This window comes from Bidens hawaiensis, unplaced genomic scaffold (assembly GCF_021521415.1).
Source record: "Bidens hawaiensis isolate Kalapana, Puna unplaced genomic scaffold, B.hawaiensis_p1.1 tig00035468_1, whole genome shotgun sequence".
Taxonomy (NCBI): Eukaryota; Viridiplantae; Streptophyta; class Magnoliopsida; order Asterales; family Asteraceae; genus Bidens; species Bidens hawaiensis.
Window position 1 is genome coordinate 39,958 of NW_027505370.1, and position 144,179 is coordinate 184,136.

Genomic DNA, 144,179 nt, shown 5'->3' on the forward strand with positions numbered 1-144,179 from the left:
CATTCCACCGCTCAAATCCTCCCCTCCCTTTAACTATTTACCTGTGCCACCAAAATTAACAACAGAAAACCCATATGAAATAATCGATTGTTATACATGATGAATTCGTTCAAAATCTTGCGACATCCACAAAAGTTATGAATTTTTTGAGAAGATAGTGGTTGAGTGGTTGGGCAGAGAAGATGGAGGTTGAGAACTTGAGATTGAGAAGAAAGTGGAGTATTTTAATTTAATATTTTAATTGTAATGTTTTTTTTAAACAATTCAATTATTTTAAGTAGGTTAATTAGTTTTTAGTTAGTAAGTTGTTTTTTAATAATTTTTTAAAAATAATTAAATACATAGTTTTGTTTATATTTTTTATGAATACCCCGTTATAAATTTTAACGAAAACAAATTTGTTTTGAAAAAGAAATATTTTTTTTTGGTTTCGTAAACAAATTTGAACGTGTTTGTACCGGTAAGTTTGGTATTTTTTATAGCATTAAATTATTAATACATGTAATCTTATTTATATTAAATTCTTCTAGTTATATGTATATTATTATTTTATTTGAAAATAGTGAGAAATGATGAATTGGTAAATTGGTGCCCATTTTCATAGTGTTGTTAAAAAAAGTTGAGTAGGATGGAGTATGATGTGACGTTGACGTAACAGTGTAAATTGAGAAGCAAAATGACATGTATACCTTATAGTCTTACAAGCTAACCAAAAAGGGTGGTTTCGAGGTTGGTTGGGCTGTATAGCTAAAGCCCTTTCATTACAACTATTTTACGGGTTAGTTAATTAGTTGATGTTATACTACCTACGTAACAGACGATAATTTTGAGTTAACTAACCCTCTTCAGTACACTCAGCCTAATAATATGAACTGTGTGGAATTTAGGGAGAATAAAGACAAGGTGGTAAAGTTGTAGTTACTTAGAATAAATTAATTATACTACAAAACATACACATCTAGAGTAATAATAATTTCACTATTGTTCTGCAAAATCAATAGGTTTTGTAAATAATTATTTTTAAATAACAATATATAAATTATAATTTTGTTTCTTTGTAGCTTTTTAAATAAATAACTTTTCTTATTTAGATTTTTAAATGTAATAACATTTATTTTGTTCATGATTTAAAGGTTATTTTGTTAAGAATAATTAAATAATAATTCTATAGATAATTTTGGTATCTATTACATAAGTATATAAAACACGTGTATTAATGACACAACTTGTATGGTGGTCGGGGTCCTCCGTTCCACCTCCCCCCCCAACCCACCCCACTCACACACACCTCGTTTTTTTCCGCAGTAATGTAAATTTGCTTTGTTTTCATTTGAAAATTTGAGCCCACCTTTACAAATGACTTTTACTATTGATATTAAAACTTAAAAACGGTAGGTTGATGTCAACTTCACAAAAGAAAAAAAATACTAGGTTCCCACTAAAGAGGTCGAAATTATGGTGCAATGTTTATTTGAGTGAAATGAACCTAAAAGTTATCTTGCATATCATATAATTATGCACTAAATCATGTTCTCTTTAAATTTCACATGAAATAAGGTTTACGTTTTAATGTTGTTTACCAACAACTAATATTAGAACGTGGATATAACTACACAGGTGACAAAATCAAAACTCTTTTAAGCAGAGGCCGTCAAAAAATTTTCTTAAATAATGACTGTAAGACTAAAAGCAAGAAGTTCAGCGGATGCCATCACCACTTTAATGCGGTGGTCAGGAGTTTTACCTTAAGTTCACCTATGAGGTTCTTTTATTTGACGTTGCGGGTTCGAACCTTGCTTATGTGTCATATATCCGGATTTAAGCACGGGTGAAGCACCACCAGATGGATTAGGCTTCAAAACATCAAACAGATATCCTTGAGAGTTTTCAAGGGGTTTAGTTAGTGTTCTCATTATAAAAAAAGTTCCATCACTTTTTTAATAGAATTTTATAAACAAAAATCCAACAAATTTTGGTGAAATTGATTATTTGTCCCCACTGGTTCCACGGCTTGCATGGAGCGTTTAAAAATACATGATGCAAGTGCTAACAACTGAAGTGAAAACGACAATCAAACCTTAATCCCAAACAATAATTGTATATAGAAAAACTATAAAATTATTTAGAGATTTGGTAATTAATCAATGTGTTTTGGCCAAAAAGAAACCTCACATGGAACATTATCTGGTCACATGTTATATTTATTCTTTACCAAAACTTACATGCAGATCATTATATTGTGTTTGTATGTATATAAATTATTAAATTAGTATTGAAGTCTGTGTTTTGTTGCACGGCTGTAGGAGGGTGTTGGTGGCGTTGGTCGGCTGTAGGAGGGTGTTGGTGGCGTTGGTGAGGACGCATTTGTTATCTTGTATATCAATGAATTAGTATAGGTTTTAGACTCTTCGTTATGGGGCGCCCATGGCTAAGGTGGCGGGCGCCGATGGGCGCCGAACACCGCCGTGGGGCTCCGTCAAACCAAGGGCGCCGAAGGTTGGGTGGTTCCAACGGCCGGCGCGGTTGATGGTGAATGTGGGTCCCCCTCTAACACACACATACATACATATGCATATATATATATATAGGGGCGCCTTTGGTGGCCTCAAACCATAGCGGGGCGGGCTTCGATGTCCCCCGTTGCTTACGTGGCGGTGACGTGTCACGGAAGCCCCTCACCATAGCGTATAGTCTTATAGGCTTTACCCTATATGTAAATCACACAGATAACTGAACATGTGTAAAGTTAAAAACCAGTTTCAATTACAATAAGTTAAATAAGAAAAATGAATCAAATGTATATATAAAATAAATGAAAAATATTTGTTAAAAAAAGAATAAAAAAGTTTACCAAGCTGACAACTCTATAAAAGTTTAAAGGTAGAAACGTAAATCACTTAAAGAAAAATATATATTAATTATTAAAGTTCCGATGCTGAATGAAAATACTATTAAAGCTCAAAAGTAAAAATGTAAATTAGTTAATGCACATATGTATGCATGATGCATGTACGTGTGTATGTGAATACTCACGTATTTTATTGTTGTCTTTTCTACGTACATACTCACGTAAGTCATATTTTAGATACAAGGCCGGCTTTGAAGGAGGGTTGGGTGGTCGACGCCCCCCGACCCAATCATCCCGGCACGCCCAACTTTATATATATATATATATATATATATATTTAAGAATATATATATTTTTAATGTTTGAACTCAATTACTCAACTTATTTAAGTCCATTTATATAAAAAAAATATTTACACAATCAAAATCTTAACAAGTAAGCCCATTTAAATATATAACTCTTAGCTTAATAATATTTTTTTTTACTAAAGGCCCAATTTTTCCTGTTCTTGACCTAAAACTTTTTAACAGTCCTATTAAGAGATGAATAATGAACGTGGAACGTGAATACTATGGTAAGAAAACATGACCGACCTTGTTGATTTACCCCCACATGTCAATAATAGAATAGCTAGGAAAAATAGATTATGTGGTGTCATGCAGGTCAATAAGAGAACGCAAAAGGTGAAAAGGTTGATAATGAGTAGACCAATGAAGGAAAATCAGCCACTTTAAATGTCTTAAGAACATGTATGATGTATCAACCAAACACTATACAATTATTTTTTAACAACAATATAAAAACTAGTGGTCCACTTTGGTTTGGTCACTACGATGTTACAAGACAAAACGTACGGCCTTAGTAATCCAGAATACGTTCCTTAAGCGTTACTAAAACTTAAACGTGTAAATCTAAGATATATACACTACTACTTTACTAAGTAACTTTTAGTATCTTTCTTTTATATGAATAGAAAATGTACAAAGAAAAGTTAAAGTTCAAAAAAGAGAGCATAGAATATCAGGAAAGGAGTAATGGAGAAAATAGTGACCGTAGTTGAAAAATTCCTTTTGGACAGCTACTTAAAATTGGAATAAATAAATACTCCCTCCGTCCCATTATAAGTGTCATAGTTTGACTTTTCAAGTCTTTCTTTTGCAATCTTGACCGTAAATATTTTTGTTCGTGTCATATAATACTTGTTGAAAATTATATCAACGTAAAATACATTTAAAACCCAATCCATTCATATATTTTACATCAAGTATTATATAACACAAACAAAAATATTGTCGGTCAAAGTTAAACAAGAAAGACTTGAAAAATCAAACTAGGACACTTATAATGGGACGGAGGGAATACTTATTATAGACACGTTTTTAAAGTTTATAAGGTCTTAAGTTCGAATCCAATCCCAACTGTCGCAGTGAGCTTGCGGGCTGCCGGTTTTCCCAGAACAGGAGATGGTGGGATTGAGCAACCCAACACTGTATGTGATCACAACGTATCACGTATGAACTATGGAGTCGTCTTTTGCCATTGGGTTCTCTAGTTAGTCAGACTTTATTCGTTGATCGTTAAAATAAAAGATTTTGGTTATTCAAGCGAAGTTATATTATGACAATAAATAAAAACAAAGGTGAATTAAAAAAGGGTCCTTATATTTAAATTTTTTCCATTATCGGTGATAACTATGAAAACAATAAATAAAATAAATTTATTGTAGCAATAAACAAAATTAAACGGTAAATAAAAAAAAGTCAAACAAGTTTCGACTCCCGCTACATGCCATATCCAAATTGTGTTGGAAGTAATTTCGGACTACAAGTTACAAGTCGGTGAATTTGAGGGATCAATGTTGACAAGCTGATCATAGTTGGTTGTGTTTGCTAATTACGTTATGTTTCCTAATTGTATTGTAATTATAATAGGTAATGTCTTTGATAACAAGTTAGGTTAGTCATATATAAACATGTCATGGTTAAACATTATAGGTGGTGGTGTGAGGTGTAACTGAGTTAGGGTTCATCCAAGAGGCACACACAAGATGTAACCGAGTTAGGGTTCATCTAGATGTAACCGAGTTAGGGTTCATCAAGAGTCAAACCGAGTTAGGGTTTGAAAGATAATTTGTAATCGGTTTTTAGAGTTATATTTTCTGATTAATAAACAAGAGTTAGTCGTTTATATCATGCTTGATTATCGATCCGGGACTTGAAATTGAAATACCCAGTTACTCTTTAGTTAGTCAATTTACATGTTTGGTTATGTTTATATGTTTAACGGGTTACTTTGTGTAATTATGTATTAGACTATTGAGCTATGTATGTTAATATGTTATTGTTGTGACTTTAAAATATGTCTGTGGCTTTAACTGTTTGTTTTGTTTTAAAGTTTTTGCTTGAAATAAGAAATGAAAAGTCCTGGCGCCAAAGTAATGATAATCGAACATGCGTGATCCTAATGAAATGACATGACAATCAACCAGGTTTCCTTTTTGGTTTGTAATAAGCAACTTATTTTTATGCATTAAGTCAATATAAAAGATTGGGTTAAACACAAAAATCTCTGCAATACGCTCCATATAAAGCGCAAAAATCAGTGTGTTCGTTTGAAACCGCCCTTCTCTACTTATCTATGCTTCTAGTCTCTACCAAAATGGGGAAGAATGTATTGGTGATCTCTACTACATTGGTAAGATTTGACAATTGGTGATCTTTATTAATTTAAAGATTATGCACTAAAGAGATGTTCTAACTTACGAATCAACGCATTAAAAAAAGTAAAGTGATTAGTTAGCATCCACAATAAGTGCTATATTTACGTGATGATATTTGTTTTACCCTTGATATATAATTTACTTACGTCTTGCAAATAGAAATGAATAGAAATTGCATATTCATCTCTTTAGGTTCTTAAATATACCATGCATCTTCTCGTAAGTGTTCACATCTAAGCATAAAGATAATTATATGCTAATTATCATCTTTATGCATGTCTCATTCATTTCCACTCAATAAACAACACGTATCACACACCTGGGGGTCATGTATAGGTGTGCATCGTTAGATTCTCAACGACAATAATAATAAACAAAAGGAATAGACAAACACGAAAACAATAATACTTGAGAATCGTATAATCGTATGTTTATAATTGGATCAGATGACGCTTTTGTTTGGCGTGCGGTTATGAACAAAATCGTTGGAATCTAGGAAGGGAGTGACCTTGCCCGATTCCTTGTGTAAATCACGTGGGAGATTGGACGAGAACTTGGGTCACCTATTCTTTGATTGTATTGTGGTTAGACGAGTTTGATTAGTGTTCACGAGTGGAATGGGCACAAAATGGCTAAGTGTAGTTCGTTTATTAATCCATATGCTGGTGCAATACATGGAAACCTAAGGAACACAGTTTACTCGGTTATTTCATCCATTTGTTGGTGGATTTGGAAAGCTCGGAACGACGAAATATTTAGAGCCGACGTGATCGGTGTGGATAAGATATTGGAATACATTAAAGTTAGTACCTTCTTATGGATCAAATACCGAGCAAAAATGCAAGTTCTAGAGTGGTCGAATTGATGTTTGTTTGATTGTTCTTGGATTATGTAGTTTGTTGTGTTTATTGCTCTTGGTGCGTGTGTGTGTTTTTTGGCATCGTACTTTGTTAGAAATATATGTTTACAACCACTAGTTTGGTTTAGTGGTAAAGGTTTATGTCGTTAAACAAATGGTTGTGAGTTATAATCTTATTTGAGATATCTGATATCGGGATGGAAAAAAAGAAAAACAAAGATATGTTAAGTAAGATATTATGAAGATACGAGCAGGTTGTCGAAAGTATGTTCAACGTGATATTAAATTTGTTGGGCTAAAACAGTCTTTTAAAAGTAATTATAGTACACAAGTATATATGTACATGTGATCGTTTGACCTACATTAAATACCTCAACGCCTGCCGACCAAAAGCCGTTGCCGACTGTTAGTACACGTATTGTGTGATGAACAATCTTGAAAAATAGGTGTTAATTTTCACCATTTTTCTTTATTTAACTACTCAATAATTAATTAACTCTTTTAAAAACAAAAATTATTTTACCTTTGGTTATATAGAATATATGGGTAGGGAAAATGGTTCAAATAATAATAAGGAGTTTCCTATGAATGGTAAGAACCAACAAATTTTTGATATTTGGCATTACAAATGATGGTGAAGGAACAATCCTAGGAAACTATGTCGGTTATAATAATTAAAGAGTAATTCTAGGAAACTATGTCGGTTATTGGTGATTTTAAATCTCAACCATTGATTAACATGATCCAATGGCTATGATTTATTCCTAGTCTTCCTATGAAACTACTTCTTTTTAGTATAACCCTCCCCTATGGGTCGGTTATGTATATGAAAAAACGTGGTTTTGTTTTTTATAAATAAATATAGTTACGTGACCTAACAACCAATCAGATGACGCGTCAATACTAAAATGAACTAAAATGAAAATGACGTGATCATCTTGTTAACTATAATTAAAATATTTAATTGTAAATTCTACGGATGATTTTAGATGTGATTATTTTGATCAATCACAAATGGTTTGATGAAAATGACTAATTATGTAAAAAAAAAGAGGGAGATATAACTATTGATTGTTAATTTTAAGGATTTTTCTTTTTAATTAACTTCACATTATTTGTAAGTACCTTAACACAACGTTATATTATAATTTAACCCGTTTAATATTAGTATTAATTCATTCATATTAAAATGAAGCCTAATTTATATTATGTTTTTTAGTAAATTAAATTATTATAAAACGATAATAATATTGTTTGAATCAAATACAAATGAAATTAACATGCTAAGCGTGAGAATCAAGTAGAAAAATTATATATATAAGTTAAGTAATTATGTAATTACTCTATAATATAATTATATAATTAATAAATAATAACATTACAATAATTATCATTGTCAACACTTTTATCAATTTTACTGTTCATATTCTACATGAGAGGAACTTTAAGCATGGTTTGTTAAAAGTTGTTACCAATGAAATCAAATCTCAAATAACAATTTACAAACCCCCCCCCCCCCCTTCAAATTTACGTATAATATTTTACAACATACTAACAATTCTTTATTTGTTATTTTTTGTTTAACTTAAGATTTCAAATATACTTTTGCGACAAACTTATTTTTATCTACATTTAGGTTTAAAATTTATTTAAAAGGTGTTGTGCGTCGTGATGTATAAGTTATCGAAGCACAAACATACACTCTATCAAAAGTTGCTTTATGGTTTATATTTTTTATAGTTTCTTTTTGTTTCTCTTGCATCTTTTAAACATGATGTCTCTATAAAATCTAGATTTGTCGTTACGGCATCCTCAATTTATCAACGTACATGAAGGTCGTCAACTTTTTTCAATGCTTAAGACGCCACAATCCCGTGGGTTTTAATTTTATATTTTAGCTGACAACCATATATTTTGTTGGCCTTTATAAAAAAAGTGATTTTTTAGTTTCCGTAAGGCCACCCGTAGTAGGCTACAAATTTGAGGGTTTTGGGGAGACAAGGGGGCTACAACACCGCCCCCTGAGCGAATTTAAGGGGGGGGGGGGGTGATGACTACTTATCGCCCTTTCTTCCTTTTCCATTTATTATTATTATATTCACACGTGTCTTATACATACATACATACATCATTACACCCATAAAACAAAAACTCATCCTCTGCTAAATAGGCATCACATGACGCAAAACATTCCATTTTATAGCCCCTCCACTACACATAGCATAATATATTTTGACATGTGAGTTTTAGATGTGTACTTTTTTGTTTTAAAGATCCTGATCCCCTTACCCTTCACCTTAATCACATACTTTTAAAAAGTTGATAAACATGACTAAAAACTTTGTATTAGTTAATTTTCATGATTCCCCTCAAATTATTCTCCTCGTTTTTAGAGCTCCATCCAATTTTACATGCTTAGGCTATGTGTAGTGGCTATAATTGGGGGCGAATTGTGACACGTGGCGCCCAGTCAGCAAAATGAACGAATTTGTTTTTAGGGTGTAATGGTGTAGGGGCTACAAGTTGGGCCCACAGTATCTTTTTTTATTATTTTCTTTTTATAATTAAACTAATTAAATATAAACCAATTTCTTCAAATAATTAAATAAAAATGCATCAAAATTAAAAAGAAATACAAAAAAATACATAACTAAAAAAAATACATAACTAAAAATATAAAAAAAACATATACTATAACTCGGTTGGCTCGGTTGGTACATATACATATACATATACATACACACACAACATATATACATATATACATATACATATATATACACACACAACATATATACATATACATATATACATATACACATATATATATATATATATCACACACAACATATATACATATACATATATATATCACACACACAACATATATACATATACACATACATATATATACACACACAACATGTAATAAAATAATAATATTTTTTCTTCTTCCACGGCGACAAAAACAACCCGCCCCTGCCCCTTTTCGCCCACATATCGCCGGGGGGGCGGTGTTTGCGCCCAATTTCGCCCCTTTGTCGCCCGAGCCTACGCCCACTACACTCAGCCTTATGTGTTACATCAACATATTTTTATTAAACACATTTTTTTAACGACAACTGAGTAAAGTGACTGTTCGGGATATAATCCATTAATTAATTATCATTACTAATCTACTAATATTAAAATTAAGCTAAAGTTAATCAAATTTTCATACAAATAGGTAAAAGTTAAGATCTAAATAAATACATAATAATATTGTGTTTATTTTAACAATCATATTGTGTTTATTTCAACCATCTGAATAAATACATAATAATATTTTGTAATGTTTTTTCCCTTCTGTAATATCATTCATTAATTTATATTTATTATAACCGCATGCTCATATTTTATTTGAATTTTAAAGCAATAAAACCAGCAGAGAGACACAAGACAAGCAGTGACCAATCTGATTCTACAAACATTTATTTTAAGTTATTATTTTGCTTAATGAATCACTTTTCATATTAGCCACATATTTTAGAATATAAGCGACTGGATCAAATACAAACAAGTTTTATTGTGCAAACAATACGAACCGAAGAAAAAACAGACGCAATGGCATTTTAGTAACTACTCTGGATAGGGTAATCACTAGGGCTGTGCAACGGTTCAGAACCGTGAGAACAGAACCGGAACCGGAACCGAAAATGAGTGAAAAGTAGAACCGGAACCTATTATAGTAAACTGGTTCGGTTCCAGAACCACTAAAGCCGGTTCTCGCTAAGCGGTTCTGGCTAGAACCGGTTCGATCATTTATTTATCAAATGAGTTATGCAAACTTTGCAAATTGCAAAACAAGTTTATACAATTGTATGTCTTCTTTCACGGTAAAACTAATTTAGATTACAACATGAACATCCGTTATTAAAACCTAAGTATTTAAGTTAAACAAATCACTAGCAACGATAGATTAATGAAAGATCATATTATTTTATATTAAATTACCTTGATAGTTTAAATCAAAATTGATCATGGTTGATAGTTCTTGAACATAAAGAAAGGAGATTTGAATTAAAAAATGATTGAATGGATTCCGGTTAATAAGTTATTCTATAAAAATTAGGGGTTGGTAAATTTATTTAAAATGTTTTGAATATTCCGGTTATTCAGTTCCAAGTATAGAACCGCCGGTTTTACCCGGAACCGAACCGGGAACCGTTTAATGCAAATTCTGAGAATCGAGAACCGAACCGGTACACACATTAGCGGTTCTGAGGCACCGGTTCGGTTCCGGTTACTCGGTTCTGACGGTTCCGAACCGTTGTTTGCTCACCCCTAGTAATCACGCTGCAACAAAAATACAAGTAGAGTAACAATAACTACGCTACACGTTGCGTGTAGCGTAGCTTTTTCTACTTGTGTCTTTGTTACAGCGTGGTTGCCCTATTCAGAGTAGTTATGAAAATGCCATGACGTCCGTTTTTTCTTCGGTTCGTATTGTTTGTACGATAAAACTTGTTTCTCCTTTGCCTCGCCCATCCGATCCAATATTCCAATCCAATATTCCAATCCAATCCAATCACTTGCTTTTATAACATAACATTTAAGTTCGGTAAGTAAATACGGTACGGTACTAACGTGGTCAGTGAGGTCCTGGGTAGTGGAGATACAGCTAGACCAGCAGCCATCATTAACACCGTCCATTTGATAACGACACATACATACTCACACCCTGATTTTTGGCCTATCATGATTCGATTCTCACTGTATAACCAACCAACACTCCCATTGGACTTCATGTACTAGCACTAGCAGTAAATTCATTCCATTTCAATTCAATTAATATTTAATATTATTTAATACCCACCCTGCAAATAATATCCTCAAATTTAATTACTCCCTGACGCCGCCGTAGTTTAATTCCGATCACCGTATTATTATTATTATTATTCCGGCGCCGGCGAAGGTAAAGTAGTAAAAGGTGTGGTGTTTCCCACTAGAGAAAAGAGAAAACATAACGAAAACCCACAGAAAGTCGGTATTTTGGCTTCTTATGAAGTGGGTGTTGATCAAGATTCCATTTTTTTAATCTATTTTTACATATAAGTTATATAACACACCTTCTCTCTCTCTCCTGTACTCATCCGTGTTGTATTTGAAGATTGAAGGTGCTGTTTGTCTTCATTTGCTCTGTTCAATTTCATCTTTTTCTTTTCAAAAACACCCATCTGTAACACCCATTGACACATGGTGAAATGCTCTTGCCACTATACAGATTCATCCCACTATTAAACACCTTTCATCTTCTTCAATCTCTCATCTTTCATCCTACTGTTGAATCTTTCCATGGATACTAGGGTTTTGGAGCTTGCTGCAACTGGGTTTAATTTCTTTTGTGTTGGTTTATTGATCTTGATTGTGTTATGGAACAAGATTGTTGTGTATGTCAACCGAACCCGGGTTCGAAAAGAAGATGCTGAGGAAACTGGGACTAGGGTTTCTGTAGGATCTGAGTTTTTGAATATTGAGATTGGTAAAGTGTATAAAGCTGCAGTCTTTAGTTGCTTTTATGTTCTTTTGTTGCAAACTGTGGTTTTATGTTACAATGGTGTGTCTTTGATTAGAAAGTCTCAACAGGGTGTGAGTTTAGAGCCTTTGTTGTTGCCTGTCTCACAGTTTATTGCATGGTTTGTGTTGAGTTTTTCGGTTCTTGATTGTAAGGCTAAAACCCTTGAAAGGTTTCCATTGTTGATTAGGGTATGGTGGGTTGCATCTTTTTTGATCAATTTGTGTACCCTTTATGTTATTGGGAAGAAATTTGCAGTTGAAGGGTTTAGATTGGCGAAAGCTGGAAGCTTTCTAGTTGGTCTTGCAGCAACACCTGCTTTAGGGTTTCTTGGTTTTCTTGGGTTGAAGGGTGTGAGTGGGATTTATGTGATTAGAGGGTCGGATCTTCACGACCCGTTGTTGGTTGAAGAAGAGGATGCAGGGTGTTTGAAAGTAACACCGTATAGTGACGCGGGTTTGTTTAGTTTAGCAACATTATCGTGGCTAAACTCGATTCTTTCGACCGGTGCGAAAAGACCGCTCGAGCTTCGAGATATCCCGCTTCTTGCACCGGAAGACCGTTCCAAGTTTAATTACAAAATATTGAATTCGAATTGGGAACGGTTGAAGGCTGAAAATCACCCCTCGTTAGGTTGGGCTCTTGCTAGATCGTTTTGGAAAGAAGCTGCAAAAAACGCGATTTTTGCAGGATCATATACGCTCGTGTCATACGTGGGCCCGTATATGATTACCGACTTTGTGGATTATTTGGGTGGGATCGAGCATTACCCTCACGAAGGCTACATTCTTGCAGGCGTGTTTTTTGTAGCAAAATTGATAGAAACTTTAACGACACGACAATGGTATTTAGGGGTTGACATATTGGGAATGCACGTGAGATCGGCTCTTACTGCCATGGTGTACCGAAAAGGTTTAAGACTCTCGAGCTCCGCGAGGCAAAGCCACACTAGTGGCGAAATTGTAAATTACATGGCGGTTGATGTGCAAAGGGTGGGTGATTACGCGTGGTATCTCCATGACATATGGATGTTACCAATGCAAATCATTCTTGCTTTAGCAATTCTCTACAAAAGTGTCGGCCTTGCGTGTATTGCAACGTTATTCGCCACTATTTTATCGATAGTGATAACGATCCCATTAGCAAGAGTTCAAGAAGAATATCAAGATAGGTTAATGGCTGCTAAAGATGATAGAATGAGAAAGACTTCCGAGTGTTTAAGAAATATGAGGATCTTGAAATCACAAGCATGGGAGGATAGGTATAAAGTAAGATTGGAAGAAATGAGAGGTGTTGAGTTTAAATGGCTCAAAAAAGCGTTATATTCGCAAGCATTTATCACTTTCTTCTTTTGGAGCTCACCTATCTTCGTGGCAGCCGTTACCTTCGGGACCTCAATCTTGATTGGCGGTCAGCTGACGGCAGGAGGGGTACTTTCGGCATTAGCCACTTTCAGGATTCTTCAAGAACCGTTAAGGAACTTTCCTGATTTGATCTCAATGATGGCTCAAACGAAAGTTTCTCTTGATAGAATCACGGGTTTTTTACAAGAGGAAGAGTTGCAAGAAGACGCAACGATTGTGTTGCCACGTGGGATGTCTGACGTGGCGATCGAGCTTAAAGATGGTGAATTTCAGTGGGACCCGTGTGCTCCGAGGCCGACATTGTCTAATATTCAGTTGAAAGTCGAGAGAGGGATGCGTGTAGCGGTTTGTGGTAGTGTGGGGTCTGGGAAATCGAGCTTTCTTTCTTGTATTCTGGGTGAAATCCCTAAAGTATCCGGCGAAGTAAGTTCTAACTACATATGTGTACCTTTTTTGGTTATTTCATTTAATAATTTCTTAAAAAGATAACTTTTTTAATGTTTTAATTGTGGTTTAGGTTCGGATTTGCGGGTCTGCAGCTTATGTATCTCAGTCAGCATGGATACAATCAGGAAACATTGAAGAAAATATATTATTTGGCAATCCAATGGACAAAGCTAAATACAAAAGAACACTTCAAGCATGTTCGTTAAAAAAAGATTTAGAGCTTTTTTCGCATGGAGATCAAACGATTATAGGTGATCGAGGTATAAACTTGAGTGGTGGCCAAAAACAAAGGGTGCAATTAGCACGGGCTCTTTATCAGAATGCTGATATTTATCTGCTTGATGATCCGTTTAGTGCTGTGGATGCGCACACCGGATCAGAACTCTTTAAGGTCCGGATTTAATTGTTTGTGGTTTAGTGAAAGTTTTGAATTCAAAGATTTGTTTGACATAATATATGGTTGTTTTTCAGGAGTATATATTGACAGCATTAGCCATTAAAACAGTGGTTTTTGTAACTCACCAGATCGAATTTCTGCCAGCTGCTGACTTGATTCTGGTAAAAAAAAGCTCTTTATTCGTTTGTTTTTTAAATACGTATGGTAAAGATGAATGTGGATCTTGCAACTTGCAAGTTAAGAAATGTGGAAAATAAGGAAAGCAGTTATTTAATGCATGGTTAAGGAATAATAATAGTATTTAAACACAAAGGCTAATATGCAGAAAGTTTTTGCTTATGACCAGGTCAATTTGGATTATATTTGACCTCTAATGCGTCAAATAAGTATAATAAAAAACAGGGTATGAGTCACCGTTGCCCAAATTGGTCTTTTTATATTATAAAACCCCTTATATCGACTTATTAAAACTAAGGTTGATTACTATTGAGATAATATAATATCTGTAAATCTGTAATCATATTTGGCATGCTAATTATTTATGAAAAAATAATTTCTTTGGAGAAAAGGTGTTCTGGTCAACCCAACGTGACGTGTTTTACGTAAACGCTCTTTCTAAAATAAAATGTGAAAATGATGGTTTATTTAGTTGTTGCAGAATATTAGCATAAGTCCTTACAATAACATGATTAAGTTAGGTATTCTAGCTTGTGACCTATATTAAGGGGCATTTAATGAGGCTAAATTTCTATTATCATTTTCTTGTTATGATCTACTTTTCTTATCCTTACAATGACAAATTTGGTATAATAACAAATTAGGAGATTTATAATATGCATTAAATGCTACTTAACATAAGTTAGAAAACCTAATGAAATAAGCATGAATACATGGCGACAAAATCATGTAAAGACAACTAACAAGAACTTAAAGCAATACTATTATGATAATACAAAACCTATATTATATCATATTCTGAGTTAGATAGCTCAATAAATTGAGATCATGAGATATGGTTTGGCAATCTTTATTTTATTATCTGTAAGGCCCCGAACCCGGTAGCCCTACTTTAGCGTCGGATTTACTCATAAACACAGTTCTTCAATCAGAGTTTATTAAAACTTTTCGCGGAATATAAAACATCAATCATTTGTTACAAAACGTTAAACTTTTCTTTGATACCTTAACACAAAACTTTATATTAAAAACATCTTTACTTCTTTCTTCAGATGCCAGCCGTTCAATCCATGCCGTGTGTCGTCCTCATGCTAACTCTGTAATCAGCTCACCTGCGTGCATACTAAAAGTCAGCTACGCTGAGTGAGTTCTAGTTAATCGAACGCCATACAATACATACACATACATACATATCCGTAGATACATATCCATACTTCACTAGTTACCCTTCTGTTCTACATACACACTTACTACCATACATACACACATATTTATAACCACTAACCTCAGTCTACCGTGAGTACGTTCATAGTCCGCCGTCTATACCTGTACTCAAGGTCGTGAACACGTAAAAGGTCCGCGGTCCTTACCTATGTTCACCCTTTATGGTACGTGCAAGGTCCGCAGTCCTTCCCTATACCATCCTACATCCACAACACGTACAAGGTCCACAGTCCTCCCCTATGTTGCAACCTAAACCATAGCACGTACGAGGTCCGCAGTCCTCCCCTATGCTACCACAATACAACTACAGCACGTATAAGGTCCACAGTCATTTCCTATGCTGATGCCTATCTATAATACGTATAAGGTCCGCAGTCCTTAACTACGTTGTCGTCTATTATCTGTAACGCGTATAAGGCCCACCGTCCCTATCTACGTTTACGTCTATCATCTACTTTACGTATAAGGCCCGCAGTCCTTAACTACGTTTACATCTATCATCTACTTTACGTATAAGGCCCGCAGTCCTTAACTACGCCATCACCAGCCGAGTCTATGTCCGACAAAAGCTAGAGGGATTTGCCATCCTAACTTACTATGTCGAACGTAGAACTCACATACCATTCGTGTAACTGCATACACCTACTTCACATATACAATAATTACATCATAGCATAAGAACACCCTAGGCGTTCTTTACATCATTCATTTAACAACCATACCTCTTGTCGATACGTGCAATATCCGAAGATCGTTCACGCCCCGACAAGTATTCATTTGTAATGTTCATACATCTTCGATGTATAATATTCGTACCTTTATTTTTGACCTGACAGTACGCGCAATATCCGAAGATCGTTCGCGTACCGACAAGCAACCATTCATATCCATCACATATATCACATATGGCATACACTTATCACTTAGGATAAATGTATTAACAACACATCGAGTATGCACACAGCCCCGAAAACATAACACATAAATGGGGCTAGAAACTCACCTGAATACTGTTACGCTCTCCGTTAATAGTTATTCTCCTCTTGAGCTGCGCACGGCTAACTGTATAATATTTACACGTATCAATTACTGCTACTACTATTACTACTACTCATTTTCGATAACCGCCTTAACACATTTTCCATTAGGTTTTTAATTTATTTCATAAACGAACTTCACTTCAAGCGAATCTTGGAAACAACTTGGTTCTGGCTTGATTCGATCGAATAGGAACACGTTCGATCGAATACAACACGTTCGATCGAATAGGAACACGTTCGATCAAACAGGAACACGTTCGATCGAATAGGAACACGTTCGATCGAATACAACACTCATTCGATCGAATACAAAACTTATTCGATCGAATGAGTTGGAGACCATTCGGTTGCTTCCCTATTCGGTCGACTGGACTTGTTCGATCTACGCATTCGATCGAATGGACTGATTCGATCGACTGGTTCGATCGAATGAGTCTGATTCGACTCCTTCAAGCTGGGCGACGGAGAAACCCACGGGTTTTCCAGATTTTCCAGATTTTTGACCCAAAATCGAAGTTTTTGACATGGAAATGCTCGGGATTGAAAGGGCTATCGATTCCTAGTACTTTTAAACACAAAAGCTTGCATTTTGACACCAAAACAAGGCGGTTTCTGACCCGAAAACTCAAGTTACGTTTTTGCTCGCTTTGAGGCCGAAATGGTTATGAAAACGGATGATTTTCGAGAGGGACTTACCAAAAACGATTAGGAACAAGATTGTGGACTCGGATTTGTGATTTGAGAACTTTCTCTCTCTAGCTTCTCTCTCTAGAAAAGAGAGTGTTTGGGTGGGTGTAAGTGAAGGAAGATGGTGAAAAATGGTGGAAGTGTCAAGAACTTTCGTTTATATACTACGGGTTTGGTTAGGCTCGGGTTGGCTTCCTACGGGTCGAGGCAGGCCGAGTTCATAAAATAACTAAGCCCAAGACCCGTTCCTTACTCGACATTAATAATTAAAAAAAAAAAACGCGAAATCACTAACACCACTTTCTTTATTCAACATTATAAATTTTAGGATGTTACATTATCAATCTAGGGTTAAGTTAGGCATCATTAAATAAGACCATTTTTTTTATCTTAATAGTATATCTTTTACATCCTCTGTTTTTATCATTGTCTTTTTTATATGTTAGGTTCTTAAAGAAGGTCAAATCATTCAAGCGGGTAAATATGACGAACTTTTACAAGCGGGAACCGATTTCAACACATTAGTTTCAGCTCACCACGAAGCTATCGAAGCAATGGATATATATAACCACTCTGATGACGAGACTGATAATGACCAAGACTTGATAAAAAACTGTCACACATCTGGAACCAGTATGAACACAACCACACAATCTCCAAATGAAAAAGAATCGATCACGGGCCAAAAAGCCCTTATAAAAGAAAAAAAGAAATCAAAACGCTCACGTAAAAAACAACTGGTTCAAGAAGAAGAACGAGAGCGCGGTAAAATTAGCATGAAGATTTACTTGTCTTATATGGGTGCAGCATATAAGGGGTTATTAGTACCTCTTATTATTGTTGCACAAACATTATTTCAAGTTCTTCAAATTGCTAGTAATTGGTGGATGGCGTGGGCCAACCCGCAAACCGAAGGGGATACGGCTCGGGTTAGTAATTTGGTGCTGATTGCGGTTTATATGGCACTTGCGTTCGGGAGCTCGTGGTTTATATTTGTTAGGGCGGTTTTAGTGGCTACATTTGGTTTAGCAGCTGCACAGAAACTATTTGTAAAAATGCTTCATAATGTTTTTAGGGCACCAATGTCGTTCTTTGATTCGACTCCAGCAGGACGAATACTGAATCGGGTGTGTTTAAAGTTTGAAACTTTTTTATAGTTTAGGTTTTTTTTTACAAAAGGGTTATTTTCTTTTTCATTTTGTTGATCTTTATGGGATCTTTATGGGTTTTCAGGTGTCGGTTGATCAAAGTGTTGTTGATCTTGATATTCCTTTTAGACTCGGTGGATTTGCGGCAACAACAATCCAGCTTCTTGGTATAGTTGGGGTGATGACTCAGGTGACGTGGGAAATCTTGCTTCTTATTGTCCCGATGGCAATCACGTGCTTGTGGATGCAGGTGAATAATTTATATATTAATACTATTGTCTAGAGGTTTAATTTTCGTCTTGTTTGCTCGTGAATGGGTCAGCTTACATTTGCATAAAGTAATGAACTAATAACATTTACCTTATGCTTTATTTATTCAGAAATACTACATGGCTTCATCAAGGGAATTAGTGCGTATCGTTAGCATCCAAAAATCTCCAATTATTAATCTTTTTGGGGAATCGATTGCGGGGGCAGCCACCATCCGAGGTTTCGGGCAGGAAAAAAGGTTTATGAAGCGGAATCTTTATCTTCTTGATTGTTTTGCCCGCCCGTTTTTCTGCAGCATCGCAGCTATCGAATGGCTTTGTTTACGCATGGAGTTATTATCAACTTTTGTCTTTGCTTTTTGTCTCGTCTTATTAGTGAGTTTCCCGCGTAAAGCTATAGATCCTAGTAAGTATTTTCACTAATTTTCATTTACGTTATTATGGGTCCTTCATTGATATGAACATGAAGATTAACCAATTTTGGTTTACTTATTACAGGTATGGCGGGCCTGGCGGTAACTTACGGTTTGCAATTAAATGCTCGTTTATCACGGTGGATACTTAGCTTTTGTAAGCTTGAAAACAAGATTATTTCTATAGAGAGGATTCATCAGTATTGCCATATCCCGAGTGAAGCTCCACCCGTCATTGAAGATAGTCGCCCCCCATCCTCGTGGCCCGAGGAAGGAAAAATTGAAATTGTAGATCTGAAGGTATTTTTCATTAGTCATTTAGTCCTTAAATAATATTTATTGAGATTTATATGTTTATAAGATTGATTTTTTTACATATATTTAATAGGTTCGTTATAAGGAAAATTTGCCTGTGGTGCTTCGTGGTGTGACGTGTGAATTCCCGGGAGGGAAGAAAATAGGGATTGTTGGGCGTACGGGAAGTGGTAAATCGACGTTAATTCAAGCATTGTTTCGACTCATCGAACCTGAAAGTGGTAGAATTGTTATAGATAATATTGATATTTCAACAATTGGGCTACATGATTTACGTTCTCGACTCAGTATTATACCACAAGATCCTACTTTATTTGAAGGGACCATTCGGGGCAACCTTGATCCCCTTGAAGAGCATACAGATCAAGAAATTTGGGAGGTTAGATATTTTTAATTTCAAATTCTTGGATTCTTAAAATATGATGTTAAACATTCTTAAATAAAATCTGTTATACAAGATTGATTATTTGTAAAAAAACATGCAATAGCTTCCAAAAAAACAAATGAGTTTTGTTAAATTAGATCAATACCTTCAATCTATATGTGATGATGACTATAATGGAAAAACAAGTAATTTTAAGTTGGAAACTTCAAAAATAAAGTTTGTAATTTCTATGGGTTATTTGAAACGGGCTTATGAAATAGAAACTTAGTACTTCTAGCCGCATATTTTGAACAAAATAACAAATACAAACTGTGAAAATTTTGAAATATCAAAATTCCGATGAAAATAAACACATTTTTTTTATGAACAGGCACTTGATAAATCTCAACTTGGAGATACGGTTCGTGAGAAGGAGCAAGGGCTTGATGCACCGGGTATGTTTGACATGATAATTTGAACTCTAATCTAAAAGCTGTAGATAATTATCAATTAATGTAGGGGTAACAAAGGTTATGGGCCAGGTGGGTTGGGTAACGGGCCAAAATGCACCTTTTTTGCTGAATGGGTCAAATTGTGTTGACCCAAAATATGCCCCCCCCCAAAAAAAAAAAAATCAGTTTTTGTAAGAATATAGTGTGTAAATTATTACAGAAGTTATTGCTAAGTTTTTATTAAAAAATAATTTAGGAGGTTTTATATTTTAAAAGTACGTTTAAGCTAATTTGGTGACAGTTTATGGTTCAGGCAGGATTGATGTATAATATACGATTACGAAAGTTATATTATTTCAATAATGGTCAAGTTTATTCTAGTAAAGTAATTTAAGAGGTTTTATGCATTAAAAGTACTCTGACTTTTGCTCTGTTTTAAGTATTTGTTTGGACCCGTTTGACACGTTTTCTTTTAAGCTAATTCTTTATCATACCCAAGTTGACCGGTTAGAAATAAAACGTAACCTGAATCAACCCGTTTATAAATGGGTCAAAATTGCCACCTTGTTAACATCATTTTTGAGCACACTAAAAATAAAAAGATAATCATTCTGAATTTGTGTTTTGTTATGCGATTCTTGCAGTTTTAGAAAATGGCGACAATTGGAGTGTGGGCCAACGGCAGCTTGTTTCACTTGGCAGGGCGTTACTGAAACAGGCCCGAATCTTGGTGCTTGATGAAGCAACCGCTTCAGTTGACTCAGCCACTGACAATCTAATCCAAAAGATTATTCGTCAAGAATTTAAGGATTGTACTGTTTGTACTATTGCTCACCGTATTCCTACTGTCATCGATAGTGATCTTGTTCTTGTTCTTAGTGACGGTACGTGTTGACTTCTTTTGGTCAACCAAAATTAAATGCCCCCATAAAAAGGACAAAATATTTTCAGAACATGTGAAACATTCGGGTTGACCTAGAGATGGTTTGGGCCGAAGACAGGTAGTTTTTTTAGGTTGAAATGGGTCGGGTTGGGCTGACTTAGCACTTTCGGTCCAAAACATTTAATTTGTTTTATAAGAAATTAGCCCGTCAAATATTATTAAAAAAATTACCCTTTTGAGAGTTTTGAGATTAAAAAAAACGGGCCGGGTCATGTTGGGTTGACTTGGCACTATTTTATAAAAATTAATTAACCTTTTTAAGGAACAATTTAGGATATGTAAATAGTTTTGACTTTATTGACTATTAACCATTTGACCAATTAACTCTTTCATAAATTTAACTGTTCCTATCCAAAAGATCCCGCATTAGGTTGCTTGTTGATCAAGAAAACTTTTATCATATGTATATATAATAACGATGTTTTACGCGTGTTTTACAGGGCAAGTTGCAGAATTTGATTCTCCAACTCGACTATTAGAAGACAGGACATCAATGTTTTATAAATTAGTAATGGAATACTCGTCTAGATCAAGTGGCATCCCGGATTTTTGATACAAATGGTGGGCCCAGATACACCTTTTAACCAAGAACCGTGGAAGTGGGACCCTACTGCATGAATCAAATCAAACTCAACCCTGCTTCTGTTTTCCGAGCTTTATGTTGACCAAAGTCAAAACCGGTGCCAAAGAGGTTTGTAACACGAAAACGTGCCAAAAAGGTACACGCTAGAGAACAAAAACCGTTGTGAATTGTGAGATTCAAATGTTGTTAAATGTTGACATACTTTGTAACATAAATAATCTGGTTACGAAACCAGAAAGATAGTGTTATTTTTTGGTAATTATTAGTGAAAAGAAGCAATGGGAAACAATCTTTTTCTTAAAACGAAAATGCATAAGTTATGTTTTTTAAGATGATTTTGGTCAAATTTCTTCAAAATGGTTCATCACGAGGAGATTTGAAAGTTAGTTTTAAATAGCTTTTGTCTGTGATTATCTAACCATTTTCTAATGATTTTGTTGATTTTTTGACTTCTTGAGAGGTTTTCGACGGCCAGGATCGCTTTCTTGCTGTTTGTATGTAAATACAAGCGTGTTTTGTTACCGACATTTGATGTTTTTTTGAATGCTACATAAGATGGATGGCATGCTTTTATACTTGTATGTTATGTTGGTTTTAGTTGACTTTAAATAGTCAAAAGGTAGAATTGATGGCATGCTTGATTTGTTCTGGGCCATATCCACTTTATATATTTAGATAGATACTTTTGTAGTTTGGTTCTAAAGGCATATTATCAAGATATGGTACTTACAAGTATTACATTTCTTTTTAAAGTATGATGCTTCATATCACATCGTTTTTACTGTATAACATTTTCTCGCCATACAGGAGTAGGATACATTAACTTAAAAACTCCCATTAAGATTGTTGTTTGTCTTTATTCTGATATATTCGATGACTGTCGTTTAGTTGATCTGTAAGTAAACTTTCGAAACCTGGTTGTTGCATTGACGAAATTTGGATGTGTTTGTAATCTTGAACATTGTGGTTAGTCTTTGAAAGTTCCAACTTGGCATATGTATGTCATTGATTCAGGATCTTCACAAATGTATCTTGCCTCGAAGGCTTGAACCGGGTCTTTGATTATCTATGTACTTTGTACGTCTAATCCATAACTCCACATGTAAATCAACTTTCTCTTTAAAACGCACAAATGAAGAAAACCATAAACGGAGTTTTGTAGATTCAAACAGACTTCATCTTTGTAAAACGCCTAATATATAAATGTGAGATTTTTTTTAACGACATTGTGTAAGTTTGATAGTCACTGTCAGAGTGTCAGGTGTCAATTAAAAAGAATTACAGCCATTTTTAAACTTATGTTAAAAGTTTTGGGTGTTATAAATTTATAATATGCATGGAAAGATGAACGTTGTTAGGAACATAGAACATTCTCGAAAAAACAGGAAGAGTGTTGGAACTTGGAACATTGCTATCTTTTGATGATTCATCGAGTGTTCATAACAAGTGTCACTCTTTACTTAAGATTGATATTAAGTTATTAACGTCAGAGTATAGGTTCCAAACAAAAATATAACGTAAGGTTTAATTTATACAATAGCCACCCTTTAACTAGGTAGTTTGACATACAATATATATTGTATATCAAAACAGAAGACAAATGAACAGCAACAAGCTGCGTTGCTAGTATGTTTAAATTGTAAAACCAAGTCTTTTATAAGCTACGTTGATTGATCTTTGAGTCATAATATTATTATACATAAAATGTTGGACTCTACTAGGTACCTCTTCAACCTCTGACGCAAGAAAACCAAAAGTATCAAATGCAAATGGTATAAACATGCGTTAGATGTCAAGACATGTTTTTCATGTTTGATCACTTTGCATTAATCAACTTTAATAGCCGTTATTGTTTGAATTTATTTTCAACTATGACATTTAAAAAGCACGGCTATTATTTAAATAGGTTATAAGTTGTAAATAGGGGTGAACATGAAAATCGCAAAAAAAAAAAAAAAAAAACTGAAACCCAAACCAAAGTCGAAACTCAAATAAACCGATCTGAATACTTATTCGGATTATGTCGATATGAATATCCGGATAACTAATTTGGATCGGATATGAAACTTTAAGAAATTCTGATTGTTTGGATTATTCAGATTTTCGTTTTATCATAACAAACAACTTGTTTTTTGTGGTATTTTCCGGTTTTTTTACCTTTGTTTAGACTATTATTTGAAGTTTGAACTTTAAATTTGTTTCAAGACTAATTTGTATTTTCCGGTTTATATGTTTATTATGATTTCAAACGGGTAAAAAAATGTTTGGGCCAAAAGCTAGGATAATTTTATTACTCGGTTGTTTTCAAATTATCCGGGTTTCATTCGAATCCGATCCAAATTGAATTCATTCGGATCAGATTTCAAACATTATCCTAAAATTCCTAAATCCGAATAATCCATAATCCGATCGTGGCAAGTCGAAGGTTTAGTAAGAGACTTGAGGTGACAAAATGTTTAAATAAATAATAATATTAGGTTTAAGTTAACAAAACACAAGGTAGCTTTATAATATACAGAGACAGGCGCAAGTTAGAAACGACCTGACTGAGGGTTTTCTCATCGTCATCGCAAATCTCTGTCTTCTCCTTGGCGATTGGAAACGATGCAGACCGTTTCGAGGAGATTAGCTCGTGACAATTCAATTCAATCTCTCAAATCGCTATATCCTGTTTCCGATCGCTGTAATTTCATTTCTAGGGTTTCATTTCACTTATTTTACCTATTTGTTTGTTTGCATTTCACTCAACTTATGCAATGCAGATTACGGCGATTATGATCGGCGTTACGCTTCTACTCTCACCACTAAAGGTATCGGACATCTGGTCCGCAAGGGTACCGGTGGAAGATCATCCGTTAGGTATTTTTTTTTCCTTTCTGATTTTATTCGTTAAATTTGTTTATATCATATTAAGTTATGAGATGTTAGTTGAACTTAGAGATTTGTAAATCTGGTTAATATAGCTTCATTAGGTCTAGTAGCTGCTTAATTTAGGGATGGATGAACACTTTTTTTTACCGAATACTTGTACCATATCGGTATTAGTTTTTTCATGTTTTCGGTATTAGTACCGTACCGATTTCTTCCCTAGCTTAATTGTGAAGTTATTAGGAATGCCAGTTTTTGCTCACGAGTTCATTTTATCTTTTGGTTTAGCGTCATTATGCTTCTTTTTTTATATTATTTGAATACTAGTGTAGTAAGATATTTTAAAATGTTAAAGAAATCAGAATCAGTTGTATTTTTAAAGTGATACATAGAGGTGCATAAATGTGAAACATAATGTCTGCTGTCATATTGAGTTGCAAAACCTATACACCATCATCATGATCTAGAACTTATAATGCATGTTGTTTGGTTTAGATGCGTATCTTCATTGTAGTCTAGGTCTATGTAGAACTGTTTTCGTTTGATTACTCTGTTAGTTTCGTAGTTAAGAGACTTATAAATGGTGGAGCCGTGGAGTTGGTAATGACTGTGTAATGCTCTTCATCACATGACTCAATTATTCAATTTGGTATTTTTTTGATTTGCAGTGGCATAGTTGCTACAGTATTTGGAGCTACTGGTTTCCTTGGGCGTTACTTGGTGCAACAACTTGGTTAGTAGAACACTTAACATCAGTGTACTGTGTTCAAAAGTTATAGCAACATTTGTTCTCATTATACTTCTATATAAAGTTCATACTTTAGAAAATAGTTTTGCTCACAGTTCTCTAGCATAGCATATTACTGAACTATTTAACGGTTAACTTTAAGCTGAAGTTATGTTCTGTTTTGTGATACCTACTGACATAAATTCTTTGTATATCTGCAGCCAAAACAGGTTCACAAGTGTTGGTACCGTTCAGAGGTTCTGAAGATTCACCACGCCATCTCAAACTGATGGGAGATTTGGGGCAGGTAACGTAGAACTTTTATTATTCTCTAATGATTGTTAATGTTTGGTGCTAGATATTCACAATTTCGCACTCCCTTTTATCTCACACAGATTGTTCCCATGAAATACAACCCAAGAGATGAAAACTCAATCAAGGCTGTCATGGCCAAGGCAAATGTTGTGATTAATCTCATAGGTAAATGTTTAATATCTTCTTGTTCAATTTTCTTATGTAGATGTTGAAATTGCTTTTGACATTGCAACTGTTTTTTACAGGAAGGGAATATGAAACCAGAAACTATAGTTTTGAGGAAGTCAACCATCATATGGCTGAAAAACTTGCCAAGGCAAGTATTAGTGTGGCAGTTATTCTTGTGTTATACTGTTTTTGTTTATTTTCTTTTCTGTGACAACTTTTTGTTTATTTTATTTTCTATGACAACCTTTTGTTTATTTGTCGTCTAATATAATATGTATTTCGTATGCAGATTTCTAAAGAACATGGTGGAATCATGAGATTTATACAACTCTCTTGCTTAGGTGCATCTAAATCGTCTCCTTCTAGAATGTTCCAAGCTAAGGCTGCTGCAGAAGAATCCATCTTTCGTGAATTGCCTGAGGTAAATAACATATCTGATTTGTGTAAATATATTAAATAGTTAAGCTTCAATGATTTGTCTGTTTTCAGGCCACAATACTGAGACCTGCGGTGATGGTCGGTACAGAAGATCGAATCTTGAACCCATGGGCTCAATTTGCTAAAAAGTACAACTTTCTTCCAGTAATCGGGGGCGGTTCTACCAAGTATGACTGTATTTAATTTCATTCATATAAACTTCTAAATATTAATTTAATCGAATCTTATGGTGACTTATTTTCTATATGTGTTGTTTACAGGATTCAACCTGTGTATGTTGCTGATGTTGCTTCTGCAATTGTTACGGCTTTGCAAGATGATGGTAGTAGCATGGGAAAACTATATGAACTTGGTGGGCCTGATGTTTATACAATCCGTGAATTGGTGACTCTAAACTCTATTGTCTCCATGATTTTTTGCATAGTTTTCTTTTTTGTTTTCTATTTAAAGTAAAAAAAAATTGTCAAAATTTCTTATATCTATGTTTTGCAGGCTGAAATTATGTATGAAGTGATTCGAGAATGGCCTCATTATGTTAATCTTCCTTACCCTGTTGCTAAGGTATTTGAGTAATAGTTTCATCGTTATGTTAAAATCTCTGTGTAAGTAATTATGAATCAAAACACTATATTTGTTATTAAAATGCCTTTTAAAAGCTACTCCATTAAGTGGACCATCATGATAAAACTCTATAAGGCAAGTATAAGGTAACCAAATTATGTCTCCATGTCATATATGTTTCTTGCCCAAAACAAAGGACTTAAATCAAGTTTTAGCTACAGGGTCAATTTCTTAGGTTTCCATGGGATCTTGCATAATATCATATTTACCAAACCAAAAAAAAGTCAAATATACCCATTCAGAATACTTAATATTTAACATTTACCTGTTTCATTATATATAGTTTATAGTATGATGATTATTCCCTTCTCTTTTGTCGTACACTCTTAACTCTCCTATTCTGTTTTGCCATGCTTTTTAGTTTTACCCGTTTGACCTGTTTGTGATAAAAATATAACCCAAGTTGTTGATTGATTTCATTCTGATGTGAATTTATCACAGGCAATCTCAACACCTCGAGACGTACTCCTTAACAAAGTTCCTTTCCCATTACCCTCACCAAGTATCTTCAATCTGGATATGATTAATGCTTTTTCTTCAGATAAACTCGTCTCAGAAGATGGTTAGTGTTTCAAGCCTTACTTTTGTTAACTAGTTACCGAACTCCACATCAGCACCGTATTACAAAAAAAGTCAACATGGTCAAAGTTATCAACACACCCATCATTTTTGAAAAGTTCATTGGTTTTATGGCTGAAAACAAATTTCATTACTTTCAATATAACATTCCACTGATTTTAAATGGCTATGTTTGTGTTTGTAGCTTTAACATTCGATGATCTCGGGATTGTGCCACATAAGGTGAAGGGATACCCTATTGAGTACCTTATCCAGTACCGCAAGGGTGGGCCCAACTACGGGTCTACTGTCAGTGAAAGAGTTCCTACAGAGCCTCCTTATTAAGTTTTTTTGTAACTGGATATTTAAATTTGTAAAACTTGGTGCTTGATCCAACTGGTACCCTGAGGTATGTTCTCCCATCTGTAAATAACGGTATTCGGACCCCTCGTCTACTTTTATAGTAGTAGTAATCATTTGGCATTGTAAAAAAATCAGGTTTCCAGGTGCATTAGTTTTCCCCAAGACAGATCGAGGAATAAAAAGATTTCAAGTCTTTTTTCTTGAAAGCGTTGGATGGTTTTGTATAATGAATCTGAATCTGTTTTCCTTTAAAATTTAGAGAGAAGCATGTTGTTTGAGGACTAACTTTGCTTCGTGTATTTGGAATTGTTAAATATAATCCAGATAATAAAACTGGTCAATTGCTTTTGTTATATTAGTGGGGTGTCTGGGATTGCTGTTAACATAAAGATCCTTTTTATTAGTGGCGGCATCGAGATTCATTTGTTTATAAACGAGTTGGTTTGGACAATTGTTTTTGATTGTTTATTTGTGTCAACTTAAAATAACATGACACTCAGTTATTAACTTGAAATGGGCTCAAATGGTTCAGCAGTCAGCATGAACTTCCGCAGTTGTCGTGACCACCTACCCATTGGCGCAGACTCTGCCATTAACACCACTGCCTTCGCCACTCAACGCCACTTGCACTGGCCTTTCACAGCCTATAGTCACTAACCTCCATACAAAATATAGCTTAACCTATTTTGCTGTCTTTTTTCTTAAGATGATTCATTAAATCTGAGCTCATTTTGATTTAGAACCTGTTTAATCTGAATCAAGTCGATCGTTTTTTTATTTTATTTTAAATCAGTTTGTTTTGATTCGAAGCCTGCTTGGGTTGTTACTCAATTTGCCTGGCTTAATTTTTATAAGTAAGGCTATCCATTTTTAAGGTTCTAGGTAGTTAAAACTTACCAAAGGCTTTTAGCCTATTGTAAAATTGGTTTTTCATTATCGTATGGGTGAGAGTTCGAGTCTTAGGCACCCAGGGCGTTCACAAGATGAGAGTCTGGCTCTGTTTGGGTTCACAAGATCGGTGCCGCAAATGCCCAAAGGGTTCATGGGATGGGGGCTCGGGGGTTCACGAAACCATTCAAGATGAGGGGAAAATGGGGGGAAACTTTTATGGGAAGCATGGGGGCTCAATTGATTATATGGATTCATTTGAGTTAACATGGGTTGAGATGAGATGACAATATCATATTGATTGGATTAATGGGTTCAAAAGGGTTTCAGGATGAACATTGAAACGAATTTAGGAGTAGCTTAGAGGATGTGTGGTAGCCGTTCGAAAATAAAATAGAACTTCTAAATATAATCAAACTAGTAATTATCAATAATTAATTGTGGTAAGATCTATTAGCATGCATTTGTGTATATTTAATACATGGTACCGGCATGTCACAAGCCCCACTGCATTTGGAACTGAACAACTAATTCCATTTGTACATATATGGAAAACAAAAATGTTATTATCTATCTGAAGATTCTAATTTATTTAAGCCATTTTAAAATTAATATTCGTTTTTGGCTTTCAGCGCCTCCACTAAAAGTTTTGATATTATTATTTTTTTAATAACTCGATTAAACAATACATTCTAAGGGCTGTTTGATAGACTTAAATGATTTTATTAAAATGCTACATCTAAATCAGTCAGCATTAAGTATGTTTAGTTTATTAAAATGACACATCTGTCAAACCTCTTAACCATTAAGCTTCAAACTGATATTTGGATGAAATTTTTTACCTTTTTGCCCATTCACATGTGTTCATAATCCTTAGTTTGTCATTACGCACAACATCCTCAACCCGCCACCAAGGTCAACATACTCAACACTAACTTGGCTAAGAGTCCTTTAACCATTCAGATCTCTTACTAAGTCAGTTATTTACTGAAGCAGGGGTTGTCAAACAACATCTAAGATTATAACGAGTTGTTACATGAGGAAATGATCAACCCTAACTGTCCAACTCGGTATTGTGTTGTTTAAGATTTAATATCATAACATTATTATTAATTTGTTATTTGAGACATTTAACAATACAAGACATCAAAATTCAAATATTTTTAAAATAAATTGACTATAGTCATAGTGACTATCAATCTATAATTATTTATTTATGATTAATCACATTTCATGTGGAAACGAGGAGCAATTCACGGCGTACCTTTTGACACCGGTTCTAGACAACAGTACAAGAGTCACATGTGTATTTTTATCCAAAACAACGTACTCTACTGATGTTCAATTTACTCTTACCAAGTAGTTGATGTTAATTCACAACCTCATCAATAATTAGTGATTTTAACTCTAATTCAAAATCTGTTAAATTACGTCAATGTAGGACCCACTTAAATTCAAGAAATCAGGTTAATTTACACTTACCAAGTAGTTGATGTTATCGACTTTCCCCGATTCTAACATGTTCCCTTCTTCAGAATCAGATAAGGAAACACGTGCATAACCGAAGAACGATAGTATCTAAACGGATATTCAAGACATATTAGCCTCACAAATGAATGTTATAATTCTAGAATTGATCTATTGCATTAAATGCTTAACAAAATGCTATTGGAAATTGCTATGAGTTTGTACAACTCATGGAAAATTAATTGCATGAAAACCATCGTTAGTGGGAATTTACTATTAGTAGTAAGCTTCTATTAATTATTAGTGGTTGGTTTAAGATATAGTTAGAAATTCGAAACACTAATATGCAACAAACATGACGTTTATTTTGTTAAAAAAAGTAATGTTTGATAAGATGTCTAGAGTCTAGACACAAGTCTACCAACAAAAAACAAGTTACGCATGTCATTTTCATTCTTTTAAACATGTGCCCCATTTTGGTCTCACAAACCAAAGACAAACGAAGAGATAAAGAGAACATATGGGACAAACATTAATTCATTGATAAATGATATCTAGACCCAACTCCACCAATCAAACAAGAACTTGATAACAAATAATATGCAACCAATCTTTCCTACACTCATTTTGAATCACAGAAGATGAGAAGAAGAAAAAAAAGCATGGGGCCAAACATTAGTTTTGGTAATAATAACTAGACCCAATTCCACCAACCAAACAAGGTAAAATTACTACACTCTTAACCTTGTAGTTTCAGTCACACAAATATACCCAAAACTATAGATCCCGAAAGTATAATCGGCTACTAATACTACTAGAAAACGAGCATCCTCGATGACATATTATTGACTGTAAGATGTCAGTAGAAGTTCGTTACTGATTCTTCCGTAAACATTCAGTTAGTGATATTGTGAATGTAATTTCTTAATTGTCGCGGTTTCTACTCTTGCTAATAGTTTAGCATATTCTTTGTTATTACTTGGGTCCTGAATCATAAAGAGATTTTACTCGTTAGTGCCAATTAGACGGTCTATGGACTTTGGTTTCTCTCCACGGTGCTTTTAGACTAATATGTTTCATGTTACGTCAATTCAAACTTGCTCAGTAACTACCACTAATCATAGTCCGTAATCTGTCGTAGGAGTGTTCATCGGGTCGGGTTTTAATTTATTCGTGCTATTTGAATTTAAGTTTTTAAAGATTCGAGTTCAAATAAGATAAGAAAAACCAATTCAAATAAGCTTATTTGATTCCCGTTCAAATTTAGGTTTACTCAAATAAACTGAATTAGCAAAAATACTACAAGAAAACTATAGAAAGTTTTAAAGGAAAATTAAACTCAAAATTTATTAAAAATATATATAATTCGAATTTGGTACTCAGGAAGGTGGTTTGAAATTCTCAAATTCGAATTCGATTCGAACCAAATTCTTGGTTCGAAATGGACTTGATTCCTATAGCCCAGGTTTGAATTCAAATTCAATGTGGTTCAAATTTTGGGTTTTTTCGAGTATGTATCAGATAAATGATAATGATTACTCCTAATATGTTGTTGAAGCTGATGTAGGTGTCTAGTAGATACACTACCCATGCCGTATTTTTGGACGAAGTATCACTGACATATAACCGACGGCACCTTCATCGATTTACATGTCATTTATGTGTTTGCCTTTCAAGACTAACTGAATAAGCTTGGACAACTACCAACTCATCTAAGAAACATAACATGTGTAAATAGTCAAAACGTAGTTAAATTAAAGTACAATAATCTAATTCATTTATCGTCCGAATAAATACATAAACGAATAATCCATTAAATGGTGTTTGTAGTTGAAGGCACACATAATGCTCGGGTCTACATCGTAATGAGGCACATGCAAGCGCATCAACTTCGACATCAACAAGTAATAGTTGCACTTTAATCTAACTAGGATCCAACAAATAAGATCTAGTCACGTCAAATTAACCCTCAACTACCCTAACTACTGACACCACTACCTTGAACCACTTGAAGCCATAACCCGTGAAGCCTATCTGAGTGAGTAGCAACGATTTTATCATGGTCATTTAGATACTCGCACGCGGTACCCGAATTGTGCCCCGAGTCCCCTAAGGTTGTAAGGGGCGTCATCGGCCAACCAATTCTGGTTTATGGGGTAATTCTTCAACACCACCCCTTATGATTCAACAAACTCATTCGAGGAATGAATTGATGTAGATTTGATTGGTCGTTTGTAGTAGCCATATAATGGTAAAAAAATGCCATTAACAGGATTGAGCATGGGCCTTTTTTATTTCATTATGACTCAAACTCAAATCTAAAATTAAAAATATTTGTTTTCAGATTTATAATTTGATTGGTTTCGGTTAAAACGATTTAGTTATTGAAAAAGTTCAATAGACTCGGTGATTGGTAACGAGATGAGCTAATTTAACCATAGTTGGCTTTTCAATTTAATCAAAATTTGGCTAAATAAAAACAAAAAAAACTTATAAACGCGAAGGGTTCAAGTAATACATTATTCAAATCAAATTGTCTTTGACCAAGTGGTATCAAAATATTGGATAAGATTTCGTCTTTTCAAATAGTAAAGGTTCGAATCCCATTCATGACAAAAATAAACTAAAAACGTTGTTAAGAAAAACCGTAGAATCAAACCCTTAGTATATCAATTCACTAGGTTGTGTAAGCTTAATTTTTTATTATTTTAATTAATTTTAATATTTGTTTTTTTTTCTAACCCATATATATAGTAAAATCAACATGTGCAATTATCATAACTGACTTGAAGTTATGGAACATTTTGAATTAACTAGCAAATGATTGAGTAATGTCGGATAATGCCTGTCACACTTTAAATTTATTTCGACCTCTAAATTCCTTGAAATTAATTATTTGTGTTTTTTTTTCAGTTCGAAATCAAATCAACTTTTAACTAATGAATAAACATTTTAATAAATAATTGTTTACTAAGATATAAATCACTTTTACAAATTCCATCATATAACTTGCAACAAACAACATGAAACGTTTACCGTGTAACATATAATTCATAATAACGGATTTGTTGGGTTTCAACGGTGGTTGTAAACGAAAACGGACAAACCTTTTTAACCCGTTTTAAAGATTTCGTTTAATAGTTATTAATCAATATTAATAAACATGGATATGTAAACGAACTATAAAAACGCAGCGGAACGATTAAACGATTAACCCGAACCAAAACCGAAAAACCCAAAACCCGGATCCGATTACAACTATTGTACGAGTACGATAAACATAAATAAATCAACCATAGATAAGGTAGTCGATATACCTCGGTTATCGAAACCGGGAAGACACCGAAGGCTAACGAGATGAGTTAGATGACACAATCAAAGAACCCACGACAAATCCGGCGAGATCTGCGGACAACAGCGGCTGACGGCGGTCGGCGGTGACTTCCGGCGACGGCGACAGAAGCTTATGGTGACGGCAGAAAGCGGCGGACAGTGGCAGCACCAAATAGAACAGCAACAGAGCAGCAAACAACAACGGACTCAATCGGAAACAGGTTCGCCGGAAAAACGTGTCGCCGGAAAAAAACCAAGTGGCCGGAAAATCGCGGCTGAAGCTTTCAACAACACCGGGATCTATATTGAGCTGCGATGGTGCTTGCGGTTACTGAAGGATAAGAGGTGATGACTGTGTTAGGCGTGCGGCGGCCGGAAATGGCTCGCCGGAAAACCGTGCAGCCGGAAAACGGCGGCGGCGGCGGCTGAGTATGGTGGAGCTGCCAGGGTTTGTTAGTTGTGAGGTTATCTTCTATTAATAATATCATCATATACTATATATAGAATGATATCAGGGTTTAATCAAGTTAAACCAATTTGGGCTTGAGCCCAATTAACCAAACAAAGCCTTTAACCAACATCTAGTCAACCTAATTATTTGTTTCGGGCCTAGTTAACATTTAAGTAGGCCTTTATCTCGTCACCTCCGGTGTAACTCAGTCCGGGTCACATTCGGGTCGGTCGCGTTGACTTGACCCGAACCGACCATTAAATCCAACAGTTTCCCACTTTGACGGATTTGGGTCAAGTATCACAACGCTAACAACCAAAGGTGTTCTAGCTACACTTAGTTGTCCCCAACCAAATATGACATTTTTTTTAAATCCATAAACAAAGTATCTTGGAATACCTTATTGCAAGATAATGAATTTATAGTAATTGTTGTCATCTATCCTTTCTGTATAAGACATTAGTTGAACAATGAGACATGGATCAAATCAATCTCATACAGTGTTCAATTATTGTAGTTCTCGATATAGAGTCAAAGTGGTCCAATCAAACACACAGTTAGTTTGGGTGAGGCCTCACTCTTTACCAGTTTGAATCAACGAGGGCGCCAATATGTCTAACTGTTACATTTTAATGTAAGAGTACAGAATCCCATCTTGACTACAACTCCCACTGAACTCCAGAACATTCCCAACCAATGCCTTTATGGCTGGCAGTTACGCAACAGCGGTTGACATGATCAAAGAATATCCCTCGGTAAACGAAAGTTCTAATATGTATCTCAGGTCTAAGGATACTAAATGAGCATACTATTATCAAAACATCTTATGATCAAGATCCATGAAGATGATTTGATGCGAGTTACATCCAACGTTATTCATAATGAGGTCTGTGAGTTTGGAAGTCAACTGCTTGAGTCCAAAGTCAGAATAGTCTTAATTCAGAATCGCTCCCACGAGTCTGACCGACTACGGATAATTTAGAATACAATATTCACGGATTAAACGTATTAAAATGAACACAATTGTATTATTCAACGTTTGCATTTAACTATTAAATCAAAAGTGAACAGAATAGTACAACCGATTAAACGTTCATACATCCAAATACTAAATCAAAATAAATCACTAGCAAGTCTAAGCCCGATAGCATCTCTATGCTGATCATGCTTGTCCTGAGTCATCGGCTTAGTGAACGGGTCAGCTAGATTTTAATCTGTGTCTACTTTGCTTATCACGATGTCACCTCGTTCCAATATTTCCCGAATAAGATGGAACTTCCTTAAAATGTGCTTGGTTCTGTGATGAGACCTTGACTCTTTGGCTTGAGCAATAGCACCTGTGTTATCACAGAATATCTCGATTGGTTTGTGAATACTCGGAACCACATCGAGATCGGTGATGAACTTCTTCATCCAAGCAGCCTCCTTAGCAGCATCTGATGCAGCTATATATTCGGATTCGGTGGTAGAATCCGCCACTACACTCTGCTTGGAGCTCTTCCAATAAATAACTCCTCCATTGAGAGTGAAAACGAAACCCGACTGTGAGCAAGAATCATCTCGGTCAGTCTGGAAGCTTGCATCAGTGTAACACTTTACAGTGAGCTCCTCTTCCACTCCCCCAAACACCAAGAACATGTCTTTGGTCCTATTCAAGTACCTTAGAATGTTCTTCACATCAGTCCAATGGGCAATTCCAGGACTCTGTTGAAAACGACTGGTCATGCTCAAGGCATACGAGACGTCAGGTCTAGTACACAACATAGCATACATGATAGAGCCAACCGCTGAAGCATATGGAATTGCTTGCATACGTTTAGATTCAATGTCCGTTGTCGGAGATTGCGATTTGCTCAACACGGTTCCCTTAGTCATTGGAACAGCTCCTTTCTTGGAGTTTTCCATTGAGAAGCGTGCTATTACTTTGTTTATGTAAGTACTTTGAGTTAGCCCTAGAATCCGCTTAGATCTATCTCTATAGATCTTTATTCCCAGAATATATGCGGCTTCTCCAAGATCTTTCATTGCAAAACAAGATTCCAACCATTGCTTAACTTCCTTAAGCATAGGAATGTTGTTTCCAATGATCAGTATGTCATCCACATACAAGATGAGGAATGATATAGTGCTCCCACTAGCCTTTCTGTAAACACAAGGTTCATCTTCGTTTTTTGACAAAACCAAACTCTTTGATTTTCTCGTCAAAGTGAAGATTCCAGCTTCGAGATGCATGCTTAAGCCCATAAATGGACTTGTTCAATTTGCAAACCCTATTAGGATATTTTAGATCGACAAAACCTTCAGGCTGAACCATATAGACATCTTCAGAAAGATGTACATTAAGGATAGCGGTTTTGACATCCATTTGCCATATTTCATAGTCATAATATGCAGCAATGGCAAGCAATATCCTAATAGATTTGGTCATAGCAACGGGCGAAAAAATTTCATCATAGTCAACATCTTGAGTTTGAGTGAAACCTTTCGCGACTAGCCGTGCCTTGTAGGTTTGCACATTTCCATGCATGTCGGTTTTCTTCTTGAAAATCCATTTGCTCCCTACTGTCCGACTATCGGGGGTAGCTCAACCAAGTTCCAAACTTGGTTATCATGCATGGTTTGCATCTCTGCGTTCATGCCATCTTGCCATTTCTTGGATTCTGGATCCAAGATAGCAGATTTGTAGTTAGTAGGCTCGTCCCTAGACTCGGCTACTAATAAGATTTCGGGACCATCTAGATGACATAAGTATCTAGAATTTGGTACGGGAGTCCTACTAGTTCTGCGAACGCTTGTGTTCACGTCTGATGTGTCAGCAACAATAACTTGTTGATCAGACGCTCCAACCTCTTCAGCGGTTCTTTGTGATTCTTGAATCTCTTCAAGATTGACAATGTTACTTCCAGTTCCTTGATTAAGAAATTCTTCTTCAAGGAAGTGGCCTTTCCTCCTGACAGAAATCGTATTTGTATCAGGATGAAAGAAGTAATAACCGCTTTTGTAATAGTATCCGACGAAAATAACTTTTTCGCCGCGGGGATCAAGTTTGTCATCAGACTCACTTGTGATATAAGCATCACATCCCCATACTCTAAGATAAGACAATTTGGGTTTCTTTCCCTTATGCCATATCTCATATGGAGTTTTGTCTATCTTCTTAGTTGGAGCTAGATTGACAATGCGGGCGGCGGTCATAAGGGCGTAACCCCAAAAGGAGTGAGGCAAGTTAGTTCTACACATCATCGATCAAACCATGTTTAGCAAAGTTCGATTTCTCCTCTCGCTCACGCCATTAAGTTGGGGTGTGCCAGGCGGAGTGAGCTGTGAAACAATTCCATGCTCTTTTAGATGAGTGATGGACTCCGTGCTGAGATACTCTCCACCTCGATCTGATCGAAGTATCTTAATGGTTTTATCAAGTTGTTTTTCCATTTCGCTTTGAAACTCTTTGAACTTTTCAAAAGTTTCGTGCTTGTGTTTCATAAGATACACATAAGCGTATCGACTATAATCGTCGATAAAATAAACGAAGTATCTTTCATGGTTTCTAGTCATGGTTCTGAAAGGTCCACATACATCAGTATGTATGAGTCCTAACAGATCACTTGCTCGTTCACTTTTATTAGTGAAGGAGTCTTTGGCGAGTTTGCTAGCTAAGCAAGACTCACAATTGTTAAAAGAGTCCGGTCCTGTGGATTCAAGAATCCCTTTCGGATTGGAGTCTTTTAACTCTTGCCTTGCTTATGTGGCCAAGTCGGCAATGCCATAGAAAAGTATCATTGATGCTAGTCTTGATACGTTTTGAAAGATGATATACGTTATTATCAGGTTGAACATCAATCTCATAAATACTATTTCGAGGTTTAGCCTCAAAATAAAAGATATCATTTAAGTAAGCAGAAATAGCCATGCCATTAAGAACATACTTAAATCCTTGTTCAAACAACAACGAAACTGAAATGATGTTTCTGGTCAAGCCAGGAGCATACAAACAATTATTTAAAGGAAAAACTAGGTCAGATGGACAAGTAAAATGAAATACTCCAGTTGCCAGAACTGATACTCTCTTCCCATCTCCAACGATGAGTTCCATGTTGCCTTTATTCAGTTTCCTCCACTTCTCAGGCTCCTGCAAGACATTAACGATGTGGTAACCACATCCGGTATCAAATACCCATGTGTTGCTAGAGACAGTGAAAAGTTCAATAACGTATATGGAAATACCTCCAGAAGAGCCTTCACCATTGGCTCTCTTCTTCTTGATCTCAGCAAGGTATTCGGGGCAGTTTCTCATCCAGTGCCCCATTTGGTTGCATTTGTAGCACTTGCGCTCCTCAAAGGGCAGCGGCTTTTTCTTTGCAACTATCTTGTTAGTGTTGGTGGCAACCTTAGCAGCAACAGTAACTTTCTTCTTGCCTTTTCCCATAAAACCCCGATTCTTTGGTTTTGGCTTCTTGACACCAGCAGATCGAATCATCAGAACTTGATTGGTCCTAGAAGGAATGTTCATCTCAGCCGTCTTGAGCATGTTGTGAAGCTCCGGCACTGTCTTCACCCAACCATTCATGTTGAAATTCATTACGAACTGGTCGTATGAGTTGGGGAGAGAGTTGAGAATGAAATCAGATGCCATCTCATCTGGCATGGGATAATCAAGTTTCTTGAGCTGATCGATGTGCCCCTTCATCTTAAGAACATGAGCACTGACGGGAGACCCCTCTGCCATCTTGCAACTGATGAGTTGTTTCATGGTGTCGAAACGTTCTTGACGGGCTTGTTTCTGGAACATGCCCTTGAGTTGCTCAAGCATCTCATAGGCACCAAAGTCTTCCAAGCCTTTAGCAAGCTCAGAAGTCATGGTGGCTAGCATAATACAGGAGACCTCAGCTGAGTCATCCTTATGCTTGTTAAGAACTTTTCGTGCAGCGGCTGTGTTGTTTTCAGGCTCGGTTGGAACAGGTCCATCGAGAACATACATGCGCTTTGCCATGGTGAGAACAAGTATTAAGTTGCGGTGCCATTCGATGAAGTTGGTACCGTTCTGTTTATCCTTCTCAAGGATAGTCTTAAGGGCGTAGGGTGAAATTTCGTTTGACGAATCTGATTAATTAAGCAAAAGTAAATTTAATTAGTATTTTCGACGTTGTAGTCCCATTATTAATGACCCAATAACATTAATTAATTAGGAGTATGAGAATCTGGCTTCCAGTTATTAAAGATAGCTGTAGCACACAACATTAATAAGTGGTTAGGTAGACTGACAACGATTGTCAATTGTGAATAGAGCACAACTCTCGGTTATGAGGCCTATAGAGACAACGATTATCTGTATAGATACGTTTAGCCTCATCTTTGCCCACTTTAAGTCTCCAGATAGCTTTAGCACGTAACAGGAGAGTAAAGTAATAGTTGTCCTAGTACCGTGACGTGTGAAAGGGCCGGATGTGTCAACGAAGCGCTTTCACCTTGATGGGATATGCTAGAAAACAAGTGCGGTGCTGTAGCTCCAAACACTCGAATTTTCGCAGTATGCCTCAAGTGTAACTTGTAGTAGGATTGACATAAACTATTGGTTTTAAAATTGGGATTAATTTTAAAATTACCAAATAGAGTAAAAGTCAAATTTTACTGTATTTATTATCGAGACAAATAGATGAACCCTTTTATTATCGAGACAAATAGTAAAAGTCAAATTTTACTGTATTTATTATCGAGACAAATAGATGAACCCTTTCATCTCTCAAATAGACAAATAGATAACCTATTAAAAACTAAGTTTGTCGCGATATGACTAACCAATTTTAAGTTAATAGAAAATAACTTATTAGTTTTGGAAATCAAAACGTTTTTAATTTGCAAAACATAATTGGTTAATAAAATGTTTATTTCAAATTTATTTGGTATTAGGTCGGTGATATTATAATCCTATTATAAACAATCCAAGCAACCACAAATAGCAAATAACAATAATATGTAAATCCTTATGGCCAAAAGGTGATTGGTCTCGCTAGAGCCAATTAGGGAGACCGATCGGGTCAAGGGGTTCACAACACAAAACAACCACAAGGATGGACTTCTTCGTGCATCCCGTCATCTTGCCCGAACTCCCACTAACTCCAAGAAGTTCATGAGCTCGTCCTCGGTTATCTTCGCGTCTTCTTAATTACAAATTTATAAACTAACAATAATATGTCCTATTACAAATTTGAACCATCTTTATGGCCAAAAGAAAACCGAAAAATAAATAATAACCTTTTACAACTTTTGAACCAACCATATGGCAAAACAAGCTCAAACACCAAACACAACAAATAAACATAGGTCGGGCCGGATTTACATATTCAAAATAAACGAAATTCGGGTTGTTTTGACTTGGTCAAATAAAATAAACAAAACTTTGACTAACTCAAAATCACCCGAAAATAAATCTAGATCTATAAAATTTAAACGATTTAAAGTTTAAGATGTAGATCCTGTTTTAAACGAACCGGAATCGACTCGTACGTTGTAACCGCGGCTCTGATACCACTGTTGGGTTTCAACGGTGGTTGGGAACGAAAACGGACAAACCTTTTTAACCTGTTTTAAAGATTTCGTTTAATAGTTATTAATCAATATTAATAAACATGGATATATAAACGAACTATAAAAACGCAGCGGAACGATTAAACGATTAACCCGAACCAAAACCGAAAAACCCAAAACCCGGATCCGATTACAACTATTGCACGAGTACGATAAACATAAATAAATCAACCATAGATAAGGTAGTCCATATACCTCGGTTATCGAAACCGGGAAGACACCGAAGGCTAACGAGATGAGCTAGATGACACAATCAAAGAACCCACGACAAATCCGGCGAGATCTGCGGACAACAGCGGCTGACGGCGGTCGGCGGTGACTTCCGGCGACGGCGACAGAAGCTTATGGTGACGGCAGAAAGCGGCGGACAGTGGCAGCACCAAATAGAACAGCAACAGAGCAGCAAACAACAACGGACTCAATCGGAAACAGGTTCGCCGGAAAAACGTGTCGCCGGAAAAGAACCAGGTTGCCGGAAAATCGCTGCTGAAGCTTTCAACAACACCGGGATCTATATTGAGCTGCGATGGTGCTTGCGGTTACTGAAGGATAAGAGGTGATGACTGTGTTAGGCGTGCGGCGGCCGGAAATGGCTCGCCGGAAAACCGTGCAGCCGGAAAACGGCGGCGGCGGCGGCTGAGTATGGCGGAGCTGCCAGGGTTTGTTAGTTGTGAGGTTATCTTCTATTAATAATATCATCATATACTGTATATAGAATGATATCAGGGTTTAATCAAGTTAAACCAATTTGGGCTTGAGCCCAATTAACCAAACAAAGCCTTTAACCAACATCTAGTCCACCTAATTATTTGTTTCGATCTCGTCACCTCCGGTGTAACTCAGTCCGGGTCACATTCGGGTCGGTCGCGTTGACTTGACCCGAACCGACCATTAAATCCAACCGGATTATCTTGGCTTATAAAGTTAAAAGGATTGGGTGAGCACTAAGCACTGGAAAAGTTTAAGGACAATTATACATTAGTCTAAATGACGGAGTTTCATAGTGAATAAAAATAACTATTATGTAAACTCAAATTACGGTTTCAGTCTTTCCGGTTCGCTATAAATATACATTAAGTAATCACAACATTTTAGAGCTTCCAAGCTAATCTCGCAACATTTTGGTGATGTTTTCTATGATAATTTATATTAATTTTTTTTTTATTAGTTTTCATAAATTCCTAATGATGTCATCATACCTCCACATGGCCTAGCGTTATAACTTGTATATGGTCACCACCGACACTCTCCTCGGCAAACCGACATGTAACACCCCTACACGATGTACCACGCTATCTTACACCTTCCAACCTATCCTACGCCCCAGTTTCCTACAAGCTAACCTACGCACTTCCTGTTACTGCCACCAACAATTTACGTATTTATATATATATATATATATATATATATAAACCCCAATTCGTCATCAATCAATCAATCATCATATTCACATTCATCGCCTCCATCAAATCCTCCTGTAAGTATCATCATTCAATTCATCATCATCTCATAATCTGATTAATCTCTCGTTGACTCGATCTGATTAATTTTGACTTGCTAGATCCACCTGCATTCCGTCAATTCCGTGCCCTAATTAGCTTCACATAGATTCAATTCCGTTAATTCGTTAACTCTTATTATCACGTCATGTGTGTGATCTGTTGATCTGTTTAAATCTGATGAGACGCCGTTCACCGGTGACTCCATCATCTGATCACATGGAAAAAATGGTTAATAAATCACAACATTCCAGAATCTGTGTGTTAGGGTTTCTATGTGCATTCTTTTGGGGGGTATTATTGTACTTTCACTTTGTTGTTATTGGTGGTAGAACCTTTCAGGTCACTTCTATTTCATCTGATCCTAGGGTTAGTGTTTCAAATCCCGTTATCCATACCGAACCGAATGATATTAAACCCGAAATTAGGGATTTTGATATACCCCAACCCCAGAAATATGATCATTTGGTTACCGGTCCGAAATCGGAATCTGTAACTGAACAGAAATCTGATAGTTTGGTTACGGATTCGCAGTCGGAATCTGTGGTTGTGCAGACGTCTGATAGTTTGGTTACGGATCCGAAACCGGAACCTGTGGATGAACAGAAGTCTGATGATGGTAATAGGAAAGAACCGAAAGAGTTTGGGTTTATGAAGGCGTTGAGGACGGTGGAGAATAAGAGTGATCCGTGTGGTGGGAGATATGTGTATGTGCATGATCTTCCTTCGAGGTTTAATGAGGATATGCTTAAGCAGTGCAGGAGTTTAAGCAAGTGGACGAACATGTGTAAGTTCACTACGAATGCAGGCCTTGGGCCTCCGTTGGAGAATACGGAAGGTGTGTTTTCGGATAATGGGTGGTACGCGACAAATCAGTTTGCGGTGGATGTTATATTTAGTAACCGTATGAAGCAGTATGAGTGTTTGACTAAGGATTCGTCGCTTGCGGCGGCTATATTTGTGCCTTTTTATGCTGGTTTTGATATTGCGAGGTATCTTTGGGGGTATAATATATCCATGAGAGATGCTGCGTCGCTTGATCTTGTTGATTGGTTGCAAAAGAGGCCTGAGTGGGGGATAATGGGGGGTAAAGATCATTTTCTTGTGGCGGGTCGGATCACGTGGGATTTCAGGAGGTTAAGTGAAGAAGAGACGGATTGGGGGAACAAGCTTTTGTTTTTACCAGCTGCTAAAAACATGTCGATGCTTGTTGTGGAATCGAGTCCATGGAATGCAAATGATTTTGCAATTCCGTATCCAACTTATTTTCATCCGTCAAAAGATTCTGAAGTGTTTGCTTGGCAGGATCGTATGATGAACTTAGAAAGAAAATGGCTGTTTTGTTTTGCTGGTGCGCCTCGTCCCGATAATCCCAAATCGATTAGAGGTCAGATTATCGATCAATGCAAGGATTCAAAAGTGGGAAAGCTTTTAGAATGTGATCTTGGTGAAAGCAAGTGTCATTCTCCAAGTAGTATAATGCAAATGTTTCAAAGCTCGGTTTTTTGTTTACAACCACAAGGTGATTCTTACACAAGAAGATCAGCTTTTGACTCGATGCTAGCTGGTTGTATCCCGGTTTTCTTTCATCCCGGTTCTGCATACACACAGTACACTTGGCATCTTCCTAAAAACTACACAAAGTATTCGGTTTTCATCCCTGAAGATGATCTGCGCAAGAGAAATATCAGTGTAGAAGAAAGATTAAGTCAAATCCCACCAGAGCAAGTTAAACAAATGAGGGAAGAAGTTATTAATCTTATTCCAAGGCTAATATACGCTGATCCTCGGTCAAAGTTGGATTCTCATAAAGATGCTTTTGATGTATCCGTTCAAGCGATTATCGACAAAGTGACAAGATTGAGAAAAGATATGATTGAAGGGCGCACTAATGATGATTTTATTGAGGAATTAAGTTGGAAGTTTGCTTTATTAGACGAAGGTGAATATGTTGGTGTTCATGAATGGGACCCGTTTTTCTCAAAACCAAAACCGAATGAAGGAAACAGCGAGTCAGACGGGTCTTCAGCAGAAGCAGCAAAGAATTCTTGGAAAAACGAGCAAAGGGATCACTCATGAGTCATGAATTGATTCATTCAGCAGGTTGAAGATGTAATGAGGGTTAGTTGTGTTTGCTTAAATTAAATGTCAGTTGATACTTCATATTAGAGGTTTACTTGTGGCCTGCGTATTCTGTTATTGAAGCAGGAAACAGAGAAATCATAAATTTTCCACTAATATATAGTTTTTCTTTGTTTTGTCAGATTGTTGATTCTTTGTAATGATATTTATATAGTTACATGCTTTTTACATGAACTTTCTGTTTATCTTTTTATTGCACTTAAAACACATATGCCCAAATGAAAAGGTTTACATTTTTTACTTCTCTTTTGAGTTCTATCAGCTTAACTTAATCGCTGATGATCATGGTTTACTGGTTTCATCCTGCTTTGTACTGCTCTGATTCCCGACACGTTTGTTACCTATCTTTAATCGTAGGAAGTGGACACATGAAAACACTTACAAAAAGACCAAAAATCCAAGTTAAGCACGTTTCCGAGTAGCTATTGTATTCAGACATTTGACCTGTCAAATTACGCTTCCATGCACATAACTTTTTTTCTTCTAAATAAAATAAGAAAACATTGGTGGTAACCTTTTTGATTTTCAAACATTGCAAATGTGCACAGTTTAGAGTTGCCAGTTTGTGGAGATTCAGGTTTTTTGACTATGTTGTGGTGCCAGTAGGGAAGAAAGTTCTGAAATATGAGGTTTTTTAATCATTTCCAGACTGTAAACGTGTTCAGCACTACTTTTTGTTAGATAGAAAATCTAATTTTTGAATAGAAAACAATGACTTGTGACACTTGTCTATTGAAGATTTGATTGTATAAACTTTACTTGTTAATGAGTTAAATATGCATACATATCTAGCTACCAGAGTTGCAAACACGAATTCAAGTAACTTAAGCAAGAATGACCATGTTATGCCTATTTGTGTGTTATATCGATGCATCAATAAGTTGTTTACTTGTTTTGAGTGTGTTCGGAATTAGTTATCCGAAGCGTGTCTGATTATTCGTGAATGAAATAAGTTGTGCGAATTGCGACACGTGGCGTCAAGTCAGCAAATGGTAGGAAATCTTTTTGTGGGTATAATGGTGTTGTAGGCTAATATATATACAACACACAAACATATATAATAATATATAATAATGAATTTCGCCCGACAAATAATTGGCGCCCCCCCCCCCCCCCGGTCCCCAATTTCGCCCCACATTTCCCCCCGGGGGCGGTGTTGTAGCCCTTGTCGCCCACAATTCGCCCAAAGATTTTGCCCACTACGGGTAGTCTTAGGGGTGCTAGTGGTGAAACTAAAATCGGAAAAGTTGTGCGCAAATAAGTAGATAAACTGCAGCTAAGATGACAATACTATATGAGCTCCCGTTTGCTTTAGTAGAGCATGAGGGTTTTAGAAGGCTTATAGAAACAGTTTGTCCGAATTTTAAGATACCAAGTAGGTTTATGGTATGGCTTCAAGGGATTGTAGGAATTTTTTAAAAGAAAATGCGGATGCTATAGTTTTTTTTCCCTTTAGTCATACAAAAGGTTGTCTAACCCAGTTTTTAGAAAGAATATGGTGGTATCAGTATAAAAAGTATCATCGGCGATAATAGTTGGGATGTGATCCTCATACACCACCCCCACATGTCTATATGACTTGTATAGGCCTATACGGTCATATAGGGTACGAATGACTAATAAGGGAACAAAAAAACATCTTTTTGCAGCCTAAACGACCGTATAGACCTATACGAGCCGTATAGACAAATTTTCAGTGGTGCTATACAACACATGAAATGGTCGAAAAGAAGAACGTTTAATATTGCTAAAAATGTATGATGCAAGTCAGATAATATATAAAAAAAATGTCTATACGGCCGTATAGGCCTATACGATGCACTATAAACGATGGCCATAGATTGACTTAAATCAATGAACCTTTTGTGTAAGATCTAGTTTTCATCGATAAAATGAATTGTCATTTGATGTCCATGTGTCGGTGGTAAGACAAACTCTCAGTTTGCCTTTTTCCATTAAAGACTTTTAAGTTCTCTTTTCCCATAAAAAATTTCACCGTATTCCAATGTTGCAAAAGTCGCTAGGCGACCGACCCCCTTGGAGGGAGTACTCGGGGAGTAATCGGAGAGTGCTCGGACATAGAAAAAATAAAGAAAATTAATATTTGGTTATTATATATATGTCAAATATCATAAGTTTAATAATATTTATAACAAAATAGGTGAATATCAATATAAATAAAAGAAATACATTTTTAAATATAAAATATTCTAAAAATTACTAATCATTAATTAAAAAAATGATATTTTTTCTTTAATATTATTGAAATAACAATTATGTTTAATTTTTTTTTTAGTCAAAATCGGTCAAAGTTCACCGATAAGATGTAATTCTGGCTGAGGTTGACCACATTTGACCGATTCTTAGTAACTCGGTGGATTTACAGAAACTCGCCTCGGTGACATACCTTGTAGCGAGTACTCGAAGAGTACTCGGCCTTGTAATCCTACTTTTACAACATTGCCGTATTCCCTCAAAACCAAAAACCTATCTCGTATTTTAGATTTTGGACAAACGGATTTCGTTAACCTTGTAATACCTTCGTGCTCTACAAATGCAAACGATCCTCATATAGTCTTTTTCATCCCACTTACTACTAATTTGCACACATAATTTCCAGATTTTAATTTCATATATCTCACACCCAACATTTAACGAATTCATCTATATTTAATTAATAAGAAACAATTTAATATGAAGTTGAATACATCTATATTTATAAACGGTTCTTAAAGTTGTAATGAAAGTTAGATGCAGTTAATCAAATGAGAGACGTGTTAGAAGGAGGACCAAGAGATTGATGAATAGTTACTTCATAAACTGAAAAATGATTTTTAATATATATATATATATAATAATGTGAAAATTAGTGGGCCTTTGTTTTATTTCTATGGTCATTGATTGGGCCTGGTGGATCAATCACATTCGGTCCAATCTTGGAGAATTAGACTGCTCTCAGTCCAGACCCAGTGACCGACCTTAAACCCGAATTTGGAGAATATAAGAACCAAAGACGAACCTGTTTACATGACATCGGTTCAGTGTCGGTAAATATTAAGTTCGGATGTCGGGTTATTTTTTTCAGATCGACCCAATTTCTGCTCATATCTAGTGGGTAGGCCGGACCAATTGGTTTTAGAGGTTTCATGTAATAAATAAGCTTTTTAATTTTATTATTTTAATCATTAGTTTGTATATAAAATGATTAATGATTATAATACATACACATAATAATTAAGTACCTACGTATTTTTAATAATCATATTTTTATTAAAGAAAATGATCCAATTACAATAGAGAGGTGCATAAGCGGGCAACAAACTACGTATTTTAAAAATGAAAAAATATTTAATTAATTCCGATTTTGATTTACGCGACCATTTTTATGTTCCAAACATTTAAATCCACAGAATCGTTAAACATCCAACCGTAAACCAAACGGTTTGCTTTGGTTAGACGGTTTGATTAGTTTCAATGGTGTGTGTGAACGATACATATATATTTTTGAAATCAAGGTTTTTCCATATAGTTATTTTGTCACTTTTTTGTTGATGTTAAAGTTTCTTGCTCTAGTACTGAAGAAACACTAAGTTACCCCGGCAGATTACGGATAATCTTAGGGTCAAGTAGATGTTTCCCACGAGGGTTAGGTCCGGCAAAGATGGTTATTCTTCTGATACCTGCAAAACAGACACCGTGAGCTCGTCACTGAGAAGGGGGGGTACCTCCTTGTGACCACCCTCCGGCGTGAGAATCAGACTAGATTGCTCTGAATACAAGTGTATATTAAGAGAAATAGCTAGAGCAGATAAGATATGTGATGGTATAAGATAGTATATGATACCGTTCCAGGGTGTTGGAGTATTTATAGCCGAAGGTAGGTTTCCAAGCAGGTACAGCCAGCTGTATAATATTCCTTTTCTACCAACTGTGGGCTACGCACGTGCCATGCTGGTGGTTGGTGGGTAGGCAGCGGCTGATAGTGACATGGCCGGCTGTGTACTATTCCTTTTCCACCAACTGCAGGCTATGTACGTGCCACGACAAGGGTTGGTGAGTAGGCAGCGGCTGATAGTGACATTTTGTACTAGAGCGTGCTCCTCGTCGTACTGTTGTCAGTGAGCTGTCACCCTGTGATTGGTTCATGGGCTGCTTTGGTCAGATCTTGTCTATTTTGTCCATACCTTGGCAGGTAGTACAAAAGATCCTCCAGAAGCGTACGGACTGGCTCATTTGGGCGGGAGTATTCCCGCCTTGCTCATTCCTTCTTCAGGTGACATTACTGAATTATTGAGAGTTAGTGCCTTGTGCGTGTAGCCTTGCTATTAGTGCGGGTAGCCTTCCCTGATGGCTTGTATCCGCAGCTGCGGGAACATGCGGGGTACTTCACCATTGGGAGGCTTTTCCTGCGGGAACAGCTGGCGTACTGCGCGTAAGGTCTTCATCTCTCTGAGCATGGTGGGTCCTGCGGAACCAGTTGGTCTTTGCGCAGACGTCCCTCTTCAAGGTGAGTCTTGCGGGTCCAACTGGGCCCTGCTGGGACCTACCTCTTCAAGTCCCCCCAGTCCAATGTTCTCATGAATTGTTAATAAGTGAGGTGAACTTTTGGACTTAAGCAAAGGGTTTTGAAAAGGGTTTTTAGTTTTAAGGTTTTCCATGGGGATTCTTTCCGCGGTTTTCCTAATGTCACGTGCAGAAATTCCCGACTTTTCTGCTTGATCTTTGGGTATGATGCGGGTAGGTGTGTAACCTCCTCGCAAGTCAGGAGCGTTGAGTTTCACTTGTGTAGATTCTCCACGAGGTTTTGGTAGTTTTAGACATAGTGATCAATTATGTTAAACAACCAATTCCATCTTGGAGCTTCAAACAATCTAGTTCTCAACGTTCCCGCTATGCGGGGATGTTATTTCCCTTTCCACAAGCATGGCCCAGAAGATCCTTCTTGGTTTTAATTCCCTGCAAGTGCTAAGTATGTGAAGGGTTTCGCCTTGACACTGTACTCGCACTCGTCTTATAGTTACTTGACTTCCAAGGTATTCTTGGCTTCAATTCCCTGCAGGTGCTAAGTATGTGAAGGGTTTCGCCTTGACACTGTACCCGCACTTGTCTTACAGTTTCTTGGTTACCAAGGTATTCTTGGCTTCAATTCCCTGCAGGTGCTAAGTATGTGAAGGGTTTCGCCTTGACACTGTACCCGCACTTGTCTTACGGTTTCTTGGTTACCAAGGTAAGGGGGTGTATTCCCTCTTATTTTGAATCTTTGTTTCACGCATATTTTAGTTTAACTTAGCAATTTCTTGAGTAGTTTGGATGAGTTAACCTTTCAACGTGGCAGATGATAGGTTAAAGTTTTGCTTTCTTTCGTGATTGTGCGGGTAAGACCGTCACTTTCACTTAGTAGGATGGCTAAACTTTACATATATCTGACATGCGTGAATGTTTTCCTCATCTTTTCCTTAGAAATTTTCTAAGTGTTTTAAATAAGTTAACCTTTCGACGCGTGGTTGACAATAGGTTAGTGTTCAGCTTCCTCTATCATGATTGTGCGGGTAGGACCGTCACTTTCATTTAGTGGGATGACCAAACTTTACCTATAACTGACCTGCGTGAAGGTTTTCCTCATCTTTTCCTTAAAATTTTTTACCTTTTTTTTGTGTTTATGCGGGTTTTGCCGCCTTCCACACGCAACGACTTACTTCTTTCCATATTTATGCGGTGAATACCGGCATATCAGTCTGGAAAGTTCATAAGTATAAATGTAAGACCATCAGCGTCAATGTGATTTGGAGAATCATTTCCATTAGAAGTGGCTCTAGGCCTTTTCTTTACAAGTTTGGAATTGATCTACATGCAGCCTGTGTAATTGAGCTCCCTTCCATGTTCTTGGGATGGGGGTGTCATCGAGCCTTTCGAGCCGATATGCACCTGGTTCGGAATCTCGTTGTTTACGCAGTATGTAGTCTCCAACATTGAAGCTGCAGTTTCATCCGTGTTTTCCCCAACTGGGGTTCTACACGCATTAGCCTGCTTAGCGTCCATTACGCCACGAGGTGAGTGAGTTTCCCATTTCTGACGAATGCTTCGACGACGTCCTTCAAGGCTACGCATTCCTCCGTGGTGTGGCCTTTTGTCCTGTGGAAGTCACAGGATTTGCTTTGATCAGCGTTTGGACGCTGTCGGATTATTGGAGCCTCTGGCCATGGGAGTCTCTCGGTGGCAAATATCTCGGTGACGCTTTTGGTGAGTGGCGTCCATCTGGAGTTCCGGTTCGACGACTGCATGTTATCCTTTCCGCCTACTAGAGGGCGAGAGCTGGATGAGGTGTCAAAGTTTACCCTTGACTGCCAAATACCTAGCTTCCTCTTTTTGTTTTGCCGGGCGGTCCGGACGTTGTTTTCTCTAGTCCTCTGCGTGTAGAGGTTTGTACTCTGGGGAAGATCCCTACCCAGTTGCTTCTCCGTTTCGGCAAATCGCTTGTCCGCCGTCATGATGGCATCCCATGTGGATGGCATGCCGTCTTTACCCGTCAACGTGCGGATAAGCTCTGGGTATTCGGCGCCCTGGATGAAAGCGGCGCGAACAAGATCTTCGCTTATGGTGCCCAGACCCAACTTTTTCGAGTTGAAGCGAGTGATGAAGTCTAGTAAAGATTCATCATCTTCTCTAACGCAGTTGAGGATCGTCCACTGCTCTTCAGTATATTTCCTCTGTTGGCTGAAGTGCTGGTTGAACTTGTGTTGGAAGTCCGCCCAATCATAGATGTGGTGGACCGGTAAACGATCAAACCACGCCTTGGCCGCTCCAACCAGCGTCATCTGGAACATATAACACCACGTGGGTTCCGTCCAGTTGCTGACGGTTGCCCCCGCTATGAATCTGTTCAAGTGATCATCTGGGTCGGATATACCATCATAAGTGCCGATGTTGGACATCTGTTTGGCACTCTTCGGGGCGATTGCTTCCGCAATGTCCCTTGCAAACTTGGACGTTCCCGCATTTGTAACAGTTGGTCTAAAGGCTTTGGAGAAGTCACGTGGGTTTCCCCCCGCGTTCCTTGGTTTGAAGGTTTCTCCAAAATTCCTTCTTGGTTGGAAGTCCGTTTCCTTGCGCTTCTCTTTCGCCCTATGACGAGGGTTTGCGTCACTGTCGGACTCTTCCCAATCTTTATCATACTCGCACTCATTACTCATGTTGAGCTGTTGTCGAGTGCTTCCGAATTCGTCAGCCTGTTGGAGTGAACGTAAGCGTTCATCCAACTCAGCTTGGAATTCCTTCTGACGTGCTTCCGCCCACGCTTTAACTTGATCAAGTGTTTGGCGGGGGAGCCTCGTCTGTTGTCTCTCAAACTGGGTATCGGTGAATCCCAGGGGAGGATTATTTACTGCACTTGCCCCGGCTTGGGTAACCGGGGTAGTGTTCGTAAAAATTGTGTACTCGCCGGTGTTCCCCCCAGTAGCTGGGGTTGTGGTTACCGGAGTTTCTTGGTCACTCGTTGGCCTTGGCATCGGAGTAACCTTAACCATCTTTCCAGAGGTTTTGAAAAAACTGAAAATTAGTTCTAGCTTTTATGCACGGATGGCGCCAATGAAGAAACACTAAGTTACCCCGGCAGATTACGGATAATCTTAGGGTCAAGTAGATGTTTCCCACGAGGGTTAGGTCCGGCAAAGATGGTTATTCTTCTGATACCTGCAAAACAGACACCGTGAGCTCGTCACTGAGAAGGGGGGGTACCTCCTTGTGACCACCCTCCGGCGTGAGAATCAGACTAGATTGCTCTGAATACAAGTGTATATTAAGAGAAATAGCTAGAGCAGATAAGATATGTGATGGTATAAGATAGTATATGATACCGTTCCAAGGTGTTGGAGTATTTATAGCCGAAGGTAGGTTTCCAAGCAGGTACAGCCAGCTGTATAATATTCCTTTTCTACCAACTGTGGGCTACGCACGTGCCATGCTGGTGGTTGGTGGGTAGGCAGCGGCTGATAGTGACATGGCCGGCTGTGTACTATTCCTTTTCCACCAACTGCAGGCTATGTACGTGCCACGACAAGGGTTGGTGAGTAGGCAGCGGCTGATAGTGACATTTTGTACTAGAGCGTGCTCCTCGTCGTACTGTTGTCAGTGAGCTGTCACCCTGTGATTGGTTCATGGGCTGCTTTGGTCAGATCTTGTCTATTTTGTCCATACCTTGGCAGGTAGTACAAAAGATCCTCCAGAAGCGTACGGACTGGCTCATTTGGGCGGGAGTATTCCCGCCTTGCTCATTCCTTCTTCAGGTGACATTACTGAATTATTGAGAGTTAGTGCCTTGTGCGTGTAGCCTTGCTATTAGTGCGGGTAGCCTTCCCTGATGGCTTGTATCCGCAGCTGCGGGAACAGGCGGGGTACTTCACCATTGGGAGGCTTTTCCTGCGGGGAACAGCTGGCGTACTGCGCGTAAGGTCTTCATCTCTCTGAGCATGGTGGGTCCTGCGGAACCAGTTGGTCTTTGCGCAGACGTCCCTCTTCAAGGTGAGTCTTGCGGGTCCAACTGGGCCCTGCTGTGACCTACCTTTTCAAGTACATATGTCATGGGTGAAGTAAGCAACGTACAGTATTGTTTTCATATAAAAGTTATATCTATAATAATGACTTGGGTATACTTCTCTAAACCGATCTCTCTTTAGAAATAGAATATCATGATGGCCTCTCTTTAAATTTTGTTAAAATATAACGACTTATCTAGACTATTGTAGGGTACCCGTACCCCAATAATATTGCTTGTAACCGCATGTATTTGTGACACATATGTATGTGGGAGATACCATGACACATAACCTCAATGTATTTAGTAGTTTTGTCCAAACGATGTATGGCATGCATGTTATCATGATTCATGATATAATATTTTTGTATGTCGGTGGGAGTGTCCAAATATTGTAGGGCATGCCTAAAGGGTCCAAAATCCAAATATCCAATGAACAAGCTTAATTTGGGTTGTTTAGTCTAACTTGTTTAATATTAATAAACATCTTGTGTACTAATTTAACTAAGTCATGTTAGGAATTTGGATTGTACCTAAACTAATCACGTTTAAAATTAAAAATAGAATAAAATTATATGTAAGTTATTAGTTCAATCTAGAAACCCATTTATAACTTGTTTGAAACTTTATTGCATAAATTCACCTAATTAGGTGGCAACTAACTCTTAACATAATACAAGCTAGAATATGATAGCAAGTATCACCTAATGCACCAAAAAGTGTAAACCAAGTCAGTAGTTGACCATTAAATAGTCTACTCTAGAGTCATTTTTAAGCCCAAGTTGTACTTATTGAATCCTATAAAACAACAAACCCTCATTTTCTCCAATAATATTCAACACCCATAGAAAAAAAAGCAGAGATGGGAGGCTGTTGTTGCTCTGAAGATGAAGAGATGGACATGAAGGGGATTTTCCTTGTTATAGTTCTTGCTCTAGTCTTAATGGTGGTCTGTCTCCCGCAGCCACGTCACCGAGCATATTATGTGTACCGGTGCTAGTGTATCTTTGTTCTTCAGGTTAAGATTTTTATGTAACTGATTATAGCTAGTATTCATGTGGTTATAGCTTTTCCCTGATTTTAATGAAATTGAGTGTTGTCTTTTATTTGTAAGTTATATAAGAAAATGGATGAACAGATGAGGAAATAAAAATGAAAATTTTTAGAAGATTTTAATTCTCAATAGGGACTTGTTTAAGATTTGAGACTAATTATAAGATTTAAAAAAAAAAAAATCAAAACTCTTGGTTTTGAAAAGATATTTATGCGGGGTGCTCAGTTTCTAGGAATAACGATGATCATTCGGATATGTTTTTCTTGGTTTTGGATTTTTTATATTAATTAAATTTGACAAAAAGAAAAAAAAAATTAACTTACGGGTAGTTATCTAAAACTATAGGATGTTGGGTAGGGACAGAGGGTTTACACTTTTCACAAAGTGAAAATTGACTAGTCACTTTTGAAATGTCCACTATAATGCTACCGATTGTTAACCGGTGCTACGACATCCTATCATCGAGAGGAAAATAAAAACAATAAGATATTTAAGGATAAAAATGATTGGGATCTTAAAAGTAGGGATGAGCGAGTACTGGTGCCGGTATCGAAGATAAAATTCGAGAAATACCAGTACTTGTTTTGCTCATCCGTACTTGAAAGTGTATAAAAGAATTGGCATGAAAGAATTATACGTATAAAAAGTATTATTATTTATTAAATTAGATGTTTAAAACAGTAATATAGTCGTTAAGATGCTTCCACACATGTGGAATTCTCCACAGCCACCCGCAGTCCACATATAGGGGACACGGTGTTCCACGACGTGGAGCCACTCCACATAATCACACGCCTAGTTTCCACACCCCATACCTCATGGTCTAATAAACATGTTGCGTCGTCTTTTGGTTGGCATTCCCAACTCATTTGAGAACACATTCATGTCTAAGTTGAGTTAAAAGTTAAAGCTAAATATGTCAACTCGTCAATCCATTTAAAATTAGAAAACAAAAATTTAAAAACATATATAACCTATTTTGACTTGTCAACCGGTTGTGTTCGGGTTACATGAGATTAAGGATAACACATCTTTAGCACGAATAATATACTATTCCTATTCAAATTCATCAAACTATAAATCCAAAACCATTGACTGATTTCAAGTTTTCAACTGAATCATTTCATTTATTGTGGGAAAAAATGTTTCTGTTTTTGGAGCCTGTTGAGAATTAAATGTAGTCGTGTGATATATGGTACAATAAATGTAAAAAAAAACAAGTCGAAATGACCAAAATAACCTCAGAATTTAGCCATGTAGTAGTAATAAACACCCACAAAAAACATCCCGTGAAAGCCAAGCTCCCTGAAGACAAGAGCCCCCACAAAATCATATCTTCTCTGTTCATTTACCAAAAGATCCTCGTGATGAAGAGCTCTTATTATTCACGAGTTTTATCATTCTTTCACTCAGAGGATTTCAGTCTCTCTTTCACTTTCAAAACCATGCACATAAATACCCCCCAAATGCACCACTTTCTTCATCACTAAACTTACATTACACTAGTAGTACACTACAATGGCACTCAAAGCCTTCCTCATGTTTTACACTGTTTTACTATACTCGTTTTCGACCCTAGCCTATGCTGATCGACACACGCTTAATACCTACATTGTCCAGCTCCATCCCGAAGCAATGCCCGCCTCGGTTTTCGCCTCTAAACTACACTGGCACCTTTCGGTTCTTGAAAAAACTGTAACGGATGAGGACCCGTCTTCGCGTCTTTTGTATTCTTACCACTCGGCCATGGAAGGCTTTGCGGCGAGGCTCACTGACTCCGAGCTAGAATCGATGCATAAGCTACAACATGTTATAGCCATAAGACCGGACCGTGTCCACAAACTCCACACCACTTACTCTTACAAGTTCTTGGGGTTAAGCCCGACTGATGAAAGTGGTGCGTGGGTCAAGTCGGGGTTCGGCCGAGGGTCCATCGTTGGAGTGCTTGACACGGGTGTGTGGCCCGAGAGCCCGAGCTTTGATGACCGAGGCATGCCACCGGTTCCCAGAAAATGGAGAGGGGTTTGCCAGCATGGGGAAAACTTTAATGATAATAACTGTAACCGAAAGCTCATCGGTGCACGGTATTTTAGTAAGGGTCATAGTGTCACCTCATCGACACCGTCGGAAGATGACGTGGCGGAGTATTTGTCACCTCGGGATTCACACGGGCACGGGACCCATACTGCGTCAACCGCAGCAGGGACCGCGGTCCCGATGGCGAGTGTGCTCGGAAATGGAGCCGGGACCGCGAGGGGTATGGCACCCGGAGCCCATATTGCTATATATAAAGTGTGTTGGTTTAGTGGATGTTATAGCTCGGATATTTTGGCTGGAATGGACGAGGCGATTAGAGACGGGGTTGATGTCCTTTCGTTATCGCTTGGTGGTTTTCCCATCCCGCTTTATGATGACAGCATTGCAATTGGTAGTTTTCGGGCCATGGAGCATAAGATATCGGTTATATGTGCTGCGGGTAATAACGGGCCGATAGCAAACTCGGTTGCCAATGTGGCCCCATGGGTTACCACCATTGGTGCTAGCACACTTGACCGGCGGTTCCCGGCTGTGGTTCGTATCGGGAACGGGAAGATACTTTATGGAGAATCTGTGTACCCCGGGATCTCACACGAAAAACAGTTAGAAATTGTTTACTTAGCGAGTGGAGACCGAGGGAGTAATTACTGCTTTAAGGGTTCTCTCCCAAGAAAGAAAGTAGAAGGAAAAATGGTGGTTTGTGATCGGGGTGTTAACGGGCGGGCAGAGAAAGGTCAAGTAGTCAAAGAAGCTGGCGGTGCCGCCATGATTCTAGCAAACACAGAAATAAACTTGGAAGAAGACTCGATCGATGCACATGTTTTACCAGCCACATTGATCGGGTTTTCAGATTCGGTTCAGTTAAAGAGTTATATCAACTCAACAAGACGACCCACGGGCCGAATTATATTCGATGGGACCGTGATCGGAAGAGCTAGAGCACCATCAGTGGCTCAGTTTTCATCACGGGGACCGAGTTTTATGGACCCAGTGATACCTAAACCGGATGTCATTGCTCCAGGTGTTAATATTATAGCAGCTTGGCCACAAAACTTGGGTCCCTCAGGCCTTCCAGAAGATTCTAGAAGAGCCAACTTCACGATTATGTCGGGGACATCTATGTCATGTCCTCATGTTGGCGGGCTTGCGGCTTTAATACGGGCAGCACATCCAAAATGGAGCCCTGCTGCCATCAAGTCCGCCCTGATGACCACTGCTGATGTGGCGGATCATTATGGGAAGCCTATCATGGACGGGAATAAACCGGCTGGGATTCTTGCTATGGGAGCGGGACATGTGAATCCAGAAAGAGCTATAGAACCAGGATTGATATATGATATTACACCAAATGATTATATCATGCATTTGTGTAGCATTCGGTACACAAAATCAGAGATTTTTACTATCACTCACAGGAATGTGAGCTGTCAAGACATTATGAAAAAGAACAAGGGTTTTAGTCTAAATTACCCTTCAATTTCTGTGATTTTCAAATCCGGGATGACTAGTAAGATGGTCAAAAGGCGTGTGACAAATGTGGGAGAATCTAAGTCTACTTACACAGTTAAAGTGGTTGCACCTGAAGGAGTCAAAGTGCGGGTCAAACCAAGGAGGCTGTCGTTTTCACGATCAAATCAGAGTTTAACTTACCGGGTTTGGTTTATCTTGAAAAGGTCAACAGGGTCTAAAAGAGGGAGGTTTAGTGAAGGGAAATTGACATGGATTAACTTAAAGGATAACAAAATCAAGACTCAAAGTCCTATTCTAGTCACAAAGTCAATTGGCAAGATTCATTAGTAGGAGTATTAAGGTTAAGGTTATTTGCATATTTAAGTTTTAAAGTATTGGATTCTTTATCATTTGATGAAGACTCAAAAGATTCAACATAAAGAATGTATTATTTCATATCATTTGAAAATAGTACTCACATTAGGTGAATCTATGCCACTAAATGATACGTCAAATATGTCAAATTTCAATGACCTAATTAAAAGTATACAAAAACACAATAGCAGCAAGAGTTAATGAAAATGAAGAGAGAAAGTATATACATTGCAGTTTAGCTTTTGACGAATTGCAAGCCGTTGACATTAGCATAACGCTCCATGAACCGCATAAACCGGTCCCAGTCACGTGGGGTCCGCATCACATACTTAGCTTCAATCCCTGCAGGTCTACCATTCACAAACTTGGCACTAACATCAACTGATTGCAGTGTGCCTTCATCATCAATCATGTAAAATCCAGTAATGTCTCCAACTTCACCAGATGAGTCAAAGACAGATGGTTGGTCAAACTTGAAAATGGCCATACCATTGGTTCCATCTCTTGATTTTGTCAGCTTCACATCTGGTATTGTCTGTTCATCTTTACCAGGTATGAACTGAATTGATGGTTTGACCATTTGTATAGTAAGTGTAAATGTGCGAGAGGTTTTAATTCTCAGATTCTGCCTTGAAAACCGGTGTGGTTAATGCCTGTCCATTGAATGAAGAACGTGAACTGTGCCAAACAGTTCCTGATGTCATCCCTGTTCACACAAACAATCAAAGATGTTAAAAGAATTCAAAAGAATTTTAAAAAAAAAACTGTATTGGTGAATAAGAATAACGATAAAACGTTAATAACTACCATCGTATTCAACTAGAGATAAAATAATAACTAATAAACAACATGCAGTCAAACACAAATTCTTCAAGCCATTATCATACAAAAAGATCAATTCACCCTCCAGGACTTTTCGTTAACTAACATTGTCCAGCATTGATGAGGAGCTGATCATTGAGTTAGCAGACTCTCACATAGACCAGCTAGACAAGGGGAAACAAGGCAGAAAAGACAGATACTTCAAATGAGCATAACTTGGGCTAGGAATTACGAGGCCCGTACCAGTGAACAAAAAGGTCTCGTCAAGCCAGATCATGTGGCCTAGCTGTCAGACTCAGAAGGTTCAAATTCCGTCAACCAATAATTTTCTCGAAATTTCATTTTTCAATCGTTTCTTATTAATATAAAACACGTAAATCATTGTTCGTCATGATTTACGCATCTGTCTTAATTTCAGTATTTAATTAATAATTTATATTTTTGATAAGTAATTAAAAAGTATAACAAAAACCTTTAGTGAACAAACAGAAACAAGCACACATTATCAAACTTTCACAAACACGACCTCTGTTCATGTTCGTTCATTTAGTTAATCAAACGAAATTCCTTATTCATGTTTGTTCATATATTAAACAAACAAACATAAGCGAACTTCCAGCCGAACCGTTCACAACGTTGAGTATCAGAATTAGATCTAGAAATCCCTAAAACGCAACTAACACAGTTCGTTCAGTATCACATTGAGCTCTAGATGAACACCACCAATCAATCAACAACACTAAAATACTAATAATATTTCTCGTAATCAAAATCAAGCAAACTAGCACCGTATTATCCTCCTAATTGAAGCATTATTATAATAAAGTATGAAGATGATTGAAGATGTTAATTAATTAAACATACCTGGAAGAAGACGAGGTTTTTGAGAGGAATGAGAGAGTGGTGGTGAGAAGGCCATGGTTTGCAGAGTCGCCATTCTTGCAGACAGAGAGATACTGGTGACACACACAGAGATGGTTGATGGTTATATATATCATATATGGTGTGTACTGCAATTGTGTGTGTGTGTGTGTGCGTGTGTGCAAATAACAGCCATTCAGTTGGAGGGATAAGGGAATTACTCTTTCCAGGATTTATATTATTAGCTACACTGTGACTGTGCTTTGTTATGTGTACTTAATGCATTGATAAATATTTTTTTAAGTCGCTACGCACCGTTAACTCGGTTGACTAGGGAGCTTGAAGCTTGAGTCACCGAGTACTTGACCTGAGCGAGGAGTAGTTGGGGATTATTGTTGAGTAACCAGTGTCTATGCGTTGATTTTTACTCCCTCCGTTCTATTATAAGTGTCTAGGTTTGAAAAACACAAAATTTAAGATGGATTGATTGATTACTTTTTTTTCTTACTAAATGACAATAATGCCCTTGAAAAGTGGTTCCATCAATATTGTTTATTAATATTAGTTGTGTGTTTTAAGGGTAAACTTGTAAATTGACTAATAAATTTGAAAGTAGACACCTGTAATGAGACAAATAAAAAAGGAAATGTGGTCACTTATAATGAGACGGATGGAGTATAACCATTGTTTTAGAATGAGAACATTTTAAACTGATAAGTTTGTTCGTGTTTTATAAATTTTAAAAAATGAATTTAAATTTATATGTAAGGTAACTAAAAGTTTAGTAAACGATAATGAGATGATTATAAGTATAAAACTTAAGTAATCCAATCAAAATATTATATCCAAGTCATTTACTAGTAAAATTACCGATAACACATTCTATATTCCATTTTATTGATTCACCTTAAGGAACAACACGAAACAGAAAACAAGGTATGATATCATCATCATGTGAACATGGGAAAAGTGAGCTAACCAACTACTAAGATTTGGGGTTTTTGGTAGCCTCTAAATGATTTCATTGAACAGTTAACATTAAGTGTGTTTGGTTCACTAGAATGCCACATCTGTATCAGTCAGCAAACCTTGATCTTAGCCGTTAATTTTTAAAATGATGATAAATGAAAATGTTACTTCTTTGTCTCTTTACATGTATTCATAAACCTTAGTCTGTCACTCACGCACACACCAACCTTCTCGATCCATCACCACCACACGATGTACTTAGCACTTACTGGCTAAGACTGAGAGTCTCTTAATCATTCAGGCCTCTTGTTAACTCGGCATTTACTAGGGCAGAGGTTGTCAAACATGTGAATGATAATAAAATATGCTTTGTCATCTTTCACCATTCATGGGCTTTTTCTTGGGCTATCCTTACGTGTTTAGCCCACACACGTTGCGCTTATGGGCGTAATCAGCCTGTGTCGTATATTCGTATCACTTTCCTCCCTTCATTTTTTTCCTTGTGGGCTTAGATTCATTGCAAAAAATAATTGATGTCATAATTAAATTAATGACACATTAAGTTACTAAGTTTAATATTAAGTCAATATAATAATTATATAAATTCCCAATTCACTTTAAATAAAGATCCCTTTGTGTCATTGCTAGCTCCATTTTGGAGTACGACTCGCAATGGAGTTTTTATATCATTCTCTTTCTTCCGAATCATCATCTCCAAAGTATAAAGATTTTCCTTAGTGAATCGCTAAAGTGGAGCTTCACTATTCAAATCTCCAAGGTTTAAAGACCGTATCTCAAGCATTTTTGTTTGTGCGTACGTCAAACATTTTGATTTGTACTTAAGAAATGGAAGAAACAAATAATAATATAAGAGTGTATAAAGATGTAGATGAAGAATGAGACGTGAAAGAATAACTAAATTTAAAAAAATGTTTTTTTATATATGGAGTTGGAAATTTTAATGGAAATGAGGATAATCTAAGTCTATTCAAATAATCAAAAGCATCCAAAAGTTTTAAAATAGGTGTATTTTGATCATTTGACCAAAAGTTTTTCAGGAAAAACGTATTGTATTATCCACTGAAATGACAAAAAAGTTGAAAATGACATAATTGAAACCGTGAGAAGAAAATATCTAATACCGAAGCCAAGATGTTGATCAAACAAGAGAGCCAAGAATCATACCTTACAAACAATATATTAAGATTAAAAGAACAAGAATGTTTATAAAATAATTTGTCCTGAATGAATATATAGTCTCTCTCTCTCTCTACATAAATACATAATTACACGCATTTATAATTTTATATATTTATTATATGATCCCCTCTCTCTCTCTCTACAATTATACAAATCTTGACAATGGATATAAAATAAATTGTTCTGTCTTGTGATACCCATGTGACCGCATCCTTCTTATCTTAGGCAATACCCAAATACCGTTAATAAACACACCGAGCTTGAATATGATGCAAGACTCTTTATGTGTTGTATTATTTATATTTTTCATACCTAAAGTATAAGATCATATAATATCATAATACAACGTTTAATTAATACTACACCATATGATGTCAATAAATCAAATATAAAACATATAAAATATATTAAAAAAATATATAATAAACTCATAAACACCACTAACGTAATGTGCTTAATATAACAATTTATGCATAGTTGTATATACAATTACTAGCGTTTGAACCCGTGTATTACACGGAATTTGTCAAACAAAAAAATAAATAAGATCCGTTATTGAAATAAAGAAAAAAAAATAAAGGTAAAAATCTTTAGATTTGAAATTTATAGATTTGAAACAATAAAAAGTTTGACAAATTTATAGATTTGTAGATTTGAAAAAATAAAAAGTTTAGAATCTCAAATTTATAGATTTGAAAAAATCTTTTTATATACAACATTTGTTGTTTTATCATAAGTATGCCTATGGTCATTCACTATTAATAGTTTTAGTCCACGTATGCTAATTACCCTTGATAATGCAACATATAATGTACATGGGAAAAAACTGAATATCGAATGTACAAACCAACTCTAAAAAAATATTCCTCTCGACTATTTTCTACTTGTTTAACTATTATATTTCTACTTTTTTTTCAATAAATATATTACTTCAAGATTCTTGTATATTTTATAACTCAATTGCCACAATGATTTTGACCCATAACCTACAAATAGCTAGGATAAATGAGATAGAAATTAGAAGATTATGAGAGAAATTTGACTAATTTATAACTCAACTGTCAAAATGATTTTGATTCATGATCCATGGATAAGTAAAATAAATAAAAAGAGAGGTTAAAAAAATAAATGTGAGATTGTCATATCATCCTTATTATATTCTTTTAACTATAAGATATTATTTCAATAATAACTTAAAAGCTAAAATTTCCAATATTTTTAATAGATTTATTTAACAATTAATGATTTTCTTTAAATTTATTTTTTTGAACGAGACTAATTTTATTGAAAGAATCAATCAACTAGACCAGCAAAAAAGCTAGACTAGAGACAACATACACACTTATTACATTTGCGCCCGTCATAATATTTTTTTCTCAAAAGAAAAACAAACACCGTTTTTTTTAGATGGTATATACCTTGATGAGTTCAAGTGAAAACTAATAAAAAGCCCATTTTATTTACATTTTATTCTCACAAATAGTGTAATTATGGATATTAGCTAGTGAATAAAAATAGGTTGTAAATATCTAACTATTTGCATATACATATTATAAAATATTTGATTAAATTAATGGAATCTTATCTCTCTAATTAATAATTATAGATGATGGAGGTGGTGAAAGATGGGATTTTGAAATCACATGGGATAACCTTTTGATGTCCCAAAGTGACACCCCACTCTCTTATTGTTGTTAAAATATATCACATGTTAGCATGTGAGATTATGCATATTTACATGTATTTGCAACCCTCAATAATTCATGATATGCCTATCAGTCTGCATTTTTTTTCTCAAACAATCTATGCAATATATATATATATATATATATATATATATATATTTATAAAAAATTTATGATATACATAGTATAAATTACCCTAATTATTGAAATAAAATAAAGAGTTTTAACATCATAAGACATAAACACAAAAAAATTACTCTTTATTGTAAATCGTGGTTAGTTTTCATACATTACATATATTACACATAAAAAAATAAGTATCAGATAGTTGATGGCACTAAAAAATTTTCGAGGTCAGTTGTATCAACTACCCAACCCGGCTCTGGCCACAAGTCGCGCGCGTAATATAATGGAAGTTATGAGAATCAATATGAAACATTCGTTTATTTGTGTATTTTTTTAATATGCTATCACTGTTGATATATATCATGTTTAGTTGATGTTTTGAATTGATATATGTATATGAAGATAAAATTATATATTTTATAAATAACTACACTCATATAATTAATTGACTATAATTCTTTTGTCTACGCATAAAAATTGTTACGATAAAAAAGACCTGACAAACTTTCAAATTAATTAACTTGAGAGAATGAGAGATAAATCGTTATCTTTGTAGAATATGTGGTAAGGTTAAGGGTGTAGAATAAAAGGATAATGGTGGAATCCCAATAGTGTAATATTAGTTGTTAAAAAAAATCGTTAAACTCTTTTATTATTATTATCATCTTCTTCTTCTTTTTTGTAACTTTAATTTTTATTAAAAAATGAATGTTTAGATTGGTGCACGCATGTACTAAACTATCTATTGTATCTATCATGTAATGCAATCTGTGTGGGGCTGGGTATTGAGTGTGTTTTACTAAATCATGAATCTTTGTCATAACTTGGATATAAACATAAAGAAATTAGTTATGTTATTAAGGTTTAATTAAGCTGGATTTTATGATTGTGTTCAAGGTTGACCTTCACTCATAAGCAACTCCAAGTATGCCCACAACACTCCATCATTGCAGTGTATGATAAAGCAGATAATTTAATACTATTCTTTTACTAATAAAAATAAATTTATTTATATAAATGTGTGTTTTGAAGTTTTTTAATATTATAGCATATTGAAATAGTTATTAAAACTATTATATATTTTTAAACCAATAATACCATTGTTACAAACCAATTTAAAATGGGATCTTTAATGATGCTTGTATTGTAAAATCATACTTCTAGTTGATGTTCCAATTAAAAGTAATTTCAAAGTTCTTGACATTGGTTTGTTCTTTTACTTTATGGCTTATGCACACCAAGATTCAATATCTTCTGTTTTTTCACTTGTGTTTATTGAAAATCCGTGACGTCCTTGTAATATTGAGTGATAGTTTCGAAGCGCAACTTAAAAGAGCTCAAATATGTTAAGAAAGATCTTCCTACGTTTCCAAAGAAAACACACCTACCATATAAATTTGTCAACGTTTGACTTGCTTTCTCGTATGTTATATTGACATGTGTCTTTCTTCCTAGGGTTGCTATAATTTGCTTTAATACACGAGTTTTATTATAATGTGTCTGACCCGTTACAATGTCTAACATGTTTTTTCACTTTTGATGCACCAAATAACCAAGAATGGAAGTAGAAAAGGATGTCACCTAAAAAAATATTTCGTTATATAATTTTATATAAGTTACAAATGGAAATGGGGATTAGTGTAGAAAACGACACATTCTGTCCCATGTTCAAAATCTCAACCTCTTTTGTTTTTTAACTTTTTTTAAATAATAATCAAATATTAATTTAATAATCTCCCCCCATGTTACTTGCTTAACTGCTACTTACAAATAATCCATCACCACTTCACTTCCACTCACTCCAAATCAAGATCCAAAATGATCAAAACTTAACAGTTCACACCACAATTCAACAACAAGAGCAACAATGATAATATCCTTCAAACCCCATTGTTTTCTCTTCTTTATGTTCTTAATATTAATCCATTATTTGTCAGTTTATGCAGAGTTGACTGAGGTCAATGATGAAGCTTCTGTTCTATTATCCATCAAATCACACCTTGTTGATCCTCTAGATCACCTTCAAGATTGGAAGATCACTACACAACACAATGCACATTGTAATTGGACCGGAATTGCGTGTAATTCGATTGGAAGAATCGAAAGTCTTGATCTTTCAAGGCGGAATCTAAGCGGGAGAGTCTCCGATGACATTCAAAGTCTTCGGGGTCTTACTTCAATCAATTTATGTTGTAATGGGTTCGCTTCAGCGTTGCCTAAATCGCTTTCGAATCTTACATTTCTTGAAAATGTGGATTTGAGTCAAAATAATTTTGTTGATTCGTTTCCGGAAGGTTTAGGAATGGCGGTCGGGTTGACTTTTCTTAACGTCTCCGGTAATAACTTCTCCGGTGATATCCCGGCTGAGCTCGGGAATAACTCCGCGTTAGAGACGTTGGATTTGAGAGGGAATTTCTTCACGGGTTCGATCCCCGTGTCGTTTAAGAATTTGAAAAGGTTAAAGTTTGTCGGAGTGTCCGGGAATAGTTTGACCGGACCGATACCAAGAGAAATCGGGGAGATTTCGTCTTTGGAGAGTATTATTCTCGGGTACAACGAGTTTACCGGTGGAATCCCAAAGGAGATCGGGAATTTGACGAATTTAAAGTATCTTGATCTGGCATACGGAAATCTCGAGGGCGAGATTCCCCCGCAAATCAAGAATTTGAAGTCGTTGGAAGCATTGTTCTTGTACAAGAACAACTTAAGCGGAAAGATTCCTCCAGAGATAAGGGAGTTAACTTTCCTAACTCAGCTGGATCTCTCTGATAACATGTTATCCGGAGAAATCCCACTTGAGATATCAGAACTGAAAAGCTTACAGCTCATCAATCTGATGTCCAACAGACTTTCAGGCCAGATCCCAACAGGAATCAGCAGCTTGACTCAATTGAGCATTCTCGAGCTATGGAACAATTCCCTTTCGGGCCCGCTTCCAGACGATCTCGGCCTCAACACCCCTCTAGAATGGGTTGATCTATCCTCCAACTCCTTCACCGGACCAATCCCCGAAACCATTTGTACCCGCGGTAACCTCACGAAACTAATCCTCTTCAACAACAAACTCTCGGGCCCGATCCCAGTCGGGCTATCGAAATGCACCTCATTAGTCCGTGTTCGTATCCAAAACAACTTCTTTTCGGGTACAATCCCGATCGGGTTTGGCGACCTCCTGAACCTCCAACGGCTCGAACTCGCAAACAACAACCTCACCGGTCAAATCCCGAAAGACCTCTCGTCGTCCATCTCCCTTTCGTTCATCGATCTCTCCCGGAACCAACTCCGGTCGACACTCCCGTCATCCATTCTCTCAATCCCTAACCTCCAAAACCTATTAGCTTCCAATAATAATCTATTCGGTGAACTCCCAAACTTATTCCAAGACTGTCCTGCATTAACTGTTCTAGATCTTTCTAATAACCAGTTCACCGGAGCAATTCCGGCGAGTATTGCTTCATGTCAGAAACTAGTGTACTTAAACCTACGTAACAACCAGCTCACCGGTACAATTCCGGTACCTATTTCAACCATGGGAACCCTAGCCGTACTAGATCTATCAAACAACTCATTAACCGGCGGCTTGCCGGAAAACTTCGGAAACTCACCGGCGTTGGAATCGTTAAACGTGTCGTATAATAAGCTTGAAGGTCCGGTGCCGGAGAACGGTATGCTGAGAACTATAAACCCTAGAGATCTCGCCGGAAACGACGGTTTATGCGGTAACGTGTTGCCGCCGTGCACCGGAGATGGTTACATTTCCCGCCAAAACAGTTCGAACGCCAGCCACGTCATCGCCGGATGGGTGATCGGAATGGCGGTGGCGACGGCCGTGATAATAACTACTCTCGCCGGAAAATATATGTACGGTAAACGGAACCCTAACGGAAGTTGTTGTTTTGAGGAACGGTTTGAATTGGGGAAACGTGAGTGGCCGTTTAGGTTAACGGCGTTTCAGAAAGTTAGTTTTAACAGTTCGGATATTATTAACTGTGTGAAGGAGTGTAATGTTATAGGTATGGGGGCCACAGGGGTTGTTTACAAAGCGGTTATTCAACGGTCAAACGACGTCGTGGCGGTTAAGAAGCTATGGGGCACGAAAACCGACGTCGAATTGGGAACGAGCGCGGGGGATTTAGTCGCGGAGGTTAACGTGCTCGGGAAGCTTCGGCATCGGAATATTGTTAGGTTGTTAGGGTTTGTGTATAACGATAAGGAAGCGATGATTGTTTACGAGTATATGACGAACAGGAGTCTTGGGGAGGTGTTACATGGGCGTGGACGGATGCTTGTGGATTGGGTTTTAAGGTATAATATTGCGGTGGGAGTTGCTCAGGGGTTGGCGTATTTGCATCATGACTGTCATCCACCTGTGATCCATCGTGATGTGAAGCCGAATAATATTTTGCTTGATGGGAATTTGGAGGCACGGATTGCGGATTTTGGGTTGGCGAAGATGATGGTGAGGAAGAATGAGACGGTGTCGATGGTTGCTGGATCTTATGGTTACATCGCTCCCGGTGAGTTTTAGTTTTACTTTCCGTGTGCGTAGTTGTACATATAATCAGTTTTTAGTTACTGGAATTTATTTATAAATTATGTATACTTACTAGTTACTAATTAGTGATATTGGAATGAACACAGACCAGAAAGTCATGTCAAACATGTGAATACGACATGTTTAACTGAAAGTTATTATTTTAACTTTTTGCCTATTAATACTAAAAAATTACAAATTTACAATAAAAAATTCGAATATAGATAAAATAAACACAAATCCGCAAATTTCTTGATAGGTATGTGTAGTATTTTCGTATTGAGTCATAAATTCACCCTTCTAAAAATATATTTATCTTGATTACAGAATACGGATACACGCTAAAGGTGGACGAAAAGAGTGATGTATACAGCTACGGGGTGGTTTTAATGGAACTCATCACGGGAAAACGGCCTGTGGACCCCGCGTTTGGGGATTCAATAGACATAGTCGAATGGGTTCGTCGTAAAATCAGAGAAAACGAACCGTTAACAAATGTTATAGATCAAAATGTAGGAAATTGCAAACATGTAGAAGAAGAGATGCTTTTAGTCCTTAGAATAGCTGTTATTTGTACCGCGAAGCTTGCAAAAGATCGACCCTCCATGAGAGATGTTGTAAGCATGCTCGAAGAAGCAAGACCTCGAAGGAAAGGCGGTAGTGATGCCAATAGTGAAGGATTAGATCCAACTTCTACTGATAAAAGTAGGCCCGTTTTTAGCGCGTCGCCTGTGCATGATATTTTATAAGGTGATCAGTTTGGAAAAGGCCCGAGATGCGTTCGAGCATTATAGGCATGATTTTCTGTCAAGTTATATGTAGATGATAATCACATTTTGTAAGTTCTTGAGCCTGTTAATTATGTGTAGAGTATGTTAGTATGTTGATTCTTACTGAAAATAATGTAACAATAGCAAATATTCATGAGTTCAAATTTATGTTGCAACTTGTATGTGTCCGGGTTATGTCCGTTGAGTTGAATTATTTATGTCCGTATTTTTTTGGCCTATAACTTCAAACAGATCAAAAGTTATGCCCGTTTAAGTTGGTGCTTTTCTAGTCCGTTTGTTTCATAATCTGAACTCGGCACATATTAGGCGCTTAGTATGGGTCTAAGTCTGACCCGACCCAAAACACGTCGTCCCTTTTTCACTTGAGCTTAAGCAATCTGCTAAATATGATATATGTTTAGGGTTTCAATGGTTGTGCTTTCGTCTTTTCAGATTGCAACTTGTGTAGATTAAAGATTGAACTTTTGGCAACCCATAAAAAATTAAAGTAAAAGAATCATAAACACCATAAAGGATGAAAGAAAGAATTTGTTCTCAAAATGTGGGGATCAAATTCCTAGTTGAGTGACATTCAAGATAATTGTTTGGCAGTAGAGAATCATGTTTTAAATTGCCGTTAGCTCTTTTAAATAGTATAAAATAAAAGACCTAGTTTTGATCGGTTTCACATATAAGTTTTCATGTTACAAAAAATTATTAGTATTATTTATAGTAGCCCAGTTTGAAACAATAAAATTACGCGCAGACTGTCATACCTAATATCTTTCACATATAAGTTTTCATGTTACAAAAAATTATTAGTATTATTTATAGTAGCCCAGTTTGAAACAATAAAATTACACGCAGACTGTCATACCTAATATCCAATGAGTTTACAAAATAAACGGGTGTAACGTTGATAAGGTAAAGGGTGGCATAGATACTGTGGCGGATCCAATTTTATGTATTGTATATCCCAAAACTTTAAGATCCGCCGTTTTCAAATAGGCAAGCATAAGTTTGGCGCACAACCTTGTTAGCAAATTGATTTCACTCAGTTTCGTAAAATAATTAAGCAGGTTTAAAAACTTTCAAACTGTTGAAGCAATTTGGTTTACGATCTATACTAAAAAACGGACACTAAACCAAACCAGCACTTAGGTAAGTTGGGCTATGTAACTTCATATAGACACGATATAACGTTCAAAAAGAACGTCAATCTTCTACGTTTTACTTACTGAAACGTTACACCGTTTCTTTCAATCATAATTCATGCATTTCTATTGTACAAACCAATTAAGCTCAAAACATAAAACCAAAAATAATAGAAACATGGTTTGGTTTAATTCTCAACTTTTTGGTTAGAAACCATAAACAGTTTTGAGTCAAAACTAAACCATAAACACCATTAATTAATAAAGTAAAACTAACACAGCAAGACGACGTAGACATGCGTGGTCCGAAAAGGTTACAGCCGATATGAAGGTGCGAGAAACAAAAACATGCATCTCTTATATTGAATGCAATCAACAAAGAGATAAATACCGATGTACAATAATTCTCTAAAACCCTAGAACACCATAATGCAACACAGAAGCACAACCCAAACATTTGTTTAAAACCAAAACCATTATACTGAAAAGAAACAAACCCACCAAGATCTTTAACCCGTTTAAGCCGTGAGCCGAAAACTAACGAAAACCGTTGCCTCTTGCATAAGAGCCACCACCATAACGCCCTCTTGATGCATCACCACGACCTCTTACGCTACCACCTCTTCCTCCTGCTCAGATAACCAATAATATGTAAACACCACACATATATAGAACCCTAAAGTGTGACAAAATTACCAATTTGCCCAGTCCTTAACTTCAATTATCCTATTATCAATCTTATATTCTTATTATGATTATTGTTATTAAAGAAAACGGAATAGAGCACATACTTCCGCCACGACTGCCGCCACTGCTGTTTGCTCTTCTCTCTTCAATGTAAACTTGGCGTCCCGCTAATTGAATCGGAGATGCCTAAAATCAAAAACGGGAAAATTATAGATAAATCGAGCGGAAACTATTGACCAACTTTGACCCAAGCTGAAGATGCAAGCTAAAAGTCCTAGAATAACCAACTGAAACTAGTTACAACTTCGATATGCTCTAAACGTTGACAAGTTCTTATTGTTCACCTTTTCATGCATACATTCGTCTAACTGTTTTTAATTACACTATTTTAAACTATGTTTTCAATTTACTTAATATTGAAGATTTTATACATTAAAAATACACTTTGGGTGAGTTTCAACCCATTTGACCAATTACATTTCAACGTAATATTTCTCTGTTTTACGGATTTGACCTGATAAAGATAAAACATATCCCAAATCAGCCATTCATAAGTAGGAAAACTGATCACAAACCTCGATTGCCTTTTGAACACCCTCTAGGTCCTCAAATTCAACAAAAGCAAAGCAAACACCAACATCCTGCAAGTAATTCAAATTTCAAAAGATATGTTATACACCCAGAAATAATAATAAAAATCAATAAATAAAAGCTAATATAGAATACAACAACCTTACGGTTCTTCAAGAATACACCGTCCTGCTTGATTTTACCAAAATTCTTGAACTCTTGGAAAATTTCAAGACTAGTAACAGTAGTTGGCAAGTTTCTCACGTAAACAGACTTTGAATCACCTAACATGTAATTCAATTAAGATTTCAACTTTTATGTTCACAAACAACATGCAAAAAGAAACAAATAAAAGTGTTATTTTATTCACCTTCTTCATAACTGAAAGATTCCTGTGGCGTCTGAGTAGTAGATTCAGACACGTAAGAAACAGGTGGCGGTTGAGCAGCGGGTTCTGGAGTCTGATTCCATTCTGAAACAGGTGCCGGCGTCTTGTTAACCGGTGGCTGAGCTGGAACAGAAGGTTAGGACTTCCCTTTTGATAACTGTTTAAACAAGAGAATATTAATAATATTTATACAAACAAAGAGCACATAAAGCAACAAAAATATATTATATGACACATAAAAACACGTACGATAGAAGCGTAGGTAAATTTCACAGGCTCTGCAACAGGCTCTTCGACAGCAGAAACTGGTTCTTGAGCATATTCTACTGTGTTGTGATGCACGGGTTCTTGAACATGTTCATCAACAGTGTTCTGATAATGAAGAGGTTGTTCTTGTTGTGCATAATCAACTGTGTTTTGAAGGTGTTCTTCAAGAGGTGGTTTTTCATCATAGAACTCGCTTTCATAATCTTCTTGCTGTTGCAGATGTTGTTCTTGAGAATTGTAGTAATCCTCTTCATTGTTTCCTTCAATATTTATCATATTAAAGTTTTCCCTTGCTTCAACCTCTAATGCATCTTCACCAGCTGGAATTAAAATTTGTTACATGAAAATGTGTATTTAATGCAAAAAGTAAAAAAAAAAAAAAAAAACTAGATTTTTCCAAAATCCAAATAAATAAGATTGTTAGTTGCAGTTTCATCAAATTATAAAAGGAAGAATCAAACCAAACTAATTTTAGATAGGCGAGGCGTTTGGAATTAAAAAAAATCCCTATAAATTAATTTCAGATAAAAATTTCTAGGTATAAACTAATTTTAGATAACAAAAATGTTGCAAAACGAATCCAACTACCAACGTACCAACTGCAAACCAGCCTCCTCGCCTAACATTCTAACAATCTCCTACTTGGAGGCTATTGGTTATTTTAGTCGATCATATCAGCCAATCAGATAAAAAACCGCAAAACATTAAGTCACAAGTGCAACCCGCAGTAGATCCGAGGATTAACAGAATCAAATATCAACAGCCAAACATCGATCACCAGTCGATTTAACAAATTAGCATATAAGTACAGAACGTGTATGCATATTTTGTTTAATCGATTGTATACTACTGAATTTGATCAAACATGATGTTCGAGTAACATCACTAACACTACTCGGACAACTTGCTCAATCAAAAACTGTTATAGACAATCAACAAAACAAAATAAACAAAAATTGTGTTCGTTGCTGATTTGCTGGTGTCTAACGACTAATGATTGGCGTTTGGGTTGTTTTTATGCTGAAATTTAATTCGGTCAATCATCGGTCCGACTAACTAGTGCACTTGTAATTCAATCAGTTGTTTCTACTTAACTGATCAGCTGCTATGATCAACTACAATAATTGCCAGCTGGTGCCAAGTGATTCTCAATGGTGATGATAGGCTGTTGTTGATTCGTTATGCGCAACAAAAACAATATACCTAAATTCTCTAACTCACACGAAAGCAAATAAGGAACTACCATCTTTCACCTCATAATTAAACCTTCAAGAACTTGTCAACCTCTATGATATAGAAGTGTAGAACATTAAAACATGACACTTAAGATAATCCTACATAAAATATAAATGCAAGAAACGTAAAATAATAAAAAACTAAATACCTGGTAACTCGGAAGGAGTAGAACTAATCGGTTGAGAATCAACTTTGGTCTCGGGCGCCACAGGTGGTGGATGATGATGTGTAACCTCATCGCTTACAAAGTGAAAGATGTCATTCATCACAAAGTAACCTTTTTCTTGTGGTGCAAGGAAAAATGTCTGAACAAACTTCCTCCACCCGTTGAAAAGTTTGGATCTCACAGAACCAGAAACCACCACAATGATGCCTTGGCTCCATGATTCAAGAGAGTTTATTGTCTTGATCTCAATAGCACTAAAATGTAGTGATTGAATAAGCGAATGGATTTGCTGCAAAAAAACAGTATGACATTTCAATGCTCAGTTGCTCACAAACAACCAACTTTATAAGACAAAAAAAACAACTTTAAAGGCAAAGCCTTTTTTGTTTATCCCATATGCAATAAAAACCAAAGAAACATGATAAATCCACTAACATATATCAGAATAGATGTCCAAATCATGAAGTAAAGTTCGAATGTGAGCTTTTACAGTGAATATTGTGACATTAAAGAATCAAAGTCAGGTGACCATTTGATCAAAAAGACAGTTTAGTAAATTTGCATTTATCATAAAATCAGTTTTCTTGTAGCAACCTTTAGCCAGTTTCTCAAATTTTGATTATTTCTGCTAAAAGATCATAACAGCAGTCTAAGTAACACTGCAAAGCTAGATACTGTGAATTCAAATCACAGTAAGCCTTTTTGAAACACATCCAAACATCCCCTTAAATAAACATAATTAAAAACTAGCATACCCTCTCAAGTGTCAACCACAAACAACAATACCATAGCCTATACCCCAAAGAGATGAAGCAAAAAATAAGAGAGAACAAGCAATCATGCATGTACAAACGACATGGGCTAACATAGTTATTTATTAATATCAGAGATTAACATTTAAAAAAAAAACAGACTAATATCACATCATGAGAAAATACAATTATTAATATCGGAGATTCACATTAAAAATAAACTAATTTCACATCTTTTGCAATCATAAAACAACACTAAGAAGATGTTTAATAGTGCATAAAGAGATTAAAGCATGTAATAAGAAAGCAATTTTAAATTTTCACAAGCACTATAACTTAAACAAAATAACTGACTGATGACTAAAAAAGCATTTTAAACACAATTCCAAAAAAAATCATACCAAAAAATTCAATTCAACACAAATTCAGAACAGTACAATCAAGCTTCAAATCATATAATAAAACAAACTAAAATAATATTTACGAAAATTCAGAACACTAGTTCTGTAAATATTTACGACAATAATATATTTACAGAAGCAATCTCAGTAGATTCTTCAAAAAATAAGTTGGAAGCAGACAACTACATAAGCATCCACTAAGCAAATTTAGGCATCCAAAAAACCATCATTTAAAATACAAGTATTAATATCACAGGTTCACATTAAAACAACTAAGAGGATGTTTGATTGTGCATAAAGTGATTAAAGCATGTGATAGGAAAGTAACTTTAAGTTTTTCACAAGCACTAGAACTTAAACTAGATAACTAATTAATGATTACAAACACAGTTTAAACACAAATAAAAAGAAACTGTTCAACTTAACACAAATTTAAGCTTAAAATCAAATAACAAAACAAAAGGTAAAATTAATATTTACGAATATAGCGGAGGCGGTCTCGGTGGATTCTCCATCAACTCGAACAACTGTGCTGGAATCGGCGTAAAACTGATGAACAAACTCAGGCTGTTGCTGCAGCACCTGGTAGTATTGCTGAACAAAGTACGAGCCAACCTAAACACATCATCATACAGCAACACACAGACAGTATAACTCAAATCAATTCAATACTCTTCATAACCAAATAATAATAATAATAATAATAATAATGAAACCTGAGACGCAGTAACCGAAGCAGAAGAAGAGTATGAATTCGCCATCATTAATTAATTGCTTATTATTATTATTATTAAACCCTAAGTAAATAAGTAAGAACAGTAGGTAGGGTTTTATTACGGCAAACACATATAAGATCTCGTGAAATCGGTTAGTGTTAGTAACGGTTTGTAACGGAGGGTTAACGGGAGGTAACGGAGTGAAGTGGTAGTGTACGGACGGACGGAGGCGAAGGTGAGAGTTGCAGTGTTTAAGACAAGAAGATGATGATGATGATGATGATGATGAGATCTGGGTTGAAAAGGTGGTGGTTTAGGATTGAATCGTGGCCGTTGGATTGTGAGATGAGTCATGGGCGTGGACGGTCGGGATGGTGGAGACTGGAATGGTGATGGTGAGGCGAGGTGATTATTATTATTTTTTTAGGACTTGCTTTTTTAGGAAATTACGGATGTGTCCCTGGATTTCTGCATTAGGACTAAATTCTATTTTATTTTAATGAATAAAAATAAGTGTTTTAAGAATATTAAGATGGGTATACACTCCTACTTAGGTAGTGTAGTGGCTATAAAATATAGCGTTTTATGTTATGTTGTGCTCAGTTAGAAAATGATGAGTTTTGTTTTGTGAGTGTAGTGGTGTTGTAGTCCCTGTATATATATGTACTAGTTGTGTGCCTGCGCAATATAGCGGGGTGCGCACGCAACTCTACATTGAACGCATAGTTCATGTCGGTACATACGTCTAGTCTTTATGTTCTCTGTGTTAGAGGAGTTAGATGTCCCTCATGTTGAACAGTCTGACATCAAGTTGTTAGGACCTGCTGTGCAGCCTTTCCTCGGGTTCGTAGAGTCGGGTTTCCCGTTTACCCACAACGGAGGAGCCGCCCCCACCAGGCAGGCGGCCACGGGTCATAACGCACTCTTCGCAAACGAGAATGCCGTGTCGTCCAGCGGAGCCTAGAAGAAGATGACTCGCGCAGACAGCTGACTCCTTTTCAATAGAAAAGAATAGCCAAACCAACCAAGCTGGCTGGTCAATCTCCATCGATTGGTTATTCCTTTCCGTTCGTATCTCTTTCTCCAATTTCGGTCTCGATTAGTTCACAAGATTGAATGGCCAATTCTCCTCCGGACCCTCGATTCGATTGTTTTTTAAGAAGGTAACCTGATGACAGTGCGCATGTAGCCTAAAATTGGACGCGTAACTCGTGCCAAGCCAGGTGCGTATAATCGAAGATTGAACACGCGTAACCAGATGGGAATGTACATTCCTGACATTAAAACATGCTTAACCAACACCACACGTGTAATTCATGCGGATTAACGGTGTAGGGCGTTGGGTTGAGCCCTTACCAAGATTGGGTTATGTGCGTTACGTGGTGTTGGACACGTGTTTATTGCCCCCGGTACATGTAAACAACAGTATCTGTATAACATGTAATGAAAATTAAAAAGCAAACCTAAAATAATCATTAATTTGAAATAAATTATTTTTTTTTAAACCAACCCGTTTTAGCCCCAACCTCGTTCCAACTCGACAACATTATGACCTAGCCCCTTTCTACTCGAACCCGAACCAAATTAACCATTTTTTTGTATTGACTCATTCCAATCCTAATGTACTTTTATAAATGACCCGAGCTCGCCCGACTCGACATGTTACCCGTTTCCAAATGGTAAGCACGTAATATGCTAACATTTTAAAACTAAAAAATATAGCAATATCATACTCAAATTAAAGAGAATTAAATGCTCGTTTTTATGATGTTTTTTTTGAAAAAATGTTAACGTGTGAAAAAGTTATGACCCTTAAAAAGTCATGGGGTGGTTAGTTTTGAATTATGAGGAATATATGTAACTATGATTAAACTTTACAAAAAAAATAGTGCAATTGAAGGACCAAAGTTGTAAGTATATTTTGAAAAAAATGAAAGTAACATTTGTGAGTAAAGACTTAAATACCCTTAATATCTATATTTTTTTATGCATTATGTGTTGTATATAAAGCAATGAGTTTGGGGCCTCTTAAATTTAAGAGGTCTCTAACTCATTTTTTATATATTGTATAGATATGGATGTATATATATCACACACACATTTGAATATAATAATAATAATAAAAGAAAACGGATGAAGTTCGACAAATCCCCCCCCCCCCCCCTTTCCCAAAATCGCCCCTTTTGTAGCCCAGGAGGGCGGTGTTCACCAAAAAAATCGCCCCAAATCGACCTTTTTGTCGCCCCACTACACAAAGCCTTATGGATGAATTTTGGGATATGCATTTTCACTTTTATATCGGTTGTAAAATTGTATAATGTATTATTTGATTCAATGTTAGTTGGGTGTTTAAACGGTATATATGTTATTAGTTTGTTTAAAGTTATTTGTTAGGTTTTTTTAAATAAATTTTCCTTTTTTTAAGAACATCACCAAATACATTTCTTATTTTAATTTATTTAATTCTATGACAATGAAAATTTAGAACTATAATAACTGGAAATAGTGAATTAGTGGATTACCTAAAAGCAAAGAACAATAAAAGTAAAAAGAAAATGTTTACAAGGACGATTCTAGTAAACAATAGCTACGTTTCAGGTAATTGGTTTATGTATCAACAATACGTCAATACTCGTTCGAAATTTTCCGGTTTCTGGGCCTTTTGAAAACTAGTCTCATATACGGATACTAGCTTTGAGTGTTTTGGTGTTTGTCATCCCTACTTCTACTTTGTTAACCAACTCTTTTAATTCGATTTTGTTTTAACGCTATACGCTCATAGATAAGGAACCGCCGCGTACAAAGGATCCCCAAGTCTAGACATCCGTTTACGAAGGATCCCTCGTGCCCATACGATTGTTTACGAAGAATCGCGTATGTTAGGTCGTTTGCAAAGTATCCCTCATGTCTGTCTACACGTTAGTTTACAAAGAAATCCCCGGATACGTTTACATGCACATGAAATGAATAACGTGACAGGAAGGTGGTGTATACTGTATAGTGTATACAAGGTAACAACTCTTTCATAGAGATACAACACCCTAAACATAGCAAATTTGTTAATTACAGTTAAACAAAACTTAATGGGTTGATTAGATCAGCCAAACCACTAAAAAACGGTTATGTTAAGCAATTTAAAGTGGCTTTTTAGAATGATAAACATGAATAGAAAACTAGAATATCATTGAGCAGAGTTTGATTAACTAAAACCTACCCACCACAACCCCACACTAGACGTGCACAAAAAAACCGGTTCCGGAACCTAACCGGTGGAACCGAACCGGAACCGGTTCCAGTTCCAACCCGGTTGGAACAATACCCGGTTTGGGTATTTTTGTACCCGAAAATCGTACCAGGTTCTCCTATTTGTATGTCAGTACCAGTTCCAACCCGGTTCCTACCCGGTTCTTAATTGGAACCGGTTCGGTTCGTACCCGGAAAAACCGGTTCCGAAGGGTTTTTTTTGAAGGGTCAAACAAAAGTCAAACTAGCCGTTGGAACCGGTTCCAACGGTAATATAGCCGTTGGAACCGGATTTTTAGACACCAATTAGCCGTTGGAACCGGTTCATGAGACACAAATCGTAATGAACCTAAACATCGGGGCATCTTGTTGTTTCGATCACCATAACAACGTCATCATTGGTTGCCATTTGTTGTCGGTTTAAGGTTAATTGTGGTTTGGAGTGTGTTTTATAGTTTTGGAAGTGGTTTAACAAGTAAACAAACAAACCTTGCTATTCATAGTAAGAAAATAACCTATTTATAGTTAAAAAACCGGTTCCAACGGTCAAAAACGGCTATATAGCCGTTGGAACCGGTTCCTAACGGCTCTAATTTTTAAATTTCAAAAAAAACCGGTGGAACCGGTTTTTACGTAAAAACCGGTTCCGGTTCATACCCTACCCGGTTCTTAAAAGTTCGCATATCTGGGCATCGGTTCGGGTCGGGAACCGAACCGGTTCTTGATTGGAACCGGTGCCATTTTACAACCCGGTGTAAAAAAACCGGTTTGGAACCGGTTCGGGTTTTCCATTTGAACCCGATTTGTGCACCTCTACCCCACACTACAAAAAAGAATTTGTTTAGATGCAACTCAAGCAAAGGAAATCCAGTAACAAATCACGGAAATTTAACAATGTATTTAAACAAAAACATACGACCTACATTAACCTATAGCCGCCTGTCGGGCGAATTACTCATGCTCTCTTTATGCCTGCCAATTAATCCTATTTCGCAGACAAAAAGCAACCAAAATGCAACAGACTTTTGGTTAACTTATTGGTTGATATTTTAATAATAGGTGCCATAGTAGGACTGAGGAGCAACAGCTGCAGCAGGTTGCTGAGCTGGTGCCAATGTTGGTGGCGGTGCCACTGCTGCAGCATCCGGTTGTGCATAAACTTGTGGAGCAGCCTGCAGGCGTCATAAGTTTGTTAGTATTGACGGGAACATTCATTACAGGAAGATATAGTTGTGCAAAACCTATGATTACCTGGACTGGGTACGTTGCAGGATAGGCGGCATAAGCGGCTGTGGTGGCGGCGGCTTGTGGAACAGAAGTTGGGGCTTGTGGTTGAGCATATGTGCTTCCATAAGCATTGTACGTGCCATAAGCAGCCTAAAAATTATATCAGAAAGTTAACAAGATATGCATTTGTAAAAGTAGATTTTATGTGACATGTCATTTATCACTGAAGATCGGCTCGCTAAAAACTCAAATCAAGCCGAGCTTAAAAAAGCTCAAGCCAAAATTGGAGCTCACTTAACAAACGAGCTCGAGCGCGAGCTTCGGATGCTGAGCTTGACTAGACTCGTGAACCTAAACAAGCCAGTTATTTATTAAAATATAGTAAGTTTTATTTTAGATACAAAAATATAAAATTCCAAAACAATTAATATTTACAAAACTATGATAAATGTTACTAAATAACATCTATTTTGTTACTTGTATACAACTACATTACAATTTTATATAAATAATAATATATGAACATAAATGGAATAACTAAATATTTATGAAGTAAGAAAAAAAGTCAAGATCGAGCTTGAAAAAATATTTGCAGGCCGAGACAGCTTAGGAAAGTTCATGGTCGGCTCGTTTACACCAACAAGTTTAGATAAAAGTTAATGATTAGTTAATAATGATACCTGTTGGTTATAGGCTGCGGGCCATTGTTGCCCTTGAGCTTGTGTGGCCTGTGGCCAAGCTTGAGCCTGGACACCATAACCTGTGGGCCACTGGTTCTGTGTGCCTGGATAAGCTGATGGAGCAGGTGAAACACCACCAGTTTTAGCAAGCTTTGCTATGTCTGAAACTAAATAACTGTCCATGTTCCGTTTCTTGGTTTCCAAGGCATTTTTGTGATGTAAAAAGAGCTTAGCATGCCTATTGTCAGCCTTCTTGATGGTCTGTGTATCCCCAAAAAGATCCAAAAACTGTAGAATATATTTTCAATGTCACGTAAAAGGATCCATGATTGAACGGGTCAGATATATTACAAGTCGGCTTGGGTTGTGTCAGATTTATTACTTTTAGCCTATGAACTTTTGCTGAAATTGAACAAAGGTCCTTGGATTTTATTTATTTTTTATTTTTTATTGAACAAAGGTGCTTTTCCTTGTTCCTTTAAAAAAGTTCAAAAAATTAATCATGCATAGAACAACAAATTATTTAATTCTAGGGACATTATTGTTAAACTCAAAAATAAATTAAAAGACTTAGGCAAGCAAAATTAAAGTATGCAAACATACTTACGTTCATATTTAATGAAAGCCCATAAAAATATTCAAAAAATGCCCTTATTAGAAACAAAACAATTACTGTGATAATTATGTTTATAAAGCAATATATTATATCTTATATTATAAGATTTAAGAGTTTGTATGTTACAAAAAAACCATGGACAACCTTCAACCAATTTGACCCGATCCTCTTTATAGCTTTTGATTCTTATTTGGCCCGTTGAAGATGAGAGCACAGCCCACATAAATATTACAAAAAAATACAATAACATTACCTCTAAGAAAATGCTAGACAACTCCTCTCTCTCAACGAAACTTGCAGGATTTAAATTATCAGGACCAGGAGCTATGAACTTCTCAACTAACGAGTCTAGACGATCAATTTGTTTTGGACGTGATTGAATTGATTCCATATGGATTAAAGCCTGAACCAAGAGAACACATATGCATGCAAGTAATTATACAAGGAAAAAATAAAAGAAACAAATTTGAATGAATGCAGACAAAGATATAGACCTCTAAAAGTGGTTTTGAAGGTTGAGTAGTCTCCAGGGCTTGATCTAGAACCTCCCTTGCTTTTTCAACCCTTCCCAAAACCTGCCAGCAATGTAATAATTAATATTAATTTGGTATACACATAATAATAACAAAGAAAACATATATAATACATACATATATATACACACACAATGTACATTTTAAGATTTTTTTTATGTCATAATTAATGACCGGCACACATCTACACGCTATTTAAGATTTTTATTTATATGAGAATAGTCAGAATACTAAGCCAGTAATTCAGTCAATGTACGACCAACAGGCCTGTAAACGTACCAAATGAGCACTAACCAGAACATGTTCATGTCCATTCACTTAACTTTAACCGAGCACGAACACAAATAATTAATCGAACGAACTTTTCTGTTCATGATCGTTCGTTAAAAATCTAAACGAACAGTTCACTAACGTAAATGAACACAAACACAAACAAACATAATTGAACAAACATAAACAAACTTTCACGAACGTAAATGAGCTACAGAACATGCGTTCATGTTCATCCGTTAATTAAATAAACAAACTTCCTGCCAGATGGTTCACTGAACGTTCGTTTACAGGCCTAACAATCAACATTCAAGATAATTTTTCAAACGACACACAAAAGTAGTAAATAACAGAAGATGCATGATGTAAAGAGGGCATACCAAGTACAAAAATCGAGAATACTGTGCAAACAAAAATGGCAAGGCCTGAGAATGTTCTTTCCCTTTCTCAATTGCAATCGTCTGTTCATATAAAGAACAAGCATCTTCCGGATTCCCCTAAATTATTTAAAAAAAGAAAAGAAACCAATTAGTTCATGCGAAATGAGACTAAAGTGGCACACTACAATGACAGGTTTAACCAATTAAGTAAAGTTTACCAGGCGATGTTCCATGTTAGCATGCTTTATTATAGCTTCAAGAAGACCAGGGGAAATTTCAGCGTGCACAAGCTGATAAGATGCACGAGCACCTGCAATATCTCCACCTTGCTCTTTAAACCGGGCAGCAAATAAGTGAATCTCTGGTTGCCTCTGCAGAACCAATCAGGTACCAAAAGTTTGTTAAATGTAAAACTGTAAAAAACGATATTCGGGAAAACAGTATTTAAGACACTTAAGTTACATATATTAGCACACTCAGACACTCAGTCCCTCTTCTATAGATTTACGTTTTCTTGAAGTTCTATAAACTCAAGACGACAAGTATGTATTGTTCAAACCAAATTCATACTCTAGAACACTCAACAATGAAAGCAAGACCTAAATAATATCAACTGTATATACTAATGTCTGTGCCCTTGAAATATATAAGGGTGGTTTGGTCATTTTGTTTAGATTAGGGGCTAAAAATTAAAAATAAATATATAAACAAACCCAAAATTATGAAATCTATTTTGTGTTCTTTCGTGTCCTTGAGTAAATGAATTTGAATTGTTTTTTTGAATCATTAATATAAACAGGAGATTAAAGATGTGGGCATTTTGGTCATTTTACTTGAGTAAGAAACTGAAAGTGCAGAAACGTCAAAGTAAAGATGTCCTAACCACAGGGACAATATCTATAATAGCAAAATTCTTCAGACACGGTGGATATAATATTTATAACTATGTACCTTTATAAACACTTGTGTGGCACGAACAAGGGCATTTTCAGCAAGATCCATGCTCCCACTAGCTTCCATGCACAAAACGTATCGTATCCAGTACTCGGGATAGTTAGCACACGCAATTAAACATCTTTCATACAACTTGACAACCTGATTCAAAAAAATAACATCATGTACCCAAAAATAATGACAGTTATTTGTAAAAAATAAAAAAAATATATATTATAAAACTGAGAGAGCTAAGAAGAAACACAAAAGAGATACTCAGGTGGCGGAACAGGGAGGCCCCTCAAAAATGAAGAGGGACCCACCTTGCCTCGCAGATAGATGATTAAGTAAGAACACACCTGCATAACATAACATTGCAACTTTTAACAAATAGTTTTTACCATTCAACACATGATCAACTATGAACCCAGAATCTCCACTCACAAAAATTAGGGTTTGAAGTACTTAGCCTTATTATAGCAACCAAATGAGACACCCACGCTTCATCCAACCAGTTTAGCCGATTAATCATATGAGCAGCAGATATTACTTAACTGTAAGTCAATGTATTAACAGGGACAACTAAAGGGACAAACCAAACATAAAAAGTCAACATTTGATGGTCAAAAACTTGATTTTTACCTTATTGAAGTCATCACATCCTTCGATAAAATTAAGATAATTATGCCAATTTTCGAGCTCTGCAGCATTAAGCGGTCGAACATGAAAATAGGGCCTCCTGAGAGCAGTTTCAAAATCAATTATCTTGGATTCGAATTCTTTAGCCTTCTTATACAGCTCTTCTCTAATGGCAATGTAACCTTCCAATTCCTCAGCTTCTGTCAAACATGTATTTGCAGGTTTAGAAGATTGATCCACTGTATTTGGATTAATTTCCCCCTCGGTTTCTTCATTATTAACCTCCCCTTTAGTATTTTCTGCAGCTGCAACTTCCTCAGGAGTTCTTAACTCTGATAAAGGACGACTTGCTACCAAATCCCTGAAACTGTAAATTGTACCAAAATCGTATGAATATGCGGGCAATGAATAAACAAACTGATGACAAATTTATCTTGCTTAAAAAAACTTTAATCTGGTGAACAAAACAACCACTTAGTGAGAAGGCATATATCTAAAAGATTATTTCAAGTTTAACACATTTCATGGCATTCAAGATCATTGATAAAAAAATAACAATAACAGTGCAGTTACCTGTTGAAATAGCGGTCCAACTGCTGATTTGGATGTTCTAGTATCCGTGTGTATATCATAGCTAGATTGGACCACTGCTGCTGCTGAAACTCATATTCGATATACTTATCCCATAAAGGGAAAGATAGATAATCAGTTCCAACATAAGCTAATCCACGTTCAAATAGCCTGAAAAAACATATGAAAACTGAGTTACAATTCCTAAATTAATAAATAAAATAACATCTAAGATGTTCGTAAGGGCATCATGGATGCAGCAACATAAAAAAAACACAGGCCTGTTTGGTAACACTTAAAACTCCGATTTATGCTCGTGTTCTCTGTGATGTAAATACCAAAGGTGTGCAAAAAACCAAATTAACCGATGAAACCAAACCGACATAACCAAACCATACCAAAAAACAGCGGGCAGGTTTAATGATTTTCTGAAAACCGACAATAGTGGGTCGGTTATGGTGAACAAGGTTTCCATACCGCCTAAACCAAACCTAACCAAAATCGCCATAGCCAATAAGTTACAGTTATAGATTAACCGGACATCTAGGTTATGGTTAAGGTTTTGGGCTAAATCCGACCCAAACTGACCCATGCACGTCACTAGAAAATACAACTGTAAATATTACAATCAGATATTACCTCCTTACTGTATCAGGATCCCCATAGGTGTTTATGGCAAAAACACAATAGTGCAGCCACATATCTACAGAATATGTTACTCCATGCACTGCACGTTCATAAACCTCAACAACTTTGTCCAAAAATCCCAAACGAGCTTCATGATCAGCATATTTCTTCCAATAACCATAACACAATGGAAATTCAGCTAAAAAGGTATCATAAACTTTCCGAATCTTCAAAATATTATCCTGTTCAAAAATGAAATATACTTATTATGTAATGACAATCAACAACCAGTCAATAAATCATTTTTAAACTTGCTCCAAATTAAAGCTCAGGTCCATAGTTATAACATACTTATAGACTTGCATTCTGCTAGGCTTGAAGAAACAGCAGGCACAAAATACGTGTTAGAACAAATAATGCTGGCTTTATTTCTAATTGAATTTGTTTGTTATAATACTACAGGGTACCTCAGCTGTTTTCTCAGTTTCTTCAATTAAAGCAGTCCAGGCATTAAACTCAAATGAATTTGCATTTACTATGCTCCACAATCGCTCTTCTTCAGGTGATAATGCAGCTACAACTGCCATGAAAAGAAGAGCAGTTAAAAAATGATGCACAATTTTTCTCAAAATCAGTTTTAGGTTAAATTCAGCAAAAAAAAAAAAAGTGACAAAACCATACCAGAACCATCCTCCAGCTGGTTTGCAGATGCTGAATTATGATCATATGAACCAACACCATTCTCACTTGCACCACCAGCTGTCATGGTTTTTCCATCAGCGACATCATTCCCGTTGACAGAAGAATGGTAAGCAGCATTCCCACCAAGATCTTCATGGCTAGAATTTACATCTGTAACCTCTGATTTTCCAGCAGCATCATGTGAGATGGCATTTTCTGCATCCATAGCATTGGTACCAGTAGAAGTAGCCAAATCACCATACTCAGTGGCAGAATAGGGAACAGATGTTTGAGCAACTACTGTTTCGTTATCTCCCATAGTGAGAATATTGTCTTAAACCTGTAATGAAGAAAATAACCAAAGTAACTAAACAAATGTGTAAGCAACACTGACACGGACCCTATTCATCAGCCGATAAAGCTCTATTCTGCAACATTTTATCAACTCTTAATGCAAACCCCAGTAACCATCCCGAGCGCATGAGATCACATCAGATGTAGCAAGGCAATTCCCTGATGCGCTCTAAATCTCATAATGCGTGTGATACGGTCTGATACACGCATTTACGAATTAAAGTGAGTTTTTGCATAGTACCTATACCTTATGCATAGGCTACCTGTACGCATAGAGTTAAAATGCTTATTTAGGTTAAGTAAAACTTCTTTGGTGATACTGTAGCTTTATTTTCAATTGACTTATTTTAATCTCTTGCTTTTTAGTATTTAAAAGTTAAAATTTTAAAATGCTATCTATTAAAAAAAATAGTCTTTTCTAATAAGAAACGCCTCACGTATGTGATGCGTCCGCATATCGTATCGCGCGTAGGTTTTTTGGATCAAAACGCATCGAAATACATCGCGCGATTTAAAGCCATGTAGCCAATTAACCATGCCGTTGTGGTTTAAGCAAAAAAAAGACTACTACGTTAAGCATACAAACTACAAACTACAAATGTTATATCTTATAATTGATTAAAAAACTATCAGAAATCGTCATATTGAGCCACACCTATTCAATGTGCACCGGTTCAACATAAATTAATTACAAATCGTCCATTATAAACCCTAAAACGTTATATTGCAATAACACATAGAAACAGAGATGCGGCTACTGGAATCGAGTAAATGAGTAATTGATACCAATTGAATAATAAGCAATCGATGAATCACTTATAAGAGAAATAACAGCATCTACGTAATAAATAGGTATAATCTGATCTAAAACCCTAAATTTGAGCATAAAACAAAGAGTTCGAAGATTACTCAGAGAAAGAGGTGATAAGAGGAGAGTTCAATCGGAAGAGACGGCGGTGTACGACGGCGAGGGTGACGGAGGGAGTAGTGGCGAGAGATGACGACTAGCGGCTGGATGGAGAGTGCGTGTTGCCAATCAATATTATTATTTATGCCCTAATAATAATAAATAACCAAACATACCGCTTGTCCGTAACTTACTTTATCGTATCATATAATAATATCATGCACCCCATGTTATATTTGTTATATTAAGGTTTTCGGTAACGAGTAATTACACTAAAAGTCACTATCTTTTCATTTTCCTTAACTTTGATAATAATCTTTTCTACAATTAATATTATCTCTTTCATTTACTTATAATGAATAGTGTTTTTTTAAATTTATTCATGAATATGTTCGTGTTCTCTCCCTTACTCTCACAATTACTCAATAAAATGTAGACAACACATTCACATATTTATTAAGAAGTTGATGGGAATGCTCTAAAAATAAAATAAAGAAATAAATACATAAATCATTATATACGTTTGTTACTATTTTTGTTACGCTAGGACATCCTTTACGTTTTTTTTTTCTTCCAATTTTCATCATTTACCTCTAAGATATCGTTTTTATCACTTACATGTAATAATAAGAGTTTTGGATAAAAATCTGCTAAGGATCCAGTATCTAAATTCGTAAATGTGAGGTATAGTGCTAATTTGATAATATTGGATGCGTTATCGTAATTTGTGTGAGCGCAGTGATTTGATCACGAGGGAAAAAGCCCTTAACCAAGATAGTCTTACTTCGGTCAAAACTTATCAAGGTAATCTCTGGTCGAACTTCCTCGGTCAAGGATTAACTAAGTAATCGTTGGTCGATTCTTTTCGGTCAAAGATCAACAAGGTAACCTTTGGTCGATGAGTATGTGATTATCGTGGTCTCCGACACAAAAAACCCTCGGACGGTGAAACTATCACCGTCAAGTATATTGATAAATAAAGGTGGTTACAAGTGTTGTGGAGTTGATGATCGATGTTACAAAGTAAGCTAGTGCGTAGAGAGAATTATGTGTTCTGCTCTAATATATGTGATATTACATGTGTCCTAACTTATCACAATCTCCCTTATATATAAAAGATAATAACTCAAGGGAGTTATGATTAATAAAGACTATTAACTAATAATCCCTAAAAATCCGTCATGTCTTCAATATAATCGTAACAGCCACTTTGACCACGTGCTCCAGCACTCAGGCTGCGAAATAGGTGGTAGACCAGGCCTTCTAGCAGTTACACTTATTAAATATCAGCCTTCATATAAGATACAACCGTTAATAACAGCAAATACCGAGGATCCATGATCCTGACATAGCTCCGGAACTCTTCAGAATGATAATTAATCCAGACACGTCAATATCTTCTTGACTGCAATTTAGTGGATAGACTGAGTCTTCTAACCGTTATACCTGCTAAATATAAGACCACACATGAGAACAACCGTTAGTAAATAATAAGTACTGTGGATCCTTGATCCTGACGGGATCTAGAACACACGCTAAGGATAACTGATCCAAAACATATGCCAGGATAACATATCCACAATGTCAAATTTCTGTGCACTAACAATAAGTATGATATAATTACTTCTGACCTAATAAGAATACTAAATATGGTTGATTAATGTATTGAACGCTACATTTCTAAATTGAATTTTAATAATCCTATCATTGTAATTAAGAATATTGTTAAATGACAACTTAACAAAAGTCGCATTTGCTCGTATTTGGATAAGAAATGCTTGTTTGGTTTTATATGCTAAATTAATTTATTGCTGCTTTGAATTAATAACATACGATAAAAAGTAAACATTCAAAAACATGTAACATCTGGTTTCAAACCTAAAGAATTGTACCACAAAATTTTAACATTAAACCGTAAATGATAAAACAAGATCTACATGGAGATTCACACAACATTTTCTGGTTTTCATATGCAGCTTATCGCGGTTATGCCATATATCATTACAACTGCTAGTAACAATTACATTCTTTTTTTTAATCATTTTCCACCCCTTGCCACATCTTCTAGCTCCACTTCATATTTCTTCCTTCGCGTTTTTGGAATACCCACTTGTTTGTGATGAGTTGGTGGATTGATGGCATAGCGAACTTCGGATCTCAACCATAAAGGCTTTCCATTAAATCTTGAAATTGTAGACATTTTCCCATGTTTCCAACTTGTAAACTGGTAGCACCCAAGATTCCAATATCCCAACCTTTTACCATAACTTGACATGTTCTAAAATTGTTGCCACTCCATGTTTGCAATGCAATCTTGTCTTATACAACTATAGGTTTTTTGTGTTACATACATAACACGTTGATTACTATCACGACCAAAACCAACTTCGTAATGTTCTCCTCCATTCCAGACAACTTGATATTTGGAAGCATCTTTTTGTACGGCTTCAAACAACTTGGTTGTCGGTGTTAAAGGGCTATCGCTTTTGTCAATCACTTGCGATACATTAGAAATTATTCTCATGAGATATTCTCTTGTGTACCGTGATGCGGTGATTATTAGCTTACTTTGCCTTTAAAGAGCTTGGAATTCAGAGCTTCACACATATTGTTTGTGTCCATCTGTTTACATCAAATGCATTTTCATTACACGAGATACATAAATTTATATAATATACTAGCATTGGATACATGAAATTGAAATAAAGCCTTATTTTTATGGATCATTGGTTTCAATAACCACTCAATCAAAAATTAAGGATCAAACTAAGAACAATAGTATATATAACATAGAGTTTTTTATTACGGTTGCTACCCGTAAATGTTGGGATTCAATCGATCATATACCTCGATGAATATGACCAGGCTTAACGTTTACGTGAAACAACACACACATACGTATTACAATTTACAACTTAGGGTATGGACATACACGGTCCTTATACTAAATACAATGACACTTTAGACTCTCAATATAACTATTATATATTCACATGTACAACCCTAAAACTTGTAAAAACAATTATCTCCGGCCGTGAGATCTTTGGTACCCATAAATGTGCATCATGATTCATTTTTTCCATGTCTTTCATTGTCCTTTCAAACTATACAATAATTGTTAAGATTGCAAGTTTTATAATATATCTTTACATGCTTTACCCTTAAAAAGACTTTAATATAGGAAAATTAATATTATATCTTTTATTTTTATTTGAGTTTAAATTTTTTATCGTATTTAGTTTCCAATTTGAATTATGATTATCAACTATATAATGCGAGCTAGAGTTTATTATAGTTTATTGTTAATTTAATTTTTGATTAAATTTAATTGAAAAGAACTTAGTTCTTTGAACCATGATTGCTACGACCATTCGGAGTTGTTCTCCAGTGGTTCTTACTGAAGAACTGGATTATCCTGAATTTTCCTCACCTTATTATGAATCATCTCCAGTTTTTGAAGAACCAAGCCTTCCGTCATATACCGAATCCAAATTCTCTTTCCATATGACAATTCAAACGGGCCATAAGGATTAGTCCGTAGTTCGGAAGCTCACACAATCAGTCCACGTTTGTGGATTTTAGGTATAACATAATGGTAACAACTTGAAAGCCTATTTCATTTCACTAATTGTTTTAGTTCCGGTATTGTAACTACGTTGACAAAAACCAACCGAATTCGCCTGAACTGGGACCGAAAACGCTCAGGCTTGACAAACTCCCGAGCTTTACCAACCGTAGTGCATTGGTTATTATTATATTTTAGTTCGTCGCATTTTTTTTTCAATGCCATCACCTTCGATTATGACCGAATTCATATCGGTTCCCAATCACAACCCAGGTTTTTTCGTTCGCCACGAGTTTGATTGTTGACTTCATTTTATTTGTTTCGGTGCCTTAAATTGATACCGACATTGTTGCGCCGGGTGTGATACCTAGATTGTTACACATTAAAATTTCGACTTAATTATTTCAATAAAAAAAGCCCAAACAAAATTTTACTTGGGCCAAGCCCAAAATAACAAAACCCTAGAAAACCATTTCACTTTCATCCACCATATAAAACCCCAAACTCTGAAACCCTAATTTCTTTTGCAGCAGTGTCAACAATGTCGAAGCGAGGTACTTCAAACCCTAACCTCAATCTCCAAAACATAATCGATCTTCATGAAATATTAACTCTCAATTGTTGATTTCAGGTCGCGGAGGTTCCGCCGGGAACAAGTTCCGGATGTCACTGGGTTTGCCAGTGGCGGCAACAGTGAACTGCGCGGATAACACCGGCGCGAAGAACTTGTACATCATCTCAGTGAAAGGAATCAAAGGACGGCTTAACCGGCTTCCGTCGGCTTGTGTTGGCGATATGGTGATGGCTACGGTGAAGAAAGGTAAGCCGGATCTCAGGAAGAAGGTTATGCCGGCGGTTATCGTCAGGCAACGCAAGCCGTGGCGCCGAAAGGACGGTGTTTTCATGTACTTTGAAGGTTAGTTTTAATTATTATTTGGTTCTTAAAGTATATAGATGTATTATATGTTCATTTTATGTATTTTAATGTTACAAGTTTTTGTTGTTTTTTTTAAACTTATATGGACTGTATTTGTAATATATATTGTGATATACTTGTATGTTTAGGAGCTATTTTTATTTTAAATGATACTGAAATATGAATTGTTAAATGTTTTCTTTGAAATAATAGGGGAAAGTTAATCTACAAATTAAATTAACGTGAGAATTGAGTAGAGTAGTTATATATACAAGTAGAGTATCATAGAGAAATTCTATAATGTAATTACATAAATACTCTACTTTTATATATAACTTTTCTACTTGATTCTCACAAATAGCACGTTAATATCATTTATATTGTTGTAAATTATCTTGTTTTGATTACATTTTTATTTAAAATTTGCTCATGTGTAAATGTTTTAGCTGTTTGATGTTGAAATTTGTTGACAATTTTAATTGTTTTTATTGATTAAGGTCTTTGACTATATAATTTGTTTAGTGTTTCATTTAATTGTGTTTGTTGTTAGTTGTTACTTACCTGTATGTAACTATTATTTAATTGAATCATTTTTTAACTGTATGTTGCATTTTCTTGCCTTTGTGCTGATATATTCATTCATTTTAGTTGGGTTAGTTAAATATTTTAGTGATGGTAAATATTCACGTGTGTTGGAAAAGCGGGTCACATGGTGATACACTCACAGCATGCGTAGGATTTTTTTGTTTGACTAAACGTATTGGAGCGCGTTTTGCAATTCAAAACCGAGCTCATTTATTGATTTTACAAATTCTGCTTCTGATGTTCTCGTGCAGACAATGCTGGTGTTATTGTCAACCCCAAGGGAGAAATGAAAGGATCTGCCATTACTGGACCAATCGGAAAGGAGTGTGCTGATTTGTGGCCTAGGATTGCAAGCGCTGCGAATGCCATTGTTTAGGCTTTTTCTTTACTATATGATACTTATGTTAGTCGGTTTTGTTTTTCTGTTTGTTTTATCAAATGATGTTTGATGTTTATGTTAGAAGACATGGATTGTTATGCTTTTGGTGGTTATTTGTTATGTTTTAATTTGGTATTTGAGTCTTTTTACTTTAGTTATATTCATTTACTTGATTTACCCAGCAAAACAGTTTATATATCCCAGCTGTTCTTAGTGCTAGAGGTGCGCAAAATCGGGTATTCTTATGAACCGGAACTGGGTAAGAACTGGAACCGGGTATTGTCAACAAAACTCAAAATCGGGTTCGGGTAGGAACCGGTTCCGTGTATAATCGGGTATTTGACCGGTTTCATCAGGTTTTTTATAAGTTTTGGGTAGGGTAGGGTCAGGTTTTGACTGGGTATTGGTGAAACAGGTTCTACCGGGTCGGTTCTGGTTTGGGTGCTGTTTTTGGGGAAAAACCAAAACCTGGTTGTGCCTGCGGGTAGGGTAGGGTCTGGTTCTCGGTAGGAACCATCAGGTCGAGTTTGGAACCAGTTTTTTTGTGCACCTTTACTTAAGTTTAACTTACACGAACTGAATTGTTGATAAGTGTTACTGTTCTATGATTAACACCATTGTGTGATCACTCTAAACAAACGATTTTTTAAAAAACATAGTTGTCTATTTAATAATTGCAATGTTTTAGAAATATGTGATCGTGAACTCTTTGCACCGTTGGTCTTGATGTGTACTAAACTGTTTTTTTATTTTATTAAGTCTTTTATGATGGCAAACAAGAACCGAGTTTAAAACTTGAAAGACCTGCTTTTTAAGTTAAGAAAAGCTTGAGTTTGCCCAACTAAATCAAGCCTACTTGTCTTGTTTGTTTTAGCAAGCTGAAAAGTTGTTCTAGTTCGGCTTATTAAAACTTAAAGCTAGCTTTATTTTTTTTGGGTTACAAGTTTAAATATTCTGAATTTTTTTAAGCGTTGCTTAAAATAGTTACTTTCATTTGCTTGTATTTGAAATGGTAAGTATGGTTTACTACTTTACCTGTTTAAGTGAGTCAAATTGAGATTACATGTTTGTAATTTGCTTAACGGTACCAAATACTTTTCGACGGCACCGCCTATTTACCCTCCTATGAAAATTCATAAATCTACAATTGTATTTCAACATGTAATAACTCATCTGGTTCTTGACTTGACAACAGACATGTTAATATGTATTGAAGGAAATGTAAGCTCTCCCTCTCTCTTTAAACCATGTAAAGTTTATAATAAATAATAAAAAAAGTAATTTGATTATGCATAATACGTAATTAATATCTCATTAATTAAATGAATTAAGATTTAAATACAACCGTTGAAAATGTTCCAACAACTTTAATGATGTTACATCACTAACTACGTTAGGACCAAAGTGGACTTACACTCCACCTACACTAATCAAATTCCATGATGGGGTGCAAACGAGCTGAGTTACTCGTGAGCTACTCGAGATCGACTCGTTAAAAAGCTCAATCGAGTCGAACTTAATCGAGCTCGAGCATGAGCTTTACTTATTGTTGCTTGAGCTGGATCACGGGCCTAAATGAGCCCGTCATTTATATAACTTTTAAAAAAAAATATATATGTTATGTAAAAATAAATAAAATTAACTAAATATTATATATTATTTTATACATAAAATTATAATAGAAAAAAATATAAAAATAATTATAATTCTAAAAAAATAATTGATAAATAGTAAACAAGCCTAGTCGAGCTTAGGCTTGGCTCGACTCGTTTTCACATCTAATTTCATGGTACTTTTTATTATTTGACCTTTTTTTAAGAAAAGGAGAAATAAATTCTTCATAATTTACCACAAATCAATAGACAAATTCGTAACTCAAGCTTATATTCAAGATATAAATTTTTTTTAAATCACATTTTTTTAAATAACCTTGAATGGACCACGCAAGGAGTTGATCATGGCTCTAGAGATAGGAAAACGACATGTCAATACCAATATAGATTCATCTCATCCCAACATATCGAATTATGCGTGGTCCCAATTTATGAGCATAAATTCTATGTCACTTCGAATTATGATTCTTTAAAATCATAGGAGAGCAATAACCGGTTGGTGAACTCAACAATGTGGAGGCGGAAGAGGAGGATCCATTGTGGTGACACCGACGCCATATTTGTTGTCGGCCAGAGGCGAGGTGGCGGTGTTTTGAAGCATCTAACACGGAGGTTTAAGTCACAATGGAAACACGCACTTGCACGACAAAGCGCAAGCGGAAACCACCATGGTTATGATCCTCATAGCTATTCTCAAAACTTTGATGATGGTTTCTTGTATGAGCATCTCTCTCATTCACTTACTTGATATGATAAGTGTCTATAAAAGAACATAGAATCATATATTTGATCCGTTTATATTGTCGGGTCAAAACCTGTCTATTCTAGTTTATCTAGTAACCTTCTTCTAGAGCTCCATTATATGTTATTTAACGTTTAATACCATTATATTGTATAAATAATCGAACACCTTTTTATTTGAAGCAAATTAACCGGTTTGGTCGCTTAAAATTTATATGTTTAGATTCATATTTTATGATTTATAAATTGCAATTTTTTTCCTGTTTGATTATGCAAATAAATATTCATGTTAATGGAATCATGAATTTTGTTTATTATTTTAGTTTTGATTGACTAGTTTGACTTGACAACTCAACCAACATGACTAGATTGTCGTTCCTCTAAACCATGGTTAGTGGTTTGACCTATAACTTTTGTTAAAACGGGCCACGAATGACTATAAACACCACTAAATATTACTAATATTATGTACTTTTTGCCTCCTCTACATTGATCATTTAACTTTACTAACCATTTAGCACTTTATTTTTAAGTATGATACGAGACTTGTTGAAATAGGTTATGAGTTTTAAAAAATGTGAAAAATGAAGATCGATGACTATATAGGTGAGTTTTTTGATTTAATGATTTGTAGAAAGGACACGATTATGCCAACATTTCCGCACTAAGAACAACCATGCCAATGCTCATAACTAATAGTGAAAACATCATCCACCAATATTATCAGTATAGCTAACAAACCTAACTTTAAAATTTCGACTCATCATGATGAAAAAAGTGTTATTTTTTTTCTCTTTTTTGAAATAAAGTATTTAACTTATTCTATAGAGTTCAGTATTAAAGAAAATACATAATAATAAAACATATAAAACAAAAATTTTGGTGTGCAAAAGTATACACACTATATTTATTATTCTCCGTCACTATTGCAACTATGTAATACTCTTTACCACATTTATAAAAGTACATAAAAGATGTTTATACCAAGAAAATTTTAAACCGGCAAACTCACATAGTCTCTAAACATACTCCTAATTTTACATAGTTCACTCTAAGACGATAAGACTAAAAAGAAACACGTTTTCACGCATCATGATAGCACTAGGTTACTGGTCTTTTGACTTACAAGTTGTTTACATTTTGTTTATACATATGCATATATAGACAACAATAACAACATGAAAACAACATGTTATATGTGAGTCAAAGATTGACTTTTGGTATAGTGTCTTGTTTTTAATGGTACATTTTGTGTTACATGCATAATAGATTTATTGAGGATTACACGTTTAAAAACCAGTGATTTGACATCTATATTATCATAATATATTTTAATACCATAGTTGGTCGATTTTAATAATAAATACACGTTAGCATTAAGCATGTTACTAAAATATGTACTCAATATGTGTATACTCCATAACCCCAAAACATTATTTTCTTAGATATAAAATAAGGATTGCAAATTATACATTTAATTTATGTTTCAGACATTTAATTTTTATTTTTGAATTTTGTCTTACATGTAGTTGCATTTGGCATGCGTGTAGGCACGCACTATAAACACTAACCTTATTAAAGTATTGAATACAATTATAAGTTATTATATTATATTGTATATTAATGATAAATATTGAATATTATCATGATGAAGAAATCTGGGTTTATGTTCTACCATGTGAGAGCTTCGTAACAAACTAAATCATGTCCGAAATGAAGATAAGATATCTAAGATATCAATGTTCAAAGTTGTGTGATTTGAACAAACCTTGTGTGATTTGCCGTACAACTACTCATGATTGAGTCACCATTCTCATGCACAAGCCATTTTGGTTGATGGTCTTCAACTAATGTCATAACTCATAATGTAGATGATGTTTTGGTTGGACCAAGTATTGGTCTTTAATTCGCAATCCAATAAGTAGATGAAGTTTTGGTTGGACCAAATTTAACGTGTTTATTGCACATTAATCTTGTAAGAATGTTTATACTCTATTTGAAATTAAAATAAACACTAAGGTTCTGTTTGGTATAGCGTAACAAAATGGATGAGGAAATGAAACGAACAAGGAAATATAAAAGATGATGTAATTGAATGAGCGAGGAAATAAAATAAACACTAAGGGTCCATATTATTAAAGAGATTGGTTGCAATTAACATGTTTATCTATTTGGATAATAATTTTGTTTAATTAGTTATCACAGTGACCCACAATATCACTTATTTGTCGATGATATAACCAGTGATCCATCGACAATATCCATCGATAATGCAGATGCTTATGATCCATTGACAATTTGTATTTGTATATATTAATAATAATATAATTGATGCAAATTTTATATTTGTGTTTAACAACTTGACACAAAAGAAATATCAAGTAACGCAATAAATGATACTTTGTTTCTTTTACGTTTCAATTTCATGTCCTTTATCTTTTCTTTACACTAATCAATGTTATGACATAAGAAAGGATGATTACGTATTTAAACAAATGGAATCTGTGAGATGAGTTGACCTTAAACATAAAGTTGTATAATCGTGTAACTAATCAATTATTGGCTAATTAAACACTCTAGCCAGATTATTTCTGATTAGTGCATCATTGTTGTATTGTTGCATATGCATTATATAGAATGATGTTTATGTATGTTATAAAGTTATAATCAAGTTGTAACCATGAGTACATAATAACCAAAACATTAGATCGTTTAGTTGATCATGTTCATGAAGTATAAATAAGATGATTATAAGAATAGTTACGATAAATATTATCTATACAGTAAATCACAACAAATATACCCGATGTAACATTCTTTCTAATTCGTTCCTACCCTATATTTTTCTCTTCCTAAAAAAACAAAGAATGGAGCTCAATTTAATGCTCATTTTTTGTTGATTTAATGCTCATCTTTTCAAGAGTTCATTTGTCGAAGGTTTTTGTTTCTGCTTTAAGTATATCTGGAATGCAAAATCAAAAATTAAGAATTCGACAACATACGTTATATCTGGAATGACAACACGACAACAAAAGTTACGACAACAATGACTAATGCTATGACTGTAGTTGATCTGGGCATCAAAAGAAAACCAAAAAGAGAAAGATTATCATTCCAAACGAGGGACGATAAAAAAAAGGTACAATGAATTATCATGATCTTTTGGTGATAACGACATAAAGTGATATGAATGTACAAGAACCTTACAACTCTAATAAATATGAAAATAAAATTAATACATACATATTATTATACATATAATTAAAATAACATTTATTAACATGATAAAAATCTATAAAAATAAAAACTTCTTATTTAGGAAATCTTCGGCTACGTGTTATACCCATCCAACCATCCCTCATCACTTACTTTCACCTCGACATCACACCACCGCCCCCTCCATCACTCAACTTATGTTATACACATCATTCACCACTCGTTATATTTTGTTTAATACTTTCTCTTAAATAAAGTTAGAAAATTATGTACAAGCCTCCATAATACATGTACAACCTTGCGTACCACGCGGCTAAAGTAAGTGATGAGCATAATGGTGACTACACTTACCACACAAAGTGAGTGATAAGATGAGAGGAGGGGGGGGGGGGGGGGGGGGGGTTTCTCGTGAAACCTACCACAGTATCTACATGTATAACACCCCCCCTTATAACAGTATAACCTAACATATTTTGATATACGATATTATGCACGTTTCATGTTTGTTATTGTATTTTTTAATCTTTGAATGATTAGCTCACACATCCACAACAATGCTCTATAACGTTACTTTTGAATTTAAACATTACATATTTATTTTCTGAGTAATTATACATCTCATTATAAAATAAATTACAACCCCAATACCTACAAATTACCCACTCTCACTTTGGTATATTCTATGTTCATGATTTAGAATCAAAACAGCAATTTATAAGCACCATATTAAATAAACCTGTTTCTTATTAAAAAACTAATATAATTATACATGGATGGAAAGGACAAAAATATGAATGTGGTCCAATTTGCCCCTTTGTGCAATGAAGAAGCACTCCAATCTAACATCACCTTATAAAAAAACAATTATATTCCACAACAAAAAGTTTCATATTCCATTGTCCATCATGCGCTTACCCATTTTCATGTAACGCGTTTCATCACAAACGCCAAGTAACTTTAATAAAAAGCTTACCTAATTAACCAATTTTAGACATAGCACTTGTACATAAATTTGATTAGATGTAGGAAAACAAAAAAGAACAGCATAACCGGCTTATGTGTCATATGTAAATTTATACAAACAAATAATCAGGGGCGAAACTTGGACACGAATATCGGGGGGCCGAACTAAAAATGTATAGAAAAAAATCATAAACGAGGGGCGGTCGGGCTCAAAATTTTGGCAAAAAACGGGTAAATTTACACTACGTACAAAAATTTTCGGACGAAAAACAGCTAGATTTACACTGTTGCACGAAAAAACAGGGGGGGCCGGGGCCATCCCTGGCCCTCAATATTCTTCTCCATTGCAAATAATTATGTGATTATCATACATCTCTACTTCAATCAATCAATCAATCAATCAATCAATCATACCCAGTAAAGTCCCACCAATAGCATAACTATAAGTAGGGTCTGGGGAGGGTGGGATGTAGGCACGCCGTACCTCTATCCACATGGATAAAGAGGTAGCTTCCAGAGAGACCCTCGGCTCTAACGTACATATGTATGAAGCAATACAAAGGAAATCAGAGTTCAAAAGTAGTAATAATAATAATAATAATAACAATAATAATGATATTAATACTATTTATGTAAAGAAAATATTATTATGGTGTGTGACTAAAATAAGGTAAATAGAAGCCCTAAGGTATTCTTTTCTCACTAAAAATCCTTAACTTTAATTCTACTTCTCCAAGAATCCTTATCCTCAACCATGTCCTCGAAGAGGTTTAGGTCTATCAAATCATGCTTAATCCTCTCATCCCAAGTCAATTTAGGTCGGCCTCTACCCCTTCTCCCCTCTATAGTAATGTTTTCTATGGATCTAACAGGATTCGTCGTTTGTCTTCTCCACATGTCCAAACCATCTCAATCTCCACTCTTTTATCTTGTCTGCTATGTTCGCCACCCCTAATCTCTCCCGAAACACGACATTTCTTATTCGGTCTAACCTTGTGTGCCCGCACATCCAACGTAGCATTCTCATTTCTGCTACCTCCATCTTCCGCACTTGTGCCTTCTTGATGGCCCAACAGTCTGTTCCATATAACATTGCAGGTCTAACTGCAACCCTATAAAATTTTCCCTTTAGTTTAGTTGGGAAACTCTTGTCGCACAATATACATGTGGCTGCTTTCCATCTACCCCATCCTACCTGAACTCGATGGGTCACATCACTGTCTAATTCCCCATCGCTCTGAACAAATGATCCTAGATACTTGAACTTCGTTACCTGCGGGACCACCTGCCATTCAATGGTAATCTGCGCATCCTCATTGTCATTTACCCCTCCAAAAGCACAGTGGAGGTACTCCGTCTTTGATCGACTAACCCTTAAACCTTTTGTCTCTAAGGCTGTTCGCCACTCCTCAAGTCTCATGTTTGGATCTTGTTTTCTCTCAGCAAGTAACACAATATCGTCTGCGAACATCATGCACCATGGGAGCGTCCCCTGAATCGACTTTGACAACTCATCCAAAGACTATTGCAAAAAGAAACGGGCTCAACGCTGACCCCTGATGAAGACCTACCTCTACAGGGAAGGAAATCAGTATCACCCACTGGCGCACGGACACTTGTTGCACTCCTGGTATACATATCCATAATTATCTTTATGTATTTCCTGGGTACTCCTCTACCCTCTAAGCACTCCCAAAGCACCTGTCGTGGCACACTGTCGTAGGCCTTTTCTAGGTCAATAAACACCATATGCAGGTCACGCTTCTTCTCCCGATATTTTTCCATCAATCTTCTTATAAGGTGTATTTCCTCTGTGGTGGAACGCCCCGGCATGAATCCAAATTGGTTCACCGTAACCCGAGTTTCTAGTCTAAGTCTAACCTCAATCACTCTTTTCCAGAGTTTCATAGTATGACTTAGTAGTTTGATTCCTCGGTAGTTACCACAACATTGGGCGTCTCATTTGTTCTTATAGGTAGGAACTACAACGTTGCTCCTCCATTGGTCTGACATCTTACCAGATTTAAGGATAATATTGAACATGGTAGTTAACCACATGACTCCTTCCTCTCTCAGACACTTCCACGCCTCGATGGGTATGTTGTCTGGGCCAACCGCCTTAGCCTTTCCCATCCTCCTAAGTGCAGGATGGGAAAGGCTAAGGCGGTTGGCCCAGCAACATACCCATCGAGGTGTGGAAGTGTCTGGGAAAGGAAGGAATCATGTGGTTAACTACCCTGTCAAATCTGGTAAGATGTCAGACCAATGAAGGAGCAGCATTATAGTTAAAATTAATTATATGTTGAACAGTCTTCTATTACTTTGTTTTCTAAACTCACTCCTATATTTATATGTTCGTCCACAAAGAAAATAGAACAACATCAGGGTAAACACTTGTTTTTAACCTATCTTGATAGCGTTGGACAACAAACCTTAGATATAAATCGAGTTACTTAGTATTAATTATTAAATACTTTTACAAGTTATATTTGAATATTATTTTAAATATGTAGAAATAGTATAATTTTTTTTTAATTTAAAAACAAGAGATCAAACTACAACAATATAACCTCATCATCAGTCACAAGTCACAACCGCTACATTTCAAACTTATATTAACATAAAAATAGATAATCACATGTAGATGAGAGACTCTAGAATATACATCTATCTATAATAATATATATAATTCTCATCCTCCCCACTTCAAACCATCATATTGCTTTCATTGATTTAACCACACGAACATAAACAAACATCAACAAATATAAATGAACAAAAACAAACAAATATAAAATATTAAATAAATGATTTATTCAATGAACACAACATACTCCTTAAAAATATTAGATATCGACATATATAGAAAGTTATTTCTATAAACTATTAAAAACGTTATAGAGTAAACTGCGGTTTTCGTCCATGTGGTTTGTCCAAATCTATGGTTTTAGTCCAATAGTTTCAAATTTGTGATTTTCGTCCCTGTAGTTTCATTTCACTTGCAATTAAACCCGAATTCAGTAGCCTCGTTAAGTGTGGTCGTTAAACCCATCAGCATACCCTTCACGTGAGAGGCAGTTTTGTCCTTCACGCTGATGGTTTTAACGACCAGACTTAACAGGGTTAATGAATTCGGGTTTAATTGCAAGTGATATGAAACCACAGGGACGAAAATCGCAAATTTAAAACTATTGGACTAAAACCGCAGATCTGGACATACCACAGGAACAAAAACCGTAGTTCACTCAACATCATATATAGAAAGTTATTTATTCAATGAACACAAATAAAAAACGACGTATATAGAAACAGCATATTCCTTTAAATAAATAGATGAAATGAACACAAATATAACACATTAAATACATAATTCATTCAATAAATAAAATATTAAATAGATGATTTGTTTAAATTCAAACATTAAAGATAAATAAACATAAAAAACAAACAAACAAATATAAAATATTAAATAGATGATTTATTAAATGTTTCATTCAACTATGATTCTATGAACATAACAAAATATAAATAAATCAAAATAGTTCCAACTATATTTACAAATCTCTTTACAGAAAAATTAAACTAAATCTCATAAAGAAAACATGTTAAAAAGACTAGAAACAACAAGTATAGAAAGTTAATAAGTTTTCACGTGTCGACTACTACTAGGCTATACATATTCCATTGAACACATTATCCACTCACCTCTGTCTGGTTCCACAAAGTATAAGCCAAATTGCAACAGTCTGCCGATCAATAATCACTAATCATCCTTTCAGTTTTGGCGTCCGCCTGTGCTTGTACCAAAACGACAACCGCACCTGCGTTTTATGCACAGCACCACACGGCGTTAGATCTCGTACTAGCTTATTCGCCTTCGTTCGTTTTAAGTATAATTATTTGCATGATTTGAGGTGAGATTTTCAGTTATGATTATTATTCGCATTCAAGTTCGTTAGATTTTGAAATTTCATTGAATATTTAGTGATGTGTTACGTTGTGTTGCTTGTAGTTTTAATTTTCAAGTTAATGAATAGCTGCCTGCATGGATTATTATATTGTTAATTAATTAATAACTGATTATAACTTAGGAGTTAGGAGTTAGGGATCTTGTGGATGCTTTTGAATTGGTGTAATGTAACGGATGCTGATTGAATGAATGTGTTTCTGTTTAAAAAAATATAGGTTACAGTTTACACGCCTCTCTATTGTAATTGCAATTGGATCCTTTTATTATAATATGAATCCCTATGTTGAATTTTGAAATAAAATAAATATAAAATAATAATAAATAAATAAATAAATAAAATTACAGTTTGTAGTAGAGTGATCTTGATGTTAATTTATGTGCTGGCATTGATTTGAACTAGAACAAAAGGCATAATTACAGGGTCTGCTTGGTTGTTAAACGAGCTTTGAAACCGAGCTGAAAAATTGAGATAGATTTTGTTCTGTGAGAGTGTGAGTTGAGTGTTTTGATTAAAGCAGAAGTTCATGTTTTGATTGAGAAACTGTATGCTTCTACAGTTCTATGCATGCCTTGCTCTTATGGTTTACTTTTGAAGTTTTTATTTCCTATTTCCAGAATCACATGAGAGTATGTGAATCAGGATGTACATGCAGGCTATTTATATATTAAATCATATATAGAGCTTATTTATTTAAAAGTTTTTTGGTATGAGATACTAGAAACCTATGAGAGATGTAAACAGATTTATATAAATATTTTGCGCTTTGCGTACATGATTTAATGTGCTTCAGCTTCAGATCCTATCGCCTCTGTACGCATTGCCCTTTTTAAAGCCAAGTGTATGATGCACATTTCAAATGTGAGGAGAACTAAGGTGTTTTATTCTTGATTGATCTATGACAGTGTACGTATACGTTTGACGATTGTTATCTAATTCTCACCTGTCTTTCATGAAGAATGACTTGTTTATGTTAACCTTGTCTTCTTTTAAGTAAAATGACTAGTTTCAGTTTGAAACAAGTGAGATTACAAACTTTGTAAACATGTAATTACTAAAGTATTTCTTGTGTTTGTGTTGCATTGGGTGCAGGGCAACTTAGTAAGCCATGGAAGCACAGTCTGCTTTGTCCTTTCAAAGATCAGCTGCTAGACAGTTTAATAACCATGGAGCTGCAAGCGCTCGATCAGCCCCTTTGGATGATAAATATCCAAAGTTTACAAACCCTCAGCCCAATTTCAGTAGCGGGACAGTCGAAAACATATTTTCTTCATCTTCAGGGATTTCTCCAGATTTTAACTTTTCTTCTGTCATTCCCCACTCAAATCTTTCAGAAAAGGCACCTTTTACATCTCAATCTTCAGTAATCCGTCAATCTGCAACGTCAAGTCAATATACAAAAGAAATCAACAATAATTCATGGTGTACAGATTCATTGTCTGATTTTCTTGATTATTCTGAAAATACCCCTATCCAGTCTAGTGACTTAGAACACAGTATCATGCCATCTGAGGATCTTCTTGATTATCCCCAAAATGCCCCTATCCAGTCTAGTAACTTGGAACACAGTATCATGCCATTGCCATCTGAGGATTTTGGTAAACAAAGTAATTGGCAAGATTGGACTGATCAGCTCATAAATGAGGATGATACTTTGACCCCTGATTGGAATGATATTCTAGTTGATACCAATATTCTTGATCCCGAGCAAAAGGTATGCTAAACTTTTATTCATTATTTTTAATTTGTTATGATGTTAATAAAAAAACGATTTCAGTATGGTCTACAATTGAGTCAGATATGACTCTGCAATCCTTACTTTGCTACTGAAGAAACAACGAAACCATGTTGGTAACTTGGATGGTATTTAGTAATTAGTATGCTGTATGCATATAAAGGTGTTGTATAACTACACGGCTACAAATGAGAATATGGTTTTCTACAAGAATCTATTTTGAATGTTGGCTCATATAATCATAGATGACGATGATTGCATATAAAGGTAGCCAACTTTGGAGTTTGGTCAAATTGCTATTTTGAGAACTGACTAGTGTTTTCACACATAAAAACTGTACCTTTCTAAAAAAATCGATTTTAGGTAAAAGTTGATTTGAGCTAAATATTCGATTTACTTGAAATTGATGTTGGTGAAAGTTCAGAGGTTTTTTTATGGGTTGAAACAAAGTTGCTTACCTAAAATAGAATTTGGACCAAAGTTGGCTACTTGCAAGTAACCATTATAAATTTTTGCTATTATGACCTTCATTGACTTGGAATTAATCTCTCAAACCAAAATGAGTCAAACTACGGTAACATCAACAAGCTCACCACCTTTACTCACTTGTGCTCCGTGGGTCTTGGCTCGTGATGGACTAGCACCGTAACACAACAATTCCACTCATACCTTGCTTATACCTATTTATCCAAATTTGATTCTTTTATCTCCATCAATCATTTTGCCAAAATGCAACCATAGGACAACGATTTGTTCCAGTTTTCTTTATCGCTATCGGTGGCTCTAAGGTTTATACCCTGTGAATCTTCATACAAGTGTGTAGGTGGTTATGCAGTGAACCTTAAAAACTAACCGGTGATAACCTATACACACTGTATGGGGATTTACAAGGTATCGATCGAAGTGCCACAGGTGCGATAAGAGCGGCCCCACCGTAGCAATTTGTTTTTTTTTTGGTTGCTTTTTTGGCGAAACAATTGATGGAGATGGAATGGTTAGAATCAAAATTGGATAAATGAGTGTTTATAGGCAAGACATGGGTGGGGTTGGTGTATTATGGTGCAAGCCACTCACGAGCCAACATCACACAACACAAGCTAGTAAAGCTGATGAGCTATTACTATAATTTGGTTGCAGAAGGCTCATATAGGTGGCCATTCTTATCACTAAATCTATTATAAATATCTCAGAATCTACATTGTACTGGTTCTTGTCTTGTTGCTCGTCTAAAGATATCCAGTCAGTAGACATCATGTATATGGTTATATGTTCTAAACTTATCATTTCTTTTATTTTAATTTAGATGTCATATCATGTGGGGGGGTCATCTACAAACTTGGTGCAAGCACAGCCACTAATTCCTCAATCATCTGGAGAAGCTTGTGTCCCATTGACCCCAACACCTTGTGGAAGTGGGTCCCAATCCAAACCACGGATGCGCTGGACTCCAGAACTTCATGAAGCTTTTGTGGAAGCAGTCAATAAACTTGGTGGAAGTGAAAGTACTACTTTTTTTCCTACACATCTTTTGACTTTATTTGACTAAAGGTGGCAAATAGGGCGGGTTTGGTTTGAGGTTAAAACGGCTAATATCTTGGTATCGGTCAAAATATTGAAACATTTTTTGTCTATAAATAATTCTTTTTTAACAACTGCCCTGAAAACCTTCTGTCTATAAACCTTTTTCCTGAAATTATATTTTTTTTGAACAAATAGTGTCGAATATGATTATTATATATTTTTTTTATTATTTTGATAATAGTTTAGTTATTTAAACAGAATGATGTGATATAACCTGAATCCCAACCCATTTATATGTAAATATGTCAAGTTGTCAACATTTTCATATCTAATAGCTACACTAGCAATCATGCAGGGGTTTTGTGATTCTCTACAAACATTTAGTTTGTCAAATATGATTTTAGTTTTTTTTTATTATTTCATTAATAATCTAATTCGATGAATAAGGCGATTTAAGAGGTTTTATGCATTAAATTTTGACCCGTTTGGCTCTAAGTCTTTCTTATCTAACTTATATATATATTACCTGTTCTGTCTGTTATACATAAAAACATAACCAAAATCGACACAATAATAAGTAAACATGTCAAATTTGTCACATCTAATAAATGCATTAATTTCATTTGTGAATTGTTATATTTGTATCCACAGAAGCTACACCCAAGGGAGTATTGAATCAAATGAAAGTTGAAGGCTTAACCATCTATCATGTAAAGAGTCATCTACAGGTACAGTTATGATACTTCTTGATTGATGCTAGTTATTAATGTTGAGCAATATTTATTTATCTATATATTTTTGCAGAAATATCGGACGGCTAGATATAGACCTGAACCTTCATCAGAAGGTAAGCAAAATGTTGCCTCACTTTTTTTTTATCTATTGTTGCATCTATCTTGGCTATATAATATATTAAACAAAAAATAAAATTATATCAATATGCTTTTTATGATTAATTGGTCGATGACTTATTGCAGCACCTTTGGAGAAAAACACGACTTCTGTTGAAGATTTCTCATCTTTGGAGTTGAAAACGTAAGTTACATTAGTTAATCAGTTTCATACCAGTAGCAATAAAACTGTTTTTTAAAGGTAAAATGAAATTGCCTGTTTACCCTTCTTTTAACCTAATTTGAGACATTTACTTTTCGTAAAGAATGAAAGCATCATTTTATCTATTAACACCTCAAATAATCGTCATTTTGATCTAAACGTTTTTTTTATTACAATTTCATACAGCAGGAATACATCCAAACGCTATCTTCTAAATAGCATTTTGTTACACCTGAATTTTCATTCTGGTTATTCGATGTCAGATAATTACTTTAAAACGTGTGTCGTTGATTATTATTTTTGAATTGATCAGGGGCTTGGAGATCACTGAAGCACTAAGACTTCAAATGGAAGTCCAGAAAAGGTTGCATGAACAACTTGAGGTACAATTTTACTGCCCGTTTTTTAAATTTGTTAAGTATTCAAATTTTAAGATAAAATATACAAAACCTAGTTAACCCATTTATGTGCAGATTCAAAGGAACCTACAGCTGAGAATAGAAGAACAAGGCAGATATCTTCAGATGATGTTTGAAAAGCAATGCAAGTCAGGTACCGACAAGTTTACAGTTCCATCATCTATCGAACCGGGACCTGAGGTGGTTGGACCATCTGAAGAAGGTTCCAGCAAGTCAGGACCTGATAGTTCTCAACCGGCTAAGCGTGCAAAAGTGAACGAGTAAAAACCTACATTATTATTAAGGTTTTATAAGTTTTATAATGACAGGGGATCAAATTGTTTAGTTTATAACTGCTTTTTGATGTATTCTTTTTGCTTAATAAGAAGTTTAAATGATGAATGGCCTTAGAAACAGAGTTAGGTTTTGTAGAAATTATTGGCCACAACTGCACTGCACCTACACTTGGTCCATAGTGCAGTGTGCATTGATCCGTTGTACTGTACATATGCTATGAACAAGAGCTACTTTGTGCATTAACACAAGTACATAACTTTTTTTTCAAACTTGCTAAATGATACCCTTTTTTCATGGAAAATCATGTATTTAAAAAGAAGAAATTGGGTCCAAGTATTTGGCCTCACTAAGATGTTTTAGATCACATCTTATAGGTCATGTAACTTCAAATTAAACAGTAGTTATGTTAGTGAAATCAGTGTAATTAGGATTAATTTATTGATCAAGTTAATTGTAATATGGATCTAAATAAGTATAGTCATATTGGTACTTGGGGCGAAACCCCTAAGTCATGGGAGTTCTAAGGGGCGGGGGTCCGACGCCCATGGCTGATCAGGTCAGTTAGGAAATTTTTTATTTCGGACATATATTGCTTTATTAAAAACATATTAGAAAATTAATTAATTAATTTTTGTTACAAAGTTTAATAAAACAACAAGATCGTATTTTCAGTTTTATGATAACTGTAAAGTAATTATCATTGTCCCTGTATTAAACCCTATTATAACGTACGTAATTTTGATCATATGATGATTCTCCCAGTTCATTATAACATATACAAATCCATACTTGATTCTTGCTCTCAAATGAGTTTCATCCGGTCAAAATATTTGGGAACCACAAATAATTTTGATTTGATAGTGTTTACACGACTCTCAGATATCCAAAACTAATCGTTTACAGAAAATTCACCAACAAGTTATGCCGATATAGTTTGAACTTTGAACAATTTATGTTAGTATAAACTTTATTCGATTGATCTGTCTACAAATAACCTATTTGTTTAGTTTACTTATTAAACCTTGTGACTTCATATTCTCCAATCAAGTTAAGTAAAATTGTTTTGTTATGAGGATAATTTATTAGGCATTAGCTCATGAGTCGTGACTCTCAACAACATATATAAAAGTTATATTTGATAAAACAATTTGTTACAAATAACACACGTGTATGCAAAATAAACTCGTAAATTAATGAAAGAGTCACATTCGGATAATAATTACGAAGTCACATAGAAACAAATACATGCTTTTTTTATGTATATAAAACAAACACATGCTTTTTATATATGTTTGGACTTTGGAGTATGGACGCGTTCGGTTGAATTAATTGACTTTGGGAAAAGAAAAAGGACAAATACATGATGCTTCTTGCCTTTTTTTTCGGTTTGACTTTTGAATTTAAGTTTGCAATGAAAGTTGACTTTGTGACATGAAGTTTCGTTGCATTCTGTTTGGGTTGACTCTTGACTTTTAGTTCTGCAATCAAGTTAGTAAGATACAATTGTTTTAACTTTTAAGCATTAATGTGAGGATACCATATATTTTTTGAACCAACGATAAAGAAAGTCATCGATACCGCTAAAGCATTGCTGCTACAATATTCTTAGTTTACATTCTAACATAATTCTAAAATTACAACACTAGTTACTATAATGCACATAGTTATGAAATCTCAATTTCGTTGGTAATTTTGTTAGAAAACAAAAATAAAAAAAGTAGTTCGTTCTTAACAACTTGATTTTTGATAAAGTTTATATTGAAATGTGGAAAAAGAAAATGAAAATATCACTCTATGCCTAGATTTTTAAGCTAAAATGATACATATTAGAACAACAATTTCTGAAAATTCAAAAAAATATGACAAAAAGAACTAACAATTAATTTTGTAACCAAATATTTTATGTACACCGATTTAAAAAATACACATGTGTTCTATTCTTGGAAACTTGATGACTTATCCACCCTAATGTTGTTCAAATGCTCACTTGTTTGAGAAATAGTCGATAATTCTTGGACAACGTTACGCATCGAAGGTCTTGACTCAGGTGAAACACGACTACAAGCAAGAGCAACTTTAAGTACAAGCAAAACTTGCTGAGCCTCTTCGTCAGTGGGAGGTGAAAGCCTTTCGTCTAGTATATCTTTCAACAATAAAACAAAATCGTTTGACGAGGCTGAGGTTGGATTTGATGTTTGTAGAGACGTTAAGAACTCTCCGGGATGTTTCCCCATCATAATCTCAAATGTTACAACTCCAAAACTGTAAACGTCACACTTCTCTGTAACTCTCATCGTGAGTGCAAGTTCTGAAACATAAAATATTCGTTTAATCATATTCCAAACTATAACGTTAATAATCACAATAAGACAATCACGCTCGTATAAATTAGAAATATACCTGGTGCCATGTAACCATACGACCCAGCAATGCCTGTCCAGTTACTCGTATCCGAATCCAACAACTTAGCAGTCCCGAAATCCGACAACCGGGGGACCATATCATTCTCAAGCAACACATTATTTATCGAGACGTCCCTATGAACAACCGGAGGATCACAGTCATGATGCAAGTACGCTAACGCGTGCGCAAGGTCCCGAACAATCTTAACCCTCGTAAACCAATCCAACTTCGTACTCGGCCCGTAAAGTACATTTCCCAAACTACCCTTCTCCAAATATTCATACACCAAATACATCCCGCCTAAAGTACAACAGTAACCATGGAGTTTAATAATATTCCGGTGCCGGACTTCCGTTAGGGCTCGTATCTCGTTCTCGAAACTCCGTTTATTCTCCGCCGGAACGTCGTCGGAGTTCGTTATCTGCATCCGTTTCACCGCCACGATCTGTCCGGTAGACAATTTCGCCTTGTAAACACTTCCGAAGCTTCCTCTTCCGATGCAGTACTTCTCGTCGAAGTTTCCGGTGGCTTTTACGATGTCGGAAAAGGTAAATTTACCGTCTCGTTCCCAAACTACTAAATCTGAGCTATTAACTGCCGTAGAATTTGTTCTCTCTTTGGTGCTAGGGTTAGGTTTTCGTCTAGTAACAATACAGTAGATAACAAACGCCGTTACGAATAAAATGATAGTGAGGACCGGTACGAGAACTGCGATAATTAGCTTATTGTTTCTGGATTTGTTCAGTACGGTTTTGATGTTACAAGGAGTTAATCCTTTATCAGATGATTCAGATCCACACAGATTTGGATTTCCGGTGAACGAGGCTGGCGGTGCCAGTTTGAATACACCGGCGTCTGGTATCGGTCCGGATAAGTTGTTGTACGAGAGATCGACTGATTGTAGGCTGATCATGGAGGTGGCTAGTGACTGAGGGATTTGACCTGAGAAATTGTTGTGTGAGAGGTTGAGAGTTTGGAGTGTGTCGAGCTTTGATAGGTCGGTAGGGATTCGTCCGGTGAATGAGTTGCTGCTTAGGTCTAGTAGGTACTGTAATTGGAATAAGTTTCCGATTTGGTACGGTACTTCGCTGGATAAGTGATTGTTGCTTAAGTTCAAGCCTGTTAACCTTGCACAGTTTCCGATTGTTGCTGGTATGCTTCCGTTTAGATTGTTTGCAGACAGATCAAGAGCTTGGAGATTAGTTAAGTTGCCTATACTTTGAGGAATCGGTCCGGTTAACTGATTGTTGCTGAGATTGAAATTGAACAAATTGTGTAATTTCCCTAATTCACTAGGGATTTCACCAGACAGTTGGTTCCATTCTAGACGTAGGACGCCTAACTGTTGCAAATCTCCAAGCTCGGGTGGAACTTTGCCTGAGATTCTGTTCCTTTGCATTTCCAGATTGGCTAGGTTTTGCAAATTTTTAATATCAAGATTGATTTCACCTGTGAATTGATTGTCACTGAGGTTGATGTAAGTGAGATTCGGATGCACACCGAATGCTTGTGAAATGTCCCCCGAGAACTGGTTTCCATCCAGCCTTAACCGACCCAGATTCGTGCAGTTTCTTAGGCAATCTGGTAATAATCCCGTGAACTTATTACCATTCACAGTAAACTGATCAAACTGAAAACCACTGCATAGTTCTGCAGGTAGTTCACCAGAGAAACTGTTGTTTGAAAAGCTAACATTGGTTAACAAAAGATTGTTTTTGCCTAATTCTGTAGGGATACTGCCTGTCAAATCATTGCTAAAAACTGAAAGTGCCACCAGGTTAGAGAGATTAGAGAGAGTATGAGGCAACTCTCCACTAAAATGGTTGGTATTAATGTCAAGTTTAGTCAATGAAGTCAGACTCCCGATCTCGGGTGGGATTATTCCACTGAGATTATTGGAAAAAAGCTGCATAGATTGAAGATTAACCAATTTTCCAATTGTGGAGGGTAGTGAACCCGAAATCTGGTTGCTAGAAAGATCCAAATTTTCAAGATTTTCCAAATTTCCAATCTCCACAGGGATGGAGCCTGTGAAACTATTGTTGTACATAAACAGAACTTTGAGATCTGATAATAGACCAATTTCAGGTGGGATTGTTCCAGTAAACAGATTACTTTGAACCTGTAAAGACACCAATCGGGTCCAGTTGCTGATGAAATGTGAAGAAATTTCACCAGAAAAGTTGTTATCCGAAATACCAAGAAAGGCAATCTGGGTCAGATTGGATAAAGACACCGGAAACTCGCCGGAAAACGAGTTTCCGGCGAGTGCCAAGAATGTAAGGTTAGAACAGAACCCAAGCTCATAAGGGATTGAAGAGTTCAGTTGATTTGAGTGCAGATCAAGGTTCTGAAGATTATGAAGCTGACCAATAGAAGAAGGAATTGTTCCTTCAAATGAATTTTCAAACAAATTAAGCACTTCAAGATTGGGGAATAAGCCTAAATTTTTCAAAATTGGGCCTGAAAACCTGTTGCTTCCTAGTCTAAGCTCTTTCAGCTTTGTAAGATTGTAAAAACTACTTGACAGTTGACCTTGAAACTGGTTAGTTGTGAGATCAAGGTATTCAAGATTGTGCAAATTGGTGAAAAATGATTCAGGTAAAGAGCCATTCAACCGGTTTACTGACAAATCAAGAGAAGTCAACTTCTTAGAGTGGAGAATGAACTCAGGGAACTCATTTTCAAGTTCATTGAGGTAAAGATTAAGAAAAGTCAACGCTGGCATAGGTGAAAAGTCAGACCAATTTGCGTTAGTCAAGTAATTCCCTCCAAGATTTAAGTACCATACCTGCTGAAGATTGCTAATTTGAACCGGGATTGCACCGTTAAGACTGTTATCATTAAGATTAAGATATCTTAACTGTTGCAGCTGCTCAATCTCAGATGGGATTTCATCTTCAAACCCGTTTGAGCTCAAATCCAAATGGGTAAGATTTGGAAATGAAGAAAACTGAAAACCAGTTAATGTTCCTGAAATTGATGAATCTGAGAGGATAATCTTGGACACTGTGCCACCTTCATTGCACACAATACCAGTCCAGTTACAGAGACTCTGAATGTTTCTTGAAGACCATGAACTCATTGAAGATGGTGATGATGATAAGGTATTCTTCCATTTAATAAGTGCTTCTGCTTGTGTTCTTGGTGTTGATGTGGTTTTTAATGGAAGTAAAGAAAGAAATGCAATGTAAAAGAGGAGATTGGGGATGGTTTTAAATTCTGCCATTGATGTTTTTAAGCTTTTTTCATGCTCAAATTGTAAACTTTATAAGTTTGTAATCAAATTGCAGAGAGAAAGTGATGATTATAGTTGGAAGTCTGAAAACTGGCAGTAGATAAGGATTTGAATACATGTGGTTGGGTTCACGAAATTTAAGAGATTTATGTGCCAGAATTGAATGCTTTAAAGGCCTTGTTTTTCAAGGGCTTGTTTACACACAGGAAGATACAAAGAAGCCAGCAGGTTCGTTTTTACTTTTTTAATGTCTTTTTTTATTATTTTTTACGAATAAAATAATCTGACTAAATATATAAAAAAGTTTTACTAAGGTCATCGGTCATCTAGGTATCTCGAGTAGTAGTAAATCCGTTACTTGTTATCTTTATAGCTATATAATAATTAAAAAAAAAGACTCATAAATTTATTAAAAAAATTCAAATTTTAATCAAAATACATGAGCTGATTTGCTGGTCAAGTATATATACGTTTTTAATTATTTTATTTTGCAACTTTAGATACCGAATAAAAAAAGTTAACGTCAAATATAAATATTAAAATACTTACTTTTTATATTTATCTATTCATTAAATATATTAGATACTATCACGATGTTATGTTGTTTTTAGACTTTTACAATGTAACTTTCAAAGGAAGTATATATATTTCATATTTAAAAAAAGAATATATTTAATATAATGATTTTTAAGATATATATAATTTTGTAAATTGTAATAATTAAAATTATTATTATTTTTAAATGATAATTGGGTATAATTGTTACATTTAGGTGTGTGATAATGTTATGTCATGATCACTGATAACATCACATGGTAGGTAACTTGACATAATGGTAGAGTTTTGAAGCAAATTGGAGTTTCACTTCTTTGGTTGTAAGGTGGTTTTTTCATTAATATTTAAGACCCAACTTGCAATTGTTTAAAAAAAATAAAAATTGGGTCAATTTCAACCTTCAAAAGTTTATGTTTTAGTAATAATAATTCAATGATAAATAATTAATTATTCGGTTACAGCTCTACGGCTGTCGATGACAGTTCGTGTCATGTTTGACTTTTATTTTTTTTTGTAACCCTCAATCTGCTTTTAAAGGTAGTCATTGTCTGTAAATTAATTATATGAGTATGTTTCGGTAGATACTTTTATATTGACTCGAATTGATTCCCATTAATTGTAACTCGACCTTATATTAGTTGTAACGATCTCTTGCTTGGTGTGCATAAATATAGATGGAAACTAGTCTAGTCTTTTACCATCCACATCACCAACTCAGACTGTACACTACAATAGTTATTTGCTTGAAACCCCATTTGTTTGCTCGTCTTTTGAATATAAATGCAAATTGATTATTAGTGAGGATTTAATAGAGTTTACAACGGTTGTATTTATTCATGATTCACATAGCTAAACTGAAGAAACACTAAGTGAACCCACGGGCAGATTATAGATAATCTGGGGGTTAAGTAATGTTTCTCACGGATGAGGTCCAGCAGAGAAGGTTGTTCTTCAGGGGACCTGCAAAACAGACACCGTAAGCTCGTCACTGAGAAGGGGGGGGGGGGGGTTCCTCCTTGTGACCACCCTCCGGCGTGAGAATCAGACTAGATTGCTTTGAATATAAGTGTATATTAAGAGATTGCTAGATAAGATTGAGATATCAGATGATGTCCTTACCATTCCAATGCGTTGGAGTATTTATAGCCGAAGGTAGGTTTCCAAGCAGGTACAGCCGGCTGAATAGTATTCCTGTTCTACCAACAGTGGACTACGCACAGGCCATGCTGGTTGGTGGATATGTTACGGCCAACAGTAATAAGGTCGGCTGTATACTGTTCCACCAACTGTAGGCTGCGCACGTCCCATCGTAAGGGTTGGTGAGTAGGCAGCGGCTAATAGTGACAAACAGTACTAGAGGGTGCTCCTCCTCGTATTGTTGTCGGTGAGTTGTCACCCTGTGATTAGTTCATGGGCTGCTCTGGTCAAATTGTCTGTTCCGCCCATACCTTAGTAGGTATAGTACGAAAGACCTTCCAGAAGCATACGGACTGGCTCATTTAGGCGGGAGTATTCCCACCTTGCTCATTCCTTCATGTGACTACTGAAGTAACGAATGCCTTGTGCGTGTAGCCTTGCTGTTAGTGCGGGTAGCCTTCCCTGATGGCTTGTATCCGCAGCTGCGGGAACAGGCGGGGTACTTCACCATTGGGAGGCTTTCCCTGCGGGTACAGCTGGCGTACTGCGCGTAAGGTTCTTTGAGCATGGTGGGTCCTGCTGGAGCAGTTGGTCATTGCGCAGACGTCCCTGTTCAAGGTGAGTCTTGCGGGTCCAACTGGGCTCTGCTGGGACCTACCTCTTCAAGTCCCCCCAGTCCAATGTTCTTCTCATGAATTGTTAATAAGTGAGGTGAACTTTTGGACTTAGCAAGGGGTTTTGAAAAGGGTTTAGTTTTTCGGTTTTCCGTGGTGATTCATCCCGCGGTTTTCCTGATGTCACGCAGAAATTCCCGACTTTTCTGCTTGATCTTTGGGTGTGAAGCGGGTAGGTTTGTAACCTCCTCGCACGTCAGGAGCGTTGAGTCCCACTTGTGTGGATTCTCCATGGGGTCTTGGTAGTTTTCAACATAGTGATCAATTATGCTAAAACCACCAATTCCATCTTGGAGTTTCAAACAATATAGTTCTCGACGTTCCCGTCGTGCGGGGATGTTATTCCCGTTTCCGCAAGCATGGCCCAGAAGATCCTTCTTGGTTTGAATTCCCTGCAGAGTGCTAAGTACGTGAAGGGTTTTGCCTTGACACTGTACCCGCACTCGTCTTACGGTTACTTTACTTCCAAGGTATTCCTGGCGTCAATTCCCTGCGGGTGCTAAGTATGTGAAGGGTTCTGCCTTGACACTGTACCCGCATTCGTCTGACGGTTACTTGGTTGCCAAGTTATTCTTGGCTTCAATTCCCTGCGGGTGCTAGGTATGTGAAGGGTTTTGCCTTAACACTGTACCCGCATCCGTCTTACGGTTACTTGGTTGCCAAGGTAAGGGGTATTTTCCCGCTTACTTTTGAATCTTTTTGAATTTTGAATTTTGAAATTCGAAGAGTTGGTGAAAGGATAAGAACAGTCCAAACCTCTGAAACGTCGTGCGACGGTTTCTTCTGACTGTGTCAGGACGTGCAGGAAGTTATGGTGACGTGACAGTACATGGTCATTCCAGACGCTTTTTTAGGCGCGTGGGCGCGATTTTTCGGGCGCGTGGCCGCGAAATTAATGGTATGCGTCCTGTCAACAGCTGTTGCCAGCTTGCTTTTTGCCACGTGTCATAGTTTCATTGCACCTTCGTTTTCTCTCTCTTCCGCATTAATTTCATCGCATTAATTGCGATTAGTATATAAAGGGGGAGAGGGTTCTTTGTAATCCACACTTTCACTCTTCTCTTCATCTTCTTTGCGATTTCCGGCGAACACTAACCTTTTCAGGCAAGCATTCTCCCGAAATCGTTTTCTTCTTTTACAAGATGTCTCGTGATCTCGAATCTGCAGTCGATGACAAGAGTACTGCTGGCGAGTGCCAGTGTGCTCTGCCTGGCGATCTGTATCGGTACGTCGTCAGGAAGTTCATGCTCGAGTCTCTCGAGCCTGAGTTTCCTGAACCCCACCAGACGGTGTACGATGCCCCCAGAGGTAAGATCGGGGTATATGCTGCATTCTTTGTCTATGGGAATCTTAGGTTCCCATTGACAAAGTTTGTTTACCGTGTCCTTGAGAGGCACGGTGTTCATTTGACCGAGTTGCACCCCATGGCGATCGCCAAGATTCGCCACTTCGAGTGGGTGTGCCGGATTTTGGGCGTTGAGCCCTATGTTGACCGCCTGATGACCTTCTACACTTGGAGGTGCATCCAGGGGTGGTATACCCTGACAACCCGAATCAAGGGTTTAAAGATCTGCGCGACCGAGCGCAGTCTTCGCTCGTGGAAGCGGGAGTTCTTCTTCATATCCGCTCGCGCCATCCCCATTGCCATGAAATTCAAGAATGGGCAAGCACTTCCCAGCCTTCACGCCTCCAGCTACCAGGAGGCGGAATGGTTTGCGAAGATATCTCGGGTCCAATATCCGGTTTACCGGTTTGCGGAGTCCGGGATGGTGATGCTGGGTATGAGCCGGGTGTGGAAGGAGGCTGATGCGCGCAAGATTCCGATCGTCCTCGAATACGGTTCGAACTCTGTTCCTTACGGTATGCCTTTTTCCCTTTTGTTGATTTTGAATTTCTTCTAACTTCTTTCCTGTTTATTTCAGAGGGGAACGACTTGCAGTCGCTCCTAAACCCGCGGGAGGCTGACGGTCCCTCACGGATGGGTACTCGCGCTCTAGATGAGAACGAGTTGCCCATCCTAGAACAAACGGCGGATCGGTTCGTGGAGGTCTATCCGCTAGGCCATGAGATCCTTAGCGCCCGTCGGCCAGGTAAGGCGCTCTTCGACCCTCGACCCCTCAATGTTGAAACCTCTGCTGGAATTCCTCTAATCGTATGTTCTGATGAGGAATCCGCAGATGGTCCTCCGTTGGTGCGGAAGAAGAAGGCTGCCGGCGGGAAGGGGAAGGAGAAGGCCTCCACTGCCGATCCAGCGCCTCGGTCTGTTTTGGAGACCGAGAGCGAAGAGGTGGCGGGGAATCCCGGTGGTGATAAGACCACTGCTCCGGAGGCTGCGACTGTCACCTCCGGAGAGCCCAAGAAGACGACGGTAACCGGCGCAAAGAGGCCGGCTCCATCGGGTTCGTCCCCGCCTCTTCGTACCTTCAGGCTCAAGAAAACCCGTAAGTACAATTTTCTTTTGCTTTTATCTTCATAGCTTAATATCGTTAACACTTATCTTCTTTACGCAGGCGTGGATGTTGACGCATTCCAGGGTGGAGCGCAGAGTGGTACCTCCCCGCCAATGACGGTAGGCCCGGTCAGCCTACCTGAGGCGACGACCCAGGCGGCTGCGCCTGCGCCTGCATCCGCTGGTTCAGTTGCTCACTCATTTGAGCCGACTTTTCCAGCTGTGATGACGTCACCGCCGGCTGTGAGTGTTATTTTTACAGCATCCTTCACCGAGCCGGCGGTTACTATTGTTGCGGATTCCGCGGCGGCGATCGCGGCGGCTGCTACCATGCCCCCGCCATCGGCAACGACGGCCGATCCATCAGGTACGCATGGGGCTTCTCGCCAATCTCTGCCATCTTCCCATCTGCCTGACCTCTTGGATGGTTTTCCCTTGGGTTCAGGTGACGGGTTTGGCGGCTATCGGCCTGTAATTGACCCTACAGGTGCGTAGGGTTCTTTTGGCCCGTTTCATATATATATATATATATATATATATATATATATTTTATATATCATCTTTTCCTAACTGCTTTATGTTTTTTGCAGTGTCGGATTCCAATGAAGTGTATGTTCCACGATGGAACATTCGCCGAGGAACAACCCTTAGCACCCCTGTGGAGTGCGTGGAATGGGCTCGTCACGCTGCTCCCAGTGGTGCGTTGGGGGAAGCCATGGCTAGCTACCAGGAGGGTAGGCTAACCAATGAGCTTCGGGTTCTCCTGGCCCGGATGCAGCCGCGCGTCGAGCTGCTTTGTCGTGAAAACGACAAGTTAAAAGCAGCTCGCCTTAAAGAAGTGGCTCAGGCGCGAGCTGTCCGGGAGGAGAACCAAAGGCTTTCCGCATTAGCCGCGGAAAAAGAGAAGGCCTTCAAGGCCCTCGAGGTTGAAGTTCAGGCTCGACTCGAGGCCCGTTCCAAGGCTGCCCAAGCTGTTAATGAACAGCTTCGGCTGGCTAAGGAAACTGCGAGGAACGCAACCGAGAGGGCCACCAAGGCTGAAGCCGTTGCTGAGCCTCTAAGCGTGGAGAATGAAGAACTTAAAGCCAAATTAGAGGCTCTCCAGCAGGCTCATGATGCCTTGGCGATGGAGGACGCTAAGAAGCTTCAAGAAATCCTAGACCAGAGGGGGGTGCTTGACCATACCGAGCGTAAGCTAAAGGGCGTTGAAGAGGCTGCGGCTAAAGATGTGTTGCTTGCCAACCTCAACAGGAGTGAAGCCGAACGCGCCCGTAACGAAGCTCAAGCTGCCCTCCAAGAAGCTCTGGTTGCCAAGGAATGGCTTCTTCGAGAAGCGTTGTCTCAGGTAAGTTTAGCTTCATGTCTTCACGCTTTTCTTTATAAATAGAAAATGTTCTGATATTTGTATCTTTTCTTTGTAGGTTGTGCATCGGGTCTTCTCAGAGACGTCTTATGACGATGCTATGAGCGCAGCCCTCAACGCTTCTCATGAGGATGGGGAAAGGGCCGGCTTCCTGCTTGGTCTAGGGTTCGTTGAGAAAGGCATCCCGCCTTCCAACTTCCCTTTGTACAATGTTGATACTGAAGCTGTTTACGACCAAGCAGTGAATCAGTATGCCGCCTTCCCGCATCCGGTGGTGGAGAAGGTGAACGAAGTCGCTGCTGCTGATGATGGGCTTGCTATCCTTAGAGCTTTCCTTGAACCACCACGCTCTACTGATGGAGCTGGTCCAAGTGGAAGTGGTCCTGAAGCTTGATTCTGAAGATCCCTTTCCATCATTAGCATAGATTTTTGCTTTTGTATAGCTCTGTAATATTTGAATTTGATGAAATAAAGATTGTGTTTGTTCTTTGCCTTGTTTATTTTACGCATGTTTTGATCTAACTTAGTAATTTCTTTAGTACTTAGATAAGTTAACTTTTTAACGTGGTAAATTATAAGTTTGTTTCGCTTCCTCTTTCATGATTGTGCGGGTATGACCGTCACTTACACTTAGTAGGATGGCTTAACTTTACTTATATCTGACCTGCGTGGAAGTTTTCCTCATCTTTTCTGAGGATAAGTTAACCTTTGAACGTGGTAGATAATAGGTGTGAAGTTTTGCTTCCTCCTTCGTGATTGTGCGGGTAGGACCGTCACTTGCACTTACAAGGATGGCTAAACTTTACCCATATCTGACCTGCGTGTAGGTTTTCCTCATCCTTTTTTGAAATTTCTAAGTGTTTAGGATAAGTTAACCTTTGAACGTGGTAGATGATAGGTTGAAGTTTTGCTTCCTTGCTCGTGATTGTGCGGTAAGACCGTCACTTGCACTTACAAGGATGGCTAAACTTTACTTACACCTGACCTGCGTGTAGGATTTCCTTATTTTTAGCGTTATGTTTATGCGGGTTTTGCCGCATTCCACACGTAACGACTTACTTCTTCCCCCATTTATGCGGTGAATACCGGCACTAGTGTGGGAAGTTCATAAGTATAAAGGTAAGGCTATCAACACATTGTGAAAGGAGAATCATTTCCATTAGAAGTGGCTCTAGGCCTTTTCTTTACAAGTTTGGAATTGATCTACATATAACATTTGCGTAATTGAGCTCCATTCCATGTTCTTGGGATGGGAGTGCCATCGAGCCTTTCGAGCCGGTATGCGCCCTTTCCCAGGACTTCTTTGATAATGTATGGCCCTTCCCAGACCGGGGCCAGCTTTCCTGGGCGTTCTTGGTTCGAAGCCTCGTTGTTACGCAGTATGTAGTCTCCTACATTGAAGTTGCAGAGTTTTACCCGCGTGTTGTAGTACTTTTGCATTTGTCGCTTGTAGTTCTCTTCACGCACTGCGGCTAAGTCTCTGCGTTCCTCGGTTAGCATAAGGTCCAACCGTCTTTCGGCATCATTGTCTTCTGGCTGAATCAAGACCCTTGGTGAGGGTAAACCAATTTCGACCGGGACCATGGCTTCAGTGCCATAAGTGAGACTGAACGGTGTTTCTCCCGTACTGGCCTTCTTCAGCGTTCTGTTTGCCCAAAGGACGTGTGGAAGCTCGTCCACCCAGCCGGATCTGTGTTCCAAGAGTCTTTTCTTTATGCCTTCGACGATGCTCTTATTTGCTCTTTCCACCTCACCATTACCTTGCGGGTGTGCCACTGAGGTAAAGGTGTGGGTGATTTGAAGTTCTTTCAGCCACTGTTGTAGCTTCTTGTCAGCAAAGTTGGTGCCGTTATCGCTCACCAAATTCTGTGGAAGTCCAAAACGACAAATAATAAATTCCCAAATAAATTTTTTGATATTTTTCGCGGTTGTTTGGGCTAAAGGTTTTGCTTCTATCCACTTGGTGAAGTAGTCGATGGCTACCACTAGGAACTGAACATTTCCTACTGCTGTAGGAAATGGGCCTGTCACATCGATGGCCCACTTCTGAAATGGCCATGAAGAGGTGACTGGAACAAGTTCATTCTTCGGGCGGTGCGTGTTGGGTGCGTAGAGCTGGCAAGACCTACATTTTCTGATGTATGCCAGCGCATCCGTATGCATCCCCGGCCAGAAGTATCCCGCATTGTTTAGCTTAGCTACAACAGCGCGGGGACCTGCGTGTATTCCACAGATGCCTTCGTGTACTTCCCTTAGGAGGTAGTCAGCATCTTGGTTGTCCACGCATCTCAAAAGTGGGCCAAGAAAGTTACGCTTGTAAAGAATGTCATCGATGAGTTGATAATTCAGTGCTTTACAGCGTAGTTTTCTTGTCTTTCCTTTTGACTCTGGCAGTGTACCTGTCGCAAGGTATTTTATTATTGGTGTCATCCACGTTTCCGTGCCGGTTTGGATGACACAAATTTCCTTGTGCGGGACCGAAGGTGTCTCGAGGAGTTCAATGCGGATATCCTTTCCTAGGTGGGTAAAGGCTAATGATGCAAGCTTGCTTAACGCATCCGCAGATTTGTTTTCACTTCGCTTGACGTGTATGACTTTGCAGTCATTGAAATCGCGCATAAGGGATTTTGCTTGTGCGAGGTACAGGGCCATTGTATCGTTCACGGCCGTGTACGTCCCGTTGATTTGATTGGCTACTAACATGGAATCCACGTGGGCTTCCAAGTTTTTCACTCCCATCTTACGCGCAATTCTCAGCCCAGCCAAGAATGCCTCATACTCGGCTTCGTTATTCGTACTTGGAAAATCCAGTCGAATAGCGTAAGTGTATTCTTGGCCTTCTTGGCCTGCTGGGTTGGTTAGTTTCAGCCCTGCGCCTGAACCCTCGTTACTGGCTGCTCCATCAGTGTAGAGTCGCCAGACATCATTGATGTCTTGTGCTGGAGAGGGTTGAGCCTCTTCCTGGCACTCTTTTTCCCGCGATGCAGGCACTTCTGCAATAAAGTCGCCAGACTTTGTTAAATCTATATAAAAACCTCAGCAATATGTTTGTATATTTATAAATAAAATAGTTTAAATATGTAAAAGCTAATCAATAATTAACCTTTGACTTTTTCAGCTTACTTGTTGGATGGTAATGTTTTATACAAAGAGAATTGCGGCTTAACTTGTTGTCGTCCCTCTATTGTAATTTGATAATTTGATCTTTTATATATTTCAAAAAATAATAAATAATACAGTAGGGGAAAAATGTATTGGCGATCTCCAAAATGTCTTTGCTATGGAGGGCTTGCTGTCGTTAATGAAGGCAGCGTGCTCTGCAAATTTTTTTCATTATTTAAAACGGGGTCACAATGGACCGGTACTTTCTCACTTTATGTATGCGGATGATGTTATGTTTCTCAGGGAATGGGACCTAGTGAATGTGATTAATTTAAAGAGGGTCCTAGGTGTTTTATGCGGTTTTGGGTATGAAAATCTTGCAAAGTGGCTAGTCTTTGGAACAATAGCCGCCATTGGGGAGGAGTCGGAATTGACCCGGATTATTAACATTAGAGTGGGGATATATTCGTTTGTCCATCGTGGGATGAAGGTTGAAGATTTTGGTGTGTGTGTGTGTGGGGGGGGGGGGTATGAGTTTGATTAAGAACCAACAGTGGATATGTTTCAGAAACGTGGGAAGGTGAGTCGATTTTGAATTCCTTACCAACACGTCGTTTTTTTTTCCGGCGGTAAGTAAGATAAAGAAAATTAAGTTAGATCACATGGGAAAAGATGATATCCCCGATCAGGAGTGGGGTGGGGGGATGGGTTCCTTACGGATCTAGCAATGCTCACGAAGTGGTGGTGCTCGGTCGCCGAAAGGTTGGTGATGTATGGTTGCAAAGTTTTGGGGGTATGGGGGTGCTCGAGACATGCTAATAATGTGGAGGAGGTGGAAGAACTAAGACAATTATTGTTTTGATTGGTGTAGAATTGTTCTGATTGGTGTTAAAGGATTAGTGATTAACCTATGAGTCTCAAAAACATATATAAAAGTTATATTCGATAAAACAAATTGTTTTAACCACATGAAGCTTTGTTGTCATTTTTTACGGTCTGACTATGTATAATGCATGTGTTAAGATATAAATTTTGTTAGAAAACAAAATAAAAAAGTTCTTCTTTCTTGAATACAATTCGACTTTTGATAAAGTTTATATAGAAACGTGGAAAAAGAAAATGTCACTCTATGTCTAGATTTTTATTATACATATAAGAGAAAAAACAAAACTACATCTTAAGAGAAAAATAGAATAAAAATGTCATTAGCTTAATAAATAAGTCTTAAGGTTTTAAGTTCGAAACCTCACTTTAGGATAGAGTTTTTTTTTGGAACGGCCAACTAAGTAACGCCGGGTATCCCGTACGCGGCCCCCATTGGCTAAAGGTAGCCCAAGCCGGCCACTAGTCCGGACGGACGGAGCCCCTAGCGGTCCACCTGTTGAGGGATTCACCGGATAAAACCCGACCCCCACGCCCGCCAAACGGCACGACAGCGAGGAGCCGGTAAACCCGGGTGAGATCAGAACTCGAAACCTGGCAAGCCAGGGTCATCCCTCATATCTCCCATATAAGTTGATGGTAGTGAGATTAGATCCCCTACCTCTCACTTATAAAGTGATTGCTCTACCATTGAGCCACAACCAACTTATTTTTAGAATAGAGTTAAGTCATAAGTCGTACAACCCATTTTCAGAGTACTCAAGCTAACCGTCAAGCCAGGTTTTTTTTTTTTATAAATAAAATTCATCTCTCCATTCACTCAAGCTGGCAGGCGCACACACGCTTCCGATGCCACTCTTCAACTACCGGCAAAATCAAGGGTTTAGTCACCGGCCACAACAATCATCATCACTGCCTCCGTTGTTTACTCATAAGTAAGTTATCATCATCATATCTCATTCAAATTCATTCCGTGTACTATTCCTCTTCTTTCTTTTTTTTTTATCCAATTTAGGGTTTATATATTTCAGGTGAAATTGCTATCATTTACTGTACCCAAAGTGTATTGTCTGCCTGCTGTAGTTTTGCTATTTAATACACTTGATTACTATAATAGGTATTAGATTAGATTGAAATTACATGACTTAGCATAGTTTCATTCTCTTTTTGCTGCATTCTGTTACCTCTTTAATCGCTGCTTTGTCAATGTTAATTCTATAGTATGTGTCACTCATCTACATTTCCATTCACTCGTATAAATTTTTTGGATTTTCAATGTAAATAAATGTGCTCTCATGTTTAGTTTTTATTTGCTTGTGCATTTATATGCAGTTTTCATTGAGAATTATAGCTACGCTCGCTGTTCAAGTTCCAAGAGCATGTAGGCTTAACTTGTTGAATTTGATCAAGTTATATTACAGTGTAATAACTACGACTCTACAACTACATTCAACATCTAATCAACTTAATCAATTATACGGCACAAACCCAGCGAAATGCGTGTGTTCTAAGTACTCATTTGTATTTAGTTATGAATTGTATAATAAATAATATATATTTTTTATATTATATATATCAATTTTTTTTACATAAAAAACAGAGGCCTTATTTATTTAGAGGCCCTAAAGCTGTAGGGCCGGCCCTGGAGTTAAAGTGTATGCATATGGCATAAGTGTGGGATGCTAGAACCATTTGGTTTTAGATGCTATGACAACTACAATTTCTATGTATTGAGATGATGGGGTCGGTTCGTGGATTTTCCTTCTTTTTGCCGTATTTCACTCAAAGGGTTGAAGGGTTTTGTAAAAAAAAAATGACAGAACAAAAATTTATATTTTAACCACATGTTCTATGTACGATGATTTAAATAATATAGATGTTAATTTCTATTCTTGGAAACTTGATGATTTATCCACTTTAATCTTGTTCAAATGCTCACTTGTTTGAGAACTAGTTGATAATTTTTTGGACGACGCTACGCATTGAAGGTCTTGACTCGGGTGATACGCGAGTACATGCTAGAGCAATATTAAGTACAAGCAAAACTTGTTGAGCCTCTTCGTTCGTGGGAGGTATAAGCCTTTCGTCTAGGATATCTTTCAGCAACAGAACAAAATCATCAGGGGATGCTGAGGTTGGGTTTGCTGATTGTAGAGATGTTAAAAACTCCCCAGGGTGTTTCCCCATCATAATCTCAAAAGTGACAACTCCAAAACTGTAAACGTCACATTTCTCTGTAACCCTCATTGTGAGTGCAAGTTCTGAAACATAAAGAACATGTTTAAGCGTACGATATAAACTATAGCATTAATAATCATAATAAGATAATCTAGTTTGTAGAAATATACCTGGTGCCATGTAACCATAGGATCCAGCAACCCCTGTCCAGTTACTCGAGTCCGGGTCCAATAGTTTAGCAGTCCCAAAATCTGACAGTCGGGGAACCATGTCAGACTCAAGTAAAATATTGTTTTTCGACACATCCCTATGAACAATCGGAGGATTACAGTCATGATGCAAGTACGCTAATGCGTGCGCAAGGTCCAGAACAATCTTAACCCTTGTAGTCCAATCTAATTTCGAAGTCGCCCCGTAAAAAACATTTCCCAAACTACCATTCTCCAAATATTCATAAACCAAATACATCCTGTCTAAAGTACAACAATAGCCATGGAGTTTAATAATATTCCGGTGCCGGACTTCCGTTAGGGCCCGTATCTCGTTCTCGAAACTCCGCTTATTTTCTGCTGGAACGTCGCCGTAGTTTGTCGTTTTCATCCGTTTCACCGCCACGGTCTGTCCGGTAGGCAATTTTGCTTTGTACACGTTTCCGAAGCTTCCTCTTCCAATGCAGTACTTCTCGTCGAAGTTTCCAGTGGCTTTCACGATATCGGAAAACGTAATTCTACCATCTCGTTCCCAAACTACTAGTTCTGAGTGATTAATTGTGGTATTACTCGTTGTATCTTCATTGCTAAGGTTTGATCTGCGATTTCGTTGAGTAGTTATACAGTAGATCACAATCGCCGTTGCGATTACAACGAATGTGAGCACTGGTATGATAACCACAATAATAATAAGTTTATTGTTTCTGGATTTGTTCCGTATGGTTTTGATGTTACAAGGGGTTAATCCTTTATCAGATCCACACAGATTTGGATTTCCGGTGAATGACGCTGTCGGCGCGTGTTTGAACACACCGGCGTCTGGAATCGGGCCTGATAAGCTGTTGTACGAGAGATCGATTGATTGTAGGCTGATCATGGAGGTAGCTAGTGATTGAGGAATTTGACCTGAGAAATTGTTGTGTGAGAGGTTTAGAGTTTGGAGTGTGTTGAGCTTTGATAGATCATTAGGGATTCGCCCGCTGAACGAGTTGCTGCTTAGGTCTAGTAGGTACTGCAATTGGAATAAGTTTCCTATCTGGTATGGTACTTCACCTGATAAGTGATTGTTGCTTAAGTTTAAGCTTGCTAACCTTGCACAGTTTCCGATTGTTGCTGGTATGCTTCCGTTTAGATTGTTTTCAGATAGATCAAGAACTTGGAGATTAGTTAAGTTACCTATACTTTGAGGAATTTGTCCGGTTAACCGATTGTTGCCGAGGTTGAAAGTGAACAAATTGTTTAATTTCCCTAATTCACTAGGGAGTTCACCAGACAGCTGGTTCCATTCTAGTCGTAGGACGCCTAAGCGTTGCAAATCTCCAAACTCTGGTGGGAGTTTTCCTGAGATTCTGTTCCTTTGCATTTCCAGATTGGCTAGGCTTACCAAATTTTTAATATCAAGAATGATTTCACCTGTGAATTGATTGTCACTGAGGTTGATGTAAGTGAGATTAGCATGCACACCGAATGCTTGTGAAATGTTCCCTGAGAACTGGTTTCCATCCAGCCTTAACCGACGTAGGTTCGTGCAGTTTTTTAGGCAATCCGGTAATAAGCCTGTGAACTTATTGCCATTCACAGTAAACTGATCAAACTGAAAACCACTGCAAAGTTCTGCAGGGAGTTCACCCAAGAAACTGTTGTTTGAAAAGCTAACATTTGTTAAAAACAGATTGTTCTTGCCGAAATCTGCAGGAATACTGCCTGTGAAATCATTGTTAAACACTGAAAGAGCCACCAGGTTAGAAAGATTAGAGAGAGTATGAGGCAACTCACCACTAAACCGGTTGGTGTTAATGTCAAGTTTTGTCAATGAAGTCAAATTTCCGATCTCGGGTGGGATTATTCCACTGAGATTATTGGAAAAAAGCTGCAAATATTGAAGTTTAACCAGTTTTACAATTGTGGAAGGAAGCTGAAGTGTGTTTCCCACGTGTGCCAGGAGGGCCCAACAAAGAAGGCCCCATAGTCATCAAAAGCCAGCTGGGGCACTACATCACCTCCCGCACTCTTGCTGATAACGGCGCTTCGTCAACGGTCATGTACAGGCAGTTCTTCGACAAGCTAGACGACGAAGACGAAGAACGCCTAGAAACGGTTTACGCCTCGATGGAAGGGTTCGATGGCAGCACAAACACCCCCTTGGGTATCCTATCTTTCCCCGTAGAAGACGTGGACTTCGTCGTAATGAGTAAGCCACACCACACATATGACATTCTCTTTGGGAGAGATGGGATGGCAAGATTTAATGCCGTGGTGTCTTCGGTCCATGGCATGATGGGATGGCCAATAGCTGAGGGTGTCGCGATGATCACGGGTATTCCCCAGGTATGCATTGCGTCTGTCTCATCTAAACCCAAACCAAAGATGGCTAAACCAACCATTACTAAGCCGGAAAAATGGGCTTTTAATGGCAAGCACTCTGACCAGGCCGTTACCATTGGCCCAACGATCACTAATCCCACGCGCACCTTACTCAAACGCTTATTGCAAAAAAATGCTGACATCTTCGCGTGGACACCAGCTGACATGACCGGTGTACCCCGAAGTAAGGCGGAGCATAAGCTCAAGTGTGACCCGGCTTTTACGCCGGTCATACAAAAGCGTCGCGTAATGGGTGCGGAACATGCTAACGCGTGTAGAACCCAAGTCAAGGAACTCCTTGACGCAGGCATCGTACGCGTTAGTAAATATCAAACATGGGTTGCAAATCCCGTCATGGTACCGAAATCCAACAAACAATGGCGCATGTGCATAGATTTTAAAGACCTAAACAAAGCATGCCCTAAGGATTGTTACCCGTTACCCGAAATTGACCTTAAGGTAGATTTGTTAGCACCGTTGCGCCTTAAATGCTTCCTTGATGCGTATAAGGGATACCATCAAATCCACATGGCCGTTGACGATCAGGACAAAACCGCATTTCGGACGCCCGATGGCACATTTTGTTACCAAATGATGCCATTCGAACTTAAGAATGCTGGGTCCACGTACCAACGCCTGATGGACAAAGAGTTCCATGCCCAAATCGGGAGGAACTTAGAAGTTTACATGGATGACTTGGTCATCAAAAGCCTTGAGCCAGAGGCGATGTTGACTGACATCGAAGAAACTTTCAACACGCTCAGAAAAATAAACATGAAGCTCAACCCGAGCAAGTGTTCCTTTGGGATGGAAGAAGGGAAGTTCTTAGGAGTCATCGTTACCAAAGATGGCTTCAGAGCGAATCCTGAAAAGGTCGAAGCCATTATGAAAATGGAATCACCTACTACCATCAAACAGGCTCAGACACTGAATGGACGACTAGTCGCACTTAACCGCTTTTTGGCAAACCATGCGGATAGGTCGTTCCCATTCGTGTAAACATTGAGAAATTGCTTGAAGAAAATGCACTTCCGCTGGACACCAGAAGCGGAAGCAGCTTTTCAAGAGATTCGGTCACGCTTGATCGAACTCCCAACGCTCACAGCACCAGAAATGGGGGAGGAATTAATTCTCTACCTCTCCGCCACAGACAGAGCAACCGGGGCAGTCTTACTAGTAGAACGAAAAGGCATCCAGATGCCCATCTACTATGTAAGCCGCATCTTAACGGACGTGAAAACCCGGTACTCTACCCTGGAAAAATTAGTCTTAGCTCTTGTACAGGCTTCACGTAGGCTAAGACGATATTTCCAAGGTCACCCAATCACCATTCTCACCAACTTCAAACTTGCAAACATTCTAGGCAAACCCGAGTTGTTGGGACGCCTAGCTAAATGGGCGATTGAGTTGGGGGAATACGCGATAAAGTACAAGCCAAGACCAGCCATAAAAGGCCAGGTCTTGGCCGACTTTATTGCGGAAGTCCCCGCATCGCGGGAAAAAGAGTGCCAGGAAGAGGCTCAACCCTCTCCAGCACAAGACATTAATGATGTCTGGCGACTCTATACTGATGGAGCAGCCAACAACGAAGGTTCATGCGCAGGGTTGAAACTAATTAACCCGGCAAGCCAAGAATACACTTACGCTATTCGGCTTGATTTCCCAAGTACGAACAATGAAGCGGAGTACGAAGCATTCTTGGCCGGATTAAGAATTGCGCGAAAGATGGGAGTGAAAAACTTGGAAGCCCACGTGGAATCCATGCTAGTAGCCAACCAGATAAACGGGACGTACACGGCCGTGAACGACATAATGACCCTGTACCTTGCGCAAGCCAAAACCCTTATGCGCGATTTTAACGATTGCAAAGTGGTGCACATCAAGCGAAGCGAAAACAAATCTGCGGATGCGTTAAGCAAGCTTGCATCGTTAGCCTTCACCCACTTGGGAAATGACATCCGCGTTGAACTTCTTGGAGCACTATCAGTCCCGCACAAGGAAATTTGTGTCATCCAAACCGGCACGGAAACATGGATGACACCAATCAGAAATTACCTTGCAGCGGGTATACTACCAGAGTCGAAGACACAGGCAAGAAAGATACGCTGTAAATCACTGAACTATCAACTTGTTGATGACATACTTTACAGGCGTAACTTTCTTGGCCCACTCCTCAGATGCGTTGACGACCAAGATGCCGACTACCTCCTAAGGGAAGTACACGAAGGCATCTGTGGAGTACACGCAGGTCCACGCGCAGTTGTAGCTAAGCTAAACAACGCGGGATACTTTTGGCCGGGGATGCACACGGATGCGCTGGCCTACATCAGAAAATGTAGGTCCTGCCAGCTTTACGCACCCAACACGCATCGCCCGAATAACGAACTTGTTCCAGTCACTTCTTCATGGCCATTCCAGAAGTGGGCCATCGATGTGACAGGCCCATTTCCCACAGCAGCAGGGAACGTTCAGTTCCTAGTGATAGCCATCGACTACTTCACCAAGTGGATAGAATCAAAACCCTTAGCCCAAACAACCAAAAAACATATCAAAAAATTTATTTGGGAATTTATTATTTGTCATTTTGGACTTCCACAGAATTTGGTGAGCGATAACGGCACCAACTTTGCTGACTAGAAGCTACAAAAGTGGCTGAAAGAGCTTCAAATCACCCACACTTTTACCTCAGTGGCACACCCGCAAGGTAATGGAGAGGTGGAAAGAGCAAACAATAGCATCGTCGACGACATAAAGAAAAGACTCTTGGAGCATAGATCCGGCTGGGTGGACGAAGTTCCACATGTCCTTTGGGCAAACAGAACGCTGAAAAAAGCAAGCACGGGCGAGACTCCGTTCAGCCTCACATATGGCACTGAAGCCATGGTTTCAGTCGAGATTGGTCTACCCTCACCAAGAGTCATAACTCAACTAGAAGACAATGATGCGGAAAGACGGTTAGACCTTATGCTAACCGAAGAGCGCAGAGACCTAGCCGCAGCGCGTGAAGAGAACTACAAGCGACAAATGCAAAAGTACTACAACACGCAGGTGAAACTCTGCAACTTCAATGTCGGATACTACATACTGCGTAACAACGAGGCTTCGAACCAAGAGCGCCCAGGAAAGCTGGCCCCGGTCTGGGAAGGGCCATACATTATTAAAGAAGTTTTGGGAAAGGGTGCATACCGGCTCGAAAGGCTCGATGGCACCCCCATCCCAAGAACATGGAATGGAGCTCAATTACGCAGATGTTACATGTAGATCAATTCCAAACTTGTAAAGAAAATGCCTAGAGCCACTTCTAATGGAAATGATTCTCCTTATCACATTGTGTTGATAGCCTTACCTTTATACTTATGAACTGACCACACTGATATGCCGGTATTCACCGCATAAATAAGTGAGGGAGGAAGTAAGTCGTTGCGTGTGGAAAGCGGCACAACCCGCATAAACACAAAAACAGTAAATATATCTAAGGGGAAGATGAGGAAAACCTTCACGCAGGTCAGATATAGATAAAGTTTGGTCATCCTATTAAGTGAAAGTGACGGTCCTACCCGCACAATCATGATAGAGGAAACAGAACATTAACCTATTATCTAACACGCGTCGAAAGGTTAACTTATTCAAAACACTTAGAAAATTGCTAAGTTAAACTAAAATATGCATGAGCAAATCATATAATGTTTACAAGGCAAGGCGTTAACAAAACATTTATATTCACAATAAAAGTTCAAACATTACAAAATGGCTAGGTATCTACCTGCCTACAAAAAATACAAATCTATCCTAACTGTGGGAAGGAATCTCAAGATTCAAGCTTCGGGACCACTTCCTCCAAACCCACTTGAACCCGCACCATCAGTTGGCTGCGACGGTTCGAGGAAAGCTTTGAGAACAGCTAGCCCGTCATCAGCAGCAGCAACTTCATTCACCTTCTCCACAACCGGATGCGGGAAGGCAGCATACTGGTTCACAGCTTGGTCATAGGCAGCTTCAGTATCAACATCGTGTAAAGGAAAATTGGAAGGCGGGATGCCTTTCTCTGCAAATCCTAGACCAAGCAAGAAACCAGCCTTCTCCCCATCCTCATGAGAAGCGTTGAGGGCTGCGCTCATGGCATCATCATAGGATGTGTTCGCGAATATCCGATGCACAATCTACAATAAAAAATATATATAAAAAAAACTTTTCTAAGTATAAAGAAAAGCGCAAAGCAAAGAAATTATGGAGCTATGCGTACATGCGGCAACGCTTCTCGTAGAAGCCAATCCTTATTGGATAGAGCTTCTTGAAGGGTAGCTTGAGCTTGATCGCGGGCGCGTTCGGCTTTATCCTTGTTGAGGTTGGCAAGCAACACGTCCTTGGCAGCAGCCTCTTCAACGCCTTTAAGCTTGCGCTCAGTGTGATCAAGCACAGCCCTCTGATCCAAGAGCTCCTGTAGCTTCTTGGCATCCTCTAAAGCCAAAGCCTCATGAGCCTGCTGAAGCTTCTCTAGTTTGGCTTTAAGCTCTTCATTCTCAGCGCGCAGAGGCTCAACAACGGCTTCAGCTTTGGTGGCCCTTTCGGTCGCATTACGTGCAGTTTCCTTGGCTAACCTAAGCTGTTCGTTAACAGCTTGAGTAGCCTTGGAACGGGCCTCATGCCTGGCTTGGATCTCGGCCTCAAGGTCCTTGAAGGCCTTTTCTTTTTCAGCAGCGGTGGCGGCAAGCTTCTTGTTCTCTTCCCGCAGCGATCGCACCTGAGCCACCTCCAGGCTACGCGCAGTCTTTAACTTGTCGTTTTCACGACAAAGTAACTCGACACGCGGCTGCATCCGGGTTGACCAAACCTATCGTCGTGGGTCCTGAACCACTTCCTCCCACACCGCTCTCGAAAGCGGATAAGTCCACTCCTGCATGAAGAAAAACAAAAGATATTAAAAACAAAGGCGGAAGGAAATGCGGAAAAGGTACACAAAAAATATACTTACTGGCTTTCTTGATCCTGAAAGACCTGACAGGCGGAGATAGACCCGATGAAACTGGCCTCTTCGCGCCAGTCACCTTCGCAGCGCTTGGTGGCTTGGAAGTGACAGCCGTTGTCTCAACCTCTGAGACAATGGTCTCGTCACCACCACCAAGGTTCCCCGCCGCCCTCCTCACTTTCAGTCTCGGAATCAGACTGATTCCCCAGGTCGACGACGGAAGCAACCTTCGCCTTGCCCTTCACGCCAGCAGCCTTCTTCTTCCTCACAAAGAAAGGCCCATCTGCGGATCCCTCATCAGAAGATGACAAAATCAGAGGAATTCCAGCAGAAGTTTGAGCATGGAGAGGACGAGGATTAAAGAACTCCTTACCTGGTCGAGTGACGCTTAAAATTTCGTGGCCCGGCGGGTAGACCTCTACGAATCTATCCGCCGTCTGCTCCAAAATGGGCAACTGTTCTTATCGAGATCACGAGTACCCAACCGTGCGGGACCACCAGTCTCCCGCAGATGCAAGAGCGATTGTAAGTCGTTTCCCTCTGAAGTAAAAAAGATAATGTTAGAAGAAAATCCTAAACCAACACAAAAGACGGAGCATACCGTAAGGAATATAGTTCAAACCGTATTCAAGGATGATGGGTATTTGTGGCGTCCCAGACCCGGAATCCTTCCACACGCGGCTCATCCCAAGCATCACCATCCCAGACTCCGCGAAGCGATAAACCGGAGTCTGGATCTGGGAGATCTTGGCGAACCATTCCTTCTCCTGGTAATTGGAGGCGTGAAGGTTAGGGAGTGCCCTCCCATTCTTGAACGTCATCGCGATGGGGACGACGCGAGCGGAAAGGTAGAAAAACTCCTGCTTCCAAGAACGAAAACTACGCTCAGTAGCGCAGATCTTCAACCCCTTGATCCGAGTAACAAGGGTATACCAGCCCTGGATGCACCTCCAGGTGTAGAAGGTCATCAGACGGTCGACGCGGGGCTCGATGTCCAAAATACGGCACACCCATTCGAAATGGCGAATTTTAGCAATCGCCATTTAGTGCACCTCCGTCAAATGCACCCAGTGTTTTTCCAAAACACGGTATAAGAACTTCGTTAATGGGAATCTTAGATTCCCATATATGAAGAACGAGGCGTAAACCCCTATCTTGCCCTTAGGGGCATCGTACACCGTCTGGTTGGGCTCCGGAAACTCTGGCTCATACGGCTCCAGCATGAACTTCTTGTCAATGTAATGGTATACATCTACAGAAAGAGTACACTGGCACTCGCCAGCAGTACTCTTATCGTCCTTATCGGACGTAGACCTCGGGTTCTCGAGGTAAACGTCAAACTCCTCGACGTTAACCTCAGGATCATGAGTAGAAGAAGACATTTTTTAAAAAGTTAAAGAAAACGGTTTCAGGAGAATGCTCGCCGGAAAAGATGAGTATTCGCCGGAAATCGCTTAAAAGGAAAAAAAAGGTGAAGTGAAGGTATGGGACGAGATACACCCTCTCCCCCCTTATATACTCATCGCAATGAATGCGATGAATTTAATGCGGATGAGAGAGAAAGCGCAGGCGCAATGATACGGCGACACGTGTGGATACAGCAAGCTGGCAACAGGTGTCGGAATGGCGCGTGCCATGAAACTCGCGCCCACGCGCCTGAAAAAGCGTCCTGATTGACCACATGCTGTCACGTCGTCATAACTTCCTGCACGTCCTGAAACCGTCAGAAGACGCCAACGTCCCTTCAACCGTTTGGACTGTCCTTATCCTTTCACCAACTCTCCGAATTCCAAAAAGATTCAAAAAGATTCAAAAATAAGAGGGAATATACCCCCTTACCTTGGAAAATAAGAAACCATAAGACAAGTGCGGGTACAGTGTCAAGGCGAAACCCTTCACATACTTAGCACCTGCAGAGAATTGAAACCAAGAAGGATCTTATGGGCCATGCTTACGGAAAGAGAAATAGCTCCCCCGCATGGCTGGAACGTTGAGAACTAGATTGTTTGAAGCTTCAGGGTGGAATTGGTTGTTTAACATAACTGATCACTATGTCAAACTACCAAAACCCGTGGAGAATCTACACAAGTGAAACTCAACGCTCCCGACTTGCGAGGAGGTTACACACCTACCCGCATCATACCCAAAGATCAGGCAGAAAAGTCGGGAATTTCTGCAAGTGACATTAGAAAAACTGCGGGAAGAATCCCCACGGAAAACCTTAAAAAACGAAAAACCTTTTTCAAAACCCCTTGCTTAAAGTCCAAAAGTTCCCCTCACTTATTAACAATTCATGAGAAGAACAATGGACTGGGAGGACTTGAAGAGGTAGGTCCCAGCAAAGCCATGTTGGACCCGCAAGACTCACCTTGAAGAGGGACGTCTGCGCAAAGACCAACTGGATCCGCAGGACCCACCATGCTCAGAGAGATGAAGACCTTACACGCAGTAAGCCAGCTGTTCCCGCAGGAAAGCCTCCCTTGGTAAAGTACCCTGCCTGTTCCCGCAGCTGCAGATACAAGCCAAGAAGGAAGACTACCCGCACTAACAGTAAGGCTACACGCATAAGGCACTAACTCTTATACTTCAGTAATGTCACCTGAAGAAGGAATGAGCAGGGCGGGAATATTCCCGCCCAAAAGAGCCAGTCCGTACGCTTCTAGAAGATCTTTTGTACTATACCTACCAAGGTATGGACAAATAGACAAAATCTGGCAAAAGCAACCCATGAACCAATCACAGGGTGACAGCTCACCGACAATAGTACGAGGAGCAGCACGCTCTAGTACAAAATGTCACTACCAGCCGCTGCCTACCCACCAACTCCCATCGTGACACGAACATAGCCCGTAGTTGGTGGAAAAGGAATATTATACAGCTGGCCGTACATGCTTGGAAACCTACCTTCGGCTATAAATACTCCAACACCTTGGAACGGTATCATCTTATCTTCTCTCTAGCTATTTTTCTCTATATACACTTATATTCAGAGCAATCTAGTCTGATTCTCACGCCGGAGGGTGGTCACAAGGAGGAACCCCCCCCCCCCCCCTTCTCAGTGACGAGCTCACGGTGTCTGTTTTGCAGGTCGAGAAGAATAACCATCTTTGCTGGACCTAACCCTCGTGGGAAACATCTACTTAACCCCCAAATTATCCTTAATCTGCCGGGGTCATCTAGTGTTTCTTCAATGACTTTAAAAGGGTAGAAGCAATGGTTTAGGGCTTGCAGAAACTTCATATTTAGTCAAAGTTTTATATTTGAGTTGATTCCCTTTAATAAAGCTCTAGGTCTGATGTTTTTGAATGTATAAAGCTTAATAATATCCTCTTTAAATATGTTTAAAAAGTTATAAAAATATGGTGATAATAATACCCTATTTAAATATGTAAAAAAAGTTATAAAAAATGGTGACAAAGAAAAATAGAATCCAAGTCCTTATAACTGTTAATAACCCATCCCTTATCTACTACACCACCTGTATAGTTTTGTTGGGTATTCACCCCATATTTTATATGAGGGTATATTTGAGTTTTTCTATATAACGTTCTACTATAAATTCAAAACCGCCCCCTCCCCCGCGTGAACTATGTAGGTCCGCCCATGTATATACAAACATCATCAACATGTTTGTATACTTATAGTATGTAAAAGCTAATCAAAAATTAAGCGTTAACCTTTTCAGCTTAGTTAGATACAAAGATGGCAGTATGTTATTTATCTTTAAGTGTCTTTGAAGTCTCCAAAATGTATTATCAATGTGTTCTCACGTTAAGCATTCTTATAGATAAAGCTTAATATTCCAAATAAAGCTAAATATTCCAAGGTGATGATGACATGAATGACGCCATCACTATTATTGAAAAATAAAGTCAGAACATATAAAAACAGTCTAGTGTCAAAGTTCAAACAAATGTTGAAAAGTTAACATGTGTAAAATCTTATAAAATTTCTAATCTCATAAGTCATAATCCTAGATTTTTCTCACTCGTTAATAGTCAAACCAATTAGCTGGCAATCAAAGATTTGAAGACGACCATTTGAGTATATAGGGTCCACCTTTATTACATCAAGGATACTTTTCAAAAGACGTGTTTTCTATACTCTAAGATGTAGAACAACGTGTGTTATGTGATTTTTTCAAACGTTTGTTTTAACTTCATTGAAACAAACTTCTAATTCGCGATTCAAGCACCAAGACTCACGAGAAACACTATGGAATTCTTCATCGAGTATATTTGGTTATTCAATTTTTTTATTTAGCCGAAAGACAAGGGTGACAAGGGTGTATGCATCAATCGATCGGTGTCCCGATGGTTGAGTGTTATGTGTCTTATGTCCAAGGCTTGATGCAAAACTACTATCGAGCCGGGGTCTCACCGGAAGCAGCCTCTCTATCCTTATGGGGTAGAGGTAAGGTTGTCTACATCTTACCCTCCTCAGACCTTACCATAGCTTTGCTATTGATGGGATATACTGAGTATGATGATGATGATGAATTTTTTTATTTAGCCTGATTTATGGTTCAGTCCGTGAAAGGCAAATGATCATTTGGTCATCAGGACCTTATATGATTGGGCAGTTGGCCATATGCATTGGGTAGACCATTCTAAGGAAAATACTACATATAACTAAATGAAAAGGAATCAATTAACAACCTTTGTGAGTTGTATTAGCACGTGCATAATTGATCATCATAGACAACATTTCACGCGTAGGCTCGTAACTGCGTTGTTTTAAACACAGTTTCCACATATTACTCCCCGTAGTGCATATGCTAGCATATGATTTAATTTTTAACCATAGACAACGCCCTGCTTACGGTGCGCGCATATATTGTATATATGTGTGAACCCTCGGGTGGGCAAAAGTAAAATTGCACTAATATTGACGTTATTTTACTAATCTCGTGAAAATAACGTTAAAAGTGGCGGAAGGTTAATCAGGCATCATGTGGTGACGTTGATAGCCGAAAGACAAGGGCACATGCACCAATCAGCCGGTGTCCCGATGATTGAGTGCTATGTGCCTTATGTCCAAGGCTTGATGCAAAACTACTATCGAGCCGGGGGTCTCACCAGAAGCAGCCTCTCTATCCCTATGGGATAGAGGTAAGACTGTCTACATCTTACCCTTCTCAGACCCTACCATAGCATTGCTATTGATGGGATATACTGAGTACGATGATGATGATGAATTATGACCGACATTGTGCTATTCTTTCATCACACATCGTCTCTTAATTTTCGAGGCCCATAACATGCATGTATCTTGCATAGGTAAGCTCCCTATAATAGATATATTATATCATATTGAGCATACAAGTGAGAGCATACAAACACCATCAATATAGTATACATAGAAGAATACTACCCTAGTAGCCATGTCCAACATGTAAATTATAACCATTGCATCCATATGAATCATAACACCATTAATACAATAAGTATGAAAAATATATAAAAGTCGTACATTAAATATTCATATTCAGGATTTTAATATGTATACGGTTTTCATAAAAAAAATTCCCATTATTCGTTCCAATTCAACTTCATCTTTCATTTAATCAAATTATTTCCATTTAATAAGTTTAGGCAATAGATATTTACACAATCAATGACTTTCAACCAAACTCTACCCAATTGGTACCAAAAGTCAAACACACTAAATTTAGCTGTCACTTTTCTATCTTAAACTTTGATCCACATATACTTTCCACTCATTGTTGACCAAATTTATCATAGATTTTTCATTTCTACACTTGAATTCATTGACTTTCTTGTCGGTTTTTTCTAAGTTCACCATGTGACATTTTAATAACAACAAATTAATTAACCAACATTATCAGATTTTTTTACCAAACTTACTTTGAAAACCCCTCTACATAATGAAATTGATTTACGTAGTTACATTATACACCACATATCCACAGCTAAATAATTTATTTTCTTTTGTCCTATAGATAGTACAACTTAATTTTTATGATGCGAAACTAGGCATGTAAACGAACCGAGCGTTTGTTGAACAGTTCGTGAACCGTTCGGTGGGAAGTTCGTTTATGTTAGTTTATTTAATAAACTAACGAACATGAACACAAAATTTGTGTTCGTTTAATTAAACGAACGAACATGAACACATGTTCCGTTCGTTCATTTATGTTCATGAACGTTCGTTTATGTATTAATAGAAAATAATTAAATATTATCTGGATATGTCATCTGCTTAACAGTTTTATATTTGTTAATTTGTGTTCATTTATGTGCTTTCATTTAAGTTTGTTTGTGTTCATTCACATTGGTTCATATATGTTTATTTATGTTCGTTTATCTTTGTTTAGTTATGTTTGTTTAGATTTTAAACAAACAAACATAAACGAACACAAATGTCCATTTTTAAATAAACGCACATGAACATAAATATTTGTTTGATTAATTATAAAGTTAAATGAACGAACACGAATATGCCCTTGTTCGTGTTCATTCGATTCGTTTACGGGCTTTCAATATTCACATTGATGAATACAAATCGGTTTTATTCTCTAGCCTTTACCGGTTTTATATGTGTTCGTTTGTGTTTGTGAACACATTAATTTCCTTAATGAACAAACACGAACAATAAATCTCGTTCGGTAAGTGTTCGTGAACCGTTCGTGAACACAATATTTTTTAATGAACGAACATGAACAAGGCCTTGTTCGTGTTCGATCGGTTTGTTTACAGCCCTATGCAAAACAAAATAGTCCCCCCCACCCCCCACCCACACACACACACACACACACCACCCAAAAAAAAGAGCCGAGTTAAAAATTGATTCTTATAATTTTTATAACATTCTAGATCCAGATCCAGTCCATTTCTAGCAATTAAATAAGTAAGACTTAAACCCAAGACCTTCAACTTTTTTAAATGAAGTTTTTGGATGTTCATCTCAACTACTTAAGCTAGGATAATTGGCACCTTTGTTTATCTTCCCCTCCACTTCGTATATATAATTGATTCCCAAAAATTCACAAAAAAAATACAGACATGCAATCAATCAGGAACGCGTCATGTAAGTCCTTCAGTGACCACCATTATTTATATTAGTTAGGTATAAAATTAGGATAGGTATGTTAAACATTATCTAAGATTGGGCTATACTTAGTACATAAACCTTGAACATCTATATATCATAATCGGGGCAATGTTAAGAATAAAATCTAAGTAAAATTACGTTATTTTCTATAAAGTATATTCTATCTACAAGAATTTAGAAAATATTGGTCTTCAAGTTGTGTGTTTAACGTTGTCATTAATAAGTTGATTTCTTAAATCACGTGTGAAAGCAAGAAGAAACCAAAGACAATCATAGTTTGAAGCTTACTTTATGACTTTTGACTTCAAAAGTGACAATCGTTAGTTACTAACGGTCTTTATTTTGTTTAAAAAAAGTAAGAATCGATTATCTTTTTTGATTATTGTGAAAAAAATAAAGAATATAAATAAAAAGTATTACACAACACTAAAATTAAAAACATAAATACACACAAGCTAAACGGTTTTCAGTGGAATGCTGTAAGCATATTTGGTATTAATTTCTTATATCATTCACTAAATTCTTTCAGCAATTATCTTTTTAAGTGTTTAACGTTAGGGGTGTGCACGGTTCGGTTCGTTTCGGTTATTAGCATTAACCCAACCTAACCGATCGGTTATCGGTTCGGTTCGGTTAATTTCGGTTAATAACCAATATCAAATTTGGGCTAAAATTTTGCTTAAAAATACATTAAATGAATGTTTAAATACATGAAATGAATACATAACTGCATGAAATGAATGTATAAATATATGAAATTGAGATATTAGTACATGAAATGGATATATAAATGCAAGAAAATGATAGTATATTAGTATTAAACTATTAAATCATATAATACATGAAATAGAGGGGAAAAGGGCTTGAAAATATTAAAAAATGTAGAGTTCGGTTCGGTTAATTCAGTTTTCAGTTATATCGGTTCGGTTTTGTCGGTTTTCGGTTCGGTTTCGGTTAACGATTCGGTTATTGCTCACCCCTATTTAACGTTAACAATAACTTAGGGTTGGTTTTATTCACAAATCCAAAGGTTTTATTTTAACACTCACATGTTTTATATGTGGCTTAAAAACCTTAAAATGCTAGTCTCTCTATAAGACCTTGTTTGATTACCGGGCTATACGCACCTTTACCCCCCCCCCCCCCCCCTAAAAAAAGACTTGATTGGCTTCTCATTTATAAAGGCCCATATGAGGAGTATAGACCTATACGCGTGGCGTTTGAGTTACAAACATTTTTATAAGGCATATACAATGAGTATAGGCTTTTACACGACTAAATAAATAAACTAAAAGTTTTAAATACAAATTATAGAACAATCAAATAGTAAGTAAGATATGATTCAAATCAAAACCAAACGGTACAACTCCATAAAACATAAAGAAAACTAACGTGAACTAAAAGGTTTGTAAATAAGATATTTCTTGTTTCAACTACAATGCATAAAAGGTTTGCGTGATCATCTATCTGTGTCTCTCTCTCCCTCCATTTTAAACAGGATAGCACTTCATATAAACATTTATCTTTCTACACTAATTAAGTTTAGTACTTTACTATGTAAAAATGATAATAACTGTATAAAACTACAAAACAAAATTTTAAACTCAGAACTTTTTTTTTATCGTAAAGTACTTAAATTTTAAGCTATATTTAAAAAACTTAAATGACTAAAATCTATGTCACAAAACTTGTAAATAATTATTACACAAGTAATTTGATGTTAATACATAATTAACTTGTAAATAACTGTTTGGGCTTGACCCACCTTCTATAGGACTCATGACTCATGGATCAAGCCTTGGCAAGTTGGGCTTTAAGTTGATTTGACTTGAAGTCTTGAATTCATTTGTTTGGGCTGAGTTCGAGCTCTCATAATAAAATAATTAAATAAATAAATAATTAAGAAAAAGCATCAAGCTAATGGACTAATTCGACTCGTAGGGTAAATCAACTTCATTTATCGTATATATGTAGTTTTGTCGTATTATCCGAGACTCGTAAAATGAGCTCAGTTTCTGGATCAGTTAAATATCAAGTCGAGTTAGCCTCGTTTGTATTATTACTTGCTTGAGCGAATGAGCCCTAGTTGCTAACGTCTCGGCTCGAATGACTAGATATTAAACTGCAACACCCTAGAAATTTCATATTGTTTGTGGACATGAGAGTTGCTAAAATTACTAAAACAATTAACCAACAATTACATGACCACAAAATAGAAAAAACTTAAAAAACTACCAACAAACACCATGAAGAAACTTAATCCAAATCAAACCTATATTTCTCAATCTTTCTGAACTCTGAAAGTAGCTTTCTGCCAAATTACATTCTTACCCCTCTGTACCCATGACCACACACAACAAATTAATTTTCAAAGATCCAAACTTTTTTCCAACAAAAACACATACAATCCAAAAAAAAACTGTCAAAAAACAAAAAAAAAGCATTCCAGAAATTCCTTTTTTACCCTTTGAGCTCTCAAATACTAGTGATCTCAAGCTCAGTGTTGTAACATGCAACCCTTTTGTTATTTCTTGTGATCTTCTCAGAAGCAATCAACCAGTTTGATAGACTGGCATCTACTTTTGGTTCTTGTTTCTCATTATCGGGTTCGCCCGAATTCAAATTCTCTTTTTGCCCATTGAAAGTCAACGGCTTTCGTGTTGACCCGTTTGACTTTAATGCATTCCATTGTGTAAGATTCTCCACAGGGTTTAACACAGATGCAACATGACCATTCCTATCGCGCGCATTCCTCTTTAACTCCATCGATGTTAAGACCGAACCTTCATCATCAATATTATCATCATAATGCTCTTCATCTTCCAAACCATAACCATCATCTTCGAAATCATCATCAAAGTCATAGTCTTCATTATCCAAATCCTCAATTTCATCATCGCTTTCGACACAATTTCCATATCTGTAATTTGGGATGCTTACAACAACTGAATCGGGCTCGGATTTGGGAAAGGTTTCGCCTTTTTCATTCTTTTCTAATAAAGATTCGGTACTGTCGTAAACTTGAATGGGCTCATAGGTTGTGACATTTGTATCAAATGTTACTTTTTTTCGCCTCTTTAAGCACAATGTTACCTCAGTCTTCTCTCTATATATCAAGAACAAATTTAAAAAGTTGTAAAAACCAAAACGAAGAAACAAAATTAAGAAAGTGATTACCTTGATTCTGGAAATGGATTGGATGGTTTTTCTTGAATGCTGAGTTCTAATGATGCATCAACTTTTAAAATGTCCTGAATTCTAGGTTTCTGCAGTATAAACAGCCAAACAGGCAAACATGAACTGATTAATACAGGATTCTGACTTCAAATTAAGTCAATTAAGGTTCTTTAGAGTTGTAAATTGTAATTACGGGTGTGAATGAGCCAAGTCGCTCATGAGCTACTCGAGATCGGTTCGAAAAAAATTTGAATCGAACCGAGCTTAAACGAGCTTAAGCCTAAAAATAAGCTTGTTTAGTAAACGATTCTGAGCTCAATATTCATTTATTGAGCTCGAGCCAGCTTGCGAGCTTAAGTAAGGTCGTTATTTATATAATTTTTGTTCCCTATGTTTGATATATATATTTATTTAGTGGTTATAGTTATACATAATTTTATGATAAAAGTAACCAAATGATACATATTATCTTATGTACAAAAAGTTATAAATGTATATGTTAAATAATTAAAAATAAACAAGCTCGAATTTGAAAACTATTCATAATTATATTAATGAAAACTATTCACGAGCCCAGCTCAAACTTGAAAACTATTCATGAGCCGAGCTAGAGCTATAGAAATAGAGTTTGAAATGAGTGGGTTCGAGTTCTTTGTAAGTAAAACGAAATGAGCTTGAACCTAAGTTCGGATTGGCTCGTTTACGCCCCTAGTTGTAACTGTAAGCGGTTCGCTTATAAAATGAGTTGATTTGGGTTAAAATTCAACTAAAATGTTGAATTGATCATAAAATTTCTTTGATATAAAAAGTAATGTGAGAAACT

At 37.2% G+C, this 144,179-nt stretch overlaps 9 protein-coding genes and 4 pseudogenes across 12 annotated transcripts in view; 7 read left to right on the plus strand and 6 right to left on the minus strand.

Annotated features, from left to right (window-relative positions):
• Positions 1-11,289: 11,289 nt before the first annotated feature.
• On the plus strand, positions 11,290-22,436 carry LOC143612733 (ABC transporter C family member 5-like). Its single transcript, XM_077086644.1, has 11 exons — positions 11,290-13,767; positions 13,862-14,182; positions 14,263-14,349; positions 17,763-18,443; positions 18,550-18,714; positions 18,845-19,139; positions 19,232-19,446; positions 19,535-19,840; positions 20,217-20,280; positions 20,922-21,161; positions 21,661-22,436. Exons 1-11 carry the CDS (start codon positions 11,761-11,763, stop codon positions 21,771-21,773), a joined length of 4,494 nt encoding a protein of 1,497 aa, XP_076942759.1. The 5' UTR covers positions 11,290-11,760; the 3' UTR covers positions 21,774-22,436.
• Positions 22,437-24,294: 1,858 nt separating this feature from the next.
• On the plus strand, positions 24,295-28,250 carry LOC143612738 (NADH dehydrogenase [ubiquinone] 1 alpha subcomplex subunit 9, mitochondrial-like). Its single transcript, XM_077086649.1, has 12 exons — positions 24,295-24,486; positions 24,566-24,662; positions 25,340-25,404; positions 25,620-25,705; positions 25,794-25,878; positions 25,959-26,029; positions 26,171-26,302; positions 26,371-26,486; positions 26,580-26,703; positions 26,812-26,880; positions 27,382-27,502; positions 27,704-28,250. The coding sequence occupies exons 1-12, from the start codon at positions 24,408-24,410 to the stop codon at positions 27,841-27,843; spliced, it is 1,185 nt and encodes a 394-aa protein (XP_076942764.1). The 5' UTR covers positions 24,295-24,407; the 3' UTR covers positions 27,844-28,250.
• A 13,860-nt stretch (positions 28,251-42,110) lies between these two features.
• On the plus strand, positions 42,111-44,466 carry LOC143612746 (xyloglucan galactosyltransferase MUR3 pseudogene; annotated as a pseudogene).
• Positions 44,467-54,947: 10,481 nt separating this feature from the next.
• LOC143612736 (subtilisin-like protease SBT1.2 pseudogene) lies at positions 54,948-57,732 on the plus strand (annotated as a pseudogene).
• A 93-nt stretch (positions 57,733-57,825) lies between these two features.
• LOC143612743 (photosystem II reaction center PSB28 protein, chloroplastic-like) lies at positions 57,826-59,445 on the minus strand (annotated as a pseudogene). The gene is made up of 2 exons (XR_013149989.1): positions 59,358-59,445; positions 57,826-58,377 (listed from the first exon to the last, which is right to left on the minus strand). The product of XR_013149989.1 is annotated as a photosystem II reaction center PSB28 protein, chloroplastic-like (transcript).
• A 5,752-nt stretch (positions 59,446-65,197) lies between these two features.
• Positions 65,198-68,792, plus strand: LOC143612737 (uncharacterized). The gene is made up of 2 exons (XM_077086648.1): positions 65,198-67,851; positions 68,196-68,792. Exons 1-2 carry the CDS (start codon positions 65,202-65,204, stop codon positions 68,615-68,617), a joined length of 3,072 nt encoding a protein of 1,023 aa, XP_076942763.1. The 5' UTR covers positions 65,198-65,201; the 3' UTR covers positions 68,618-68,792.
• A 1,300-nt stretch (positions 68,793-70,092) lies between these two features.
• LOC143612732 (uncharacterized) lies at positions 70,093-75,449 on the minus strand. The gene is made up of 9 exons (XM_077086642.1): positions 74,976-75,449; positions 74,740-74,874; positions 73,089-73,395; positions 71,687-72,024; positions 71,420-71,594; positions 71,212-71,333; positions 71,055-71,120; positions 70,584-70,665; positions 70,093-70,421 (listed from the first exon to the last, which is right to left on the minus strand). Exons 1-5 carry the CDS (start codon positions 75,021-75,023, stop codon positions 71,574-71,576), a joined length of 849 nt encoding a protein of 282 aa, XP_076942757.1. The 5' UTR covers positions 75,024-75,449; the 3' UTR covers positions 70,093-70,421; positions 70,584-70,665; positions 71,055-71,120; positions 71,212-71,333; positions 71,420-71,573.
• Positions 75,450-79,043: 3,594 nt separating this feature from the next.
• On the minus strand, positions 79,044-86,772 carry LOC143612742 (pre-mRNA-processing factor 39-1-like). 2 transcript variants are annotated; one of them, XM_077086653.1, is made up of 14 exons: positions 86,638-86,772; positions 85,375-85,714; positions 85,161-85,273; positions 84,706-84,935; positions 84,070-84,237; positions 83,500-83,863; positions 82,876-83,019; positions 82,143-82,295; positions 81,925-82,041; positions 81,236-81,316; positions 80,995-81,144; positions 80,126-80,413; positions 79,470-79,595; positions 79,044-79,390 (listed from the first exon to the last, which is right to left on the minus strand). In XM_077086653.1, the coding sequence occupies exons 2-14, from the start codon at positions 85,691-85,693 to the stop codon at positions 79,268-79,270; spliced, it is 2,376 nt and encodes a 791-aa protein (XP_076942768.1). In that variant the 5' UTR covers positions 85,694-85,714; positions 86,638-86,772; the 3' UTR covers positions 79,044-79,267. The 2 variants fall into 2 exon arrangements, with proteins under 2 accessions (XP_076942768.1, XP_076942770.1); XM_077086655.1 differs by lacking the exon at positions 86,638-86,772 and having other exon boundaries at positions 85,375-85,991.
• A 3,914-nt stretch (positions 86,773-90,686) lies between these two features.
• On the plus strand, positions 90,687-92,244 carry LOC143612735 (large ribosomal subunit protein uL14). Its single transcript, XM_077086647.1, has 3 exons — positions 90,687-90,754; positions 90,832-91,116; positions 91,953-92,244. The coding sequence occupies exons 1-3, from the start codon at positions 90,742-90,744 to the stop codon at positions 92,075-92,077; spliced, it is 423 nt and encodes a 140-aa protein (XP_076942762.1). The 5' UTR covers positions 90,687-90,741; the 3' UTR covers positions 92,078-92,244.
• A 10,153-nt stretch (positions 92,245-102,397) lies between these two features.
• Positions 102,398-107,828, plus strand: LOC143612741 (protein PHR1-LIKE 1-like). Of its 2 annotated transcripts, XM_077086651.1 has the most exons (8): positions 102,398-102,527; positions 103,674-104,295; positions 105,620-105,818; positions 106,489-106,565; positions 106,642-106,684; positions 106,815-106,872; positions 107,204-107,273; positions 107,364-107,828. In XM_077086651.1, exons 2-8 carry the CDS (start codon positions 103,690-103,692, stop codon positions 107,571-107,573), a joined length of 1,263 nt encoding a protein of 420 aa, XP_076942766.1. In that variant the 5' UTR covers positions 102,398-102,527; positions 103,674-103,689; the 3' UTR covers positions 107,574-107,828. The 2 variants fall into 2 exon arrangements, with proteins under 2 accessions (XP_076942766.1, XP_076942767.1); XM_077086652.1 differs by lacking the exon at positions 102,398-102,527 and having other exon boundaries at positions 103,563-104,295.
• A 1,651-nt stretch (positions 107,829-109,479) lies between these two features.
• Positions 109,480-113,373, minus strand: LOC143612739 (uncharacterized). Its single transcript, XM_077086650.1, has 2 exons — positions 109,986-113,373; positions 109,480-109,893 (listed from the first exon to the last, which is right to left on the minus strand). The coding sequence occupies exons 1-2, from the start codon at positions 113,215-113,217 to the stop codon at positions 109,520-109,522; spliced, it is 3,606 nt and encodes a 1,201-aa protein (XP_076942765.1). The 5' UTR covers positions 113,218-113,373; the 3' UTR covers positions 109,480-109,519.
• Positions 113,374-125,274: 11,901 nt separating this feature from the next.
• On the minus strand, positions 125,275-128,216 carry LOC143612744 (uncharacterized; annotated as a pseudogene).
• Positions 128,217-142,608: 14,392 nt separating this feature from the next.
• The window catches only part of LOC143612745 (uncharacterized), a 1,782-nt gene continuing 211 nt past the window's right edge, over positions 142,609-144,179 (minus strand). The window contains exons 2-3 of the mRNA XM_077086656.1: positions 143,357-143,445; positions 142,609-143,285 (exon numbers count right to left, since the gene is read on the minus strand). Coding sequence (XP_076942771.1) covers positions 142,655-143,285; positions 143,357-143,445 — 720 coding nt within the window. The 3' untranslated portion in view covers positions 142,609-142,654. The remainder of the gene's footprint in view (positions 143,286-143,356; positions 143,446-144,179) is intronic.

Bases quoted from the DNA above. Each gene is read 5' to 3' on its own strand.
- LOC143612742 (XM_077086653.1), bottom strand. From the start codon at position 85,693: ATGGGAGATAACGAAACAGTAGTTGCTCAAACATCTGTTCCCTATTCT. The intron at 82,042-82,142 runs GTAAACTTTACT...TAAATAATTTAG, and splicing joins CTAACATGGAACATCGCCTG to GGGAATCCGGAAGATGCTTG. The intron at 79,596-80,125 runs GTATCATTATTA...TATAATTTTTAG, and splicing joins CCGCAGCCTATAACCAACAG to GCTGCTTATGGCACGTACAA.
- LOC143612739 (XM_077086650.1), bottom strand. From the start codon at position 113,217: ATGGCAGAATTTAAAACCATCCCCAATCTCCTCTTTTACATTGCATTT. The intron at 109,894-109,985 runs GTATATTTCTAA...TTTATGTTTCAG, and splicing joins GTATGGTTACATGGCACCAG to AACTTGCACTCACGATGAGA.
- LOC143612733 (XM_077086644.1), top strand. From the start codon at position 11,761: ATGGATACTAGGGTTTTGGAGCTTGCTGCAACTGGGTTTAATTTCTTT. The intron at 14,183-14,262 runs GTCCGGATTTAA...GTTGTTTTTCAG, and splicing joins CCGGATCAGAACTCTTTAAG to GAGTATATATTGACAGCATT. The intron at 21,162-21,660 runs GTACGTGTTGAC...CGTGTTTTACAG, and splicing joins TGTTCTTGTTCTTAGTGACG to GGCAAGTTGCAGAATTTGAT.
- LOC143612735 (XM_077086647.1), top strand. The intron at 91,117-91,952 runs GTTAGTTTTAAT...GTTCTCGTGCAG, and splicing joins TGTTTTCATGTACTTTGAAG to ACAATGCTGGTGTTATTGTC.
- LOC143612732 (XM_077086642.1), bottom strand. From the start codon at position 75,023: ATGATGGCGAATTCATACTCTTCTTCTGCTTCGGTTACTGCGTCTCAG. The intron at 73,396-74,739 runs GTAAATATTAAT...GTTTTTTTGCAG, and splicing joins AGACCGCCTCCGCTATATTC to CAAATCCATTCGCTTATTCA. The intron at 71,595-71,686 runs GTACGTGTTTTT...TTGTTTAAACAG, and splicing joins AATTTACCTACGCTTCTATC to TTATCAAAAGGGAAGTCCTA.
- LOC143612741 (XM_077086651.1), top strand. From the start codon at position 103,690: ATGGAAGCACAGTCTGCTTTGTCCTTTCAAAGATCAGCTGCTAGACAG. The intron at 106,566-106,641 runs GTACAGTTATGA...ATATTTTTGCAG, and splicing joins ATGTAAAGAGTCATCTACAG to AAATATCGGACGGCTAGATA. The intron at 106,873-107,203 runs GTAAGTTACATT...TGAATTGATCAG, and splicing joins TCATCTTTGGAGTTGAAAAC to GGGCTTGGAGATCACTGAAG.
- LOC143612737 (XM_077086648.1), top strand. From the start codon at position 65,202: ATGATAATATCCTTCAAACCCCATTGTTTTCTCTTCTTTATGTTCTTA. The intron at 67,852-68,195 runs GTGAGTTTTAGT...TCTTGATTACAG, and splicing joins TTATGGTTACATCGCTCCCG to AATACGGATACACGCTAAAG.
- LOC143612738 (XM_077086649.1), top strand. From the start codon at position 24,408: ATGCAGACCGTTTCGAGGAGATTAGCTCGTGACAATTCAATTCAATCT. The intron at 25,405-25,619 runs GTTAGTAGAACA...GTATATCTGCAG, and splicing joins TTACTTGGTGCAACAACTTG to CCAAAACAGGTTCACAAGTG. The intron at 26,881-27,381 runs GTATTTGAGTAA...AATTTATCACAG, and splicing joins TTCCTTACCCTGTTGCTAAG to GCAATCTCAACACCTCGAGA.